This window comes from Zalophus californianus, chromosome 4, assembly GCF_009762305.2.
Source record: "Zalophus californianus isolate mZalCal1 chromosome 4, mZalCal1.pri.v2, whole genome shotgun sequence".
NCBI classification, from domain to species: domain Eukaryota; kingdom Metazoa; phylum Chordata; class Mammalia; order Carnivora; family Otariidae; genus Zalophus; species Zalophus californianus.
The window spans coordinates 187436521-187578436 of NC_045598.1; the positions used below are offsets into that span (position 1 = coordinate 187436521).

At 56.5% G+C, this 141916-nt stretch overlaps 2 protein-coding genes across 8 annotated transcripts in view; both read right to left on the reverse strand.

The window, feature by feature from the left end:
* Positions 1-8498: 8498 nt before the first annotated feature.
* Positions 8499-85504, reverse strand: KCNK9 (potassium two pore domain channel subfamily K member 9). Its single transcript, XM_027574989.2, has 2 exons — positions 85222-85504; positions 8499-11997 (listed from the first exon to the last, which is right to left on the reverse strand). Exons 1-2 carry the CDS (start codon positions 85502-85504, stop codon positions 11156-11158), a joined length of 1125 nt encoding a protein of 374 aa, XP_027430790.1. The 3' UTR covers positions 8499-11155.
* Positions 85505-112889: 27385 nt separating this feature from the next.
* Positions 112890-141916, reverse strand: part of TRAPPC9 (trafficking protein particle complex 9) — a 538722-nt gene continuing 509695 nt past the window's right edge. For all 7 annotated transcript variants that reach the window (XM_027598884.2, XM_027598890.2, XM_027598898.2 and 4 more), the window contains 2 exons: positions 114332-114552; positions 112890-113679 (listed from right to left, as the gene is read on the reverse strand). In XM_027598884.2, the coding sequence (XP_027454685.2) occupies positions 113512-113679; positions 114332-114552 (389 nt within the window). In that variant the 3' untranslated portion in view covers positions 112890-113511. The remainder of the gene's footprint in view (positions 113680-114331; positions 114553-141916) is intronic.

Here is a 141916-nt window from a genome sequence, read left to right on the forward strand (position 1 = left end):
TTATCTATATTCCATGGAGATTTCTGATAAAGCGGAGGGTTGACCGAGATGACCTCTGGAGGTCCCTTCCAGCCCCAAATGGCCGTCAAAATGCTATGTGTAGGCTGAATAAACAAATATATAATGAGCCTTTTTCAGGAGTGTGTTATTCTCTGAGGAGCCATCAAATTATAGAGAAATCTTGGCAATTGTGGGTTCTGCTTCACTGGGTTCCCAATATCATGTTTTCCCTTGCATTGGATTTTTATTTTTCTACCCAAGTCCTAAAATTCAGCTCAAGAAGCTGTAGTGATTGCTGAGGCATGTTCTGATTCCCATACCTGCTCCCCTGACTCAGGTTATGGACCTCGGGCATCTTGGAGGCACGTGGTGCACTGGAGGTTAGCCTTCTGAGGCTGGAGACCTTGACGGTCGCGCTCCCCACAGGGCCTCTGGCTAAGGCTGGCTCCTGGCAGATGCCCCACGTGCTCTGTAAATAGCAGATCACACCACACAGGGGGAGCCCCAAGGGGCCACCAGGCCTCCCACGGCTGCACACCTAGGAGCTGCTCTGTCCTCTCAGGTTAAGGAAAGGCAAGACTTTCTACAAGGTTTGTCTGGGGCCGGGGGGATGGTGGGCCTTGGGTCCCCAGAAGACCTCCCAGCCACACCATCACCAAGCATCTGGTCCATTGGGAACTGAGAGGTGGGGCCGCCAAGGAGAACACATCAACAGAAGGGTTGGAGGAAGTAGGTAGAGACAGAATTCACTGGGGTGAGGTCTACAGAGCTGTACCTGGGAAACGTGCTGTCCCTAGGAGAGAGGAGATGACCCAGGTCAGGGACCCTTTGTTGGGAGCACCTGGCCCTGCCCTTCCTGCAAACCTGTCCCCCACCGAAATGTCAGCCAAGCGCCCTATACATCACCTTCATCGCCCCCTGCACCTCTCTGGGGGATACCTGCTTCTCACCTGGCCATTTCATCCTTCACAGAAGAGAGTAAGAGGTGACTTGCCTGAGGCCACGTGGCCCAATGCCAAAGGGGAAGGCAGGGACCCAGGGCCAGGTGCTGACAACGGCCCCTGAGGCTGCCAGCCCCCCCCCCTGAGCTGAGGAGCTAGAAGAGGTGAAGCTGAAGCTTTGTTTTTATTGACCAAGGCCGATGGCTCAACTTCACAAAACCAAGACCTGCTCTCTGGAGGCTTGAGGCTTCCACGAACCTGAACTGGGACCTCTGGAGGGGCGACCGTGGGGGTCCAGAAGTGATGGGGAAACATGAATAGAAGCTTCCCCGAGTAGAGCTACCTCACCCTTGGGCATGGCTTCCTCTCCTTCCTCCCGCCCTGATTCTTCCCATGAGGGAACCCACGGTCACCAGGCAAGAAGGCACAGGTGACAGGAAGGCCATGCCCGTGTGTCCCATGGGGCTTTAGACAGAACCTAGGCCACATCTACAAGACCAGGTTTTCTAGCTCCAGGCCTTCTGGAATAATCCCACCTTTCCAGATCATTCCTTCACAGATGGGGAAACAAAGGCCCAGAGAGAAGGGGCATGTCCACCAGGATGACCTCCTCCAAACCATTTTCAGGTCTACCTCCCTGAGAGGGTGACCTCCCCAGGTGACACAGAACAGACTATGGAGGGGGCTCAACCAGAGTTCTGTCCCCCATGGCTGGGCCCTCTGCCTTGTGCTGGGGACCCCATGGCCATTCTGGGAGGCCTGCACCTTGGACTCACATTGTGACTCCTACTGCCTCCTGCCTGGGTCCACCAGCCCGCCCTCCGCAGAGAACTCACACGGCTAGCCTGGGGTCTGCCCTCTGGGGCCCTTGCTACTAAGAATAGACATCTGAGGCCACACTTCTGCATGACTGGTAAGAACAATCAAAGGCTTGGTCTGAGCTTGGCTCTCCTCTCAGGCTTTCCTCCCTGGTGACTGGCACCAAACTGGGCTTTTGAACCACGTGAAGGAACAGAGAGATTCAGCAAATACTCTTCCTGGGGGCCTGGAACTTTCTCCTGTCCCATGCCTGCCCAGGTGAAATGCTGCCTCCCCCATCACGGAGCCTCCCTGTTCACCTGGAAGTGACCCCCTTCTGCCTCCTCCTGAGGGCAGTCCCCTGTGTCCCTTTCTTATGGCGAGCAGGGGGACGCACCCCCTCCCTGTGAGCCTGAGCACAGAGCCTGGGGAAGAAGGAGAAGAAGTGTGCAGTCAGGGCCCTGGATGCCCTTCCAGCAATGTGCCCTCTTTGAGCCTGGGAGCCCTGCTCCCGCCCAGCAGGAGCGCGCACGAGCAGCAGAAGTCAGTGCCGCTCTGCACGCAGGCCCGCGATCCATCGTGGCTCAGTCCCAGCCGAGCAAAGACCATTGACCCGAGTCAGATGGGGCCTGGCACAAGGCCCCGTGCTGAGCCAGTGACTTCTGCAGGTGGACGACGCATCCACCCAGGAAGCAAAGAGAATCCTGACCTAAGGGCAAGCCGAGCATGCAGCAGGTGAAGAGCAGAGGTAGACGGAGGGGCAGGATTGGGGTTTCAGGATTAGTGGGAAGGCAAATCCTGGGGGCCCACCCCCCTCTTCATGTTAAGTGTGGATGAGTGCTGCAGATACGGAGTCCCAGATTTCCCCGGGCTCAGACTTGCTCTCGTTAGAACATGAACCTTGCGCAACCAGGGAGCCTTGCACAGTCAAGGAAACTAAGCAAAGACACTGTAAGAAGCTATTGGTTAATTAAGGATCCATATGCCAGTAAAACAAGCTAACTGGGAGAGCGTCACCTGCAACAGAAGGTGTTTGGGTAAATACTTCCAGATGCTGGCTGATGTCAGCCGAGCCAGTCCTCCCCAAGGCTGGAGTTGGTGGCAGAGACAATGAGGCAGACATGGGGTGGGGGTGCTGAGGGTGGGAACTTAGAACCTTGGCCAAACCTCTTAGTCTAGAAAAGAAGAAACTCAGGCCCAGAGAAGTGAAGTGACTTGCCCTGGGTCACACAGCAAATCACAAAGGCAAGGTTTGAATCCTGGTTCAGCGCACCTTTTCTAGGCTAGACTTCCTTCCCACCCGGCCAGTGTTTTTTCAGCCTCCATTACCCAGAGGCCTCATCTCAAAATCAAAGTCCACACTGCATTGCCGGGGGCGGGGAGGCAGGGGGAGCTCCATACAGGATGCCACTCCTTGACCTCGGCCATACCCTGGACACACCAGTGGGAAGAAAGAAGAACAGATCTGAGCCTCCAGTGCTCACCAAGACAGACACCCCTGGCTCTTTGGCGCACACCGTTACTGAAGGACCCTGCCCTCAGCACCACAGCCACAAGACACTCCAACTCCAGGGGAGAAACTTAGACTAAGAGCAGGGGCCCAGACCAGCATCTCAAAACTCCCAAGAGGCCTTAGTTCAGTCCCTGAGGCCCTGGTCACAGGCAGCCCCAAAATCCATTGTTCGTAGAGTTGATCAGGAAGTGGATGCCAAGTGAGCCCAACAATCAGACAACATTTTCCTTTTGTTAGTTCCATGCTAATCTTCAGTAGCTGTTCAGCTTTGTCAGGACGAGTCCTCCAGAGGCTCAAGCGAAAGACCAAGCAGACCTTATCCAGAAATGTTCCCCCATGTAAACTACAGCAAACGTTCAGAAGACTCAGAAAAACAAAACACAACACTCCACTCCACCCAAACAATAGGACTCCATAGGATTCAAGTCTGGAGACTCCAGCCTCTATCTTTGGAGCTCTGTCACAAGAGGAGGCCCCAGGAGGGACATTAGGATGGACAAGTCCTCCACAGAAGTGAGGTGTGAGAAGGAAGGGCCTTGAAATAAGCTTGCCGTGTGGGCACCGGGGAGCCAGGGAAGGTTCTTGAGCATGAGAATGGATCTAACGACTTAGGATGTGACCAGCTTGTGAAGGGCCTGGACAGTCACGCTGGGTGTAATCTGTGCTCCTGGCATGTCCACACTCGGTGCCTTGGCGCCACACTGCATCTGCCTAAGTCAGCACCCACTTGCTCCTTCAAGGTTCCCCTCAGAGATTTCCAAGAGCTACTTCCTCCACGAAGCCCTACCTGAGTTCCTCGACCAGACTCCTTCACTGCCTTTCCATTTTCCTCTCAAGTCCAATGCCGGGAGTAACCCGTAGGAGCCCAAGAACAGGCCTTTCTGAGTGAGAACCCCAGCGTGGCGCCCAGCATGGACCAGGTGCCCAAAGTCACTCCTGCAGTTCCCACAGCCGCTCTGTGCAGGAGGGTTTATTTCTCACCTCCAACTTAAAGGGAGGGAAACTGAGGCTCAGAGGGGCAAAAACCACCACCCATCTGTGAGTGCCAGAAGCCAGTCTCGGCTGTGTGAGGTGCCCCAGCCTGAACAGCATCCGCCCCATGCACTGCCCGGAGGCAGGAAGCGTCTGCACTGGCCTCTGTCCCAGGTGTGGAGCCTAAGGCTTCCTGCCACTCGCTGCGCGTGTCCGCGCTGCTCAGCCTTCACTAGCAGAACTTCGGCGCGAACGTGGCACTGACCCGGCTCCTGGAGACCTTCCCAGCACGGGGCCCCCTCCCCACTGCAGGGTGAAGTGTCACAAGTGTGCTTCTGGGGACTGAAGGTGCGCCAATCACCCACTCCACAGGTAATGGCGAGCTGTGGGCAGCTCGTGGCCGTTGGCACGTGGCATACTCCACTCTGGCGGGCAGGTGCCACTGAATGTCTGATGGCAGGTGATGGATTTTGAGCATGTGGCTGGGCATCGATTTCCAGGGATGGAGCCATTGCCTGCATTTGCAGTGAAGATATGCCTTGATAACGGGGCTGAATGGCCACTTAGGCGAGCGGTGAGATATCTGATTGTCTCTACTCCCCTCTGTGGGCGCGGCTCAGCACTTACAGCTCTCAAGGCCGGGCCGTCAGAGTTGGCGTCCCAGGATGTTCTTGCGTGACGGAAAGGATTAGGGAGCCCACAGGAGGGCTTCGCTGAGTCCATCAGGGGCCTTTGAAGGATAAGTGAGAGGCACGCCTCTCCACCTCCATGCTGGAGAGCAGCAGGGAGGCTTTCCGGGTAGCAGGAACAGCATGGGCAAAGGCTCAGAGAATCCGCAGGGGTGTATTTTCTTGATCAAAATGAAAGGTTACTTAGCCACAGCAGGTGGACTGCTTTATGTTATCAGCACGGAAAAATCCATGCTATAGAACTTGCCAATGCAAATATCTCAAAGAGGTCCCAATTACAGTCCTGAATGGCCAAGAGTGCTACAACAGCCAGTTACAGCTTTATGATTATCAATGGTAGGCCAGGCTCCGCGATCGTTACTACTCGCTTGAGTAGCTACCGGGTGCAGAGCGCCCCAGCTAGCTCCCAGGGATCCTTACAACAATCCTACTGGGTTATGCCAGCTATCCAGCTTTGTAATCGATGAAAGCCCATCTCTGTGCTTTATGTCTACTTATAGCTGGACACCACCACCCCCCCAGGTGTTCAGGGTAAAGATTGCCGGCGCTCAAACGGCAGAGAGACCCACGTCAGGACTGAGAAATAGCCGAGTGGTGTTTGGCTTGGGCAATGAGACCCAGCATCCAGGGACTCATGGACACCTCTCTAGAAGCTTCCACTAGTTCAAGAGAGGAAAGCAACATTTAGTGTGACTTGCTTATCTACAATGAGAGGTAATCACCACAGAAGTCTCAAAAGAGCCAAACATTATCAAACGCATTCATCGTGGCTACACAACACTGCTGTGTTGTCGTCTTCCCTACGATTCCCTAAACAAGGAAACCAGCAGACAGAAGCAGATCGCGGGGCATCCCCCAAGACAACAGACTCCTCAAAATGGCAACATCATGGAAGACAAAAATGGGGAGGAAGAATGTCCTAGATTGGAGCAATCTGGGGCAACCAGACAGGCAATGTGAGATGTGACCTTGTCTCTCGGATTCACAAGAAAGCTCTGGAGGACATTTTGCGGACAGTTGGGAAAATGTGCACGTGGGCTGTATTTTAGGTAAAAATATTGCGTGAATGTTAAATTTCCTAGGGTGTTAGCGGCACTGTTCTCTAGGAGAATGCTCTTGTTCCCGGGAGATCATTTTGTCTCTGGATGAACCACCTAAAAGTTGCTGACCCCACTTCATCCTCCAAACACGTCGGGGTGGGGGTGGGAGAGGGTCAAGCAAATGGGACAAAGTACTGCAGGCCGGTGACTTTGGGTGACAGGTATACGAAGTTCATCATACTCTTCTTTCAACTCTTCTTTAATCTGGAATTTTCCAAAATTGGTGGGGGACAATCACGCGGAAATAGAACTCCCCCCGAAAACAGCAACGTCTACCAAGGTGTAGTCAAGAAAGAGCCACATAAGGTGGATTTATGCCCAGGGTTTTGTGGAACCTGGAACGCATGGGGCCTGGTTCGTGCGATGACGTTCTCTTCTTGGAGAGGGGACAAGCAGTGGCACCATCTCCGCAGCACCCTGCCGAACGAAATGGTCTCTGGTATTCTTTTTGGTGTCCCAACCTTCAAATGTGCCCACTGATTGGAACATCCCGGGCCAAATGTCTTCATGGGACAAATTCATTTTGTGCTAGGTGCTCCTAAATCCCACCCACTCTACCCCATCCCATTGTGTTGTGGGACAGCAACAGAGGCCCAGGGAGGAGAAATGACTTCTGGGGGCCCAGTGAAGCAGGAGGTGTGGGCCCCTCCCTGCCTACGAACCCTTCCTCACCTGGGATGTATCCAGAGTCCCAGACAAGCCATAACTCTGGAAGAAACCCACGCTGGAGCCCCAGGCAGCGTGAAGCAGGCCCGCACAGGACAGCACCCCCCCCAGGCTGACCCCCCCCCCCCTTCAGGAGCAAAGCCACATGCACGAGGGCACTTGAGGGCATGGTATCTATCCTACTACTAGAACGGACACGTTCCTGCACAGCCTCAGGATTTACACCTCCGTGGATACCTGTAACTGATATCTCAATTAGGGCCAATTATTCTAAAAAAATGCAGAAAGAAATAGGGCCACAGACCTCAGTGGCGGGTGGTTTTTCTCCTCTGATCATTGTTTGCTCCCCTACCTTCCTCTCCAACTCCATGCGCACAGACCGTGAATGCCTCTAACCTGTTCCCTCCAGCTTCTGGTGATTGTGGCTAAGAATCAGGATCCACAGGGCTTTCAGATCGAGGTGAGGCAGAGAAAAGTGACCTCCTAGGTTTCTCTGTGGCCTCTGAGTTACTGTCCAGACATTCCCCCACTTAAGGCCCTACACGCAGAGAAGAAACGGTGAGCCAAATTCTGCAGTCACTCTCCCCCTTTTATAGATGGGGTTTGAGCACCTGCAAAGGCGGGCCTCCCAGGCAGCAGGATGGGTCCATCTGCTTCCTCTCCCAGTGGGGATTTCTGGGCTGCAAACGACCTGCTGTGATCATGCCCAAGTGTGGGCACCTCCTCCCCATCAGTGATGCACAGCAGGAGCACAACAGATGCTCAGGGAGCACCAAGCAGCCCACTGTGCTTAAGGGCCTGCTGCCTGGGTTTCAAGACAGAGTGCTATGGATGGAAAGAAGAGACCTGATTCCAGTTCTGGCACTAACCTGGCATCTCCAAACCCAGACAGTGGGTTCACTCCTAGGCACATAAGAGTCTAACAGTCCCATGGCGTGATAACACCTTCCGTCTGGCATGGGCATGGTGAAGAGTAAAACGGGAAGGTCTCTAGAAAGCACCCAGACCTGTGGCACGGCCCACCTTCCTCCTGTCTTTGGTGGAGTGGATGGATTGAGATCTCTCAGCTGGAGAACCATTCAAGCAAGAGTCTGAAAGCTCTTTAAGGACCTATGAGGCATGTTGATTTCTAGGCCTGACCTCTAGAACTGGGTGGCCGGCCAGCGCCCTGTGATTCTGGTGGAACGTGGCTCTTCCTTGGCTCGTCCCGGCTGAAGCTGAAACCTGTCTCCAAACAACCTCGTGTGAATTCTCCCCCTCACTTCGTGGACACTGCTCCCTGGAAGAAAGGGCCGGGAAACCAGACTTAGGAAAGAAGCCACCCACCGTGGGAGGGAGAATCAGACGGGGCCTGAGACGCAGAGGGACCTTCGAGGGTGTAAGCAACAGCAGTGAACTTCCTGTTTAGCCAGGAAGACAGCAGGAGGGAAACACCTGGAAAGACCAAGGGCCTGCCCGGCTGATCTGAGCTGCCAGGGCCCCCTTCCTGGCCCTCAGCTTCCTCCTCTGAAAATGAGGGACCTCAGTGAGGCAATTCAGACTAAGCTTCCTCTTGGCTTTTGAAGATTCTCCTGCTGACTGAGCCATCTCAGGCGGCCAAGCTCTCTGGGTGGAGATGCCCCAGCCCCATTTTATCAGGAGGGAAGGACCCTGGAGGCCGTTAGCTCGCTGTCCCCAAGAAAGCACCTCATTGGTGTGCATGGAGGACTCCTTGGCCAGAGACCACTCCAGGCCCTCTGAGAAAAAGATGTACCTCCCAAAGGAAGCAAACCAAGGTTTCCCACTGTGCCCTGAATACTCCAAGGGTGAACAAGGATATTTAACTTTGGAAGAGAAGATTCTCTTACTGCCCTTCAGAGGGCTGAGCAACAGCCAAAAACCAAGAACTAAGAAGGATATGGAAGCAAGACAGATTCCGCATTGCTTCCGATACTTGAGTTCGTGGTCATCACTGAACAGAAAAAACTTCATCCCACAATCCTTAATTGTATAAAGAACAGTCAGCTCTGTGGAAATAAATATAGAATATGGAATGTTTTCTCAATTTCCTCAGGAAAGGAGGAGCTCTCCCTGTCACTGGAAGCATTTAAACAGAAAAAGGCCACTTTAAACAGATACCTTAGTCCGGGAAGCAGCCCTGAGTGGAGGGCTGAGCCCATGTTCCTCTGACTCCAGGGGTCCGAGGCATCTACCCGTGGACAGAGAGAAGCAGGTGCCCTCATTGGAGGGCTGAGTGAAGATGCCACCATGGGCAGGAGTCGGCTTCTTAGACCAGCTCTGAGCAAACCACTCACCCCCTCGTCCCTCAGTTTCCCTTATAAATCAAAGATGACCCTACACCCCATTTGAGGACAGATCTTACAAAGGTTTTCATGAGAAACCCCACATGGATTCCAAAGCATGAGGCCCTCTGCAAAGATGCACTAATATTTTCACACCTATGACCCTCCTCTCAAAAATGAAAATTTTCTTCTAAGAAAAAAAAATTACTTCTATTCTCTGGACAGATTTTAGAGCCCAAAAATTGAATATATATATATATATAAATATATATATACAAATGAGTGAATCGAGACCACCTTGAAGGTTGAGTACTGCGGTTCGCAGACCCCACCCACAGGCCCTGTGGCCCACAAACACTACAGTGCCCGTCTCTTCAGAGGAGTCTGGACGCCTGCATTTCAGTCCAATGGCCCAAATGCTTGGGACTGGTGGCATTCGGCGCCTTTTCCTTTCTGGAATCTTGAAGGTCTCTTTCTAGGGAGCAGAGCCTCCGTTCTGGGAGCGCCCCTGGGGGCTCCCACCGCTCCTCCTGGGCCAAAGCCAAAGCCTGTTTCTATCCAGGAGCCCTGAACGCTTGGTGTATGAAAATGGCATGGGAAGACGGGTGACTTCCAGAAACAGCAGGGGACAAGGGAAATGAAAGTCACCTCTGTGAACTTAAATTCCAGATTTGTCTTTATTCCTGTCATTAGAAAAGGCCCCCAGTGTATAGCCTAGTCCTCCCCCAGGAGATTAACAGGCCTTCCCTTTGGGTCGTCCAAAGGGATGATGGGGAGGAAGTTCTCCACTACTCAGGAAAACTGTCCCCTGAGATTGACAAGTTCCCAGCAGGCCAAGACACGGCTCCTTGCCTCTAAACGCTTCCTGAGACCAACACAGACTCGCCCTTATTTACAAATCAAATGCAATTAGAGACTGTCTTTCTTGAAATACATATATATTTTTTTTAAAACAAGGACTGCCCTGTCATTTTTTTTTATTAGGAAAATAAACCACATCCACCTAATACCCATTCTCATCCAAACATCCCAAACTGTAATTCTTACTTATGCAGGTAGATACCGCACAAGCCACCACCACGGCCGCCGCCACCACCATCCTGTAAATAAGAGGGAAGTAACAAAGTATTCTGTGGCTCCAACAATTTTCCAGTTTCCCCTGACACTTCCAGTTGCATGGTAAATTGTTGGAACTGCAGATGATAGCAATGCCTTGAATAAATTATTACTGGCTTTGGACTGCTCCGTTGCTAGTTTTGTCATCTTGCGTTGATAATGCATACCAGTTTCACAAAGTGCATGCTTCTAAAAAATTTTTGAACTGGCAAGCTAAGATGATCCGTGTCTTCGTTCCCACCCGCCCCCTAAAAAGAAGTTAATAATATAATTTAGAACCTAGCATTTAAAAAATATGGTCATGACACGTCTGGGAGAAAGACCGCTTATGGAACATGCTCGATTTGGCAGAACGATAAATCAAAAACCTCGTGGGTTTTGGTTTCCCGTTTTGTTTGGAAGCCGCTGAAAGCAGGTTATTAACAGAACTGTCACGGAAAAGAAAACTGTGAATACCTGATACTTTCCATTTTTGTCACGTGGTGCACACACACAAAAGCACACAAATGTGTGCACTCCCTCATTCACACATGGTCTGTGCACACATGCATGCGCACGCGCGCGCGCACACACACACACACACACACACACACACACACAGCCACCCACCGATCAGGGGAGGACACAGAGGAGTCAGGTCAGACAGCACGTGGGTGGGCACTGGCCGGCTGGGAGCCTGGTGTGCAACTTTGGGTTGGGTATCCTCTCAGCTCTGCCTGGTGGTCTTGGTCTCACACCTGTCCTGGGAAAGCCACCCCAGAGATGGGGCAGGCTGCGGAGAAATGTAAGGCATACTTCGCTGGGAAGGAAGGAAGGAAGAAATCCATGCTTCATGCTCAGACGCGAGTTTCAGAGGAGGACGGGATGTTCTTTTCCCTTTGGCCTGCTCTGTCTCGCCGGGGATGTTGGGGGCGGGGGGGAGGAAACCACGGAGAAAGGAAGGAGAGAAAGTAATAAAGAGAATGAGGACAACGGTAAAGGATACTCATAATAAGAAAGAACAGACGAGGTGGGCCAGTGGAACTCGAGGTCAAATCGGACAAAGGACTGTTTCTGCCGGCCTCGGCAGCCCCACACCCTAAATGGACTTCCGCCGCCTCATCAGCCTGTGGTTGTCGGTAAAGCTATGTAACCCAGGAGAAATGGAGCTGATGGGGGAGGGGAAGAGGCTGTTTTTCAATGTGCTTGGTGAGATCTCCTCGATCTTGTACGAGATGGAGTGGAAGTAGTGGGGCGCGAGCTTGGCGCTGAAGGAGTTCTGCTGCGCGGCCGGGCGGCCTCCGTACTCCTGCGGGCGGTAGCAGGTGCAGGAGCACACAGACTGCAGGTCCGGCACGTCCGCCTTGTACCGGGGCCGGCCCTGCCGCGCCTCCTCGGGGATGTGGATGACCATGCTGTTGCGGTTTCCGGCCAGCGACGCCCTCTCCTCGGCGTCCCGCCGTTCGTCCTCGCTGTTCATGGTCAAGAACCTGAGGACCACCAGGTTGAGGAAGGCCCCGATGACTGTCAGCCCCACCAGGATATACATAAAGCTAAAGGCCACGTAGAGCGGCTTCTTCTGCAGGGCGCCCTTGGTCTGCAGGGCCACGTAGTCCCCGAACCCAATGGTAGTCAACGTGATGAAGCAGTAGTAATAGGCGTGGAAGAAGCTCCACTCTTCGCACTGGGAGAAAGCGGCCGCCCCGATGCACAGCGTCCCCATGCAGGAGAAGAAGCCCACGGTCACCATGTTCTCCATGGACACCTCCGTGTTGCGCATCCCGCAACACTTCTTGATGCGCTTCAGCAGGTAGCGCACAAAGGTGTTCATCCGCTCGCCCAGGCTCTGGAACATGACCAGCGTCAGCGGGATGCCCAGCACAGCGTAGAACATGCAGAAGGCCTTGCCCGCGTCGGTGCCAGGGGCAGCGTGCCCATAACCTGAGGGGAGGGGGTGAGAAAACAGGGAGAAGGAGTGAGGAGAGGTCCCGTTAGGTCTGGGGTGGGGGCGGACTTGGCATTTCAGTTGGGATGGGGCTTGGGCATGGCCGTAGCCTGGGGGTGAGAGGGAGAGGAGGCCAAGGGAGAGCCAGGGAAGAAAATGCCTTGAGGTTGGGGTTGGGGTTGAGGAAGGGGGTGGGGGCACTTTGGGATGGAGTCTGGGGCATGCCCATGTCCTGGAGGGAGGGAAAAAGAACAAGGAAGAATCAGTGAAGTGTCCTTTGAAGTTTCGGGATGGGAGGGGTGCTTCGGAGGCATTTCATTGGGGGCAGTTCGGAGGAGGAATACAGAGGGCATTTCATTGTTCTTCTTAGAGCAAAACAAAGGTTTTAAAAGGAAAAGCAGCATACTCACTAATAAGACTGCAAAAGTAGTGAGTCCAAGGGAGAAAATTAAATAAATACGCCCACCGTGGATCGACATTACTGTTGCATACCAGGCTCTGTGTGGAGTCCTTGTCTTCCAGGGCCTCATTCTGACCTCCTAACAACCCTACAAACTAGGCATAATGAGTCTGACACCAACAGCAAGAAAACTAAGTTACTTAACAGTAGGATAACCTGAGTTCTTCAGAGCTGGGATTGGAACTCAGGGTTTTCAGGCACCAAGAATGAGGCTTGAAAGCAGAAGATTTTGAATGAAGAGGAGTAACGGCAGAGTGTCATATAAACACCATGAGGGCAAAGACTTATATCTATTTTGTTCACTGCTGAATCCCCCACACCTGGAGTAACACCTCGCATGTAGAAGATTTCTTTAATAAATGAAGGAATACGAGTGTGCCACTGTGTGAATCTGGGCTTCTCAGGAAAGAGGGAGCAAATAATCCTCTAAGAACCACACATGTGTAAGTGCTTTTGAAACTCTTCATGCAACTTTGCAGCACATCACTTCATTAATCCCCTACATCAATTGTGCAAAGTTGAGTCCGTATTTCCTCACATCCTGAGTGAGGATGGGGTGCTGGAAGGGTGGAGTTACCTGCCAGGTGTCCTCCAGCTACTTAGTAATAATATCAGAGCCAGGGATAGGGTCTCAGTAGGCTCTAGTTCAAGTTCTGGGACTAATACCACCCGGTGTGGGGGGGGGGGGGAATCAACCCTGAATCATGGACAGTATTTGGACTGAGAGCTTGGAGGATGAATATGGCCCTCCAACATCTCAAATCCTGCCCTATCAAGAAAGGCTTCCCTGGTGTTACCCTGAGCCATAGGCTCATGGGCTCCTAGTCATTTAACCAGCTGTATTATCTTGGGCACCAGAAAACCTCTCCCAACCCTGGTTTCTTCATCTGTTAAATGGGATAATAATAATTTCCAGGTGGGGTTGTGCAGATCTGCTGAGTCAGATAGCACCTAGTCAGCGCCTTGTACTCTGTAGGGACCAACCAGACCCCAAGACATCCACCCTGCCCACTGTCTCCCACAGGAAACTTCATCCGACTGCTCAAGCCCATACCTCTATACCAAGGCTTTATCACTTATGGTCTGTCTCTCCCCTGGCAGGAATTTGTGCCATGTCCTACCTGCCCCAGGGGCCATACTCTCACTAGAGAGATGACATTTGTTTACCTCCAGGATGCCCTCTCTTCATCCTCCCTGGCCCTCAACCCCACTGAGCCAGCATTGAGCTCCAGCCCCTCAAAAACCCCATACTCCTCGCAGAAAAGGGAAGATGATATAAAGTTGGGAGTCAGACCAGAAAGGATAGAATGGGGAAACAGAAAGCTAATGAGGAGAGCAACCAATATAGCAATAGAAATCCAACCTGAAGAACAGAGAGAAATACAGATTAAACATAAATTTTGAAAGCCTCAGAGACCGTCAGGAAAATATCAAAAGGCATCCCCGAAAAAAGAAAAATAAGACCAAAAAAGTTTTGAATAGCCAAAATTAACCAAATTTGGTGAAAGACGCAGATTTACAGATTCAAGGAGCCTAGTGAACTCCAAAGAGGATAAATACAAAGACAACCACACATCAGACTCAAACTGCTGAAAACCAAAGGGAGAAATCTTAAAGGCAGCCAGAGAGAAAGCATCACCTAGAGAATAATTTGAATACCTCTTCCTTCTAATCATAAACAATAGGGGCCAGGAAGCAGTGGAATAACATCTTTAAGGAGCTTTAAAGAAAAAAAAAAAAAGACTGTTAACCCAGAATTGTCCATCCACAGGAAATATCCTTTAAGAATGAAGTCAAAATACATTTTTACATTAAAGAAAACTTGTTACCAATAGATCTGCACAGAATAATTACCAAAGAAAGTTCTTCTTCCTAGAGGGAAATGATACCAGATGGAGGCTTAGGTCTCCAGGAAAGAATGAAGCACATCTTGATAAACAAGTGGGTTTATATTTATACAAAATGCGGGGGTGGGAATCCCAGTATATCTCTAGATAGCTCACCTGCGTAGCGGATACAAAAGCCAGATGGATGGTGGAAAGCAGTAGATTGTTGGAAACTGAGTAAAGTGGTAATATTAGCTAACGGCTCCAGATGTGATACATTTACTAGAGGAAACCAACACAGCATTTGCTGGGTCAACAACTGCACATGGGGTGCCCAGACCCCACCCATTCCTGTCAGTATCGATGTTCAGAAGCAGATTCCTTCATGTGGCTGGACAACAGTATGTCTGTAGACCCTGTGTCCGGTCTTCTGCCATCTGTCCTACTGTAGAATGAAAGGACTTCATCATTCTGATGCCCCAAGGTATATCTCACTGCTGCATTACAGTGGGGACAAGCCTTAGGAAGGTGTGTGTGTGAAGGGCGTGGGAGGTGAATGCCACCAAAGTTCAGGGCCTTCCACATTAATCTCCTAGGGTCCTGTGGTTTGGGCACAGGACTATTCCCGCTACAATGACGGACAAGTTGCTGAATGTGCAGTGTTTCCGGGAAAGAGACAGCCAGGCAGGATATCTTCAATTTCCCCCTCCGGATGCACCCATCTCCACCCTGCTCTCCAGTTTCCAGTTAGTTGGTCAGGAGGTCAGCGGAAGGGAGGAAGGTGAGGACCTTGGTAATAAGCCACCTCTGCCAGAAGGCTCACGGCACAGAGCTACTCTCTACAGTTCCAGTAACTGTTCCCAGACATACAGACAGCTCTCCGTCACTCTTCGTCCGGAATGCCACACCTTCCCTGGTTGCTTTCCCTCCACCAGACCCACACTTTGCAGAAGAGTCTATAAATAGCCCACTAATTTCTCAAATTGAGACTGCTACTTCCTGCAAAGGTCCTAACGGATACACTGCGCGTATTCTCCACTCGATCTGCTCCCCATCTCTGCTCTGATACAACACTACAGCCGCTGCGTATGGACAGGTCTACACCTATCACATCTACGCACAGAGTATGCATAAACCATCTGTGTGACACACAGACATAGCGTCTATGGGTACTTTCTATAGAACATATATGGCACACCCTTGGAACTTCATGAACAGTATGTATGAGTGGATAGAGTAATACATGGACCTGAAACATACAGGCACATACACATACCATATATATCATACCAATACATAAAAAGCATATACAATATACCCATAGCACGCCCCCATTCATGAACGGACTTTGTCTATGCAGTATATGTGTGCGTGCGTATGTAGACTACACTCAAGGCACAGGATGCGTACACACTGATGCGTGTGCTGCAGGGAACGTTTGTACGTATTTACAATTCACTAGCGTACATCCTATCTACAAGTTACAAGGATGAGATGAGAGATACAAAATGTACATGCGCCAGACATTGGGAAGACCGCCCCTCCTTCCCAAGAGGAGAACAAGGTACAAATCTCCAATGTTCTCACAGAACCTGTGTGACAACTCAGGTCCTGGAGGACTGGTTCTTTCATCTGTGGATGGATGGATGCTCTCTGGCCTCCCTGGGTTGGGAGCTATAGTCCTGTGCTCTGACGTTTTCCATTCAGACGTGCCCAGACTGTTGACTGTGTCCCAGGACCTGTGCTTGTCACAAGGGACCCACAGGGACTTCTTTCCCCCAAATCTTCCCAAGGGGCTCCAGCCAGCCAGCCCATGACCAGGGCCCTCCCAGTGCCCAGCACGAGCGGGCCTTAGACGGACGTTGAGGGCATGGGTGTCAAGGCCACAGAGGACCCCCAGTCAGAGCTGCCTGTTCTCCTCGATCACCCCAGTCCCCCAAACCCCGCTTAGGACCAGTCCTGGGAGCTGGGCAGCTACAGCTCTTCCCAGTTTTCCCACTAAGTCCCCAGGCTCCCCAGGCTCCCCAGGCTCCAGAGCGAGTCCCTCCTCCACCTCCGAGCCCTGCAGGGGCAACATAACCTCAGGAATCCCACCTAGGACTATACCGTTCATTCTTCCACCATTGCAAATGAGTAATTCATCCTTTTGGCAAAGCAATGTCTACAATGATTTGCACAAGGTTCAGGAGGCATGCACAGGGCACAGAAGAGCTACTGAAACCAGGCTGTCCCAGATGGATGCCTCTGGACCGCTGCCATGTGGCCTCCGCAGCGTCCCTCAATTCACTGGCTGGATGTGGAGGCGGAGGCTGAGAAAGGGAGAGGAGAGTGGCATGCAGCCGCCCTGCGAGGGATGGGGCCGTCCTTCCCCAGCCCTGGGCGTGGCAGCCCTGCAGGCGACCGGCACTGACCAGCATGAGCCTCACCCTGAGCCCCACCAGCTGGGCCATGGGGTGCAAAGCTCCCTGCACACAAGGGGACACAGCAGCTCACAGCATCCCTCCACACCAAGCTGTGCCCCCCACCCCTTCCTGCTAACTTTTCTGCGTGTGCAGGGTCAGGGACAAACTTGCTCATGACCCCAATGCTGGCCCTGATAGGCTGCTTGGATGGCCACAGGGGGCCAGGTCGCCGGGGGTGGGGACTGCTGACCAGGATGGTGACTGCACTTACCGTCTGAAAAGCCACCCCCAATGCTGCACCCCGACACCGTGCTCCCCGACCTCCGGGGTGTGGGAGCTCAGATGAGTCACCCAGGAGTCCGCCTGAGGTGCTGACCCATCCCACTTCCCCCCGCCTCAGCACACAGCAGCTGGTGTCACCCCAGCCTCCTGGCCCCTGCCAAGGCCCTGTCTCCCCTCCCTCCACCCAGCAGAGTTTGCACAGTGCCGTGGGGCCGGCCAGGACAGAGTGGAGTGGCACCGGGTAAAGTCAAGGCCCCAACTCGGAGATGCTCCTAGGTTCCTGGCCCCGCACTGGAGCTGACGAGGACACAGCTCTGAATCGAATTCAAGGGCCTGTGGTGCCCTGAGGCAGCAGAGTCCTTGTCAGGGGGACCCCAGCACCTGAGACCCAGCTTAGCTCCCCTGAGTGGTGGGGCCAGTGCTTGGGGCCCAGGAAGTGTGCAAGAGGGGGCCGTGGGTTGAATGCCAGCTACAGCCCTCCCTAGGCCAGGCCCCGTGTGGGTTGCTGGAGAATCAGAGAGGAAAAAAGACCAGACCACCAGCTCCCAGGGAGACAGAGCACAGTGTCAGAATCACCTGCTTTGCCTGGTATGTGCCAGATGCTGGGGAAGCACAGAGGAGTACCCAACTCAGACTGGGACATCAGCTTAGGGTCACTGCCTCTAAGGAGCCTTCAGAGTTTTGATGGATGAAATAGGAATTTGCTCAGGCTGCGCACCCCTGCTGGATTCTGACACTACTCTGTGCGTCAGGCCCTGTCTTACTCCTACCAGTCAGCCCCTCTCCCTGGGCCTGGGCCCTCTCCGTCAGCAGAACCAGGCCCGAACCCAGATCCTGGCCTCCCCACCAGGAGCACTGAGGGCAGGGCAGGGCAGGTAAAGCGGGAGGGCAGAGCCAGTGTGCGTGCATGTGGTGAAGAAGCTTTAGGAGAACGTTAAGGAAGGCCCTGCGCCCTGCCCCCCCCCATATTCCAGCAGAAGAACCCCCACTCCAGGAGGTTGCCGATGTGCTAAGCCTGGAGGGGGCTGGAGCATTCTAAGAGCTGCAAGTTATTCGTTATGAGGAAGGCGTGAAGTCGGCCCTGGAAAAGGCCAACTCTCCCCATCTTCAGAGGGGCAAGGCGAGGCCCAGAGGCAGCCAGGCTGCCCCAGCTCCACACAGCAGGCCAGCAAAGAGCTTCTGAAGCTTCAAATCTGAAAAGGGCAAATGGACTATAAAAACAATAAACCCTGCTTTGAAAAGCTGTCTGCAGACTCTGCTCTGCCACTCCTCGGCATCCCAGAAGGACGCCTCAGTTTCCCCATCAGTGAAATGGAGCAGAGAGATGAAGCTGGAATGAGAAACAGGCTCTCTTCAGATCCCCAGGCCCCCTCCCTGCACCCATCTGTGCCCCCAAATTCTTGGGTGGAAGCCCTATCCCCCATGTGATGATACCTGGAGGTGGGGCACTAGGGGGGGGATCAGGGCTACGTGAGGTCATGAAGACAAGCCTCAGGGTGGGGTCAGTGTCCTTCTAGAAGAGGAAGAGACCAGAGCCTACTCCCTCTCTGCCGCATGAGGACACTGCAAGAAGGCAGGCATCTGCCGCCAGGAAGAAAGCCCTCCCCGAGCCCGCCCCCAGCCCTCCATGGGCCGGCACCTTGGTCTTGGACTCCCAGCCTCCAGCACTGTGAGAGTATTTGTGGTTTAAGCCCCTCCAGTCTGTGGCATTTTGTTACTGCAGCCTTTGAGCCGGGGCCCCGCTGGAGCTGAGCCCCCACCCTAGGCTGGCATTCAGATGCTGGGTGCGGCTTTCCAGGCCCAGGTGCGACGCGGGTCCTGGGCCATCCAGGCCTGGGCATGATGGAAAGGACCAGCCACCAGCTCGCTCTGCACCGGCTCCTCCCCAAACCCAGGTTGGGGGCTTGGGGCCTCCAGGGCAGCCCCTCCCCCCCAGACCACACTCCTCTCTCACCCACAGACACTGACCGACCCTGCTGGAGAGTCCCAGCTGAGGCCACTGCAGTCCGGGCCGTTCGCAGGGGGGTCCTCTCCTCCCTTCCTCCCACTGCCTCCTGGCCAGATTGTGAGCTCTGAGGACAGTACTGCCCACTCCTGACGCACCTCTGTGATCTCGGAGTACGGCACAGTGGAGATGCGTGGAATTTAGATGGATGCATCACTCTGCAAACGGGTTCTGTCCTCCGGGCACTACCTGGGAAGCCTGGCCAGTCCCGAGCCCACCGCTGGGCCCAGCGTGGCTGGGGGGGGGGGGGCAGCTTTGTCCAAGACACCGCCTCATCCAAGCTGATTTCACGGCCCCGCTGGTACGCTTAGCCAGCCTCCCTGATCTGTCCCGGGAGAGGCTTGCCGAGAAGAGGCCCGAGTCTCCCAGCTGCAGCTGGGCAACAAATAAGATGAACAGTCTGTGGCGTTCCGGACGGGAGAGACACAGGCAAGGAGGGTCATAAAACCAATCATTTCTATTGGGTCTGGGGCTCCCCGAAGAACCAGCTGTGGCTAGAAGGCAGCCCTCCCTCACAAGACACCTTGTGCTCCTTGCTGGCTCCTACTAGATTTTCCAGAAGTTGACAGCCACCAGGTATGAGAAGTTAGCCAGGCCTGGCTCCTGTTCTGGGCAGTGTTTCATTAAAGACACCATGAGTGTCCAGCAGGCTCTCTCCACTGGGAAAAGTAAGCAAGGCAGCTGGGCACTGTGGGTCACGGACCAGCCTCACCCCTGGTATTCTAGTGCTCAAGCACTGTGTGTGGCTCCCTCAAGCTCCCTGGGGGCCTGGGCCCAACGACAGCTGGCCTGAATGACTTCCCCAGGCTTACCTCACCCTGCACAGTTGGCAAAACCTCCCTGCTCTGGAGTGCCCGTCCCTGAAGCCTGCCCTGATCCCCTGGCCAGAAGAGATCGACCTAGCTTTGAATTCCCACTCCAGGACACCTCAAAGGAGTGGACAAGACTGGTCCCCACGGTGGGGTTAACTCAGGTTGGAGCCCTGATTCTGCCCCTTAGGGACCTCAGGTGGTCACCTCCCTCCCCAGGCACCCTCATTTTTTTCTGTGCAGTTCAGGGGGGCCAGGCTGCTCCCTGAGCCACAGTTGCCATCACAGCCAGGGGCTGGGTGAGGGTGGACGTGGCCGTCCGCTCCGGCCCACAGCTGCCTGGGCCGGGGACAGACCACCCCGCACAGGGAAGGAGGTGGCTGTACACAGGCACTGGGCAGTGGGAAACTGCTGCTGGAAGAGAATGAAATATTTATGAAGGACACACAAGGTTTTTGTGCTGATAGGAATTAAAATAGGCACACTTTCCATTAAAGAATGACTCAGGGTGGCTTTGAGCAGGGAAGTGCCAGGGAGGGGAGACGCCCTCAGCCCCTCGTGTTTCCTGGCTGGCTCCCCACTTCAGTGTGCAACAAGCATTCCACTCATCCACCCTCCCATGGTGCTGGCCTTGCTCAAGCCCCCGAATGAGCTCCGCATGATTATTAAGACCCAGGTGTCTGCAAACACCAAAAAGGAAAATGACTCATGGGGCCTACGGGGGACAGGGAGGTGGAGAGTGGGCAGGAAGGGTCCTCAGGAGGTTCCTGGGTAGGATCAGTAACTCCCAAGGTCTGCCTCTGGCTCCATCTGCCACTTACTGACCATAACCTTGGGAAAGCCACCTAGACCCTCTAAGCGAGGGCTTTCTCTCTGTAAAGGGGACTACAAAGTAAGGCAGTCCCTTCCAGATACTACAAAGCTTGACCACGCTCATCTGAGAGGGATGCCCCTTGTTGCAGCTGCCCCAGGTGGGGTAACCCTTCTTACGATGTAACAGAACTCGGTACCACCATGCGGCCTTGGGCTTATGTGCAGGTCTCCCGTTCAACCCGAGAGGGGATGGTGCTTCTTGTGGGCTCCAACCGGGTTGCCAGCCCAGCCCTGAACCAATGAGCCTTTTGCTCTTTCCTGCCAGACTAGGAGGGTGCTAGAGTGTGACGTCTGGAGCCACAGAAGTCATTTCAGCACCATGAGGCTGAGCGCAACCACAGAGGGGAATTCCCTAACCTGAGAGACAGGATGTATCATTCCACCCCTGTGTCTGAGCCCAGCCTAGAGTCTGCTCTACTCACAGTCAGCCTGTTCCCCAATAAGTCTTTTGGCTTCAGGCAGTGTTTTGATCATAACTGATTAACACTCATGGGCTCTACACCTTAGCACAACTACAAATAATGAAGAGGGGTTTCATACAGGTAGCACAGCTCTCTGCAATTCACAACGCCCTGCACCTGACCCAGCTTCTCTTACAAGCGCCTCAGATCCATCTGCGGGGAGATGGGTGGGTGAGGGAGCAGGTGGGAGGGAGGGACGGCGGCCAGGGGGACAGCCCGGGCCTCTGAGAGACAGCTGCGCCCCCACCGGGCAATGGGGGACAGGCCAGGGCGACCCAACTTCCCGATTTTTAAGGAGAAGCTGGAAATACCGATTTTTTAAGATGTGGAATCTAATTGGTGTCTAATTAGACATTTTAAAACGTGGCACAGGCCAAACCAAAAAAAAAAAAAAAAAAAAGACCATCTGTTTGTCGAAAACACAGGTCGTGATGCTCCAGAAATGGGGGGAAAGGAGATAAGAACCAGAGGACAGCAGGCGGGGGAAAGGGGAGGCAGGGGAGCAAGTGAAAGTCAGCGAGCCCCGCCACACGCCACTGCCCACCACCCTCTCTCCGGGGCCGTGAGCCCCTGGGGCAGCAAACACTAGTCCGTCCACTTCACAGATGCACAAACCAAGGCAGCAAGAGATGCCATCGCCCGTGGAGGCGCCTCCCCCAGTGGGCCGAGGCCAGCCCTGCCCCCACACAGATGCGAGAGCCACACCGAGGTGGGCACAGTCCTCCTGGCTAGACCAAAGCCCCTCCTATAATCCCCGCTGGGAACTCCACTCCAGGACACGTGATCCCATTTCACAGATGAGAACACTGAGGCTCTTGTCCCAGGGCCCCTGGATTCCCCGTGCCAAGCCCTTAGTCCTTCTTGGAGCCATGAGGAGACCCCAGTGACTTGCTTATTCACAGGGTTGGCACCCTGTGTTCTCTAAAGGAAAATCTGGCAGATTTGGGGTTTTCTTTAATGAAAGAACAATTCCCTCGTATGCTTTTAAAATTATTATTAATTTCCCAAATAGTTCCCTTTTGGTTTCCCTTCATTTTGTCTTAAGGGGGAAAGGGAACCTAAAAACTTATTTTTGAAAAATATACAAGCTCATAAGGCATGGATTTCTGACAAGAGCTCACAACAGGCCTTCCTCCTCTTCTGTGCCGTTCAAGGACTGGGCAGGCCAGACGCGGGGTGCCCAGGGAGGGCGTAGCCCGTGCTAGCCACAGGGAGCCTGCACGCTCAACACGTCGACCTGGTGCCTGCTCCCGTGGCTCTGCCAAGTGGACATTTCATCTTCTCGTTGGTCTGTGGTTGTCCCTCAGGACTACCTCCCAGACTGCAGACACCCAGAAACCCTGGCCCAGACTCTTCCGTGTGGCTGCACTTCTGCCCCCGTTTCTTTCGTGTTACGAGGATCCGGTCAAATGAAGTGTTATTATCCCAATTTATGAAGGAGGAAGCAGCCTGGGCAGCCCTGGGTGCATCCCATTTAGTCCCCAAAATGTCCCTGCGGGGCGGGCATCAGGGAACCCTTGGGGTGCAGGCGCATCCAGGGGGCCCTGCTGCAGACTGCATGCGCCACCCGGACATCAGCATGATAGTAAGAGGCTGGGCTTTACAGTTGGCTCAGCGGCTTTGTCTGCTCTTAGCACAGACCAAAGTAACGAAGAAATACATTCCTTAAAAATTATTTTTAGCAGTTCTACTCTAAGGTATACAGCCCAATGAGCTGAAAATAGGTATTCAAGTACTTGTACACCCATGTTCACGGTAGCATGATTCACAAAGCCAAAAGGGAGAGACAACCCAAATGTTCACCCGTGGATGAACGGATAAGCAAAATGCGGTCTATCCCTACGATGGAACATCACTTGGCCTTGAAGAGGAAGGATATTCGGGTCCACGTAGGACTCCACTATAGGAAGTGCCCAGAACAGGCAGACCCACAGAGGCAGGAGACGGGCGAGTGGTCACCCGAGGCGGGGGCGGGAAGAGTATGGAGTATGGAGTGGAGGCCTGATGGATCCGGGGCTTTCTCTGGGGATGATGAAATTGTCTTGGAACTAGACAGAGCCGAGGTGGCTGCACACTTCTGTGAATGCACTAAATGTCACTGGACTGAAGATGTTCAAATGTGAATTTTATGTTCTATGAATTTTACTTCAATGAAAAGAGCAAAGCAGCTACTGTGTTTAAAGCAAAACTCTTCCTTCTTTCTACCTGAGGATGAGGAAAGAGGGGAGTGGCGGAGGCCTGGGGTCTGTGGGGTTCTGGGAGGAGGCGCTGAGCTGGTCTGGGCCCAGGGGCCTGGAGGAGGGGCACGGACTGAGGCTACTCTGGAGAAGCCCAGGATCTCGGCAGCACCGCCCTCCCCGTGGGTCTGCTCCGGAGGGGCAGGGTGGGGGGAAACGCAGCCTTAGCACTGGCCCTCCACTTGAGCACCACTCCCCTGGTTGGCACCCACAGTCTCTGGGCTCGCTTAACAACCCCCACGCGGGCCTCTGGACACAGGTGACAGACATCAGCCCCGAAGCACCCACGGACACCTCCGCCAACAGGAAGCCCCCGGCATGCAGCTCTGAGGGCACAGCGTGGGGGACAGAGTTGGGGCACAGTGGCACCCTCTGACCCAGAGGTGAGGACCAGGCTGGGGAGCAGCCAGGGGTGGCCCAGCCAGCTCCCTCCAGCCACGAGATGGCAACGCACCCATCTCTCAGGGGCGTGGGGCTCTGATGAGGCACCTGCGGGGTCCCAGCTCTGACCCGACCATAAGGGACACCAGCGGCATGACGAGGTCAAGACCAGCCCCAGCCACTCGAATACCCTAGGCCTGGACCACAGGAGCATGGACCATGGCCCTGGGAGAGGCCAGCGCCCTGCACCCACCAGACCACTTTGCTTCTGCAGAGGCACCTCTGCCACGGGACATGGAAGCATGTAAGGGGCTGAGACTGGCTGGAGGCCTCTGTCCCCCCCTGTCCATCCCTGTCCTCACGCTGTCAGGCTCTCCCTGGGGCCGGCTCCGGGACAGGCGGCAGCGACCAAAGAAGCACGGGCGCCCTCTGGCGGGCACTCGCCGGCTGCAGAGACCCGGTCCTGCCGCAGCCGACTCCCTGGGCCCGCATCCAGGGCCTGGGCTGCAGAGGGGGGAGCCATTCATCTCTCCCGTAAGGGGACGTGTTCTGTGCTGAGTTTCTCATCAGAAGTCGCCATCCGTCAATTGCAGCGCTGATGACAGGGAGTAACAATCGTAATGCGGAGCCGCTGACCACAACCACCATGACGGTGGACGTCGGCTGGGCCAGGAACTGAGCTAAGTGGCTTAAAAACTCCCTCACTCTCGGGGAGGGGCCGCCCTCTGCAGGTGAATGCTGTTACCCGCCAGCGTGGGTGGGGAGACGCCCCTTATTGCCCCCCCCCCCCCCCCCGCAACACCTGGGCTCCTGCCACAGGCCCCTGACACCACGGCACAACACCAATCCCACTGCGGGGACGGTGGCACCCGTGCCTTCCAAAATGTGCCAGAAGCCTGCCTTTTCCTTCCTGCCTCCTGCGACCCTTCCCAGTAAAAGCTCCCCCTCTTCTTTTCCTCCCTCCTTTCTTCCTCACCCACAGTACAAAATTCCCCCGAATAAAGAAACTAGAAGAAAATGTGGTGAAACAAACCCACATTTAAAAAAAAGCAAGTTCACAGGAAAAGGTATACAAAATGTGGTTGACTTTTGAAAATATGAAATCAAGCAAGGCCTAACACCCATTCATTAATAACTGATACATTTTCGGTTTGATGGTGGAGACTGTCTTTCAGAGCTAATTCTCCCTGGAGTGCCCAAGAGGGAGGGAGCGAGCAGAGTTCACACCGTTCACACCGGAAAGAACGATGGGACCGAACACGCAGACCCTGGAATGCCAAATTACTCCTGGCTCTAAGTGCCGGCCGTTCGAGGCGGGCGTCCACAGCTCCACGGGCTGGCAGATCCACCGCTCCGTTCAGACACTCCCTGCCCTCCACTGGATGGAGACCTGCCCTCTTCAAGGGCCCCTTGCACAAATGCCACCTTCTCCAAGGTCTGTCCTCCTTACCCCGAAGCCCCACAGGAGCTCTGGACACACAGGGATCCAAGCGACATGGAGTTACGGGGCCTGACACCCAGACCCTCACCCTTATCCGTGAAATGGGCACAATTCAAGCCCCTGGAGCCAATAGGGCCTGGAGCAAAGACAAGGGTGCCCATCCAGAGCTGAACACGGTCAATCACAAATGTCTGTGCCTCTCGGACACCTAACAAGCTAAAATGAAGGTAAGAAGTGTTGCATCTGTGGCTTCTAAAGCATGGCTTCCTGAACTCTGGGGCTCATGGGGATCGGAGGGCCTGAGATCTTGGGACCATGCAGGTCCTGAGCCAGGAGGTCTGGGGGCCTGGGACTCTGCCTCTCTAACTAGGTCCTCGGTGCCACGCGGCTCCATGGAGCTCCCGCTGTGTAGAAAGGGCCTGCAGAGAAGCCAGGGCACATCAGAGCTGGTAGAACTGAACTCGTTTCCTGCTCAGCACCTGTGGCAGCCAACTCACTTCCAGGGCCTCAAGCGTTGAGAGATGCTCATTTTGTCAAGAAGCAACAGACGCGGGCGGGTTCCAGCCAAGACTGCCGGTGCCCACCCACATACGTGACCTCCCCCTGCTCCTGTGCACACAGCTGGCCCACACTGTCCCCTGCAAGTAGACACAGCCGTATGACTCAGGGCCTACAGCAGGGTTCTGGCTTGGCCCATCAACAGCGGCCTCACGATTCTCTCTCCACCCCCCTCTTTCTTCTCTGTCCACCCCCTTCTCCCTCTTCCCGGCCCGCTCTCCCTGAAGATGCAGAGGACTCGGGATCTTGGGAGGACAGAGCCTCTGGCTGACAGGAGCCAGGGTTCCTGAATGACCACAGGGAACAGCGCCACGCTGACCGGCAGTGACTGCCCAGAGAGGAACAGTCACTCGTACTGCGTTGAGCCCCTGAGCCTCGGGGACGCACCTGCAGAGCATCTCACAGTAAGCACTCTGTAGACGTTATCATTTACCAGCTTAGAGGCCGAACCCCAAAAGCAGACCAGTGCAGACGGACATCGCCCGCCAGACCCGAGGAGAACCCTGATTGGGTGTAGACACGGACAGCCCCCGGACAAGCCCTTCTGCCCCCTGTCCTCCTATCTGCCAGGTGACCAGCGCTGGGACACACATGTCCATCTCACGGAGGAGAAACTGGATCTTGGGCCCTGTGCGTACACAGACACGCACACACACACACCCCTTCTGTGTCCCTGGACACTCTGGTGAGAGTAACAAAATAAAGGAGCAAGATAAAACTGAAGAACTTTAGAAGCCCCGCTCCCCCACTTGCCTCATTTTTAATAGTAAACATGCACTAAACGTGAGTGCTTATAAAAAGCACAGAACAATGCTTGGCACATAGCCTTTCTGTCTCGGTTTCCTTGTTGGCACATCAAGAATAAGAATAATGCCAGCCTCTTGAAGTTGTAGGGATTAATTATTTCAGCCAAGTCACTTGCCCAAGGACATACAACTATGAGGTGGACGATCCTCAATTGCCACAAGAGCGCCCTGTGTCAAGCTCTTCTGAAAAGGCTGCCTCCGGCACCTGCGAAAAACATACGCGCACACGCACACATGTGCACACGCACAGACACACAAAGCCCAGACCCTTCCTTACATAAGAGTAACCCGAGGTATCCCCCAGTCTCAAGGCAAAGTAGAAAAACCCAGGCTTTGAGGCAGACCACCTTGGCCTGACTCCTGTTCATCTGCTCGACTTCAGGAACAGGCTTCCACTGCTCTGTCCTGGAGACCAAGTTCACACCGTGCCTCCCCCTGAGGCTTGCTGGGAGTGGTTGACATAACAGATACAAGTACCAGGCATGGGCCTCCCTAGTCAGGGACCTCCCCCTGGACCCCCCAGTGCTTTGATTTTTGCCTTTCCAAGATGCCCTGTAAATGTTGTCCATGAGCTTGTCCCAGGTACACATGATTCTTCTTTCTTCTGCCTTATGCCTCAGGACCTTTGCACATGCCGTGCGCTGGCCTTGAACACCCCTCCTCTGCTCCACACCCTGCCTGCAGGCTCACCCCCTTTCCCCTCAGCCCCAGGCTGGGATGGCTCAGTAGAGGGGACCCACAGGGCTGAGTCAAAGCACTTCTGCTGCTTGGCTCCCTTCGGCTGGTGGTCTCAAGCTCACATGGCTTTTGGGACCAGGGAAGTGCCATTCACAAGAAAGCAGGACTTGTCTGAGAGGTCAGAGGAAGGTGGAGAGCCACCAGGGAGCTCCAGCAGGGTGGCCTGCGAAGGGGCAGGGGGCCTGACCTTCCCCTTCTCTGAAAGGCAAGCATCCAGATGCATCTGTGAATGGGGCGCAGACCGAACGTTTGCAAAGCCCCTCCCATATTGGTAAGTCCTCAACGTCTCGGCAAGAGGCATTTCTGTCTGTGTGCCAGCAAGCTGCCCTTGGCCTCGCTGCAGCCCTCACTCCCTGCAGGGCCCGCAGGTCACAGGGACTATGAGTCCACAGTCACTATAGCCATCTCTTGAGATTTCCCACACCCTCCCGTCCCCTGTAAAGGGGCCTTTATGGACGCCGCCTGGGTTATCTGCACGGGGGAGCCTGTCTACCCCCTCCAGACCAGCAGGAACACCTCAAGGGCAAGTTCCAACCCCAACTTATTTCTGGAGCCCTGGGGCCATGCCTGGCACACAGAGGGTGGCTGCTCGCCAAAGGGCTGGACAAGGAAGGTCCCCTGTGGTGTCTCTCCAGCTGGCATCATTACACATGGGATGGAAAGTCTGAGTAAATAGCATCCTTGAGCAGAGGGGGCAGTTGGTAGTTTATAAATAAATAAATACGTTTGCCAGGCAGGCCGGGCCTGCCTGGTGTGTGACCTGTGTTTTGCCAGAAACTTTCAGGGACTTTGTCCAAGGGGTGCTGCCTGGGGCATAGCACGGATCTGTGGATGGGGAGAAGCCACTTACCCAGACACACCGACCAGGGGCAGCCCTGCTGGTCCCTGGCTCAGTCACCATCTGCGTCGTTCCTCTGCTGCCTGCAGACCCAGGAAGAGTCAGGCCTGCGGTGCCCCATGCGGAGCACTCTAGATCCTGTGCTATTCACTGCCCTAAGTACCCCCAACGTCCCGGACATAGTAGAGCCTCAATATCAATTTGTGAAAAGAAGGAATAAATGAAAACAGAACCATTAAGAGCATAACGATGTCAGCCAGGGGCCGGGCACCATCCGAAACCCCAAAGGGCCCATAGTAGGTACAATCACTACACCTATAGTTTGAACAAGGAAACTGAGGCTCGGTGTTAATGACCAACCCAAGGTCACTCAGCTGCCCACCTGACAAAGCGGGGATTCAAATCCAGACCCCCTTCTTGCCCCAAATCCCTGTCCCCTGGGCCACCTGCTGCCAGGGCAAGGTCAGGTTGGTCCACATATGACAGCGCAATGGACACTGGTCAGTGTCCCGGGGGGGATGATGGAAGCAGGCAGCCTGGCCAACTGAGGGGCGTGGGGGCCGGGGCAGGGAAGGAGGCCGGGGCAGGAAGAAAGGAAGGCAGCAAAGAGGCAGGTGGGAAGTACCGAAGTGGACAAGAAGGCGGCTGACATCAGGGTGTCCACTTGCCTTTATAGGAACAGACTGTCACAGTCCAGGCTGGGGGCATCTCCTTCCATCCTATCGGAGGATGAAATGGTTGTGTCATTTCTGCATTCCCCATGCCTAGCACAGGTGGGCACCTTGTTTAATTCCTTCCTTCATTCAACAGGTGACTACCGAGCACCTCGTATGTGTCAGGTGCTGTGCCAGGAACTGGGGAGCCTGTGACCGTGGTGGCCACGGTGATGGGGACCACGGGAGCGACCACGGCATAAGGATGAGCATGAGGACGACGCTCTGTGTGGAGCCCTGTTCTGAAAGCTCGAAGTCAGGTGCCGGGTCCACAGAAGGCACAATCATCACGAGGGCGTGAGGGAAGAACTCTCGGATGGGCCGCTAATATCCCCAGTTCACAGAGAAGCTGTGCTGACTCGGGGACTCACCTGCCGAGCCCACCCGCCCGCCCAGCCCCTGCCTGTGAGTGGGATCCGGCCCCGCGCTCCACATCGGAGGAGGCCCGCCTGCCCCGTGGAGAAGGGCCGGCCCGGACACCTCCATGCCCACTGCAGGAAGCATTTACAAACCGAAGCTGGCCTCCATTCATCTCTCCAGAGCCATGGAGCCCTCTTAATTGGCGCAGCCACCCAGCTGTCTGCGGATGAGGGCTGGCCCTGGACCGTGAGAGTGGCTCTGCATCTGTCTTGTTAGCAGCCTGGTGTCCCGAGCTGCCTGCGCAGGGTGGGAAGGAGACAGCCTGCGCCCAGGAGGCTGGACGGGGCCGGCCGCCTCAGCCTGGGGGCAGGGAGCTCTCTGCCAGGACGGGCCGTCCCCGCTCAGCCCTGGGGAAAACAGGGACCGGCTTGGCTTCCGTGGCTGCCACTGGCGTGGGCCCCTCGGAGCCTCCAGAGTGCCCGGATGCTGGCTGCAGGGAGGCTGCGCCAGGGAAGGCAGCCTTCGAGGGATGGGCCTGGAAAAAGCATTGGGCTCAGGTCACAGACGTCCTCTTTGGGCCTGTGTGTCCCCCTCTGTCACTTGGGAGTGAGATGGGTCCTGCCACCGGGGGTGGCTGTGAGGGCTAAAAGGAGGGACCTGGCCAAGCCCTTGACCTCTGACGAAGGAGTACCCGGTACGCAGCAAAAGCCACGCTGACGCTGGGAACCGCACAAGATGCCCATCGGTTCTGAGCTTCCTCCCCAGAGTGCCGTGACCGGCCGGAAATGACATCACGACGTGGAGCACACAGTAGGCGCTCAACAAATGTTAGTAGAAACCTAATTCCCTCTGCCACCCAAACCTGCCCCAGAGCACAGTCATCCCAGGACGGTCTGCTGTAAGAGCTGGGTCAGGGTGCGAGCAGAAGGCCATCCTTGCCGACAGGACGGGGCGGACGTTCAGGGAGCCCTACGCCGGGCTGGCCTCAAGCTGGACTTGCCGTTCTCCTCCCGGTTGCCTGGCTGAGCCCGGGGTCTCCTCCTCTGTCACAGGCAAAGCAAACCCAACCCTCCCCACAGTCCAGTGAGGTGGGCATCATGTGTGACGCACACAGCCTGGCCCAAGTGCGTGCAAATCCCAACGGTGGTCCCCTTACTTCTGGAGCCAGCCCCGGGCCACCCACACATCTTTCGGCAAATCCCGCGTCACTTCCTGTAGAGGACTCCAGCCCTCCTGCACTCCCTAGCCCACTTCTCAAAGCATGGCCACAGACCATTCATGGGAATGCACAGGGTGCCGATCAAAATGCAGATTCCTGGCCCTGACCCACAGAACCAGGACCCGGGGAGCAGGCCCTGGCATCAGCATTACAGAACCACCCAGATGGGGGTCTCAGAGCCACAGCCCGAACACAAGCAGGGCTATGGGCTTGGCACTCATTTCTGGGCCTGGTGTGAGGCAGAAGAGTGGACGGGTCTCCAGGGCCTAGGCAGTCTGTACAGGAGTCCACAGGGTCCCCTGAGGCAAAAGCCCACCAATAAAAGTTTCTTTCTACCAGCCCCACAGGGAGAAAATCTTGCCTGACCCAAGAGCATCGCCCTTGATACCCTTCCTGAAAAAAGCCAAGGGGGACAGTTGCTTGGGTGGACTCTCTCCTGAATCTGTCACCACCAACGTCCATCACTATCTGGTGCTGAACACCACCAGCAAGGGGAACAGCTCTAAGTGGGGGGGGGGGGGGGCTGCTTTATATTCGTAATGACTCTGTCATAACTGTTAGAGAAGACCCAGGTCCTTGCACCACCTCCTCCATGTCTCAGCTGCACGACCTTGGGCCAGTCACCTAACCTTGCAGAGATCAAAAACAGAAACTCAAAACAAGAAATGGAAAAATCCCCAAAGACCTAATCCTTCTTAACTTCTAGGCTTCCAACTACTTCTCTTTATTTTATTTCCTACTTCTTAGCTTCTCCCATTTTGTAATTTGCTAATTGTAGGAATACTACTTGCTTGCTGTGGCCAATCACCAAGTTTTCTAAAAAGGCTACAGATGCAGGAAAGAATCACCAATAATCCCACCACTTCAAAAGGCAGCCCTGTGAGCTTTTGGTCATGCTTCCTCCAAGTCCTTCTGCTGAACACATCTTCCAGGGCTGAGAGAAATACAGAAGCAGTTGTGTTGCTTTCTTTTCTCTAATAAGAAAATGTGAGGGATGTCTGGGTGGCTCTGTCGGTGAAGTGCCTGCCTTCGGCTCAGGTCATGATCTTGGGGTTCTGTGATCGAGCCCCGCATCGGGCTCCCTGCTCAGCGCACCCACTTCTGCTTCTCCCTCTCCCCACCCCCTCGTACTCTTTCTCACACACTCTCTCTCTCTCGAATAAATTATTTAAAAAAAAATACATGGGTCATTATATTCCCAGCAAAAATTCTTCATCAGCATCGTTTTTAATTCCTCATAAGCTTCAAGTAGATGTGCCATAATTTCTTCACCTAAATATCCTCAATGGGGACTCCAGTGGTCTCCAATTTGCGTCTGTTGCTAATAACCATTTGTGTTTTAGCCAAAAGCACACCATTTCTGGCCCTTGGGATTTTATTCTTACCGTATAAAAACACCAGGAACCAATGCAATGCCGGCCTTGGGCCGAGCACTCTGAGAAATTCAAAAATAGAGATCCTTCATCCCATTACACCCCCAGCTGCTAGAGATGATTGCTCCCATTTTCCTGGATGAAGAAACATGCTTCAGAGGTCAAGTGGGTCCCATCTACTGCTGATGAACCCAATCCTTAATGTGCTTTCTGAGGTCACGGAACCTCACTGCTGGGCAGACAACTTCCAGAACGGCAGAGTAAGGACCCCAGAAAATCTGTTCCTCCAAACAATGAGAACACTCCCAAAAGTGTCAAAATCAGCTGTTTTGAAATCTGGAAATTAACTGCAGACTTGCAATAATCCAAGAAGTGTTTATTCAAAAAAAAAAAAAAAAAGACTAGATTTCAGTAAGAAAGGGAAGCTTTATGGCGTTTTAACTTACGCTATTCCATTCTCCCTGTCCCCAGCTCCACGGTAGCATTAACCAAAAGCCCAGAAATCATGGTAACTGTGAAAAACAGCATCCACCAGCCACAGGAGGGGGCAGAGTACCTCTGAAGCCTCCCCCCTCCCCGACCCACCAAATGCCATTATTTGGCCTGTCTGGGAGCTCCCTGAAAAGTTCCATTCCCACGGCTTGTCTTTATTTGATCTGACTCAGAGCTTGCTCAGTGATAAACCATATCCCCAGGGCATTTGTTGAAAACAATCGCAGGCCATTTTTTAACATTGCAGTTGCCTGAATGGGCATTACCAGGTGGAGCTAACAAAAGGATGACCATAAAACTAGAAAGGAAGAACTGGGAAATGGGAGACTCTGAAACACTTGGATACACCCCTGGGAATCTAAAAGGCCCCCCATGTATACAGGGCTGTGTACGTTACTGGGAAACACTTGGGATGGCCCACAATGGGGCTGTATACTTCCTGCCAGAGCACTGTGTACCCCAAAACACACATAGCTTCCCTTGGCAAAGACCGGGAGACTTATTGGCTCAAGGCATTTAAGGAAATCTCTAACCAATGACTAGCCGACCACAAAGCAAACCAAGCAGAGACGTCATGGCCACATATGATAAAGAATACAGGCTTTATAGAATTCATCCAAGAAAGTCACTAGGCAAACGGACATAGGCAGCAACAATGACAAGAACAACATTCAACCCTGAAGGGGAGGGAGAATTTCATTTACAGAGCTGCCTATAAGACATCATTTTAAATATCTAGTTTTGAACAGAAAATTCTAAGAGACACAAAGACACAGGAAAATGGCCCACCCATAGTCAGTAGAAACTCTCCGGGAGGAATCCAGAGATTAGTAGAGATATGACATCAGCCGTTACAAATATGTTCAAAGAATAAAAGAAGCCACATCTACTGACTTATGAGCAAGTATGAGAACGATGTCTCACTAAGTAGTAACAAGTGAATAAAGCAATAATAATAAAGCAGTGTTGAAGGGCTTATAACATATACAGATGTAATTTGTATGATAATAATAGTGCAGAAGAGAGAGGGAGCAGAGCTCTATGGCGTTCTGCACAGCACTGGAATTAAGTTGGTATCAATCCAAACTACGCTTTTTAAAGTTAAGATGTTAATTATAATCCCCAGGGCAACTAGTAAGAAAATAATTCAAACAAACATGTAATAGTAAAAGAAACAACAAAGGACTCAAAATTGTATACTAGAAAATACCTATTTAAAAACAAAACGCAAGAATGGAGGAATCAAGGCGCCAAAAAAAAAAAAAAAAAAAAGACATAGAGAAAACAAACAGCAAAATGGCAGACCTAAATCCTACCTTACTGGTAATTGAATATAAATTTACGACCTACTACTATCCAACAGGCAGAAATTGGCAGAATGCACAAAAACATGATCCAGCTACATGCTGTCTATAAAAGACACACTTCAGATTCAAAGACATCTACCAGGTTTAAAGCAAAAAGACAGACGGAAAAGAAATATCAGGCAAACCACCCAAAAGAGCTTGAGGGGCTATACTGCTATCAGACAGAAGACTCTTAAGACCGTTTTTACCCGAGCCCAAGAAGGAGATTTTAAAATGGTCCAAGTTTCAATCTATCAGCAAGGCATCAGGATTATAACGCACCTAAGAGCGGAGCCCCAAAATACGTGAACCCGAACTTCACCGCTGTAACGACTGGTTAGATTGTCCCCCATCACTTCCTTCAGCCCCGCCGGGCGAGCCCTGCCTGTCCCCTTGGCCATCCAGGACATCCCGGGAAGAGCCCGTAACTCCCCCGGCCCTTTCAGTCCTTCAAACCTCAGCAAGGTCCAAGCGTCCTCTCGGTTTGAATCTCGCCGCCTCCTCCACCCCCAGGGCAGAATGGAGCCGGCTGCGAACTGGGACAGGGAGGGATGTGAGGGACCCCGGTCTGGCTGGGACACCTCCTGCCCGTTCCCCCACAGGCCCGCCTGGTATGAGATCAGGGACAGACCGCAGCAAGGAGCAGAGTCCTCTCCCCACCGCCCGATGCTCCGACTTTGCTAATTCTGCCCTGCAGTGGCCAAGGGCGGGCGCTGCTGTGGACACATGCCCGGGGTCTCAGATGGCTTTCAGTGGCCCCTGCCAGGGTGAGAAGGAAGGGCCCCCAGAGCAACCCCCTCCAGCCCCTGGGGTCCCCCTGGCCCCAGGCAGCAGCCCCTCTCCCTCCTCAGGGCCAGCTGGATCCAAGACAGCCTCATGCTCCCTTGGACAGGGACCCCCGGCAGTAACTCCTGTGCTGGACACCAGGACCGCCCCTCTCGGCCTGGGCATTCACCGCCAGGTTAACTGGGCCAAATGTAGGCAGCACCGCTCACATGGAGCTCTGCGGTTCATGGAGCCAGTCCAGGTGCGATGTGAATTAAATAAACGGCAGGGGCACCGAGAGGATGCTGGCCGAGCCACCTCAGGAAAGTTCTTTCACCTCTCTGAGCTCTGCTTTTCCCATACACGAAATACCGGCTGCCGACGTTCACTGAGCGCTTACTCTCTACCAAGTGATGCCAGGTGGATACGCCTGTACCTGCTCTCACAGTCCCCTCAGCGGACACCGGTGTGGTCCCACTTTGCAGAAGGGGAAGCGGAGGCTCAGAGAAGGTGAAGGGCCCAGGCAGTCCGACCACATGCACCTCATCATTTTGCAAGTTTGTCTGGCACGGTACCCGGCATGTCGTAGGGGACTGAGAAATCCAGTGCTTGCTCTTCTCTGCCCACAGGTGCCAGTGGACCCCGAGGCCCACACGGTGAATAAGTGCCCGGCGCCAAGCAAGTGGGTGAAGGAAGACAACAAATCACAAGACCGTCTGTCCTGCGCCGGCCGGGGGTTCCTTCCGCACCGCTCTGGGGTTCTGGAATCTAGGCCAAGTCACGTGGCTTGTTTTAGCCAAAGGGACTGTGGCAGATGGGAGGAATAAAAACCTGGAAAGCATTTCTGCCTCAGGGCTTGCCCCCCTCTGACTGCCTTCCAGGCCCAGCCTCCGTGCAACGAGACCCCAGCCCTACGGGGGCAAGACCCCATGGAGCAGAGAGTGCCGGCCCAGCTGAGGCCCCAAACCAGCCAGCCCCCAGCCCGGCTGGCTGCCGCCGCGCACACCAGGAGGACTGCCCAGAGAGGCCCTGGACGTCACCTCCCTGAGGTCAGCATCCGCACCTGTAAGAGGACCCCAGCTCCACCCCATCAGCACACAGATGCCATCAGGAGAGGCCAGGCCGGTGCCAGGACCAAGCCACCGTCCCATGTCTTGCCTGGTCCCCTCCCCTCCACTGAGCCTGCTAACACACACCTCCAACCGCCCGATCACCCCCCTCCCCTGGGCTTCCAGGCAAGGCTCAGGTCACGGGGCCTCCTATGCTCGGGGCTCCTTCCAGCCCCCGAAGAGTCAATAACATGAGTGTCCACGGGCACCACGTCAGCTGTGCTCAGGTTGTGGTGGTCAATGATAGTGTGGTCATCTCGGCCGCCAAGCATCCCTATTTGGGGATGGCAGCGGTCAAGCTGGTGACTGGAACCCTAGTCTGTCACCTGACCCATCTCCTTAACTGTCCTCAGCCCACCGCAAAAAATGCCCCCAGCTCCTGCCACGCCGCACTGCTCTGTTCACAGAACAGGCCACGCTGCCAATGGCCACCGGGACGATGGATGCACTAGTCCCACAGCCTGGGATGCCGCACACCTTTTTCCCGAGACAGTGGTTGGCTTGTCCCCCCAGGCTCCTGCAGCCCCTGTACCAGCCAGCTTCGAAGCCCTTTGCCCGGAGGGCTGTGCGTAGGACTGAGGGGCCCCAAGAACTTGGATGGGGAAATAAAACCCCCGCCTGCCTCCTCCTCAGCCCCCTCTGGCCGACACTGAGCAACTCCCATCATGCACGCGAACAACAAGAAACAATATGTATCTCCGTGCCGTGTTCGCAGATGGGGGCACCATGACACATGGTGGACGCGGATGTCACCTGCAGCACATGGCCGTTCCCAGGCCCACCAACGGTGCTTGTGACTGAACGCATCGGTCAGGAAGCACACGTACCACTGGGTCGCCCGTTTGTCAAAATGACTTTCCTACCCGGGTCCAGTTTCACTGGTTTCTTGGAGAGGATTTAATGAGAGCGGGGAATCACCCTGCCCAGGGCCCGGCACCACGTAGGGGCTCCGTCCCTCCCACTGGGTTAGGTTACCCTGTGACCCACAGGTCTGCAGGTGGCAGTGGGCGACATCTGGGCCGCTCTGCAGGAACAGTCCCATCCGTGCCCTGCGGCTGCCCACTGGATCCACCCCAGGGTGCCCTGGATGCACAAGACCCTACGAGAACTTCCCTGCCCTCCTGAAGACCGGCCCGGCTTTGCCCACCCCCTCAGCACGCAGGGGCCAGCGCAGGCGCAGACCACAGAGCGCAGCTCACTACTGGAGGGATGATGGGCCTGGCTCTGGCAGCCCCCGTGAAATGGGCAACATGCCGTGTCGTGCGTTAACTGGGGTCTCTCCACACCTGTCCCTGCAAAACTGCTACATGCCCTGAGCACGGACGATCCTCAACACGCCTGCCCCAAGAAGGGACGGCCAGCCACAAACGAGTTCAGGGGGAAATTAGGGCCCTTTGGAGAGAAACTCCGTTCTCTTGGCAGCAAAACCCTCCCCCTGAGAACATTTTAGAATGGGAGGGGGGGCTGGGGGTGAGCACCGCTGTGCTGACCCACTGCCCCTCCTTGTTCCTGGGGACAGAGAGATGGATTTGCCTTCAAATGAGGAGCCTGGCCAGGGGGCCCCACTGCCAAGTGGGTGGGTGGGACGTATGCAGCCCCAAGCTGGATCCCAGGACAGAGAGACATTGCAAGGATGGGGTACTGGGGTGAGAGCAAAGAAGATTCCAGAACCTGGATCCAGAAGCCCAGCAATGGTTTGGTTTCCAAATTTGTTGTGTGATGGCAATGCCAACCCTGCTTTCCAATCACTCTCTCCACGGTGAAATCATCAAGGAGGACAGCTCCCAGGCCTCCTTCCCTGCCATACCACTCCCCCAAAGGAAAAAATACGTCCCTCCAAACGCCACCCCCATGCAGGCGGAGGGCTCCGCCCGGCTGGCTCCAGGGTGAGCGTTTAATCCATCCGGGACACCAGGACGAATCTCTGTTTGGCAGGGGAGCAGGTCTGGGGATAGACAGCCCAAGTACATGACTTGTGCCCTGGGGTCAGAAAGGGGACAACTGAGCTCCATCCCCCTGCTCAAACACACCTAAGGACTACCCCCCTCCCCAGGCCCACCAAAGAGGCCCAGACCCCTGGGTCTGATCGTCGAGACCTTTCCCCACCAGCCCTAAACCCAGCGAGGCCCCCGTGCACTCTGCCGTGCCCATGCCCCTGGCCCCATCCTCCTGCCTCCCACGTGTGCTGTGAACCAACCAGCCAAGGCCACAGGTTTTCTCATCTGTCACGTGGGGATTCTAATGCCCCCTCATTCTACCCGGTCACTGTCCACAAAGCGGGGACTTCAGGTGGCACCAGGTTCAGCAGCTTAAAATCCAAAATGCAAGCCAAGCCAGATCAGCTCCCTGTACCTCAACCCCACAGCAGTTTCCACCCTGTGCCGTGCTGCCCGCACCTCTGTGTCTCCAAGCCATTCCCTTTCCGTAAGGCTCCCCCTTACAGGAAGCCTTTCTGCTGTTCCAATGGGAAGCACCCTGGAGAAGGTGGGGAAGAAGCGTCCCTTCTCTCCCTCATTCATATCTTTGCTAAAAACACACTGTGTGCAGATGCCGTGGGAGCTCAGGGAGCTCTGAGCAAACAGATTAGGGCTGGTCAGTGGGGAGCCAGCACCCCCCATCGGAAGCCAGGTTCGAGGCCACCCTGTTCAGTCCCTAGACTGTGGACTGTGGGAAGGACGGGATGTGGAGGAGAGGCTGGGAGCCGGTGGAGGTGTCCCTTGCCCAGACCCCCCAGACCACCCAGAGAGGGCTCCCCGGAGGAGACGGCAAACCTCATCTCCCATCAGGACTTGGCTGCAGCTAGACAAAGTCTCAGATGCAGGGGCCCACAGAGGACTGCCTGAGTTTCTGAGGCAGGCCCCAGAAAGGCCAGGGTTGGGAGCAGGGGCGCTTATGGGGGCTCCCCGACACCTGCCCTGGACTACTCTGGTAGCTATTACTGACATAAAGGTAATCCACCTTTAACGCTCTTATTCTGTAGGGTCAGGTCCGTGCAAAGCCTTCTGCAGATAAGGAAATTTCAGGACTGAGATGTGGGCACCAGTGTGGCCCTTGTCACCCTGTCTGAGATGGGGGATGGGGAAGGACTGACCCGCGTCCCCAGCTCGCAGGTGTCACAGCCAACGCTCAAGCTCAGGCAGCCAGAGGGCTGACCCGAGCCCAGGACCGGGTGCCACCCAGCATCCCAGCAGCTGGTGCCCAGAGCCCCGTCTCAGGACCAAGCTCCCCCTCCAGCACGGCTCCCTCTCTTGCTATTCTGTTATTTGATTCCATTCTATTATTCTATTTCATTTTTTAATATTCTGGCTGTGACCCATTAACTCGATTTCATGACCCACTAATGGATCATAGCCCACGGTTTAGACAATATTCCTGGGCAGGGATTTTCAGCCAGAGGCGGATCAGAGTGGGCCTGGGAGTGAGCAGGCTTGGACCGCGCACATGGGTCCTGAGGCTTCGACTTGACATTCTTCTAAGGTGGGTGCCACTGCCCTCGATGCAGAGCTGAGGAAAGCAAGCTCGGGAGGCCTGCTTGTTGGACCTGCGGCACAGGGGTTTGCAGCCACACCCACCCGGGTCCACACTGGGCCGAAGGAAGGCTTGCATCAGGCCCAAACATGAGGACGCTTCCCTCCCTGTGCCATGCACACTTCTGTCACCTCAGAATTAAGAAAGGGAACCACGGACCACTGCCCCCTCAGCAAGGACGGCCGCCAGAGCATCCCTGGAGAGTGCCCGTGAGGTCCTGGGCACTGAGGCTGGGTGGAAGACTCATGCTGTGTGACTCTGGGGACCTCACGCACCCTCTCTGGGCCCGAGGGGTACCACCTACAAGAAGAGGTTGGATCCTTTCACCTTCCAAAGGCTAGGGCTCACCCAGCTCAAGGATTCAGTTCAAGAGGGCAGAGGTGCCTGCCCCCAGCATGCAAAGGGCAGGGGCCTTCAAGATCCAGGCTGGAAGGCTGGGAGGGGGCTTATCCAAGCAAAGGGAAGAGCATGGACCCTCCCTAGCCCCGGGCTTCCCTGCTGCTAGTCAAGGCCTGAACCACCTCCTGGCTCAGGGTGTAGGAAGCTCCACCAGAGAAGACGTTCTAGAAACAGGGAGCACAATGTGAGGCCCCGAGCAGGTGCTCGGTAGAACCCCCTTCCCTGCCTCCTTGCCATCCCGCACATTCCCAGCACCTGGGACCGCCACCGCCAGCCCAGCACACGTTGTGTCTCAGGGTCAGCTTCACCAGGAGGTCCCTCACATCACTTGGTGCCAATTAGCCAGGCTTCTTGAGCACTGCCCACTGAAGTCCTCCAGAGGTAGACAGGAGTGTTCCATCATCACTGCCCAGGGCCCCCCCCCCCCGCACCTGCTCCCACCTTCTCCCCAGCCTCCACCCCCAAGGCAGCCAGACGGGTCCCCTGCACCTCAGACCTGTCCCTGCGGAGACCCCGGGAAACTCCCCTAACACTCCCCCTCCTCCCCCCACTCCTCAGGTTGGAACCCTCCCCAGGGTTTGAGGCCTGGGGGCAGCACCTATCTGGAAAAGCCGCAAGCCAGCTGCTTCCGCCTCTGACACCTCTGGTGGGGCATCCGCATCCCGCTGGGATGCCGCACCACAGCACACAGGCCTCCACGCTCTCCTGCCGGCCCTGCACCAGCCCCTGCAGACGCACGGCACCGGTTCAGTGTGCAAAGCCCAAGACCAACAACAACGGACATTTTGCCAAATTCATCAGTTCCTGAATCTCTTCCTGTCTCCTGCGGAGAAGACAGGGGAACGTGGGCAGATGATAGGTCAGTGGCTTCTGAACTTCTGTTAATAAGAACCACAGGGATTCTAGTACCAGGTCAACATGGAAGGAGGGCTCTAGAGGCCAGCCACGGGGCTCTATCTTGACCTGAGCAATATTTTTATTATTGCATTCATTAATGACCCGGATTAGGATCCAGAAGCCTCCCACAGAACAGTGAGGGACAGCCCACCAGTAAATGTTGGTGTCCTCAAGGATGGTACCGTGTCTGCATCAAGGCGGGTCCTACACATGAGAATAACAGGTATTCCAGGGACATGTGCTAACTGATGGGCCGAATGATTGAATGAATGAATGGTATTGTTCCTGGCCATGCTGGCCATCTTTCCAGCCTTTTAAAATCTTAAAACAAGATAAGATCAATCACGATAAACACAAATTCTTAGAAATGGGGGTAAGTTTATAGCTGAACACTAACTGGTACGTCTTAGTTCATACAGTAAGCTGATGTGGTCACCCCCGAAGGGATGACCGCCTGGATCTCTAACGCCTCTAACAGGGGACGCTGGCTAGTGGTCCAACCCTGGTCAGCAGCCCCAGCACATCCACGCACCGCAGCCTCGCCCACTCTCCCTGCAAGTGTGAGGTTCAAAGGCACAAGAAGAGGTGCTCGGGCTGTGAGCACCGCACAGCGGAATGGCCCAGGAACGGTGCCTGGGAAGGATGCGGGAGGAGCTGTGGGGTGGGTCCAGGCTTCCCCACACCATTGGCCTCTGACAAGTTGTGGGAGGCTTAAGGAAGAAGCTGATCTGGGTCCTCATCTGCATTCACACATTTCACACCCATTTAATGAGCACATTTAGACTCTTTTGGAAAGGAGAAAATGAACACCAAACACAGTAAGTGCACTATACAGTAGGATCGAGAGTGCTAAGGGCACATGCCATGATTTTCTGCAGCGACCCCGCCCCCCCCCCCCACCATGGCTAAGGGACAGCCATGCAAAGGCCCTGAGACAGGAGCATGCCGGGCCATAGGAGGACAGCAGAGGGACAGGGTGACTGGGCTGCTGGTGAGGGGGAGGAGGCAATGACATCCTAGGGACCGATCGGCAGGGCCTGTACGCTACTGGAAGGACACTGGCTTTTATTCTGAGAGTGACAGGGAGCTTCCAGAGGAAGCTTCCAGAGCTTCCCAAGATCACCTGCCCTGACTTTCACTTGAAAGGAAACGCACAGGTCTCCAATGTCTGCCTCTGCCCGCCCCCTCGGCAGGAACTACAGAATATACACCGGTGCAGCCACCACAGGAAACAGGCTGTCCCTCAACACATCAAACACAGAGCTTCCCCACGGGCCAGCGCTCCTTCTCCTAGGGACACATCCAAAGGGGCTGGAAGGAGGACGCCAGCAAATACTCGTGTACGTATGTTCGCCGCAGCAACCGGTGCAACAGCCCCCGTGTCCGTCAACAGAGGGGCGCATAAGCAAAGCGCGGTCCATCTCCAGTGGGATATTGCTCAGCCCTAGACAGGAATGAAGGTCTGACATGGGCTAAGGCACGCAGGGACCTCGGAGACAAGACACTGAGTGAGAGGAGCCAGAAACAAGAAGCCACATGGTGTCTGACTCCATTTATATGAAATGTCCAGAATAGGCGGATCCCTAGGGACAGAGAGCAGATGATGGGTGGCAGCCAGGTCTGGAGGGAGGGGAGTGGGGCGTGAGTGTTTACGGATGCAGGGTCTCCGCTGAGAGGGATGAAACTCGAACGAGACAGGCAGTGGCTGCACAACACGGAACGCACGAAAGCCTGCTGGACTGCACCCTTTAAAGTTCATTTTAGGATATGCATTTGACCTCGGGGTGGGGGGCTACCCCAGCAATCCACACTCAAGACAGTGGTGGCCGCAGTGTCACCCCTCACATGGGGCTCTTGCCTCCCACCCCCCGACCCAGGGGGAGGCTACTAGCTCAGCACACAAATTCGGGAGCTGACCGTCGCCAACCGCTGACCGTCGCCAACTGCTGACTGCAAACCCTGGCTGGCACCAGCCCGGCCCCGAGGCGCAAGCCGGGTTCAGCATCTTCCCAGCCTGCAGACCGGGAAGGACCTATAGGTCTGCGTGCAAGGAGCCCCCCGCCAGACTACGGTGCCCTTGAAGGGGCTCTGACCCCGGCGGGGCTGACCGCAGGGCCGGCTGCGACACGTATGCACGGGCACATGGACTGCCCGCCACTCCAGCTCGGGAGCTGGCCTGAGGGGGTCACTGTCCTTCCAGATTTCAGTCTCCCCCTCCCGTGTCCCCCGTGGCAGGAGGTGACGACTAAGAAGGGGAGAGAAGCCACTGGAAGCCAAAGGAATGATGTCCACCGATTTTCATAATCCCCTTCTGTGAATGTCCTCCCAAAAATAACAAAATGAGCTAATTTGTGCCCTCCGAGAAGTGTTCTCTGCCTCCCCAACTCCGCGGCCCTCCTCCCGTACCCTCAGCCTGCACTGGGGCTACGCAGCTCACGTCCACTGAAGATGGGTGCGCTCCCCTTAAATTATCCTTTCTCACTCCAACTCAGCGGGAGGAAAATGGCAAGATTTCCAAGTAGACGTGATCTGGAAAGTTGGCCCCGGTAGCGTGTCGGAAGTGTGTGTTTAATTATGCAGACGCTGAAGCCTGGGGCACGGGAGGCAGCTCGGTGAGCTTGGGCCCTTTGATTTGGGGGCTGGCAGCAAGGGTGGATTTTACAGAAACAAAGAGTCACCAGGGTGGGCCACAGTCACTCCCAAATGTGTCCCACGTGCATCCCATCCCTCACTGGGCTCCTGCTGCGGGCTCTTCACCCCACCCCAGGGCAGCCCCAGCCTGGTAGGTGGCCTTTCCATAGCCAGGCCCATGCCTGATACTCCTGCACTATTCAGACAGGGGCACTCCCCTGCTCAAGTGCCTTCCATGGCTCCCCAGCAGCTGCAAGACAAATGGGGTCTGGTTCTAGGGCTTCCAATCCCAGCCCTACCACCTCTTAGTTGTACAACTCTGGGGAAATTACTTAACCTCTCGTCTCAGTCATTCCTTAAGAGAATACTTACTGAGCACCTAACATGCTCTAAGGTCTGAGGATACAGCAGAGAACAACGTAGCACCACCTAATAAGTGGTAACAACATTCCCACACCAGAATGGAGACTCCATGGGAACTGAGTGGGAATTCTATGAAATTCTATGGAATTCTAAGGAAAGAGGTAGGGGTAGGAGTGGTAGCCAGAAAAGGGTCCTCTTTTCTCATCTCCCGAAAGGCAGTGAGAGAGCAAGCCAGGGAGATACCTGGGGGAAGAGCATTCCAGGCAGAGGGAATACAGCATGTGCAAAGGTCCTGTGGTAGGAGCAGCCTACCCATGTAAATTAAGATCAAGTGGGGCCTTGTGTCCATGGGAAGAACCTGGCTCCAAACTCCTGACTGGCTTCTCATTTCACCCAGAATAAGAACCAAAGGAGTGAATCTGTTTGATTTTCAATGTATCATTCTGGTCGCTATCTGAATAGACTGTAGGGGCCACAGTGGGGCATACTAATGCCAGTAAGCCGGAGTTCCTGCACGTCACCACACAACTCTATGTGATGCTAGTAACTTCCCCACCCAGCCAAGCCTGCATCACATCTCACCATGAACACTAACCGCCTGGCACACACAGCAGTTTAACAAGCATTAATGATTATTGACAGCCCCGAAACGCCCGAGGGCAGGCCCGCAGGGGCAGGGGCTGACTGGGGACCAAGGAAGGGGCTGAGCAGAGCTGGCTGCTTGTGGCTGTTCCTCCTCTCCCCTGCCCACCCTTCTTCCTGTCCTCCCCACTGAGGGCGGAGGCCCCTGGGGAGGGACTACGGCCCGGCCCCACATTAGGGTCCTTGTCATCGGACTATGAGCAGGAAGGGACTGGCTTTGAGCTGAGATGGAACATTTGCAACTGCACCAGAGTGAATTTTAAGAACCAGAAATCCCTGGGAAATGAGACGTTTTGCCCAAAATGTGGGTGAGGGTCTCTGCCCCGTGACTGGTGGGAGAACCAATGCAGCTGCCCATCATCCCTCAGTGAGTTCAACCTGGAGATTCACGGAGACTCCACCAAGCCCCTCGTCCCCTCAGCCCCTAGTCCCTCTCAGGTGATTCTAATGAGCCTGGGTGGGCGGCCATTAGAGCCCCACCCAGCCCTAAGAACCTCTGTTCCCATTAACATCGAAAGCTCAAGAATATCTGGATGAACGCTGAAACGAGATTGCTGGGCCACAGGTCACTAGAAACACGTTTTAAGTTCCACTTTGCTTCTTCCTAGCCACAAGACCAAAGCTGAATGACCTGTCCTGAGCTGTTCCCCAGATGTGCAAGGAGGGCTGGAGCCTGGGGCGGGGGGGGGGGGGGGGCGTGGAGGCACCGTGGCTTCGGACACTCTGCAGTCCCAGCTGGGCCCCCATTAGCACTGCCGATGCCCCGCCCCCTCCACGGCCAGAGATACAGGCATCTGGTCCACCTCTAGGAACAGGAGCCCCCCCCACACCCTCAACCCGTGGTCCTGGTGGGGACTGCCAACCACAGCCCCATCCAGCCCCTTGCCCAGGTCTTTCCCTGGCATTGTGCACAAGGACACTGGCTCTTTGCTCTAGATTCATTTGATGGGGCCGATGCTCTGGCCTGAGCCCAGGAAGGAGCCCGCCTGTCCACCGCATCCTTCCGCTCTGGCCCTCTCCGACCTCTGATCACATCGGTTGAGGCCCAGCCCCCAAGGACCTGACATCCAGTCTACTTCCAAACTTCCCCATCTTATGAGCCCCATGCACCACCAGTCTGACGCTCAAATGCCCTTGCTCTCAAACCCCCCAGGAACTGGGTAATGTCATCCCCAGTTGGCAAAGATGAAATGAGAAAGTGACAGGCACAGGCTCATGGGGTACAAGTGGAAAGCACCCACCACAGCGGCTCCACAAGGCACAGGGCCCTCCCAGCAGGCTGAGGCCAAAAAGCCCAGAATCGGCCACATGGGGACACTTACGACCCAAGCAAACGGGGGGCATGGTGAGCTGACCGTGTGCACATGGGGGCTGCCCAAATTGGGGGCCCCACCCCCCCAGCTCCATGTCCCAAGAGCTCAGCGCTCAATCCCCTGATTGGCTGCCCCCCCTGCGGCCACCCCCCAGCACCCCTCCCTGTACAGCGTGGGGGCTTCCTCCGATACTCGGAAGATGGGGGGTGCTGCCCACCCTGGCATCCTCCGACGGCCGGATTCTCAGGCTGGGAGCTGGAGGTTGATTAAATGGTTATTTGTTTTGCCTTCCAAGTGGGAGGGGGGATTACGGACCCTAAAGAGCATTCAGGAGAAAAGTGCTACGTGATGATGAGTTAATATTTTATGGGCCCATAAATACGCCAAGTGCCATGCAGCCAAACACTGTCAGCCCCTGCTGCCGGGAGCCCGGCTAGCAGGTGGCACACTCGGGCCACTCCTCATGTCCAGGTTCCTCGTTGGCAGCAGCTGAGGGTCCCTCTGAGCCACAGGGGCCAGGCAGGGGCTCCTGGCCCCAACTCCTCCTCACCTTCTCTCCTACGGTGGGAATTCAGTGTCTGGGGAGCCGGGGACGGCGATGCCGCCCACAGCCTGGTAAGTGCGCTGCCATGCCCTGTGGGTCACTGAGGGCCCTCCTTCCGCCCCGGCCACACTCAATCTCTGCTCAAACAGCTCTCCGATGTCGACGCGATGGGGCCCAGCGCCTGGCACATCCCAGCCGCCCAGTGTTCACGGTGTGAAGGGACCCACAGTAGTCACAAAAGCCACCAGACCTGTGGGCCTCTGATTCCATCCTGGGTTTTCAAGGGACAGAGACCACTCCTGAAAAGTGTTTTATTCTAAGAGATCACAAATATATGGCCAAGAATGGAAACTGTTATGAACATATTTTACACACGTTTGGCTTTATCTTAATAAAAAGAACACCTGAAATGGTCTATTTCTTTGTGCCATACTTGCTTTGGATCGAACCCAGGTCCCCTACCCAGAGCTTCTGCCTACTCTAGCCACCCACCCCCACCCCCAACAGGTAACCCTCTTCCCAATTTCAGGACTCACTACTCCAATGGCCCACATTCAGGACACCCACCAGAGACCCCCCCACTTCCTCTTCTCTCCAGACATTTCTGGGGTGTCACTATATTTAAACACTTGTTTAAAAGATATTCAAAACTCAAATCAGATGACACAAGGGGAAATGCTTTCAAAACCCATAAATCGCTCTACAAACACGAGGCGGTATTATCAGCTCAAGAAAAATCTGTCTTCCACGCCCTCTGGAGGCCCCCGGGGCTCACTCCTCCCCAGATGAGCTCGACTCAGCCCCTGGGCAGCACCCTCCCAAGAGCTTCTGCTCCACACTGCCAGGAACCTCTCCATTCAGGTCCCCAAACTCCAGAGCCTCAGAGCAGAAGGGGTCAGTTCTAATCCCCATGTTCCTTTCACCCCGGGAGGGCGGGCAGGGAGTGGCGGCCCAGAGTGGGCGAGCTCGTGCACAGAGGCCCCACAGCAAGTCAGTGCCCAGGCCCGGACACTGAGCCTAAAGCCTTGACCACTCAGTTGCCTCAAGAACAGAGCTCTCCTGTTTAATACTCTTGGGGAGGAAAAGGATGAGTCTTTTTTTAAGAGAAAGAAAACTCTAAATAAGACCATGCATAACCTAAGAATAACTGAGATTTATCTCAGTTTTCTGCTTACACAGCCAGGGAAGGCTCTGGGGAGTATTTCTAACGTTCACTGTAAAACACAAGCCCCAGGCCCCTTGGGTGCTGTGTCCCACTGCCCCAGCCCCCTTCATCTGGGGACAGCTCTGGTCAGCGAGGGTGAGCTTCGGAACGGGAAGCCGGTCTCAGAGCACACGCCCGCACAGCCAGACCCCGCCAGGCATCCCGTGGATTCTACCCAATGGGCAGGCAGCCGACAGGTGCTCTCCAGCACTCAGGGCCAAGCGCTGTCTAACCGCCCCCCCCCACCCAGCCCCCAGCCCCACTTCAGGGCCTCCCCCCGCCCCCAGGCTCTTCCCTCAGCTAAGGCGGCAACAGTGGAGGTGTGGGCTGGACACACACCTGGACTCTCCTTGGTCCCAGCTGAGCTCACATCCTCCAAGAGTCTTTCATTTTGGTCCCTATGTGGTTCCCTCACACGGCACCTTGTTCAAATCTTTCCAAGCACCTGGAGATACTGGAAGATCTGGGAAGATAAGCATTAAATACAGAGTCCCTTGTTCAATCATGGCCCCTACTGGGGAAGGCAGGCATCTTGTTTTCCATTCTATCCTGGGGCTTCATACAGCACCAAGCACAGACTTATGGAGCACCCACGGTGCCTGTTGCAAAAGGATGGGTGGCTGAGTGGCTGGATGGGTGGAAAAATGGGTGGATGTATAGGAATAGTGAGAGGATGGACGGATGGACGGATGCATGGATGGCTAGATGCATGGTTAGGGGAAGAGATGGTCTAAATGGACCAATGGATGGATGGATGGTTGGGGGACAGACGGGTGGGCGGAAGAACGCGCAGGAGGATGGCTGGGCTGGAAGCGGACAGGTCGGTGGGTGGACGGGTGGACACACGGGCAGATGGCAGGGCTGGAAATAAAAGTCTGGTGTGTCAGGATCCGAGTTCCCTGCCTTCTCAACCCTCCCCCCCGACTCCCCTTCTCTCAGACATGGCTCAGCTGTAAGCGGACAGTGACAAGTGATGGGGGCTGCTGACCCAGGTGGCCTCTGGTCATTAGGAAGTCTGAGAGTCCATCTCACAGAGAACCGGGTCCCTCCTTCTCTTCCCCGAGCCTCACTCGGCTCCCTCAGTGTCCAGGGGAGGAGAGGGGGGCAGGACTCTGCCACCGCTTGTAATCACGAGGAGCAAACAAAACACTCCTTCCCCGGCTCGTTCCCAAAATAGCCTCTCTCGCCACCCAGACACGCTGGCTGGCTGGCTCTCCCTCATTCAGACCTGACTAGGCAGATTTTCTAGAGCCCTGAGCTGGGGGTAGGGAGGGAGGGTGGGAGAGGCTGAGACTTCCACAGGGTCCGGAGCAAGAATGGCCAGGGCCGCGCCGCCCGGCAGGGCAGCTGGGAGCGGAGCAGGGCCGAGCCCCGTGTCGGGGTCCTGGTGATCCTCAACATCCCAGATCCACCCTGCAGGGAAGGTGCTGCCGTCCCCATTTCACATACGAGCAAACCAAGGCCCAGAGAGGGGGAGTGACTGCTTCAGGCCACATAGGCAGCTCTTCCCACAACCCCAGGCCTCCTCATCCTGGGCCCTGCCAACTCAAGTCAGGGGGAGAAAGCACAGCCAGGGCGGTCAGGGAGGCTTCCTCGGGGAGAAGGCAGGGCTCAGGAGAGCCTTCCTGCCTACAGCCAACCAGAGCCGCTGGAGCCCCATGAGCCTCCGCTTCTTCACCTGCACCCAGGGAACAAGGGCCCTGGGAGGGAGGGCGAGGGGCTGGCACCAAAGAGGAGAGGTGCCTCTAATGGATGCTAAGCCATAAAACCTGGGGGACACTCAGGAGACACGGGGCCCTCTGTGCCACCCTTCTCATGGGCACAGCCAGGGAGGTTGGGACGAGCCAGGATGGGGGCAGGCTGAGTCCCCCAGTGCCAGGGAGCCAGGCCTGAGTGGAGAGGAGCACAGGAAGAAGGCAAGGCCCAGCGACCTGAGCAGGGAGCCCGAGCTGGCTCAGCCCAGGACGCCACTGTTCTGCCTCCGCTGCCCACGCCTCCCGCCACCCGGAGGCCCAGATACCGCAGCACGTGCCCCGCTGCGGGCCTTGGCCCCGCTCTTCCCTCTGCCCCTCGGGCCCTGCCCGTTCTCCCGGGGGCCCTCCCCTCTCCCCCTGCCCCTCAGGTGGGAGCCTGCTCAGATGACCACTCCTCCAGGACGTGGCCCACAACCCCCCACCGTCGCCCTGCAAACAACTGACTGCTTTCTCTTTTAGGCCAAATTTTAGCAGGGCTCAAGCTCACACAATGCTCCGTCTTCTGCCACAGATACTTGCTAAATGACCACAGTCATCTTCCAGACCAGTCACCAGCCAGCCTTGGCCTCTGGGCCGGGACAGGTACAAGCTCCCATCACCTGTCACCCGACACAGGCCACACCCTCCTCACAGCCTCCCTTCCCCAGCCCCCAAGGGCCAGACCACACCGTGTCCTGACACCCTCTCCCGGGTGCAGCACCCCCTCCCAAATTCCCAGCCGTGTCGTCCTGCAGACCCTGGCCCCCAGGGCCCTTCCACACCCACCACCAGCCCCCCAACGCCACAGCATGCTCTGTCCTCCACCTGCCTCCTGCATGGTCCTCCTGGCTAAGCCCTGCCTGTCCCCTGGGGCTCGGCTCCCACCTGGCAGCCCCCAGGGCGCCTGTCTCATCTCCCCAGGGGGGCCAGGCCACAGAGCAGTGGGAAGGCAGGTGTTGGCTTGAGCCAGGACTGAACTCAGGCATCCTGGGGCCCCTAACTGGCTGTGTGACCTTGGGCAGGTCGCTGGACCTTTTGGAGTCTCACCTCTCAGGCTCTGACAGGAAATGAGAAGCCACAAAAGACTTTAGAACAGAAAGAATTCCAATGGAGACTGGGGAACACAGAAGCTGCCACCTCACTGGGGCAGTTGGAGGAGGCAGGCCAGGGTCTGGTCAGTTGGCCAGAGCAGGAGCCACAGGGGTCCCAGGGCAGCTGCCAGGGATGCCACAGGAAGGGAGGGCGCCGCGGGCATTCTCTGATCGCCCTGCCCATTGAACGGGACAGGAGCGAGCTGCTTCGGTGAACAACTTTGTGTTTTGTCCTCCTATCCAGGCTCCGTGACTGCACTGTCTGCTCAAACCGCTGGTCAGAGTTATTCAGTTTGTTTACTTTTAAGTGGCTCCAGGTGAGTGACACCTTTACAAAGGTATTACTCTTAGTGATGAAACTGAGCCTCCACCTGTCTGGAATATTACGATATTGATTAAACAGGAGAATCTCTATGAAGCACTTAGACCACCAAATCACAGGCATCAAATAGTAGTCACAGCTCGTGAGGAAGACTGGAGCTATATGCCCCAACTCAGTCTCATAAAGCAGAAGATGTCAGTAAAACCCACATACTGGATATATTCTTCATTCAGTCGACACACATTTACTGACTGTCAAAAATACACGCTGCCTTGTCATCAAGGGGCTTACTCAATGCACAAAACAACCACTCCCACACAGGCTGTTTTGAGAACTTCGACATGTCTATGACTGTTGCCATATTCCAGGTGGGAAACTGAGGCACGGGGACATCAGCTGTGTCTGTCAGTAGAAGAGCCCAGCTTCAGAGCCCTCATTGCTGCCCCCTCCCCACTCTCAGGGAAGCACCCTCAAAGCGCCCCCCCCACCTCCTGCTGAGCACCTGCACCTGTCATGCATCTCATGCATCTTTGGTAAAAGTGCAATGAAAACGCACAATTCCAGATACTCTCCCAGAGCAGAGCCAGGACTCAAGTGTGGTGGATTCTGGAGCCTCAGCTTCCCCAACCACCCCCAAGACCTCGAGCCGCACGGTAGGGCCCCACCCATGCAGGCTACAGACACGTAATGAGCACCTACTGTTTGCCAGCCCTGTTCTAGCCACCGAGAAGAACCATGATTGGGGGCGGGGTAGCTGCCCAACTGGAATGGAAACTCCCTTTGTTCGTGAGGCAGAATAAGGCAGGGCCAGGGCATCAGTACGAAACACAGGAGGTGGGCCCAGAGCCGGTCGTGGCAGGAAGTGAAGACGAATCAGAACTGCGAGAGGAAGACGGAGTCCTGGGCAATGTTCACGGAAAAGCAGGAGGCGGGAGCTCTTTTCCTGCTTCCTGGGCTGGAGCTGGAGGGGAGGCAGATACCCCACGCCTACGGGGGTGCCCTCAGGGCTTTCATACTATCTCCTTTTTGTGGGGAAACTGAGGCTCAGAGTGGAAATCGGGCCCAGCTCCCACTCCCAAGGAAGAACGAGGCCTGGACCTCACGACCCCCAGGGGGCGGCCGAGAGCCACCGCCCAGGAAAACCAAGCCCACCCACTCCTGCCCTCCAGAGCCCACACCACACGGCATCCCCATTGCCATGGCAACTGCCTTAAAGGGCCCTGCTGTCCAGTCTGAGGTGGTGAGGTGGACACAGTGTTCCGACTGCCTCAGCTGAGGCCAAGGTGCTCAGGGCCTGACAGTGCGGTGCTGGGCAGCACCTGCCCAGGGCCTGGCCCAGGCTCAAAGCCCCACCTCAAGAGCCACTGCTTGGGTTCAGGAGCTCGGTGCTGTCCACGCCCCGGGGGCCTGTCTCATGGCCTCCCCCTCCTCCTCAGGCCCGCCCCGGGGCCTCCCTGAGTCCCTTTGCTCCTGAGGTCCTACGTGCCCAGCCAGCCTCCAGGCCTGGCCTCTTACCCACATGCTCACTCTGCTGGGGGCAGGGAGGCACAGGAGGGCAGCATGGAGGCGGAGGCAAGCGGGGAGGCCAGTGGTCCCACCCTCCCTGCCAGGGGCTCAGGAAGTGAAGTCTTGGGAGGGCTGGGGGAGGAAGGGCGGGGAAGGCCTGCAGGAGGCACAGGTGTGGCCAGAGCGGGACAGGGACAGGGGCGGGGACGGTAGCAGGGGAAGGGAAAATTACGGTAGGGGGGCTAAGCTCTTCATACTGAGCTTCGCAGCAGCTGACCCTGCTCTCCACCAGCTGTTACGGTTCATAAGACAGATTCAGTGCAAAAAGGAGATTATAGTTCTGGCCATCACCCTCTGCTGACCTTCCTCCAAAGAGCAGGTCTCCAACCAGCCTCTGGCCCTCCTGGGGTGCGGTGGGAGGGCAGAAGCCTGGCGACAAACCTCAGGCCGGGAGTAGCATCAGTGCGGGTGGGGTGAGCCCTTCAGTGTACAGGAGGTCAAAAGGAAGCTCCCCTGCCCCTGCTTGTCACCAGGGCAGCACCCCACCCCCACAAAGGAGCCCACCCCTGGAGGTCTTTGGTAGTCCTACCTGAACGATTTGGGGGGCCGCTTACTTCCCAAAACAAGTATGGACAGACCCCGGTATAATCTGACACAAAGAAATCAGGATGACATCCACTGACCACATTGGTTTCTTGTAGCTACTCAAAAGAAGCGCCACAAACCTGGTGGCTTAACACAGCACAGGTTTCTTACACTTCAAGAGCTCAGAAGCCAGAAGCAGTCTCACCTGGCTAAAATCAGGGTTTCAGGGGATCTCATTCCTTCCGGGAGCTCCTGCACTCTGCTGCCCTGGTCCCTCCCTCCACCTTCAAAGCAGGCGGGAGGCATCACATCCCCGTCTCTCCACCTCTGACTCTGGCCCTCGCCTTGCTTTTCCAAGGACGCTGTGATTACACCTGGCCCCAGGATAATCCAGTACACTCTCCCTGTCATAAGGTCAGCTGATTAGCAACCTTAACTCCATCTGAACCGTAATTTTCCCTTGCCAAGCAAGGGCACATGCTCCCAGGGCTATGGGCTTTCTGGGCGAGGGGGCATTAGTCTGCTTACCACGATGAGCGACTGCTAGGTTCTCCACCTGCCCGGAGCACTGAGCAGGGGGTCCTCATGGAGCTTAGCTCCTTGCCCCCACCCCACTCCTAACAACTTCCCCTCCTGTGAAATGGAACGTGGCGGCACAAAGGGGGGGAAGTCATTCCCCCAAGATCTGCCTCAAAACAGCCGGGGCAGGATGACCTACAGCCCACTGTCCAGACCAGCGCCTCTCAGACTTGAATGAGCACAATACCCTGGGTGCCTTGTCAGAATACAAGACACAGGTCTGGATAACACCAAGACTCCACCTGTCTCCCCAGATGCCAGGTGAGACCCCAGACCGCACCTAGCACGGCCACATGGGAGAATCTCAGCTGCAAAGCACTCCACAGGAGCTAAGGTCATCCACGCCCCCCTTCTACTCCCTCAGCACCGTACCTGGGATGCAGAAAGTGCTCATTCATTAACCAAGTGCCCCCATAACTCAGGCTTTCAAGGGAGAACTCAGGACCCACCTGGGATCTGAGCCTAGCTACCAGGCGTGTATCCCGTAGCAATCAGGCATCCCTAACGTCAGATGGAGAAAATCGGGAAGGAGTAAGAGTAACCATCTAACAGGGGGGAGGTGCGAACCTGCTTCTACTGGGTACCGACCGGCTGGGCGACCAGAGGCAAGTTCCTAAGATTCCTGAGCCTCGGTCTGCCCCCATGTACTGTTGCCTAGCACAGGTAAAGCGATGCACAATGCTTTTGCTGGGGGCTAAGCCCCACTGTATGTACTGCTGTGCTGTACATCCATCGAATGTAAAATAAGTACACATGAACACCTACCTCTTGGCTTTTGGCAGGTTTAAATGGGTCTGGCTCTCTCTATGAGCTCTACAGACACCATGATCGTCCCATTTCACAGATGAGGAAACTGATGCGAGAGGGGGCCCATTCCATCAGTCACCCAGTGGGCGGCAGAGCCAAGACCCGAATCCAGCCGCCCGAGTCTGTGCTCTCAACCACCACAGCATCGCATACAGGAGGTGCTCACATACCTGCCACGCAAACACGAGGTACCTGGCGCCACAAAAAGATCCAGGTCCACATTACACTGCATCTTTTAACTGGCATCTCACCACCTCTTCAGCAACCCGTGACCTGTGGCCTTGCCCCGGCCTGGAGAGCTGGGTCTCGCCCTAGAGCAAAAGGCGCCGCGCTGTCCACTGCAGCACCGTTGTGGCCACATGTGAGGCCACGCCCAGTCAGCTGCACCACCCGCCCGGCCGGCACCGGAGGGCTCCGTGGTGGAGGGGCCCACGGGGAGACAGGGGTTGGCTCGGCCCTGTGTGCCCGGGGCATGATGTGGCCAAGGCCACGTGGTCTCAGAGCCGTCCGAGCGGGATGGGAGTCGGGCTGATGTCCCCGCATTCGTGAAATGAGGCACCACGTGAATCTGTCTACAAGCAACTCTGTGATACGAGAGAACACAGAGCAGGGCTCAGCTCACAGATGGTTCCAGCACTAACGCAGTGAGACCGAGGACTTGCAGAAACGACGAACTCACGCTAGGGACGGAGAAGCAACCTGCCACACCCTAAAACATCTCTGCATGACTGGTCCACACACAGCGGCAGGTCACTGCTGATCAGAAGCTTCCCACGGGCCAGGCACTCCACACCTCCACTCCACAGGGAGAAATCCTCACACCTGTCACCCCATTACAGGTGGGGAGCCTCAGCTGGGGTCCTGCTATGTAGCCCCTGGCTAGCTCCTCTCCCCGGGGCCCGGGCCCACCAACCCACAAATGTGGGGTCTGAGACCAGAAGGTGGGGAAGGAGCCGAGGTCAAGGATGACAGAAGCTCCTGGGATTGGGGTATGCCAGTACCCCACATTGGATGTCCGTTATCTCTGAATCCTTGTCAGAACCCCACGAGCCCAGGGCCTCAGGACACACCCCACAGATGGAGGAAAGTCATCCAAGGCCCTATGATAAGTGTGAGCTCATCTGGGGTTCAAAGCTGCCAGACCCCAAGGTCAAGGCAGGAACTCCGTGAGAGCCTGCTCCCTGGGGACTCCGCCCCTTAAAGGTGTTGGCTGACTTATAAAATACATACACCAAGGTCCCACTTTGACGGGTCTCTTCCCCGTTCTGCTGGTGTTTCCCTGGGCACAGGGAGGGTGGGAGAGGCAGCCTGGGGCCAGAACGCCTGGCGTGGTGGGGTCCGCACTGCCCTCGGGCCCACTCTGCCCACCAGGCCCGCCCCTACGCCCGAGCCTGAGCTTGGGAGACCCACAGACCACAGCAGTGGATAGAGAATCGATTTCACAGAAATGGGATCCTCACCTTTTTCTGTTGATGGGAGGGGAGGGGAGGGGAGAGGAGGAGCCCAGCCCAGCTCCTGCTTCGTGAACTGTTTCAGTTTTACAAGCGTGAAAGGGCGGGCAGAGCAGCGAGGGTCTGAAGGCCCCAAGGGTCGCCATCCAGCGGGGCCTTCCCTGAGACAGCACCAGGGCCGCCGAGCCCCGGGGGGCGGGAGCCTGGCCAACTCCCAGACCCTGGCCTCTGCCCGCATCCTCCCCATGCTGCCCTGCTCCTGTGGGGAAAATGAGGGGCCCATGGGCCCAGGCAGCCTCCTATCACCCACGGGGCCACACACCCACAGGGAGATGCACACACAGACCCCAGCATCGGGCCGCCTGGCCCCTCCGCAGTGGCCTGGGAGGGCAGCGCCATCGCAGGATCCCGAGGGGCGGCGGGGGGGTGGGCAGGAGCCTGGGCTCAGGCCTCGAAAGCCTGGGCGCCTGAGCAGGACCCTCACGTAACCTCTGTGGCTCCGGCACCACATTGCCCAGTGGGACAGCAACTGGCCTGCTCCTGCTCCCTTCTGTTTGGGAATCGCCGGGCTAACACTGCCTTTGCCGGGTCAACCCCCGACAGCCTGCCTTTCCCTCCTTAAGGAGGCCTGATCAGAAACCCCGGGCCCGCCAAATCCCTCAGACTTCTGTGGCCTCGGACCCCCCCCACCGCAGCACCACGTTTTCAGCAGCAATACCAATCACTCAACCGGGCACCCATTTTCTCTCCTCCCGGACGACCTGCAGGAGCCCCAGGCGGCACCCGGCTGACAGCGGAGGGCGCTGCATCTCCCCCTTGTCCACACCCTCCCCCACCTGCCACCCTTGCAGACCACTTCCCCTTCGTCAAACCCATCTCAAACAACACAGGGCACGGAGTGAAGTGATTCGCTTCCAGGTGGGTTCTGCTGACGTGGGCCAAGGTCCCCGGTTGGCCCGGCCCTGTCCCGGGAGGGGAAGGAACGAAGACCCAACTTCCATGTTCGAGGCCTGCCTGGGGTGCCGCCCACCCAGTGGTGCCATCATGCCCTTCCTTGGAAAGCCCCGCGCTTGACACCATGAGGGGCCAGGCCCCGTGACGCTGCCCTTCCAAGGTGGACACACAGCGGCATTGCTGAGATGAGGACCCTGAGGCTCAGGGACATTAATCCGTGGCTCTTGGCGTCATGCACAAATGCCTGGAAGCAAAGGAGCCTCAGCATCAACCAGGAGGAGGGAAGCCTGCCCCGTGCAGAGCATCCCACACGTCAGCTTCTCCCCATGCCCGCCACGCAAGGGGCCAGCTGACTCGGGCACCACCCGCACAGCCCAGGCAGCTCCCGCATCCCCGAAAGCCTCTTGGATGAAGATGGAATGGAACGGGGCCGACATGTGTGACACCGAGCTGCCCATCTAGGGGTGTGCGCTGAGGGGGCGGGGACAGGCGCATGAAGGACGGCACACAGCACTGTCACCACAGCAGACCTCACGACGACCAAAACCTGGGGTCATCTAAATCTCCAACACAGAAGGGCTCCTACGGCTTATCCATGGCACAGACCATTACAACGGCCCTCCAGAGCTGCAGTGTTATATTTATGTCATGAAAGCAGGTTCTGGAGACGTTAAATGGAAAACACCGAAGTTAAAGGAAAGCCAAGGGTAGAACGAACCTGTTTTTCTAAAATAAACAAGCGCAAGAAGCAGGCACCAGCTGTATGTATGTCTGGAAAGTGTGGACGGGCAACATCTGGAGTCGGAACCACAAAGGTGGGGGGAGGGGAGCGGGAGGTCTTCTTCCTGTGTTTTCTAACTGGTCTTACAAGGATCAGGTATGACTGGTGCAGTTAAGATGGTCTGTTTTTTTTTTTTTAAGGTGAAAACCATTGCAGTGGGGCAAATGCGGGCAGCCTGGCCTCCCTGCCTCCAGCCTTCTCAGAGATGTCCCCACCACAGGGCAGCGACGGGCCCTGAGCCGCCCATGACAATCACCTGTGGCTGGGTCACCCTCCCCCCCGCCGCCCCGGAGCCACATGGAGTGGGAGTCTTAGTGGTCCCTGCTCAGCTCAGCTTTAGATCTTGCTCATCCCGTGGGCTCCCTTCCTGCATCCACGTCTGTTCTAATAACACCTTCAGTAATAAGAAAGAAGCACACAGAACAGGGCAAAAGCCAGCCTGCAGGGGCGCAGGCACGTCACCTCCCATTCTGCTCCTGGAGCCAGAGGTGGCAAAGCTAGCCCCTTTGCAGAGGGTGCCTGGGCCCCAGGTGGCCTGACCCCAAAGATGAGCACTCCATGGTCAATACCTCCTTCCCTCCCTCTCCTGACTCATCCCTCCTAGGTGATGATGTCCCAGACTCCCTTTGGCAACACGCTCATTTCTTTGCTCTGTGACCTCAGCAGCAGGACCCCAAAGCCTGCCAGGGGAGGTGAGAGATGCCTCCAGAAGCTCCCACGGACAGGAGGCTTGCGGCTCTGTCCCTGCGTGGCAGCACTAAGCCCATCCCCAAGGCCACTGGCCTACATTCCTTCTTTACTCCCAAGTGTGTGTTTATTCATGGCTTCCTTGTGCCAGGCACACAGTGGGCACGGCAGGAACCGCACCGGCCCAGACCCTGTGGGGTCTACAGTCGGTGGGACAGGCAGACGTCAAGTGTATGAGCACACTCTGTTCACACTCTGATGAATGCCATGAAGGGGACACTGGGGGCCGCAAGAGCCAAGAGCAGGGAGACCTGCATCAGGCCGGGCGGTAGCTGGAGCTAATGCCAACAGCAGCTACTCATCGCGGTACCTGCCAAGGCTCAATGTCCAGTCCCCTACCCCCAAGCATTCATTTAATTCCCAGGAGCCCAGGAGGTGCTCCCCGGGTTCCTCTGTCACAGAGGGTACATGCCCCACCCACTGATGTCACCCAGCTGATCAGAGGCAGAAGCTGGAGGCCGGACCCTGTGTCAGCCCCTCCGCACCTGGCAGTGGCTGGATGGGGAGCCCAGGCTTTGACGGGGGTCATTGCAAGGCCCCCGTCACCTCTTACTCTTTGCTCAATGTTCTGGGCAACGCCATATCCAGGAACAAAAATGGCCAAACTTCACTGGCTAGTCGAATTCCACTCACTTGGGCAAACGTAGAAAAACCAACAGCCAACACCAGGCAGTATTAAAAATCACACTACAAAACGGTCTCAAAATAGATCCCAATACACAATTCCCATGGCAACGGCCCCACGCCTGAGGACCGCCTCCGGGGAGTGGGGAGCGGAGGGGACGTGGGGCAGGGTGGGCCCAGGCTCTCCAGGACATCGCCCGGCACAGGGATGGAGAGGGTCCAGCCCCGCTTCCAGGCCCGTGCCTTCTCCAAGGGACCGTGTGGGGAAGGACTTGGGGGTCCAGCAACATCCTACAATGTGTGGGCTGGGAGGGCCACGGGGAGAAGCGGCCAAGCCTGCAGACCTTCACAGGCTCCTCACTGGGCCCATCTTCCCAAGAGTCATGAGGCATGAGGCTAGGTGCCAGGCCGGCCAGAGTGGGGGAGTTGGGGAGTAGCCAGTGCGGGGGGGGGTGGTCCAGGAGCATAACGAGACAAGGGGAGATGTCCACAGCCACAGGTTCAACCTGCTCACTAGGGACAGCGCCCCCGCCCTGCCCCACTTTAGAATGGGGTGTGGGCACAGAGAATGACAGTGAGGAAGCCCTGGGGCCTCAGATTCAGGGGCCTGATGCCCCCCTGAGTGACCAAACCAACACCCAGCAAACGGGCTCAAAGCCTGGCCTGACGGAGACGGGGAGGAGACCAGCGGTTGCTTTGAGCTGGGGGAACAGGGGGTGGGGCGTCAGGAGTGAGGCCTAAAGCGCTCAGGGCGTCTCTCTGGGGTGACGTGCAGGCTCTACAGCTGGCCGCGGTCTGGGGACAGTTGCACAATCTGTGAATATACTAAAAACCATGGGATCGCACACGTTGAAAGAGAAAATGGTAGGATATGTGAACTCTATCTCAACAAAGCCCAAAGAAGAAGGCCTGGCTAAGCCTATGCCAGGAGTCATGACAGGACGCCCTAGCAGTACCGAGCAGGGGCCAGGTGAGCAGCGGGGACCCCGTGCATTCCACGTATCACCTCTGCAGTCAATGCATCAGTTAAGGGCCCTGATGGTCTGACCTGGTAAGCGCCGCCAGCCCATTTCATAGATGGGGACAATCAGGTTAGAAAAGCTTCGAGAGCTCACCAGGGTTGCACGGCTGGCAAACAGCAGGCTGGAAAGAGGATGCATGTAAAAGACATATATATATACATATATACACACATACACATATACGTGCAAAGCGTCAGCTACGCATATTTGGGAGAACGGGTTAAGTGCCTTGGCAGGTTGCAAAAATGCCATCCAAGAGATGGCCAGGCCTCCTCCCTTTGCTTCTGCTTCAGCGGGCATGGGGGAGGGGCCTCAGCGTCCAACAAAGAGGAAAGAACTCACCCCAGCATCACAATGAGCACACGCCCACCCCCTGGGCCAGCCCTTCCTTCAAGGCCAGATTCAGGGCCCCTTCCTCCCAGAGCCAGACCCAGCTGCTCTCGCCCAAGGAGCTCTGCCTCCCTGCAGCCCTGGGCTCGCCCCTCTGTCTGGGCTCCTTGGGCTCTAGACCCCTGTAGCAGGCCAGGGAGACAGAAGCCCCCAGCTCAAATCTCACAGCCAGCCCATCTAGGGAGCTGCTCTGGACTAAATGTTTGTGTCTCCCTAAAATTCATACGGAATCTTGAAATCCTAACCCCAATGGGATGACTTTTGGAGGTAATTAGGTGTAGATTTGATCATGAGGGCGGTGCCCCCATAACAGGATTAGTGTCCTTAGGGAAAGGAAGAAAGCAGAGCTTTCTCTCGCTCTGAGAGCAGAAGGGGGCCCCGCCAGCAAGCCAGGAATGGGGCCCCTACCCGGCCATGGCCCTGACACCAAACATCCCAGCCTCCAGCGCTGTAAGAAATAAATCTCTGTTCTCTAAGTCACCAGTCTGTGGTATTTTGTTACGGCCACCTGAACTGACCAAGACAGGGTGCAGGCCAGACAGACGTCCACGTCCCTGGTGCCATCTGTCTCCGAGGTAGGGGACCCAGCGCCCCCGGTTCACAGAGGAGGAACCCGAGGTTCTTTCTCATCCCCGGGGACACAGGTATGGAGGGAGGAGCTGGGACTTGGAACCCTGGACCCCACCACCCCAGTGCCTGGCTCTGCCTGCATCACCTGGGCCACCCTCACCTGGCCAGTCAGCCCCCCTCCCCTTTTGCCGGGCTCTGCCTCAGGCCTTCCTCCTTTGCTGACATCTCTACGGGAAGGAACATGGTGCCGGGGTCACCCAAACTCAAACTCCTGCTGGCCCCGAGGCCAGGGAGCAAACCAGAGCTCGAGGCCCGGGCGGAGGCTACAGAGGCTGGTGTGCCCGGCAAGTGCCTCTCTGAGAGCCGCTCCCGAGGGCCATGTCCCCTGGCAGGGCAGCCCCGGGCCACGGCACTTCCCCTAGAGCTTCGCCCACACGGGGCCCGTGCCCCCGATGTCCTCTCAGCCTGCTGAAGGAACACAGCGTGGGGTTCTAGAAATAGTGCCGGCCGTCGAGTCAGACACACCAGGATTCAATCCGGGCTCCACGCTATTTGGCTGTGTGAGCCACAGGAAGATTACTTCAGCACCCGGAGCCCCGGCTGTCCACCAGCCCCAGAAAAGCAGAGGTGGAAGGACGGAGTGAGGTACCGTAGTCCCTGGGAAGGCCCTGCCTGGAGGCACAGGCGGTCCCTGAACTGGAAACAGACCCCACACACTCCGGGACCCAGGGACAGGGGGCCGGGAGGACGGCAGGGAGACGTCCGAAGGCCGCCCGCACTCCTTCCACCCCTCCCACCCCCTGACGGGCCCCCAAAATGAGCTGGGCACTCTCGGCCCTTGCCCAGGCTGACGGCTCCCCGCTCCCGGCCACCTTCCACAGCCTGAGCCAAACTCAGCTTCTTCCAGAAGCCTCTGCGGCAGACCCCGCTAGGCTCGCCAAACCTCACAAACCCCGGCTCCCTCCTGGGCTCGCAGCTAGCCTACAGGCGCCAGGCTCCTCTGCGGCGCGGCGGGACCACGTGACCGCGTGCCACCCACTGGGACGGGAGGAGCCAGACAGTGGTGATTCTGGATCCATCCCGTGAGAACGCCCTGCCCCTGCCTCCAGGCTCTTTCCCCACTGGGCAGCTAACTGGAGAGGCCACCAAGGACCTGAGCACAGCAGAGCCACAAGCTGGAAGGAGCCTGGGGCCCGGAGTGACCTAGCAGAACAGAGCCTCTAACCTGCATTCACATGAGAGGAAAATAAACCTGTCCCGTGCTGAGCCTGGCCTCTGGGGTTGTCTGTTCCAGCAGCTAGCCCATGCTGACAAAGATACGTCCCTGAGTGCTCTCCTACCTTCTAGCCCTCGGTCCCCTGCACCATCATCAGCCAGTTCTTGTCTCTCTCCCGTCCTGCTCCGTGAGCCCTTTGAGAACCAAGACCTATGACTTACTCATTTCTGTTCCTAGCAGGGGCTGGTGCACACCCATAAATTGTGCCTGACGAATGCGCTAAGATTCCTCAGAACTGGGCCACCCGGAGAACGGGAAAGTTTGCTCCCAAAGGGCCTCCCAGCCTTTGCCTGCCCCTGATTCTATGAGAGTAAGTGATTATTACAAGTTAGCCATGTGCCAGGCACTGTGCTAAGCTCCTCCCAAGGATGCGCTCACTTTACCCTTCATAAAACAGAGGCGCACTTCTCCAGGGCCCTTGGGGGGCAGGCCTCGAAGGCAGGAGGAAGGCCCAGGCTGTGGGGCTCAGGAACACACACGCTTCCCTGAGAAGCCATCCAGCGCGGGCTTGTCCCCCTGCAGCCCCACCTCCCACCGAGGACACACGTTCAGGCCATCACAGGCCAGCCCAAGTGTCGACTGTCCTCAGAGCCACCTTCACGAGCTGCTCAGCCCCAGTTCAGCTGAGAGCAAATTCTGGGGACTCAGGGCAAGGAAAGGAAGTAGGGACAAGTGCTATCCCCCAGCCGACCAGATGTGGGTATCACAGAGGAATGGTGGACACTTGGGCCTGGGCCTCCCCGTCCAGGAGCTCCAGCCGGGCTTGAGGATGAGGACCCCATCCTGGGGGCTTGGAGACCAAACCAGACTTCCGGGGACTGCCCTCTGCACAGAAGACGCCCCACAGACACCGCTGTCCCCTGCAAGACGGGCACCCCTGTCATTCGTGGTGCTTGCCAACATACGAACACCGTGTTGCTGAAATGCCAAAGTTCTCTACACCAGCTGGTAAACAGCTGCCCCCTTGCTTGTCACCACCCGGCCGCCCAGCCCTCACATCTAGCAGCGAGGTGGAGGGCGGGCACCTGCATCCTGCAGCAGCTATGTCTTGCCCGATGTCACATGCTTTTGCGGTCACCTCTGGGTGCACAAAGCCTCCTGCAGCCGATGGGAAAACTGAGGCTGAGACACAGAGTCACACCAAAGAGAAGGGGGCCTGCCTGACCCCAAGGCCTGTGGCTCTTTCCACAACACTTGTCCTGTGGGCTGGGCTGACCCCGAACGCCAAGAAGCGCTCCTCACCCGGCCCGCCATGGCTGCTGTTTTGTGCAAACCCCCAAAGGCAGCTCAGGGCCAAGTGAAAGAGCAATTTCTCGAAAGACCAAGGCACTCTGTGGAAGGTGAAAGTGGGCCGGACCCCTTTACAAAGGAGAAGAGAACCAGCAAGAGAACCTGCTCCCAAGTGTCTGTGGCTGGAGCAGCACCCGGCAGCCCAGCCCGAAGGACAAGCGCGACGGGCAGCCCAGGCACAGCAGGCAGATTCTTGCTGGTTCTCACTGACCGCCCATGCCTGCCAGGCCAGGACACCACTGGCCTCTGGAGCCCCACCTGCCTCCCCCGACGTCTCGGGGCCATGGCAAGCCCTGGAAAGCTCTGGAATCAAGATCCCACCCACGGCATGGACTCCCCCTTCAGGGTAAAAGGTTCTGGAATGACTCAGAGAGGTCTTGCCTGGTAGCATGGCCTTACCCCCTCAGGTTCAGGAGTTGGACCCCCCTCCCCTCTGTGGGCTGAGAGCGCCGAGGTCACTGTCCCCCCCGCCCCGGGACCACTGCCCCCTGTTCACCCACGCTCTCACAACACCCTTCTCCAGGTCACTTCAAAGGGCATCTGGACTTTCACTTGGGGCCAGCCTGGGCCCTCTCTGTTCTCGCTCCCAGCTCTGCAGCCTGGGACGCAGGGACATCCCGGTTCCGCTGGGAGGAGGCTCCAGGAAGCCGGGTCCTCACGCATCTGGGCCGTCCTCTGGGATGAGGTTCTGTTGGGAAGGTCCCTGGTTCTCCTGCATGGCCAGTTCTGACGTCCACAGACACCACTCCCTTTGAGGGCCTGAGGCCGGGGGCCACTGGCGGGGGCACACCGGGCTGGCCTCTGGCCCCACATGGCCAGGCTGGGGCCATCGCTGGGCCCTTCCTGACATACAGGCCCCCGTCTTCGGACCAAGGTCCTCGCTCTCAGACACAGCAACGAGTGACCTCTCTCCCCAGACCTTACGTGGGCAAAAAAGCTGCACCGTCCGTCCCCAGGCCAGTGACACCCAGCGCTGACAACCACACCGTGGCAGAGACCGAGCAGCCTCGGCAGAGGGCCCGAAAGAAGTCCCCTGAGTCGTTTGCAGGTTTGATTTTTTTAAAGCACATTTCAGAGTATAAGCATTTGATTCAGGGAGTGCATGTAGACTGTCCCCTAGATACCTTACCCCCTCGTCCTCACTACAAGAACCCCAGCTTTATTTGAACGGCAATGGGCCCACCTAGAAACACCAGGGGTGGCCACGGGACCCTGATCTGGCCAGTGAGAGTGGCCGCTCACTCGAGGCAGCACTGTGGGAGAGCTCCTATGCCCCTGAGACTCAGGTGCAGCCCCAAGGGCACCCCCCCTCGGCTGCTCCCCTTCTCCCTGCCTCGGAGGCCAATAAAATCCACTCACTAAAGACGGGGGCAGAGAAGGCCAGAGGGGCTGAGTCCTTGACCTTCCGAGCAGCTGTACTAGCCAGGCCTGCTGACACCCAAACTTCCCCTTCCGGGAAAAATCCCAAACCCTTTGGGCCACTGGGGTCAGATTTTTCTTACAAGACATCAACACAATCCTTACTGATGCAGGTAGTAACCCGTCAATGCAGGACGCTGGGTCCGGGTGCGGACACCCCGGGTGACCCTGAGGGGCGAGCCGCAGGGACCAGCAGCCATCCCTGAGCCCCTGCCCCGTGCCACGGCGGGGGGTCCCACTTTCCAGAGGACATGCTGCTCAGACAGGTCAAGGAGCTCACTCAAGGCCACACAGCCTGTGAGGACGAAGGCAGGGGTTCGAACCAGGTCTTTCCAGAGACTCGCAGGCTCCCCTTGCCGGCAGGGGAGAAGCCAGGGCAGGGAGCAGCCGTGCAGCCGCGGGCAGAGCGGGATGCCACGTGGGTCCGCTCATGAATAAAGGAACGTTTGTTCAGCCGTCGTCTGTGCCGCGAGCACCGAGGGCTTGGGGACAGGGAAGGAGCCAGGACCAGGACGAAGGCCCATCGCCGGGGCCCCCCCACCTCTGCTCTGGCCCCGCCGCCCGCACTGAGCCCGCAGCCCGGGGCACCTCCTCAGCCGCACCCCCCGGCCCGTGTCTGAACCGAAGGAGGGAGAGTCCCAGGTGCAGGGAGCACCCCCGGGGGCCAGGCTCAGGGCCGTCATCCTGCGGTGCTGGTCTGGGAGCCCAATGTTCCCAGGTCCCCCGGGTCCCTTCCCCTGAGCCGCCCGGCCCCGCCCCATGCCTGTGGGGACTTGGGGAGCTGTACCCGCGGCCAGCCAGCATTGGCACCGCCTCTGCCCAGAGCAAGCCAAGTGGGGACTCCTGGCTCGGCCTTGGTCAGCAGCAGCAGAAGTGGAGGGACCAGAAGTCCCAGGGCCTGGTCCTCCGGGGGTAGGGGGACACAGGGGGCAGGGAATGCCCCAGCTCCAGGAAGGAGCCTTCACCAGGGCCACAGAGGGTGGCTCTTTTACTCCAATCTCCTGTCTCACTCCCCTTGAGGCATCAAAGCGAGGGCCTCTCTTCAGAACGTGCAGGTGGCCACTCCTGAGGCTGGCTGGGTCCTGCACACCTCCAGAGGGGCCGAGGCTGGACAGCACCCACCCAGGGCCACTTCAGGGACAGCCCGGGCAGGAGGAGGGGCGGGAGGTGAGCCCGAGGAAGCCGTGCTGCCCCCCTGTGACCTCAGCATCTCAGGTCTGCCTCTCTCCCTCCCCATGACCACCACCCTGTGAAGCCTGCATCTGTGCTCCCTGGACAGAGGGGGGCAGGCTGCGGCCCTTGCCACCATCCCTGCCTCCCCACCCCTGCAGCCAGGGCTCTCCCTCAAGGGCACCTTGCCCCACATCCCAGCTGCTCTGGGTTATGGAGAGAGGGTATGTCCTAGGTGAGGGGAGCACCCACCGTGTGCCAGGCCCGCCACCTGTATTCCTTCTCGGAACCCAGGCCCAGCCCTCTGAGGTTGACACTCTGGCGAGCCCCAGTCCGAGGGGGAGAGAGCAAGGCCACAGACCGGTGACCTGCCACATCTGCAGCCAGCCTCTGGAAAATGGCAGAGCCAGGACTTGAGCCCATCAGTCTCACTCTCCGGCTCCAGAGCTGAGGTCCAGCCCAGGGTTCTCCCAGGCTCATCCCTGCCTTTGCGAGGGCTCAGCTCACACCTGTGCGCTGGGGCACCTGGCACAGAGTCTGGCCCGGCACAGCCTCCTCGTCCCGTTGCGCACTTACAATCACCCCGTGCTGTGTGCCAGGCACCCACGTGAGGTCACGGAACCCTCGCAGAGCCTCTGTCATACCCACGGTACCTGTGGAGACAGCGCCATGCAGACTGCGCAAGGTTGCTCAGCTGGAGGGAGGCAGGCCAGGCCAGGATGTGCCCCCAAAAGAGAGTGAGGCCGCAGCGGCTCTGAGCCCGGGGCACACTCCCCTCTAACGGGCCGCTCCACGCAGGCGCACCGAGCAGAAGGAACAGCAGAGTGGCCTGCAAGGATGCCAGGCAGAGGGACCAGCCCGCGCAGAGAGGGAGGCAGGAGCACAGACCTCCCTGAAGGAACCGGATCAGGGTGAAGGCGAGCAGCAGGCGGCACAGAGGGAATCCGCACGTCTCAGAAGTGTGCAGACTGCCCAGAGCCCCCGGGGGGTGGGGGTGGGAGCTGGGACAAGGGCCGCCTGCTTGAGAGGCTTACTGTGCGTCAGCCGCATCTCACGGGGTGGGGCACTGACCACCCGAGTGGACAGGTCCCCGGACTGGAGGGCGGTATGAGGACCAGTGCAGGGAGCACCGCTGGGGAGAGCTACTGAGCAGGGCTGCTGACAGGTGGCCCGGCCTGGAGCTGGGGGGTGCTGGGAGCGAGCCACCTGGAAAAGTGGCCCAGCCCCAGGTAGGAAGAGGGCGCCGTTCCCAAGCTCCTGGCAGCCCCATGGACGCCAGGCCAGGCCCTGCAGGTGCCCGGGGATTTGGAGGAAAGGCAGCAGAGTCAGCAGGTACGTCAGAGTGAGCGGAGAGGCTGAGGGGTGCAGGCAGAACCCCGATCCCACAGGAAGCGGGACCACCCCCCAGCAACTACCCACCATGTCATGCCAACACCTGCCACTCAGCTGTTGTTTTTCAAGAATTTGCTTTTCTGAAAGGCATGGAGAATATTCTAGAACAATTAAATATAGCTTTTATGGAAGCTGTTCCGTTTACATGCCTATGTTCATTCAACAAACATTCTCGGAGGGCCTGCTCGGTGCCAGAGGCTGGTGGACAAGTGCCTCAGCCACAGTGAGGTGAAGGCAGCCCTGCCAGGGCTTGGGACAGGCTGAGCTGCACACAGGGTGACAGGTGCCAAGCCGGCGGGGGCCCTGGGGCCGCAGGACACACAGGAGGGGCACCTAACCAGCCAGAGAGGGCTTCACGGAGGAAGGGGCTTTAGTGCTTGGTAACTCGGTCTGCAGGGCACAGGGTGCTGTGCGGGATGGGGCTGAGTGGCAGGCAAGAGGTCCAACTTCAAGAGCCATGAGAAGCCGTGCCACATGCTGTAGGCTGCTGGGAGCCATCGACGGCTTTTCAGCAAGGGAGTGACTCGATCTGATTTGATGGCCCATGGCCAGTGCAATGCACATTAGCACAGGCCTTGAGCCATCTCAGAAATGCATGCCCTGGGAGAAGGCCAATGGGTAACGTGGTTTCAGTGCAGTGTTGCATAATGCCGGTGGCCCCCGCCAGCCCTTTAAAAACAAATGCTTAGGTCATCCCCAGAGGAAGCCAAAAATTAGAGGGCTCCTCTCTGCGCCCAGAAAGGACCTAGGCTGGCCTGGAAAACAAAACCCGAAGGAAAAAACCCAGAACACCCTGAATGGCCAGGTCTCCCAGGTCTGGGGGGGGGGAGGGTGGGCTTCAGCCAGGGGCATCAGGGGCTGGGGAAGGGGGCCCCGAAGGGACTCTTCTAAAGCACATGAGGGCGAGGTCTTGGCTGGTGGCCAACAGCGCCCTGACAGGAAGGAGAGAAAATGGTCCCAGCATACTTAACACCCCCTCCTTGCAAAGTGGCCACTGGGCCCAGGAAGAAAGGCTTCCGAAGTGGAGAACGATGTCCCGTCAATGTCGGAGTCCCCTGCCAAAGGGTGGAGAACAGGTGTCTGGAAACCAGGCAGCTCTCCCACTCACCCCTACAGCCCTGCTCTTCTCACTCTGGGGTGCCCCCCTGTGAAAGCGTTTCCCATTCCAGCCCCATCTTCTCTGCGGTTCCTCCAACGAGGGATTCTTGAGACACCCCAGGATGCCAAATACAGCAGCCAAGGCCCATGTCTGCGGCAGCAGGAGACCCCAGAGCCAACCCAGACTGCGGGCTCACTTCCCACATGGGGAGAGAAAGCGCACATGGGGGAAGCAGATCTGCCTGCAGGCTTGCCACTGACCAGGGGGCACCAGGTCACCTATCAGGATGTGCAGTCGCCGGCCAAAGCCAAGGGCACAGAGGGCTGGCCCCATCATGGGGAGCGTGGGTGCAGAATCTGCAGGGCCACTGAGCAGGAGGCCAGGAGGTCCCTCCCCACCAGGGGTCCAGGCTCCACGTCCCCCGGGGCCCGGAGGCACACGTGAGATGGGGCATGCGCACCTCACCCCCTGACTGTCCACGTGTGGCCATGAGACCTACCCCCAGCCAATAAGTAGAAGAAGTTGCTGGGGGCTTCCAGGAAAGTGTGCGCAGCGGGCACAACCCCTCTGACCATTGTCCCATCCTTCTTCTGCTTGGAACAGAGATGATGCAACCAGCCCAAGCACAAATCGCAGAACGAAGACGGAGGGAAAAAATCCAAGGAGCCTGGGCACCCACGGCCCCGGAGAGTGGACCCACGGGACCAACACCGCCACCCGCTGGACGGTCTACCGGACATCCCTGGGGAATCCACATCCACCGGGTGCCGCCAGGCTGGCCACACCTCAGCTGGGTCCCCCCTCGATGCTCCCAACCCCAGCGCCTCACTGGGCCAGGCCTCAGTGAAGGCACGAGAGCACGCTCTTCTGCAACTTCGCGCCCAGCGTCTGGCAGGCTCTCCTTCCGTCCTTCGTCCTCGGAAGCCCCAAGCACACATGAGCGTCTCTCGGAGCCATCATGAGGGTTACTATGTACGAATCTCACACACACACACACCCGCAGATTTTTGACCTGGCTTTATGCCTTATTTTTACACCTTTTGTTATAAGCCGTGCCACCATCTTCCTGAAGAGAAAGGATAAAGTAGAAGATAAAAACATGAACATCTGTATCACAAAGGCTAATGGAAGAAATCAGGCACAGACGTAATCTCAGGATACGGAAGGACTTACAGCAAGAAGTATCAAAAACAATAAAGAAGCTTGCTTTGTAAAGCTTCTCCCCCAAGAAGAAACAGCAAACACGAACCTTCCTACATCTAAGCTTCAAAATCCACGAAACTAAAATTATCAGAAACACAAGGGGACGCGGGCAAACCACAATGGCAAAGCGCCAGAGACACTGACAGATGTCCCTCCGAAATGAAGGAGGCCTCCATAATGATGATGATAATCAAGTGACCATAAACCGGGGTGCAGGGCGGGATGCCTGTGGGGCCTGGCCGTGCAAGCGAGTGCGCAAGGGGACCACGTGTGACTGCGATGCGGGTGGGGGCCGTGGGGACCAGCACGGAGCACAGGCACCACTCCAGGCACAAAAGGCAACAAAATAGCGACTGTTTAAAACACTCTGTGTGTGGGCGCCTGGGGGGCTCAGTCGTCGGGCGTCTGCCTTCGGCTCAGGTCCTGATCCCAGGGTCCTGGGATCGAGCCCCGCATCGGGCTCCCTGCTCCGCGGGAAGCCTGCTTCTCCCTCTCCCACTCCCCCTGCCTGTGTTCCCTCTCTGTGTCTCTCTCTGTCAAATAAATAAATAAAATCTTAAAAAAAACAAAAAAAACCCACTCTGTGTGCTTCACCCAACATGCACGCAGGCTGACTTAGCTAGCATTTGCTTGTTTTCCACCCTTGAAAAAGATCTGAATAACGTAATAAACATGTTTGATCTTTATAGGGAGATAGTATGCACACCGGGGAGATAGATGTTCTTTTCCAAAACCCATGGAACTTTACCAAAAGTAATCCTTTTATTCCAAGGAAAAAGTCCAATAAATTTTAAAATGTAGAAGCTGCACATCAGAAATGCATCTCCAGATAGTGCATGCCCGATGACCGCGAGTGCTTTTTAATCTGTGGAATGCAACAGCTCACTTCGTGCTCTTGACAACCTTGATTGCTGTGGCTCTTGTCATTACTACTACTATCCCCGTTTTACAGATGGCAAAAGCCAAGGCACAGAGAGGTTGCATTTCACAACCAAGGTCACACAGCTAGTAAATGGCCAAGGCAGGTATAACAGCCAAACAATCTGGCCACAAGCTCACGTGTGAAATCACTATGCTGACACAAGTGTGTGTGCATCGAAGTGCGTGATATTAAAACAGCACACTTCAACTAATTCTTGGATTAAAGAAAAGAGGCTCACTGGTGAATTCTTTATGAATACATGATCGTAACAGATCGATGGGAGACAGCCATGGCGGCACAAAGAGGAACATGTGTAGCCTTTAATGCATTTATTTAAAAAAACAACAGCCCCTAGTAATGCTCGGTGTTCACTTGAACGTGAGGAAAAAGAAACACACCTCAAGAACCTAAAATAGGTATTTCACAAATACAAACACAAAAGTCAGGAAAACAGACAACCTAGCTAATAAATAAAACCAAGAGCTGGCTCTTTTAAAAGATCAATACATGTCGGCAACTAATTCCAAATATTTTCAAGCAACGGACAGGCCAAAGAAAGCTTGTGAGCAGGCCAGGGCCGGCGTGGGAGCCAAAGAAGTGCTCAGTCCTCTTCACAGCAAGCCTCTGGCAGCCGCCACCTCCTGGGAGCAGGGCCGAGGGGCTGGACCTGACCAGGGACAGCCATTCCTACCCTATGTTCTGTTCAAGTGGTTTAAGTTTTTACTATGCACATTTTCAAATATATACTAAAGTAAGAAAACAGTATAATAGACTCCCAGATACAAATAACTGAGCTTCAGTAATTAGCTCATGACCAATCCTGTTCCATCCAAACCCACACCCCCCTCCCCAACTTCCCCTGCAATTCAGATTTTTTTGAAGCAAATCCCAGATACTGCATTTCATCCCTAAGTGTTTTAGTATCTGTCTCCAAAAGATAAGGACTCATTTCTTATACAGAACCATCATAAGACGATCACACCAAAAACTTAACATTAATGTGCATGTGTGTGAGTTACGGAAGTACTGCATGCCACCTGCTTAAAAATCCAGTCACGATCAATCTCAAAGAAACACAGGAGGCTTCATGTATCCCACCTCCCAGACATGCCGAAGGAGGCAGGAGCACCCCGCGTCTGCACATGGGGACACTGAGGCCGGGACGAGGGAGGGAGTTTGCTGCTACTATCCCCCGCCAGTAAGTGGTGCACAGGGATCTGAGCTCAGGTCTCCTGATAACACACCCTGCGCTGGGCCCACTCTACCACCGTGGCCTTGTCACCCAACATACAGCCAGATTTTGAGAATAACAACAGAGGAATTAGCAGGTCGGGGCCACACAATCACAACACAGGACCAACCTCTGTTGAGCAAGTGCTCCGTGGCAGGCCCTGGACGAGGTGCTTTCATCTCCATTTTTCTCACTTAATGTTCAGCCCCAGGAGGGTGTGATGGGCTGGGCTGTGTCCCCCCAAATTCCTATGCTGAAGTCCTAGCACCCAGGACCTCAGAATGTGACTGTATTTGGAGATGTCTTTACAGAAGTGATCAAGGTAAACTGAGGTTGTACGTGGGGCCCTACTCCAAAGCAACCGGTGTCCTTGTTAGAGGAGGGGGGGAGGACACAGACGCGCACAGAGGGACGACCACGGGAGGACACGGGAGAGAAAGGGTATCCACACACCAAGGAGAGTGGCCTCAGAAGGAACCAACCCTGCAGACCCCTTGACCTTAGACTTCTGTATCCCAGAGGTGGGAGACATCAAGTTGTTGCTACTTCAGCCCTGGGACCGTGGTGCTTTGTCATGGCAGGCCGAGATGTCTCCCGCAGAGGGAGATGGTGCGCCGTTTACTCGACAGATGAGAAAAGAGCACGTCACCTTAGAGCTGTGACCTGGGCAGCATTCGAACCCAGATTAGAGTCCTAAGCTCTGTCCTCTCCACTGCGCCTGGCAGCTGATTACAGACAGCAGGGAGGGCCTTGGCCACACCCAAGGGGTGTGGACGGGCTCTCCGTCAGCCAGCAGGATGAGTGAGGCGTTCCACCCACTCGGCCTCATCGTGGGCAGGTGCGCGTGCTGCCCTTGGCCTCCTGTGAGTTGCTGCAGCCAATGGCCTGTGGGCAAAATGACAGAGTCATGGCAGGGGTGTGGCACGAGGGACCGTACTTCTCTCCCTGCCCTCATGTGCCTCTGCCATCACCCAGAGGAAAACGCACACAGTGGCTGAGAACAGGGCTGTCCCAGTCTGCCTGTAGGCCAGTGGTGTGAAAGAGTGCCCAGCTGAGCCACAGACCGTGAGCACTAATAAACGGCTGTTGTTTTAAGCCTCCACAGTTGTGGGTGATTTGTTACACGTCACTAGCTAACTGATACAAAAGGTCGAAAGCAGCAGTATATAACAATATAGTTACAAGCACAGACTCTGAAGCCAGACTGCCTGGGTCTAAGTCCTCCGCAGCTGCGTGACCTCGGGCAAATTGCTTAACCTCCCTGATCTTCCACGTCAGCTTAAGATAGGAATACATGAAAACATTTATCTCATAAGGTTGCTGAGTTGTTGAGATAGTATTTGTAAGGAACGAGAACCCTCTAGACAACCCATGACTGATCACTATTGTTGTGGCAAGAAAAAGGAGGTTAAACTCACCCTGGGAAGCTCTGCTCAGCATAACGAAAACAAGCAGATGAGAGATCTTCTGCCTCTTTTGTTTGTTTGAACACGGATGCCACATCAGCCTTTCCCTACTAATTTAGGAAGACGGTGAGCTCCCTGTCACTGGAGGGTTAAGTCATGGCCTCATCTCATCCAAAGAGGGTAGACCAGATGGCCTCTGAGTCCTCGTGTCAGATGGTAATCGTGGAGGCTGATTTTCCTGTATGCAGCCCACAGTCTGGGAGCATGAAGGGAAGGCTGGGGGGGTGGGACAGAGAGAACACTGGGCTTCAGGGCCCATGACCTGAGTTCAAGTCCCAACTCTACTGTGTCACCTTGGGTGAGTCACTGCACCTCTCTGAGCCTCATCAGCATAACAGGGTTAATTCTTGATCCCACCTATGTCACAGGGCTGTTATGTGCATGGAAGATGGTAGAGGATGAGAACCTGCATTGTAAAGTAGACAATCCCAGGGACAAGCAGTATCTCAGGGCCAGCCAGTGATGGCACTCTGGGCACAGCAATGGAAAAGCCTTCCAGAATGACCACACAGAATTTCCCATCCCCGGGCTACACCATGGCCCACCAACTCATTTGCCCCTGCCTGGTTCCATGGTGTTCACAAGGTTGTGGGTTCTAGGACTACAAATGCACCTGTGGACCCCCTCGGGACTCCTGTGTCTGGGACGAGGGTGGATTTTCCCAGCAGTGGACACCAGCCTTCCAACCCTGCACCACCTGGTCCAGGCCACACAAAAACCTTCTGAAACAGTAAGAACATAAGCGCCCCCTGGCCTGGGAATCCCAGCACCACCAAAAATCTTCAAGTAAGAACCCAGAAGAATCTACACACACACACACACACACACACACACACACACACACACACGTTCGGGAAAGCACTACCTATAATTGGCAAAAAATGAAAATAAAAAAGGTACGTTAAATTGCTATAAATAAGGCATAAAAAGACGACAGTACATTCCTTTAGTGGATGCAGAGCCATAAAAATAAATCTCCCTTAAGACAGCAGAAACACAAGGCAAAGCTGGACATAAACTTAGGGAAAAAAAAGGGCTCAGAACCATGAGGCATCCCCAACAGACACTGTTGGTGCCTACTGACACCTACCTCCACTCCTTCCTCACCATCAGAACCCCAGTTAGGTTTGAGAAACAACACGCCCCATTTTCCAAACTCCCTTGCAGCTAGGATTGGTTATGAGACACAGTCCTGGCCAGTAAGTTATGAGTAGAAACCTTGGGTGGGCCATCCAGGAAGGCTCTGTGGCTAAGAGCAAGCCCAAATGGTACATGCCTTTCTCGTTTGTTCTTTGGCTTCTCGCTCCCAGGAGGATGCTGGAGGTGATGCCAGTGGTGATGCAGCCATCTTGGAAACCTGAGGCACCAGCCTGAAGACAAAAGCCAAGCTAAGGTGGCTGAGCAGAATGACAGTGGGAGCTGGAGTCTCTGAGGGCATCACGGAGCTGCCTGCCAGCCCATCTACCTGCCCCAGACTCCTTAACTGAGGAAGATGAAACTGCTGTTTCGTCAGGTCGCCATTAATTGGGTTTTCTGCTACAGGCAGCTGAAAACAATCTCTAACACATTCATTCTGATAAAGTGATAAAAACAGTGGGCACACATGGGCAATGATGAGGATGTGAACATGAAAAGCTAAAACCGTTTTTTATATGACCACAGACCCACAGGGGAGTTGTGGGGCCTTCCCCCCACCTTTATAAAATGTTTTCTGCCATTGCTTACTACTGTTCAGTGATGTGAGAGGTATTTTGTGAATCAACACACACCAGCATCCACTCTGCCAGGATCTGGGTCCCTCTGGCCTGGACACCGTCCCTCATCGATGAGAGACCCGTTCTGCCAAATGCCAGGGATCCTCAGTACTGGGGTGCACAGTCTGTGAGCTCCCAGAAATGGCACTCTCACTGGGGGACCCCTCATAACAACCAGACCCTGCAGCAACATCTCCCTAGTCCCCCAAAGCATCCTGGAGCCTGGCCCTTTCCTGGGGCCCACACAAGACATGTGGCTCAAAGCCAACCCCTGTCCACCAGCACAATTTTCACACCGACTCTAAAAGACACAAAGGTCCCAATACCACCTGGCAGGCCACAGAGTCCAGAGCTGTCTCCAGACGTACCCAGGGCCATATAGCCTGGCGGGAGCAGGGGCTACACTTCCCACCACAACGCGGCCTAACAGCTTCTGCTTGAGGGGTGGAAGCCAAGGGTCCACCCAGGATGCTCCCCAACACCACCGAGCTCACCCTGCCCGTCTGAGTGACACTCCCTCCAAGCCCACCTGAGGGACTCCCCCCAAACCAACCTGAGGGCCTCACCCCAAGCCCACCTGAGGGACTCCCTCCAAACCCGAGTGGCTCCCCCAAGCCCATCTGAGGGACTCACTCCTATCCCCAAATGACTCACCCCAATCCCACCTGAGTAGCTTCCCCAAATCTTACCTGAGCGACTCCCCCCAACCCCACCTGACTCACCCCAACCCCCCCAGTGACTCCCATCAATCCTACCTGAGTGACTCACCCCTACCTGAGTGACTCACCCCTACCCGAGTGACACTCCCCCCAACCCCACACGAACAAGCTCACCTCAGCCCCACCTGAGCTCTCACTGCCCATCTATATACTGACAGTGCCTGAAAGCTCATTCGAGTCGCCTTCCCTTGAAAAACCCCACAGCAGGACTGCCTCTCCCTATGTGTCCTCTGAGCAGAGGGAAAGAGCTCCCTTTCCAGGGCACACACTGTGAATAAGACACACAGTTCACACGATCAGACATGCAAACACACGTACGTGCACACACACACACAAACACACACGCCACTGGGCCCCCACCCGCCATGATCTGCAGAAGGCAGCTTCCTCTCCAATTCCACAGAAGAGGCTCAGTGAAGAGAAGTCACCAGGCTGGGGGCCATGTGGCAACGTCTGGAGACATTCACGTTTGTCACCACTGGCTGGGGGGTGTCACTGGGAGCGAGTCAGTGGAGGCAGGGATGCGGACGGCAGCAGACCGTGCACGGGATGCCCCGACTGCAAAGAAGTATCCAGCCCCGAAGTCGGCGGTGGGCGGGGCAAATGCTGCCCTAGGCCAAGGTCACCTGCTCGCGGGGGGGGGGGGGGGGGGGGGGGGGGGGGGGAGGCGGTGTTAGAACCCAGAGCACCACAGGCCAGAGCCGGGGCCCTCCACATAGTCCCGTGCTCTCTGCTGCGCTCACGCCAGCATCCTCGCTGTGGCTCCAAGGAAATCGTGGTCTCCTGCCCACAGAGGTGGGAACACTGCCAGAGCAGTACCTGATAGAAGCTCTGAGAGTCGCCGGCAGTCACCTCACCAAGCTCCTCCTGGGCTGGAAGGTGTGGGCGGGGGCAGCAAGAGGGGCAGGTGCCCACACACAGAGGATTCTGGGGGCCTGGGGCCGCAGCCACCGCCTCGACATGGAGGCCCCCCAGTGGCTGCCAGCCCCCAGGCTCTGCCCCTCATCCTCGGCAGGCCTCACCCACCCCCGAAACTCACAGCACCCCAGAAATGTGCCCACACTGCACACCTCCAACAAATGATCAGCAGTTCCCAAAGACACCACCGCCACCTGCTTCACACACTTACTACCACTCCCGGGGACCCGGGACCCTCCACTGGACAGTCAATCAACAAACACCTCCCAGGGCCAAGCAGCTTTCACGTGCACAGAGCCAACATAGCCCAAGCATGCACTGTCACCTTCTGGCCAGTGTCCAGGGGACAGACGCGAGGACAGTCTCAGCGCCTTGGGAGCACGCTGTGCCAGGCTGGGTGGATGGAACAGCATGGGCAAGGTCCCAGGTAGGAACAACCAGACAAGTGCGGTGCGGGGGGTGTGGAGAGAGGTGGAGGGCCATGGGGAAGAAGGGAGAGGGAGGGCCGCAGGGCGGGAGGCCGGAAGGGCCAGGCGGTGCCAAAGGTGCAGCGAAGATGCATAGGAACCCCTGTGCCCCTCAGCTCAGGCAAAGGCCTGATGACGCTCGCCGAGAGGCCTCACCTTCCCGAACGTGCTGCACCCCACATACCTGACAGCGCCAGTGTCCCTCAAAGGCCATTTCACAGATGGGCGCGTCTTCCCACCGGGGGCCCAACTCACTCACATGGGTCTGTCGCCAGTGGTAGTGCTGGGGACCCAGAGCACACATCGAAGCCGGAGGAGCCCTCTGTGCTCAGTCCCAGGAGGCACGCAGCGTCATCCGGGCAGGAAGGCTGCAGCCACAGGCAGGGCACAGAGCTGCCTCCCCCACCCTCTGGATGCCGGGCCCAGCCTCCCCCTGGCCACACCGAAGCTGCCCCCGCCCCCACCACCACCCCCAGGTCACACTGTCCCCTCTTCTAGTGTGAGCCCACCCTTCACCCAGGGCCACCCCCTGGCTCCTCCCAGGGCTGGGCACATGAGAACGATAGGGACGGCCCAGGGCTCACCCACCCGTCAGCCAGCACCCCTGCGAGGGGCTACCCGCCCCCAGGCAGGTTTTGTCACTGCTCGAGGCCTGGCTGACCCCGAAAGCCCAGGCGGGAGCAGGCGCGGGGAAGTGGCCCCAGCCTGGAAAGACCAGCCAGGGAACCCCCAGCGCTGCCAGCTACTCCCAGTGTCCTGACCAGCCGGGCCAACACACTCAGGCTCATTCCTGAATTTTCTTCTCTCCCCACCACTGCAAATTCTCCCATCAACCATCCCTTCTTCTCTGGGTACGCAGCACATAATTCTACTTTTTGCTCAGAGATCGCCGTCAGGGACTGTCCTTGGGTTCACACCAATGCAAGACGGAGAAGCTGCGGCTGAGCAGCACAGGGAAGAAGCCTGCACGAACTCGAAGCTCCAGCCATGTCAACGCACGGAGGGGCTGCCCGGGAACGCTAGCACGCCCAGCGGGGGCATCAGGAGAGGTGCCGCGACACCTCGACAAGGGCTGAGGATAGTCTGCTCTCCCCGGCGGTCGGACGGGACTCGGAGAGCGCACACACCAGGCTTAGGAAGGCACGTCTGGAAGAAACGCAGGGACCTGGGACTATCTTCAAGTTCCTGAAGCCGGTTATGGAACAGGAGGCACACCAAACTTCGCTCACCCCTTCCTTTGGAGAGCTGTAAGCTTACAGGTTGGGTGCCCTTAGCTAAAAAGGGAGACCCTTCTACAGCCAGAGATCCCAGGGTTGGGACAGGCAGGAAAATGGGTGCTCAGACAAAATCCCTTGATGAAATGAACACCAAGCCCCGGCCCCCAAAGCTGGCATGGAGAAGGACACTCCCCTGGGTGGAGGGGACCCCCATCGGAGCGCTCATGTCCCAGAATTCTGCTGCCCGTGGGACTCTCCTGACAGTGCAGACTGCTCCTCCTTTATCAGCCTGGCCCACCCGGGGCCCTCGCCTCCAAATTCCTGGGGTTCTACTGAACCCAGGACATCGGTTCCCCACTGTTTTCCTGGTGCTCTGGCAAGGCTGGTGCAAAGAGTGCGGCCGCTGCATGCTCTAACTCAGAGGGGCAGGCCCCCTGGGCTGGCGGCCTGTCTGTCCTGGCTCCCTGGACTACCTCAGCACACCCTCCTTGCTCCAGCTGCACCCCCACATCCATGTGCTGAGTGAGGTCCCTCCCCTCTTTTGGGCCTGGCCTCCCAACTTCCAATATCTGAATGCAGATCTTCTCACCCCTCTCTAGGTGACCACCATAGACACTGGTCACCCCTTTAAAAGAATAACCCCCTGATACACACACACACACACACACACACACACACACACACACACCTCTTCTCCAATGGTGGTCCCACCACATCAGAACCTCATGTAATAACCTCAACATTCATCTAAACACATACCACTACCTTACATGCGAGGTAATGAGTTCCCTGTCACTAGAGGCATTCAAAAAGAAGCTGACTGGTGAGGGAGGTTCTGGCGCTCTAGTAATACTATTTCTTGATGTGAGTGCTGGTGACAAGGCACGGTTTGTTTATAAGAATTACTGAGCAATACAATATCACTTGGCATCAGGGACATACAAATCAAAACTACAGTGAGATACCACCTCACACCAGTCAGAGTGGCTAAAATAAACAAGTCAGAAAACGACAGGTATTGGCAAGGATGCGCCAACTGTTGGTGGGAATGCAGGCTGGTGCAGGCACTCTGGAAAACAGTATGGAGGTTCCTCAAAAAGTTGAAAATAGTGCTACCCTAGGACCCAGCAATTGCCCTACTGGGTATTTACCGCAAAGGATACAAACATAGTGATTTGAAGGGGCACCTGCACCCCAATGTTTATAGCAGCAATGTCCACAATAGCCAAACTATGGAAAAAGCCCAGATGTCCATCAACAGATGAATGGATAAAGAAGATGACCATATACATACCCACATACGCGCGCGCGCGCACACACACACAGGAATATTACTCAGCCATCAAAAAGAACGAAATCTTGTCATTTGCAATGACGTGGATGCAACTAGAGGATATTATGCTAAGCAAAATAAGTCAATCAGAGAAAGATAAATACCATGTGATTTCACTCATATGTGGAAATTAAGAAACAAAAGAGATGAATATAGGGGAAGGGAGGGAGAAATAAAATAAAAATAGGCAAACCGTAAGAGACACTGAACTCTAGGGAGTAAACTGAGGGTGGCTGGAGGGGGGGAGGGATCGAGGGAGGGGTAACTGGGTGATGGGCATGAAGGAGGGCACTTGACGGAACGAGCACGAGGTGTTATATGCAACTGATTAATTGCTAAATTCTACCCCTGAAACTAAAAACAAACAAACAAAAAGCATTAAAAAAAGAATTATTGAGCACCATACTTTTGGTAAGTATACTTTTCTGTGTGAACATTGTAATTCAATTTTTTTATTTTTTTTAAAGATTTTATTTATTTATTCATGAGAGACAGAGGGAGAGAGAGAGAGAGAGAAGCAGAGGGAGAAGCAGGCTTCCCATTGAGCAGGGAGCCCGATGCGGGGCTCGATCCCAGGACCCTGGGATCATGACCTGAGCCAAAGGCAGACGCTTAACCATCTGAGCCACCCAGGTGCCCATGTAATTCAATATTTTTTAGAGATTTTTATTTATTTATTGGGGGGCAGTACATGAGCAGGGGGGAGGGAGAGAGGGCAAGGGAGAGAGAGAGAATCTCAAGCAGACTCCCCACTGAGCACAGAGCTGGATACAGGGCTCAATCTCAAGACCCTGAGGTCACGACCTGAGCCGAAATCAAGAGTGAGATGCTTAACCAACTGAGCCACCCAGGTGCCCCTCAATAAACATTTTTTAAAATCCAAAGTGACTGGCATCGGCTGAGCATTTCTGGGGAAGGAGCTGTGACTGGAAGACTGCGGAGATCCCAGCAGCAGAACAGTCGCACGGACCCAGCCGTTAGCAGGGGCACTGAGCACGCTCACTGCCGCCCCCCGCCGCACGCCAGGGGAAGGAGATGGGCAAACCCCCCCGATGGGCAGTGAACGAGCAGGGGAATGGAGGACGGAGGGAGGGCTCAGAGGAGTAAGTAAGCGAAGGAGCGAGAGGGTGAGTGAAGGTCCAGAAGGATGGCTCCCCGCACACGAGGATGCCCAGAGCATGAACAGACAGGTGCCCGGAGGGCCCGGGGAGTGGGTGCATGGGGATGGGTGGACGGACGTGTGAACACAGGGGCCTGTGGAGGAGCGCTGTGCACCAGGGCCTGCTTCCCCTCTTGCTCCTGCTCTGACCTCCCTGGACCAACTGGGGAGATGACCCAGGAAAGAGCAGGTACTGACAATGAGAGCTGGAACCCTGAGTCTCGTCTGACCTCTGTCCTGCCTCAGAGCACTCAGCTGGGTGTGCATACACCTCAGGACAGCCGTCTCTTTCATGTCACCCAGAGTCAGAAGGAACCTCACCCCTCTGCCTCCGCCACGACGTCTATAAATAGGCAGTGTTTACTGGAGGGCCAGTGCCACCTCGAGCGAGGCCAGGTCCAGGCAGGGCCTGGCGGGGGGGGGGGGGGGGGGGTGGAGGGGGGGAGGAGCCATCCGCGGGCCTCGCAGGCCTCCTGCCCGTTGCCAGCAGCCGTGTGTGGGTGAGCAGGCCCCTCACCTGGGTCTTGCACAGCAGGGCTCCTGAGCAGTGGAGAGAAAGGGAGAGGCAGAAAGGTGCAGATGGAATGTTCTACAGGCCCATCCTTGGCTCCCGGGACAAAGGCACAGCGGGAGCCCACAGGGCATCACAGAGCTCACGACCCTCTGCCTCCCTGTGCTGTTGTATCTGCACCTCAGTTTTCTCATCCAGCAAGTGGGGCAATACTCCCACCAGTCTCGTGGCTGAGGTGAGCGCATGTGTGTGCAAGCTCCTCGCTCCCTGTGGCACGAGCCTGCTCTGCCCCTCAGGGCCTGCTTCCAGACGCCCACCCGGTGCCGGGCCTGCAGGTGTGGGGGGCATGGGGGTACAGACACAGTTCGCCTGGGGTACCGGCCGTGCCGGCCTAGACGGAGGCACAGGAGCGGGGACACAGCTCAGGGAGGCAGTGGGGGGCAGAGGGGAGGGCCAAGCCTCCCTGGAGGGTGAGCACCTGCCAGGAGGATGCAAACAGCACCCCCCCCCCCCAAGGAATACTCCCGCTGGGCATCCTGCACCAGAGGTGCGGACGGGTGCGGACGGGTGCGGACGGGTTGACTGAGTTCCGCTGTCCCTGCTTAATGCTGGAGCGGGACCAACTGTCTGGGTTTCCAGCTCCCCTCCGGCCTCAAGGCCAGGACTTATCTTGTCATCTACAGCCGGTCCCCAGAGTCTCAGGGGTGACGCAGACCGGGCAGGGGCAGGCACACAGCAAGAGTGTAAACTCTGTATTGGAAAGGACACCCAGGAGTGCCAGAAAAAAACCGAAACCTGCTCTCCATGGCGGGGAAACCCCGTTCAGGTTCCACGTGCAGATGAGAACCCGGAGATGGCCCTCTACACTCTCACTTCCTGCAGGAGGGACCTTGAGCAAGGAACCTGCTGGAGCCCCAGCTCTTTTTCCCAGAGTCTGTCCCCCCCCCCACCAAGCCACAGACCCTGCCTCCTAAGCCAGTCACCCCGGTGTCCAGGGCCACCGACTGGCTTCGGATGCTCCCCAGGGGCCCGGAGAAGCACTGCTCCTCCCCAACTGAGGCTGAAACCAAAAACCCACGTCTCCTTCCCCCTCCGTCCCTCCCCTACGCAGACCAGTGTTACTGGTCCTCCTGGCCCCTGCAGATGAGATCTGAATTCTAAGCAGGGTTTCTTCATCTTTCGCGGTCCTAAAGGGGGTGACAACTGAGATCACAGATGTTAACAGTCAAAACAGAAGCGTCATGGAGATTCCCTTCTGCATTCAGAGGAGGGCTGGTCGTGGGGCTGTTTGGGTCCAGAGCACCTCCGGTAGGAAGGTTACAGGTTTGCCCAGGGGCACAGGGGTCCCTTAGGCCTTTGCGCTGAGCTGATAAATTCCAGGCAGGCCCTGGGCCTGAGGGGCAGAGGCTTCCAGCCATCCTGCTAAGCAGACAAGCACCACGGGGTATGGCGGGGGGCTCCCATCTTCAACACCGGCCACTTAGACGTCACCACCACCACATCCCCGCAAGTGGCTTCAGGTGCCACAGGCGGGAAGGAAGGGAGCCCGGGAAGCCACAGCCGGCCGCACCAAAGGTGCCCCTTCTGGGCCCGCTGGGCCTGTGTTCCCCTCCTTCGGCCCGCAGTGCCTGTGCCCGGGCTCCCCGGAGAGCCGGGCAGGGGGCCGGCGTGCTCTCCCTTCCCAGCCTGGCATGGAGGTGCGGCCACGGATCCGGCGCAAAGTGCTAATTACATTGTTTTTAAAATCCATTTCAGAGAGTGAGCTAGTAACTGGATCGGAGAAGCGGCATTCACTTACAGACCATGAGCGCCACTGGTTCCTGCCCGCCTCGTTGACTGGAGCTCAAAGTTGCAGCATGCTTGAGAAATCGCTCAAGGTTAGATTAAAAATAAGAACACCCACGAAGATTCACCTGACTCATTAATATCACTGTCCGATAGGAGACAGTTCCTTGGAGGGACTGGCTTGAGGCTGGTTTTTGTTCTAGGCCTAGGAGGACCTTAATTTGCATTTATATTAAAAAAGAAGAAAACAAACAGAATTAACTAGAAAGGTGCTTTGTTTCCTGTAAATTTGAGCTCTTCTGCTAAACAGCTTCCTAGGGCAGACAGCGGATTCGGGCCTCTGTCAAAGAGCGTGGATTCACACCTACTAAGCGCAGGGCGCAGTGCCAGGTGTCGGCAAGCACCTAGGAGCCCGCCAGCCCTCAGCTTCAACCTGGCAGGTGAGCACTGCGCCTGGCTCCTGCCACAGGTGCGGAAACCGCGCCGGGAGAAGAGAAATGACCCGCCTGCAGTTTTCCAGTATGACCCGACTCGGGTCGCGAGCCAGCTCCCTGCGCTCCAAGCTCAGGTCAGGGCAGCTGAGTTAAGGCAGTGTGTTCTTCCTTGTCCTGACATACGTATTCCAACCTTTCTTTCCAGAAACTCAGGTGGAAACTCAAGGAAGGAAGGGAGAAAAATCCACAGTCATCAGACGCCCCTCTGGTCCTGGACGGACAGGAGTCCCACCTGCGCCCCTCGTCAGACCAACACCCTCCATTTGGCCACAGGTTCCTTGACTTTTCTCTTTGGAGCCTTGAGCGTTTGAAGCATACGCCGGGGACTACCAGTAAGGATCAATAAACACACCCTGATGAGAACTTTATCAGTCTCACTATTTACTTTTTCAGGTAAATGGGAGCATCTTGGGGTTTGGTTTTCCCTCCAATCCTCTCCTCACTGTTGTGGCTCAGCTCGTGAGACCAGCCACAGGTTTCAGGTGCTCGTGTCACTCCTGGGGCCAGTGTTCTGGCAGATGTCACCGGCGCTGGAGCTAGAACACCAAAGGCATGTTGAGGGAATGAGGGGTCTCTCCCCCAGGGCAGTCAGTCGTGGAGGCAAATTTTCCACTCTCAGGTTCTCAGCAAACAGGTCCCTGTATCCCCGGGATGGCCACCCTGTGCCTCTGTACGTTACGGCCACAGCTCAGGCTGCGAGTTGGAAAGTCAAGGATGACGGTAACGACCGCCTGGCCCTTTCAGGCGCTGGAAGCACAGGGTGGGGAAGGAAGGACTTCTCTGTGTTTTGGCCGCTGGGCCAAGCGCATGGGGCAAGCGGGAGCAGAGCTAGTTATGTAGACAACAGAAGAGCAATCTCCTTCCAAAAACATAAAAACCTGCACCAATGAATTAAACATTTCAAACAAGATGACTCTCTACAAAGTCTTCTCAACCAAGAAGCAAAGACAGGCCGCCCTGTGCTGGCGCTTCCTGTTGCATATGGCACTGAGCAATCCTGCTTTTTCAGCATGCAGAGCTTTCCAGACAAAGAAAAATAGCAAGGGGAAAATTAGAGAAGGAGGTCCAGAGGACTCGGGGCGGAGGGTGGAGAGAAGGGCGAGCAGGAACGAGGTCTCTTCTTACAGCGAGGCGGCACAGGGGACTGGACGGGCACAGAAAAGAGGCCCCCGGAGCCAACACGGTGGCCCTGACAGGTGCAAGGAGATGTCTGTGCAGAGGCAGGGTGCCGTGTGGGGGAAAGTTGCAAACCACAGAGACACCACCCTACCTACTGCCATGTCCACCGGGAGGAAGTGACCTGCTCCGGTTCCCAAGGTCTCAAAGTGTCACACCTGCGGGCGCTCCAAACTCCCTGACCTCAGCGGGGGCATTGCCCTAGGCACCTACTAGAGACTTCGCTCTGTGGCCAGCGCCCTGGGGAGAGGACCCCACAGGACTCCTCAGGGAGCACCAACTGGACTCTTTCCCCAGACCAGGGCTGAACCTCCCCAGTTTCTGGGCAACAAGCGCACTTGCCTTACCCACTGTCACAGCCTGGGGGTGGACAGGTCCTGCCCTGCCCCCGCCCTCCCCTGCCCTCTCAGAGCCTGTCACCTGGCTGCCACCCCCACCCCAATCACCAGAGAACAAACTCCCCCCGCCCCCATCCCCCAGGTCCTGGCACGACCAGGCACCAGAATCCTAAGAGGAGCCAAGGAGGGAGGAAAGCTGAAATCTGGGCTCAGAGAAGGCTGGAGGCTTGCGAGGGTCCCCGGCCGCCTAAGTCCCTCTCCGCGCCGCGGAGCCAGGCCAGCCCTCTCCAAGTCCCGGAGAGGTAGTAAGTGTAAGGCTTGGAACCCCGCGCAGCCCAGCCCGCGCCGGGGCGGTGGGTGGGTGGGTGTCTGCTACGGGATTATTCTTAGCGCTCCACTCTCTTCGCAAAAGTGGCGCCTCCGCCCTCCCGGCTCCGGCACGCTCGCTCGGGGCTCGCACGCCCGGCCCAGACACCGGCGCGGAGCGCAGCTCCGGGTGGGGTCCGCGAGGGCTGAGGCTCTCGGAGGCGCAGGAGAGGCGGGGGCTCCGGAGAGAGGAGGGGGCGCGGCGGGAGGGGCCCCCCGGCGACAGGCTGCGTTTAACCCTCGGCGCCCCACACCCAGCCCTGCGCCGCGCGCTCAGCCGCCTCCCCGGACTCCTCCCGGGGCGCCGGGAGCCCGGCGGCGGCGCGCCCAGCCCTTACCTATGGTGGTGATGACCGTGATGGCAAAGTAGAAGGAGCCGGCGAATTTCCACTGGACGCCGGCGCGGTGCGGCTCCGACTGCAGGATCACCAGCTCCAGCTGCCGGTAGTCCTCGGCGCTGATGTTGTACTTCCCCTTGATCCGGATCTCCTCGGCTTTGAGTTTCTCCTCCTCGCGCATCTCGTGGTCCGACTCGAGGGCGTCGAAGACGGCGGCGCCCACCAGCAGGTAGGTGAAGGTGCAGACGATGAGGGACAGAGTCCGCACGTTCTGCCTCTTCATGGCCGCCAGCAAGGAGCCGGCGCGGGGGGCATGTCCCGCAGGCTCGCAGCCGCGCGCGTCCCACTGCAGCGCCCGGCGGCCGCCGCCGCCTCCTCCGCCGCCGCCGCCGCCGCCTCCAAGTTGTAAGCGGCGGCGGCAGCAGCAGCAGCAGCAGCAGCAGCAGCAGCGGGGAGGCGGGGGGCGGGGAGGCTGGGGGGGCCCCCCTCCGCTGGGGCCGCCACCGCGAGGCGGCTGGCGGGGCAGGGGCGGCGCGGGCCCGGGCTCGGGCGAGAAGGCGGACAGGCACAGGAGGCTGCTCGAGCGCCGGGGCCAGGCGTCCGGGAGCCCCGACACCCTGCGCCAGACCCGGCCGAAGCAGCCCGCCCCACTGCGCAGGGCCATGCACGGCGGCCCCGCTGGGCACCGCGCGGGCCGCGCTGCCCTCCGCACCCCGCCCCCCGCTCCCGCCGGAAAAGCAGGGGCGGGAGCGGGAGCCGGAGCGCGGCCGGAGGGCGGCCGCCGGGGCCCGCGCCCCTCCGGGTCGGGCTCCCGGGCGGCGGCGCCCAACTAGGAGCCCGCAGGTCTGCGCGCGCCTCGCGGGACCTCCTTCCCCTTCAGCCCTCCTCGCCCCCCCCCCGAGGGGGGGGTGGAAAAGTTTGCGAAGTGGCGGCGTCTCCGGAGTCCCCAGCAGGCGGGGAGGGGGCCGAGCAGGTGCAGCGGGCGGGGCCGCCCGATGCCCGAAGGTCCGAGCGCCCCGCGCCCACCCGGGCGCTCGGGGACGCGTTGGGGTCCCCGCCGGGCGTCGGCCGGTCCGCGAAGTTTGCTCGGCTCAGCCGCCGAGGCGCGGGAGCGGGGCGCGGCCCCAGGGCGGCAGGGCCCGCGGCGGAGCGGCCTCGGGGGCGGCCGGGGGACGGCGCGGCGGCGGTCGGCCAGCCCGCTCTTCCGGGGGCGGCGGGCGCGGCGGCGGTGGCGGCGGCGGCGGGAGGGGTCCCGCGGGCCTCGCGGAGCTGCGGGATGGGCGCGGGCGCATGAGCCGCGCCGGGGTCGGGGCCCTCCGGCGTCCGGGCGTCCGGGGAGGCGGCCGCGGCGCTGGTCTGCCAGGGGCGCTGCGTGCGTGCGCGCCGGAGGGAGCCGAGTGTGTGTGCGTGTGTCTGTGCGTATGTGTGCCCGTGTGTGTGCGTGTGTGTGTGTGTGTGCGCCTCCGTGTGTGTGTGTGTGTGTGTGCGCGCGCGCGCGCGCGCGGCACCTCTCTCCGGCGGGAGGGCCGTGGGGGGCGGGGGCCGGGCTACGCCGAGGCCAGGCCTCCCTCCTTCCCTTCTTCCCTCCCTCCCGCAGCCTCCCGGGCGCGCCACCTCCCGCCTGGTCCCCAGCCAGCTGGCGAGGCGGCCGCGGCGGCTCCCGCTGCAGACCGAGCGCGGCGCGCGGCGCACGCGGAGGGAGCCAGGGAGGGGCGGCCGGTGCCGCTGGGGAGGGGGCGGAGGCGGGCCGAGGCCTGGGTGTTGCCAGAGTGGGGGTGGGAGGCGGAGCCACCGGCAGGTTTCGGCGGGGGGATGGGAGGATAAATGAGGCTGCTGGGGTCCTTCTCGCCCAGCTCCCCGAGAGCGCCTGCTGCCACGCGGGGCGGACAGTTTGAGAGAACCGTGCCTGGGGGAGGAAACGGGATTCAGCCCGAGAAGGCCGACCAGCAGCTTAAGGGAGAGGAGAGATCGGGGTGGGGGTGGGGGTGGGGGTGGGGGTGGGGGGGAGGGTGAGAGCACGAGGGGAGGGCGTTCCCCGGGGCCAGCCACCTGGCGCCGGCGCGTGTCCCTGGCCGGGCGCACCTCCTCATCGCGTGGTGGGGTCCCGAGGGCCGCCTCAGCCCCCGCGAGCGTCGCCGGACAGGTGGCCCAGCACCTGCTGATCCTGAGCTCTTATGCCCTGAGAGCGCTGAGGATGGCACCGGCGGCCACTCTTGGGGTCCGGGCCTCAGGGAAGGATGCGGCATTCCCCCTTCCTTGTCCCCTCCCCGATGCTTTCCCCAGAAACAATCCTTGGTTCCCCGAGGCTGGGCGCCGGGTGCACCCAGAACCTCCTTCCTCTCCTCCTGCACCCGGTGCCTCGCGACGGCCCCACTCCCGACCAGCCCGGGGAGGGAAGCCGAGTCTCCGGTAGGCGCGCAGCTATTCCTTGAGTCGGAAGAGGAGGCCTCGCCCGGCTTTATCCCCTTCTCACATCAGCCACCTTTGCCCACTTCCCCCAATCCCCCTCAGGTCGTCGAGGAGTTTCCCACGATCACCGAACCCCTTAATCTCCACTTGAGCAGTGGAGCTCCCAATGGGTAGGCTGAGGGCGCGGAGACCCAGGGCTCCCCTTCCTGGGTCTGGCGACCTTCCTTGGACCCCAGCCAAGGAAGAGATGGAGACTGGGGTGAAAGGACGCCCCCAGGCGGCGGTCTAAGAGACCGGGCAGAAGTGGCCAAGGGCACCGCGGAGTAGGCCAGGAAATGGACCCAACCTTGCGCGGCTCGCGGGCTCCGGAGCGCTGACCCCTCTGGATCGCCCCCTCAGGCGGTGCTCGGGCTCCCCATCCGCAGGGACTCGGGGCCAGGCGAGTCTGGGAACCCTATGCCTCACCGAGGCTCCCCTGCTGGGGCGCTCTCCACCCCATTTCTGGGACTCACGGGTGCTTGCGCCCCCCGCCCTGGGACAGATCGAGCTGTGGCCACATCTGCGCTGTCGGGGTTGCGTTGGGTCTGACGGCGCCGTTAGGCACAGGGACCGGGAGCCCCGCCCGGAGCAGGTGCTCCCCCAGAATTCATTTTGGAAATCGAGGCTCCTGCGCTCGGCGAATGAGCCTGGCCCCGGTGAGTCACCGCGAGCGGCCGACAAGGATTCCCGCAGCTGTTAATTAATTGCGCCGGGGCTCGGCCCACGACGGAACCCCAATTGGGCCTCCTGCCGCCCTGCAGCAGCGCCACCCCTGAGTCACAGCCGTCGGGCCTCAGCCATCCGAACGCCGCCTGCCCTCCCGGGCGCCACCAGGGGGCACTGGACTCCGACCCACAGGTGGTCCCGCTCTGAGCCAACTCGGTAGGGGAGTCCAGGCTGTCCGTGCCTGCAGGTGCGGGAGCGCGGCAGAGGGGGCGGGCGTGGCGCTGGTCTGCTCTCCATCGACAGAACCCAAGCTTTGTAGAGAACCGCTTTTATTCCATTTCCATACAGGCTTTCAGGAAAACCGTTTTGTGCGCGAGAAGAACTAGTCCGAACTGCTTGTCTTACAGATGGGAACACTCCCAACGGAGAGAATCACGTGCCCAGGGACACAGGACGAATACCATCTAGAACCCACTCTTGAACCTCTGCCCGGCTTCTGTCCAGCACTCCTTCAAGAACTCCAGCTGCCTTCTGACCCCAAAGCCACGTGCCTTGGATAGCCACAGACCACCCCCCCAAAAATTGGTTCCTCCTTTTCGCCTCCAAGATATGGCCTTTAGACTCAAAAGAAACAAGCCCAGGGAGTCAGACCTCAGGGAGGGGTCTTGGGGGCTGGACAAGGACCCAGACACCCTCACACGCATCCCTCTCGACACCCCACACTCCTCCCATGGTCTCGACATACAGATGGAAGTGAGCACGTGAAGCAGAACCTGGCTCTTGACATCTTCCCCGTGCCCCCAGCACTCTCCACCTCAGTTCCTCAGCTAGCAGTGTGGGTCGGTACCCCTTGACTGTCCACAAAGAGGTTAGACTAGTGACAGTGCCTCTGGGGAACCCAAGCCCCTTTCCACCTCTGTGGTTCTGGGAGCACCAGCTCCAGCCCAGCTAGAGAGGGATCTGGAGCCCAGGATTGCCCCTGGCCCCAGAGATTGGCTGGGCAGGGCTCAGCTCCCAACCAACTGGAAACACCCTGGGAAAGCATTTCTAAGAGGAGCTAGGGCAGAGGTGGGGGGGGGGGGAGGCAGGAAAGCACCCCCCCCAAGCAAGAACTACCTGATTTAGGGGAACAAATGCATCCTCTGTGCAGCTTAGGCCACTGTCAGTTAATCCCAAGCCTGACCAGTGCCACTGGCAGCCTGTCCGTGCCCCTCCAGTGGTCTGTCCCTGGGCCTCCCTGGACCTCAGTGTCTTCTTCAGTACAAACAAATGTATTTGATCAGATAATAAAGAACATCATAGTTTTATAACTCTCTCCTGCCTACTTGTTTGCGAGGTTCTCTACACGCGTTGGTCATGTTCTTAGCCTCCAGGGGCTAAGGCGTATTACCCCATCTAACCCAGGGAAGCCAAGTGGTGTATTCTGGCCCCCCAGTGAGTCGGAGTGGACCCGACTCCCAGCCTGGTCCTTCCACAGCGGCCCCCTGTGGAACCGATCCTGCCGCTAGCTGAAGGCAGGGAGCTGCCGTGCTCTAGGCCCGGCTCCCACGCTGGGGCCTGGGGCCTCCACGAGCAAAATCATCCCTGCTTGCCCCGGACCACTTGCCGGCAAGCAGCCACGACTGCCCACGGCTTCCAGAACGTCACAAGTCCTTGGGTGTGTTTAATGCTTTGCCCTGTTAATGCCCCCATCTTTGAAAATAGGTAGAGGAGGCAGAATCCTTGCCCCCATTTTGCAGATGGGAAAGGTGAGGCAGTAAGCCCTGCGGGCCCCATGCCAGCATTATAGTTTCCTCCCTGCACCCCTAGCTTTGCCATCCCTCACTGATGGCTCGTGGGCCACGACATCTGCAGTGGAGGGCACATCTGCCCTTTAAGCCACCAGCAGGGCAGATTGCAGAAGCAAGCACTGTGTAACCGGGCAGCCAGGCCCATCAGGAGCTTGCCACACTCTTCTTTGGGATATGAATAAGTGTGTCACGGAGAAAGTGTCTCTGACCGCACTGGAGACACTGGTTAAATGGGAAAATTCAGGATTTCTCAGAGCCCTCAGTCTGCCAGGAGGCAGCATGACCCCCAGACAGGAGGGCTGTGGACAGCCTTTCCCAGATTCATTGGACCATGGAATCTGTCTTTGGGCACAGATTTGGCCTCAGAGCCAGGTCCCGGGCCACTCTTTGGGAACCGGGGCCCCAGCCCTGGATTGCTGGGCACAGAGGGGCAGGAAGCCTGGATCCCTCTTCTGGTCCCTCGCAGGCGAGCCCTCCTCCAAATCAGGTGCCGGTGGCCGCCAGCCGCCAGCCGCGCCATCCCCCTCTCTCCTCTGCCTGCAACCTTCTGAACTACCTTCTGAACACGCCGGCTCTTGTACTTCCCTGCTGAAAACCCTCCAGGAGCTCCTGGTCAAAGCTAGGCCCACCCTCGGCATCACCACCCTTAGCTCCCGCCTCCCGTCCTCCAGGACCAGCCTCTCAGCGCAACGGTCTTCGCAGCACCTTACACCTCCGTGCCATTGCTCATGCTGTTCCCTCTGCCTGCATACCGTTCCCTGTCCTCTTTGGGCTCTCATCTCCTCATCTTCCAAGATTCAGCTCTGGCAGCACGTCTTCCAGAAGCTTCCCCATAGCAGGTACACAGCTCCTGGCTGCTCGGCAGCTACCCAGCAGGTGCACTGTTCGATGGCAATGAAGGGGCAGAGTTGAGGTCCGCAGTCATTGCCCCACACGAGGTGTCTCTTAGGAAAGCAGGAAGAAGTAGATGCACAGAACAGAGAGGGAGAAGTGCTGTGCAGATGCGGTGGCCTGCCAGGATCCTGTAGGTCCCCACACTTTAGGCCTGAGACTGATGTCGCTGGGGGTCCACTGCGGTGAAGGAGGAGGAGAAAGAACAAGAAAGACAGAGGGGGAGAGAGAGGAGATGCCAAGGAAGAGGCTCAGACAGAGGAAGGAGAGGGGACTGGGTCTGGAGAGGGTGGGGTCAGGGGCCGGTTCACCAGACCTGGCAGATAGGTTACCTTCCCTTGGCCTGTGCCCACGGCAGACATTGCTAATCAATCCCAGCCCAGTCGTTGGCTGGGAGGATCTTGAACACAGGGCTTCCTCCTGGGCCCAGCTGCCTGCAGCGCCCCAGCGGCCCGGGGACCCATGGGCCAGCCACTGCCCGTTGCATGGCGAGACACTGCCACCACGCAGCCAGACCCTCCCGGTGGGAGCTGACTTGAGCCCCTCACAGGGGGTTGCTGTGCCTGTGCCGAGGGTTTACCGATGCCCGTTGAAGGTGTTTCAATATTTTCCCTTCTCAGAAGCCTGCTTCTTGGCTCTGCCATTTTCACCTTTGTGTGGCAGAAGGTATTTTTGCAAACGCAGCCGAGGTGGTGGCAGCTTCACAGCATGGTGTGGGTCCCCGTGCACACAGCTGCTATTTCGGGGACTGGCAGGTGTACCACTGGGATCATTCCGGGCCTGTCAACGCCCAGGGAGAAGGAAGAGAGGCAGGGCGCTTCCCGTTCAGCCAGCCCCGCCCCCAGGAAGGCTTCCTGCCCCCAGGCTGGGTCTGGGCATGGCCCCGGCTCCCCTGGCGGACACTCAGCCCTAGTGTTCCACCCCTGCTCTAGGCCTGGAGCTTCCTAAGGACAGGAACCCACCTGGGTCCCCTGCACAGAGGAGGGCTGGGTAAACTTTCACTGGGTTGGACGAACACAGGGCGCTCTGTGTACAAGCTCCTGGGCGCTTCTGAGAAGCTTTCTCTGCCTCTGACCTGCTCTCTGCCCCCAGTGTCCCCTGCCAGACTGGGCTCTCTGTACCGGAGGGTGCTGGGCTCTGCCAGGTGGACAGGAGACGGCAGGGTCTGGAGTTGGAGACCCTTGGGTCACATGGGGCCTGTGGGAGCCCAGGTCAGCCTAGACTGGGGAACCCAGAGGGCTTCCCAGCAGAGGGCACTTTGCCTTCGGGTCCCCAGGCCACGGAACAGGCTAATCCCCAGCTCTCGCAGTGGCTGTGAACATGGAACAGGCTCCGTTGCACCCTGATGTGCACATAGGAGGGCCAAGTCCAGGATTTAAGTCCCTCCCCCTCCCCAGGGCTGGAAGGAACACTAGCAATTAGATCTCCTTCCTCCTTTGACAGATAAGGAGTCCATGACCCTGAGAAGTCCAGGGAGTCATCGTCGGCAGAGCTCGGACCCCATCCACCTCCTGGGTCCCCTGAGCCCAGGGCAGTCTCCGCAGTTCAGCAACCCATCTCTTGCCTCCAGGGCCTGCAAGGGGGGTTGGGGAGCCAACAGCAAGACCCCTGCTGTCCTGGAGCATGCGTCCTGCTGGGAGAGTGAACCCAAAACCCAGGTAAGCAGCAGGGTAAAGCTGGAGCCAGGTGATGGTAGGAAGATGAGAAAACGGGGGAAAGCACCGTGTGGGGTGGGCAAAGAGATATTTGGGGGTGGTGGTCAGGGATGGCCTCCCTGAGGAGACAACATTTGAACTGAGACATGGAATGACATGTTCCTATTCAGGGAAGGGCATCCAGGCAGAGGGAACAGCCAATGCAAAGGCTCTGGGGTTAGTGGAAGGAGTTTGGCTTGTTCGGGGAGGAGCAAGAAGGTGAATGTGGCTAGAATGTGGGCCCAGGGGAAGGTGGGCCAGATGAGATCAGAGATTAGGGCTCCGAGGCCCCCAGCGGGGTGGGAGACAGGGTCAGATCATCAGGATTCTCACTGGAAGTGACTCAGAAGTCTTGTGCACGGTGTGGACAGAACTGAGCCATGTAACTCCCCACTGGATGGGTGTGGGGCATCATCAGCCCATGTCCCGGGCCTGGGGAGCCCTCTGACCTGGAGGGGGAAAGGCCCCCAGGAAATGAATGGCCAATTAAAACAATAACGAGTCCAACTCTGATGGCTCTGAAGGCCCTGGGGCTGCAGCGTGCACAGCTCATGTCACCAGCCTGCCAGAGGCCACTGCCGAGCGTCTCTTGCTCACAGGAGACTGGGGGCATCTGGGGCTGAGCAGGGGGGCAGTCACTGCAGGGTCTGAAGCTATCTGGCCTCTGACACCCTAGGGCAGGCCTGGCAGACACAGTATGATTCCTGCAGCACCAGGATGCGTCCCAGTTCCCAAAATCACTGCCCCTGACTCCGTCCCGATGCGGATCATCTCTTTAATGGTGACAGATTGAATCACTGACTCTTTTTAAAATCATTTTGTCCTTTTTATTTCTTTTCTTAAGGATTTTATTTATTTATCTGTCAGAGAGAGAGAGGGCACAAGCAGGGGGAGCAGCAGGGAGAGGGAGAAGCATGCTCCCCGCCGAGCAGGGAGCCCGACGCAGGGCTCAATCCCAGGACCCTGGGATCAGGACCTGAGCCGAAGGTGGATGCTTAACTGACGGAGCCACCCAGGCGCCCCTTTATTTATTCTTGATCACAAATAATACTTTTTGCATAAAATCTAAAAAGTAGAAATAGAAAATAGAATAAAACCAAAGAAAATAAAGACCCCAAATCCTAAGGATTTCCCCTGCAGGGAAGTCAGCAGCATTTTGGCAATGGGGTCCAGCTCTGGGAAACACAGACTGCTACATCCTGATGCTCGGGTCAGTTTAAGGGAGCAGGTGGGAGGGCAAAGGCAGTGGATGTTCAAGAGGGTTTGGGGAGGAGGTTGGAGGGAGACAGGAGGTCCTGATGCCACCAGGCTGACCCAGACCCACATCACAGGCTGTGCACCTGTCTTTGTCCTGCTCGCCTCCACCTGCAGCCCTGGGGGAGACAGGCATCTCCCGGGTAGATGACAACCAGGCGGTCCTAACACCACACGAGCAGTTATCCCTGCATCAAGACTGACTCAAGCATGGGTACCTCAGGATTCAAGGCTCGGAGGCAGGGGTGGCTGGACAGGCCACCTTGTGCTCAGAGGTGTGTCCCGGTCAAGGGCTCTGTCCGCACTCGGGGCCAGCATGGCTCAGAGCTGAGCACCAACATCTCGTGGATGAGGCCCCTGGACTCTGAGCCCCAGGCCCTTCCCTTGCAGAATGGGGGCAGTGAAGACTCCTGGCTGATCGGTGGGAGGGTGATGGGCACAGTCTCTGTACTTAAGGCAGGGGTAGTGCAAACAGGTGGGCTCTGGAGTCTGATGGTCCTGGGTTGGAATCCTGGCTCCACCATCTACTGGCTCCACCATCTACTGGCTGTCTGCCCCCCGGGCCTGTCACTTCACCTGAGTCTGTTGCCCCATCTGTGAGATGGGGGTGTGGTGCATGCTGAGCTCTTCTCCGCAGAGTACCTGGCCCAGGTGAGCACTGAAGGAAGTGTTGCTGGTTGTGTGTGTCTCTGCCCCTCGTCTTGAACCTCCCTCTCTCATAAGCTACTGCTGTTTCTCCAAGTGCAGGGGCACCAACGACGCCCACACAACTATCCCGGGGGCTTCGGGACCACGCCGGGGGGAGGCAGCAGCCGGAGAACTGGGCGGCAGAGAGAAGGCAGGAGACGAGAACTAGGCTGTGCGGAGGGAGAGCATGGGGTAGGTCAGATAGAAGGTGGGAGGGGTGATGACCAGCTGCCCCCTTCCTTGGTGTTTCCACCCCAGTGTCTTGTCTCTCCCAGCCTCGATCTTAGAATTTGAGATTATAGGAACAGAACAGAGCTCTATTTATTCATTCTTTCTGGACACAAAGTTCTGTTGAGCATCTACTGGGCCAGTTTCCTAGTCCGGGCCCTGGAGGCTGCAAGGTGAGGTCAGGGCATTCCCACGTCACAGACCAAGGCACTGTGCTCCTATTGGCATCCCTGGTCCATCATCAGCAGTACTGCCCCCAGCTCAGCCCCAAATGCATCCACCCTTTTCTGTTCTCATGCAGCCCACTCTCAGCCAACCTGACCCGCAGTGGGTCCAGCGTATGCGTCTCTCCGCTGTCATGGGGAACGTGCAGAGAAAGGATCAGGTCCAGGCTCTGGGGCTCAGGCCTCTCTTTACCCTCCAGTCTATTTGCCTTTTCTGAGCGGGATGCTGAATTCAAATGAGCATTTGGCCTCCGCCCTCCTGTCCTTCCTTCCCTCCCTCTTTCCTCTTTCCCTTGGGGTCAGCTCTGCATCAGTGGTGATGACTCTCTCAGCTCTCTCCCCATTTCCGCTCATAGGCGTCCTGCCCAGTAAAATTCCTTCCCGTGTGTTCAATTGCATCTCAGCATCTGCTTCTTGGTGGGGGTGGTTCAGACTAACACAGGGGCATTCAGGAGTCAGATCTGAGCCCCCAAAGAGCTGACAAAGGAAAATGATGGCATCTAAGGGGGCTCAGAGCCAGGCAGGAAGGGAAGAGTTACACCCAGGGAGGGAGCGTGCCCCTGTCCTAACCATCTCTGAATCAGTCAGGGCGGGATAGATTACACAGCATGTTATGGACTCAACATTTATGTCTCCCCCACATTCCATGTTGAAGCCCTAACCACCCCCCACCCCGTGATGGTATTTAGAGGGGGGACCTTTGGGAAGTAATCAGACTTAGATGAGGCCAGGAGGGTGGGGCCCCCACAGTGGGATTGGACACCTTATGAAGAGAGGAAGGGACCAGAGCTCGCTCTCTCCCTGACACATGGGGACACAATTGCCGGGAAGAGAGCCCTCCAGGAACTGAATCTGCTGGCATCCTGATCACGGACATTCTGACCACAGTCTCCCCAGCTGTAAGAATAAATGTCTGTGGGTTAAGTACCGCAGTCTGTGAAATTTTGTTGTAGCAGCCTGAGTTGACTGAAACATAGCAGTACCGAAAAAAAATTTTTTAATTAAAAAATCAGTGGCTTAAAATTACAAAGGCTTATTTCTGACTCATGTGAGTTGACAGGTAGCTCTGCTCATTGAGGCCCCTCTGAGACCCAGGCCGACAGACGCTCCACCCCACCCCCTGCCCCGCCAGGGTTTTCTAAGATCCCTGTTGGGGATGGGAATCTGACAGATCTTGCCATGGCCCCGAAAGCTTCTGCCCAGAAATGCCCTACATCACCTCTAAACATGTTTTGTTGACCAAGGCATAGCACATGGCCAAGCCTGGGGGGTTCAGGCCAACCTGATGCCCAGCAAAGACCTTCGCCCAAGAATCCTGTCGCCGGACCATTGTTCACTCACTCGCACAAAAGGAAGATGTCTGAGGGAGCACTTCGTGAGTCCTTGTTCATCCCTCATGCAAGGAAAAGACTCAAGAGAAGGCTGAAACCCAGAAGTAAGTGAGAAAGCACAGAGCCCACAAAATGAAGAAATATGAAAAGGGAAAGACACAGTGGTGAGCAGCGGACCTTGATATGTGGATACGTTAAATCAAAATGAATAAGGATAGACCTGTCTCGGACTGTGTCATCCAAGTGCTAAATAAGAGCTCCTGAAATAGGAGGTCCCTACTGGAAGCAAAAACTCTAATGACAGTCAATTTATAAAAGTCATAGCTCAGCAACCTCCGCAAGTTATGGGCAGGGGGGAAATGATAAACTTTCCAAGGATCTCATCTTTGACGGGGACAAGAGAGGAAGAAAATAAAAGAATTGTAGAAGTGTCATCTTATTGGACCGAGGAGAAGTAATTAGGGGGAAAATAGAACATCTTATTGTGTGAAATAGCTGTCATCTTATTTTTAGCTACTGGTAGAGAAATCTGTGTCTGGCTGTACAAACAGGGAAGAGAAGGTGGCCATCAGTGCAAGGGATGGTGTCTCAGTGTCCGTTCAGGCTGCCATGACAAGATACCACAGACTGGGGGGTGTGAACAACAAACATTGGTTTCTCACAGTTCTGGAGGCTGGAAGTTCATGGTCAAGGGGCTGGCAAGGTAGATCTCACACTTGGGTTTTGTCCCTTGGCCTGCCTATGGCCGCCATCTTGCTGTGTGCTCATGGACCTCTTCTTTGTGCAGGTGCTGAGGGGAGTAGGGGGAGAGAAGTCACTCTGTGTCTCTTCTTATAAGGAAACTAATCCTGTCGGATCTGGGCCCCACCCTAAAGCCTTCAGTTAACCTTAGTTACGTTCTTAGAGGGCCCCTCTCCAAATACAGCCACATTAAGTAGTGGGGCTTCTACACAGGAGTTTCGAGGAGACACAAATGTTCAGTCCAGAACAGAACAGAAGGACATACGTAGGGACTTGCAAATTAACAAAGGGAAAAATGGGAGGAACAAGAGCTTGATCGAAACATCAAAAATGAGAAACAATGATGCAGAAGAAATAACCAACAACAAACTACTGTAAAACTACATTAAATACAAGAGTTATTATCTTGAATGGAAAGAACTGAAGTCTCCCAGTAACAGAAAGGCACTGTCACACTGGGTTCAACAAATAGAAGGAAGGAACAAAGTCAGTTACAGGCTGTTTATTAGACATACACCTGAAAAAAAAAAGATATTTTAAATATTTTAAATAAATCACTGGGAAGTTATTTACAAGGATAAAGCAAATTAAAATAAAGTGGGACTGACAGATACTAATCTCAAGAAAGTTAAAAATACTTACACGTGATAAGTTAGAATATTATGCAATAAAGTGACATACAGCCATGAGCGTGTAACAGGAAAAAAAAGGTATAAAGCTGAGTAAGCTGAGTATGTATGGCAGAGCCCACTAGGACCAGGCTCACTGAGTGAGTGAGAGACGACTGCACATCTCTATCAGAAATGAACAAAAGTGTCAGAAATTAAGGAGCAATCCAATATATTGCATGGTTACTGATTGGATCCTTGTTTGAACAAGTTAGATTTTAAAAAAGTAATTTGAGGAACAATTAGGGAAATTTGAATGTAGATGGAGTTTTAGAAGGTCATAGAATATCACTATAATTTTCTTGTGTGCAGTAATGGTGCCATGATTATGTGGAGAAGCCTCATTCTTTATTAAAGAGGTAAACTCAGCTATCTAGGGGTGAAATGCCATGAAACCCATACTTTAATTTTAAACACCCCAGTACAAATATGATAAATAAAACAAATATGGTAAAATGCAGTTATTGAATAGTGATGAATATATAGTGTACCTTACATTTGTCTGTTTTCTTGTACACTTGAAATTTAAAAACAACAAATGAATAACACCAGAGTTGAACAATGCAACAAATAAATGTGAATATATATAATATAAAATTACATGTATATAAAATTATATATATTACATAATTATAGAATTATTATATATTCTATAAATATATGCTATATTAAAATTATAAAATATGAATATTATATGTACGCACATATGTTCTCAGTGAATACATTTTCACATATTTCCAAAGGTCACTAATAAAAATCAGTATGTATTTTTTTTTAAAAGTCAGTGTATCATAGGCCACCAAGAAAATTTTATCCAATTCAAGAACACAAGAACAGTTTTTCACGTCATGCTCTGGCTATATCCAATACAAGTAGAAATAAAGGATAAAAAGGGACTGGCAAACACTTTACTTTCAGATTTAAAACATCCCTATAGAACTCTTGGATCAAAGAGAAAACTGAAGGAGAAGTCACATACTATCTGGAAAGCAAAGACAAAGATGCTTCACACTCAAGCCTATGGAGTGGAGGTAACAAAGCTCAGAAGCATACAGCCCGAGGTGCCTTCACTAGAATGGGAAGTCTGAACACAGCGACATGTTTAGAAATCAGGAAAAGAAACAACAAAAGAAATAAAGGGGCAATTCATAAAGATAAGAATTGAAATTGATGAAATATAAAACATTTTTAAATAGTGAAAGAATATGTAAATGCAAAAGCTTGTTCTTTGAAATGGCTAATAAAATTTTTTTGAAAGTGTTGGTGAGTCCAATTATGGAGAATAGAGAAAGTGAAGTTAGGCCAGATTAGGAGCGAGCAGGCAGACATACCAGGATGAGAACAGATATAGGGGAGACAAAAATAGTTATGAGAGAATATTTTATGCAACTCTGTGATAACAAATTGAAAACCTTAGGGAAATGGGTGATTTCCTGGTAAAAGTAAATTACGAAAATCAGTCCAAGAAAAAATGGGAAATTCTAATAGACCAATTACCATATAAGCGATTGAAGGTGTTTGGCGGTCTCTTAGTGAAAAGACACCGCAATCGGATGGGCTCACAGCTGAGTGGTATCTAATTTCTGAAGAACTAATCATTCCAATGCTGTTTAAACTATTTTAGGCCATATAAAAAGTTAGGAGGGAAAATCCCTTATCCGTTCTCAATGGATACAAATATCTCAAATAATACAAAATAAGGGGAACTATAGACCAATGGTCTTTTAAGAATATAGGTGAAAATTTCTAAATAAAATACTAGCAGATAGAATCTAGCCATTACTAGAAAGAAGAGTATGTTATCCTTCAGGTTTCTTTTGGAAATATGATACGTGGTTAAGGAACCTTGGCACCGGTGATGTGTTGTAGGCATCTAGTCACCCTCTTCTCTGAGCACCTCTTGGTGTGACAGAGTAAAATAAACAGGACTGGACAAAACTGAGACAAGTAAGACATTGTTAGCAAATGCCAAGATTTTATATGGAAATTTATGGAGCTTATTCCAAAACAGACTCTAAAGAGTAGTATTGTTTCACCATAAAATCAGTTCCTTTCAGATTTGAAATCCACTGAGGGAAAGGCTAAGGGAATTTTCTTGTGTTTAATTGAGTACCAGTGCACAAGACACTGTATTGAGTGTGTGATACGTCTAATATCGTTGAATTCTCGCAGCAGCACTGTGGGAAGGGGATTTGATGGACATGGAAGCTTGGACAGGTGCAGTGACTTTGCAGAGCACTCGGAGGGCCAGGGCAGAGTCTGGACCTAACTCTTGCTGGACTGACTGTTAAGCCCAAGGTTTCAAGGGCATACATGGAAGCCACACGTGGAAGTCCCCCAGGGACTTTCTGGTTCATGGAGGAGTTCCAGTCCTTTTCTCCAAAGCCAGGGGCAACGGAACAAACACTGGATTAGGCACCAGGAGACCTGGGTTCTATTTAACGCTTGCTGGTGGTCTGAGTCTTTACTTTGAAGACGTTTGCCCTTCCACGACTCTCTGGAGAGCCAGTTGTTGGTCGCTGTTCACAGTGCTGAAGGCGCTCCTGTCCGAGGGCTCCAGCTTCACTCATTTTCAGGGAGCTGGCTTGTGCGGTTGCCAGGAACATACTGCGATTAATCAGCAGGTTTGAAATGGCAAACTAAATTCTAAAGGTGGAAGAAGGGAAGAATTTTTTATTAGTTTGCTGAATCAGTGCCAAAGGATCTTTTTTTTACCGAAAGCCATGTCTTTGACAATTCTCGTCACACAGGCCTGAACTGAACATCTCAATTTTTGGAGAGAGGCATATAATTAAGTTTCCACTGCTCAGGTGAATAAACGGAACACTACCTAATTCCCAAGGACCCCTGTTTACCCCTCTAAAACCCCATCCTTCTTCTTTACCCCAGAAAGAATCTATGCTAAATTTTGTGTCAATTATTCACTTGTTTGTCTTTATGTTTTTGTTTTTGTTTTGTTTTACCAATTTATGCACATTTCTTCAATAAATACAGGGATTTATTTGCTTTTGGGACTTCATGTAATTAGAATAATAATGAATGTGTTCTTCGGTTGCTTTGTTCGTTCCATCAAAATTGTTTTTGAAGTGTATGCATGTTGTTGCATATTCACCATTGTATGGTATTCTGCTATCCAAATATGCCACAACGTACTTATACATTCCATTCTTAATATGGCATATGGGCTTATGTCCCTCTTTCCTATTATGAACAATTCTGCTATAAACATTCTGGCACATGGCTCATGTTGCACAGGCCGCTAAATATTCATTAAGATATATACATGCTAGTGGAATCATTGGGTCATATGGTATGACCAGCTCAGGTTTACTAGGAGTGGTAGAGACTTCTGGTGCTCACTATAACCCATTCTCCCCTCCTCCCTATAGGAGACATGCCCCAACTGCAGTCAGGTGGGGCCATATAATGGGGCCATATAACTTGCTCTTCTCAATGGATTGTGAGCATAAGTGACTTACATTATTTCCAGGTTGAATAATCTCATTACAGTATCAGACCCTTCTCATAGTTCTCCCAGTTGACTTGTCTTTCCACTTTATGAACAAAAGTTCTTAATTTTAATATAGTGAAAATTTATCATTTTTATGGCTTGTGATGTTTATGTCTTATTTAGGATATCCATCTCTACCCTAAGATCATAAAGATCTATAATGTCCTCTAAATGTTTTATACTTTGGCTTTAACATTTAGGTCTTAACCTAGAACAGATTCTTATATGTGGTGTGTAGTAGGGTCTGATGTCTCTTGCTATGGCTACTCAGTTCTCCCCGCACTATTTAAGGAAAAGTCTATCTCTTTCCACTGGCATGTGGTAGCAACATTTCACACATCATGTGTCCATATGTGCATGGGTCTGTTTCTGGGCTCTCCGTTCATCCATTTTTCTATTCTGCAGTGCCTATTTATTTTGTATCATAACACATTTTGATGTATTCTTCAAAAGTATGTTGGCTATTACTGGGCTTTACATTTCTAAATAAATTTTAAAATCAACTTAAGTTTCACCGAAAAAAAGTTGAGAAGATTTTTATTGGGGTTGCATTGGTTCTATAGATCAATTTGGTGAGAATTTATATCTTTATGAGACAGAGTGTTCCACCATTTATTTAGACCTTCTTTAATACTGTCCAATAAATTTTTTTCTCCATAATGGTCTTGCACATCAAAGAAAAGACTTACTCTTGGGTTCTGTATTATTTTCCTATTGCTCCTGTAGCAAATTATTACAAACTTAGTGGTTTAAACAACACAAATTTATTATCTTATAGTCTGGAAGTCTTCAAAAGAAGAATTCAAAACTGAGTCTCCCTGGGCAAAAGGCAAGGTGTTGGAGAACTGTGTTCTTTGTGAGGCTCTAGGACAGAATCTGTTTCCTTGCTTCTAAGATTGAGGCATCTCTTGGCTCATGGCTCCTTCCTCCACCTTCAAAGCCAGGCATATCAGGCTAAATTCTTCTCAAGTTGCCAGTCTTTTGTTTCCCTCTTCCCCTTTTAAGGATCCTTGTGAATACACTGGGCCCACCTGGATATTTCAGGATAATCTCCCTGGTTTCAAGTTGGGTGATTAGTGACTTTAATTTTACCTATACCCATGACTCCTCATTGTCATGTGACCCAATATATTCACAGGTTCTGGGAATTAGGACTTGGACATCTATGGAATGCCATTATTCTGCCTGCCACAGATTCTTTATATTCTTTTGTAGTTCTATCAATGGTAAATTTTATCATTTTATTTTCTAGCCATTTGTTGCTGTGGTACAAATATGCTGTGGATTTTTCTATACTGACTTTGTATCCAACAGGTTTGCTAAGCACTTATTAATTCTAATAAATCTGAATATTCTTTAGGATTTTTTGTGCAATTGATGATATAATGTGCAAATGACGGCAGTTTTGTTTCTTCTTTTCTAGCCTTATGCCTTTTAATTTGTTCTCTTCTTTGCATTTCTGTGCTGACATGGACCACTTAAATAGTGGTGAACAGAAGTGGAAATAATGGCCGTCCTTGTTTTGTTTCTGATTATAAAGAGAGTGCTTACAATAGTTCAGCATTAAGAATAAGGTTTGCTGTATATATAGTTTTAAAGATATCCTTTTATCAGGTTAGGGACACTCTCCTCTAGACCTAAATTGCTAAGAGGTTTTTATTGGGGGGAGTGGGGTGAGGGGTTTTTTTGAAAGTCATGAAAGAATGTTGACTTTTTCAAAGATTTTTCCCACATCTATATGAATGATCATATGATTTTTCTTCTTTCATTTGTTAATGTGGTGAATTCATAGTATCTTTACCAATGTAAAACCAACCTTGCATTCTCTGAATAGATGCAACTTGGTCGTGATATGCTATCTTCTTCATATATCACTAATCTGCTTGCTAACATTTAGATTTGAATTTTTGCATCTACGTTGATGCATGATTTAGGCTGAAATTTTCTTTTCTCATTCTGTCTTCATCAGATTTTCATATTAAGGTTATACAAGCCTCATAAAAAATATATGTGTTTTCCCTCTTTCCCCACATTCAGAAATATTTTGTGTATCATTGGAATGTTTTGTTCCTTGAACTAGAATTTATTGGTAAAAACCATCTGGGCTTGGACTGTCATTTTGTAACAGTTTTTAAAGTACTAATTTGATTTCTTGACGGCTTTAGGATTATTCAGCCTAATTATGACTATCATAAATCTCAATTTTTATTACATTTCTCTGGAAAATGTATATTTCATTTATGTTTTCAAATTTATTGGTATGAAGTTCTTCATAATTTCCTTTTATAATATCCTATTATTGTCTGCAGTATCTGATGTCCTTTTATTTGTAATGTGGTTATTTGTGCCTTTTCTTTTTATTAGTCTAGTCAGAGGTTTCTCAATTTTATTAGCCTTTTCAAGAAACAACCTTTGGCTTTTTGTTATTGTGTGTCTTCTTTTATTAATTTATGATCTTATCTTTATTATAGTCTTCTATCTTCTTTGGTGTTTTCTACCATCGTTTTCAGCTCCTGGGAATGGTGCTTAGTTCATTAACTTTTACACTTCCCTCTTTTGAATATAAGCATTTAACTTTATAAAACATCCCTAGTTTATCTGTATCCCACAAGTTTTAATATATACTTTTAGTATTGTTCAACTTTAGTATTTCTTACTTTTCAGTGTAATTTCTTTCAACTCTGAGTTAACTATAAGTGTTACCTAATTTCCAAATACATGAGACTTTTATAATCATCTTTTTGTAATTGATTTCTAACCAAGCATATTGGGTTCAGAGACTGTATTAGTATGATAACAGTCCTTCAACGACACACTGGGCCATAAAGCAAATCTTGACATATGTGCTTGATAAAAAATGTTTCTCTATATCTGTTGAGTGAAGTGGTCTCCATAAGTCTATTAAATCAAATTTGATTGAATTTTTCAAATTTTCTATGTTTAACACTTTTTGTTTTCTTGATCTTTCCGTTACAGAGATGTTTGTATTACTTCTTGTAGTTCTATCAGGTTTTGCTTTATGTATTTGAGGCTATATTATTGGTTGCATTTATATTTAGAGTTATTATAGCTTCCTGGTGAGTTATCACTTTTATCATCATGATGTCATTGTCTTTATCTCTCGAAGTAATTTATTTTTGGCTTTAGACTTTCTTCTATTGGTATTTTCTTGGCACATCTTTTCCTTTTCCTTTTCGTGTAGTCTTTTATCTGGGTTATATTCGTACTTTATTGCTATAACTTATTTTATAACCACTTCTGTTACTTAACTGCTGTGTGCCTCATTTTTCCCAGCTATAATATAAGGATAATATTGTTGTGGTTTTGTTTTGCATTTTCATTTATTTCTGTGGCCCTTTTTCTTTCCCTTTTTGCCTCCTTTTGGACGGAATAACTGTGCTTTCTAAATTCCTTTTCGAGTATCTAGTTTAGAAATTGCTCATGGTATTTCTCATTTTCCTAATGGTTAACCCCAGAATTGAAATTTCCACGTTTAAAACACCAAAGCTTGAATCTAAGTTAATCAGTATCTTTACTCTCATCCTAAACCTTTGAAATTGAAATTAAAACACCATAGAATACTTTGATTCTGACCATCACCTTACCAACATTTATGTGTTATTTTGCTATATATGTTAATTCTATTATGTTTTAACTCCATAATCCATAATTATTATTACTTACACAGTAAATGCTTGTTTAGATTTACTCATGTATGTGCCACTTCATTTATTGTTTCTTCCTTCTTGCATCTCTGGCTTTTTTCTGGTATCAATTCCTTTCTGCTTGGAGTTCATTCTTTAGAATTCCCTTTAATGAGGTTTTGGTGGTGGAAAACCCTATTTTTTAAATATGAAAATGTCATTTCACCTGTTGAAAAGTATTTGTGTTACTTAGCACATTCTCAGGTATTATTCCACTGACTTCTGAACTTTGTTTTTGCTGATGAGAAGTCAGCTATCAAGCAATCTGCTATTTTTTTTTTTTTTGAAGGTAATTTGTCTTGTCTTTCTAGCTCCTGTTAAATTATCCTTTTGCATCTGGTCTTTGAAATTATATTATGACATGCCTATTGTGTTATGCTACTTGGAGTTTGTTGAGCTTCTTAAATATGTGGATTTTTGTCTTTATCATTCTGAGATGTTCTCAGTCATTATCTCTTTGAATATGGCCTTTTCTCCATTCTCTTTGCTGTCTCCTCCAGGAACTCTGATTAGATATATGTGAGAGCTTCTCACTCTGTCCTCCATGTTTTCTTAAGTCTCTTTCATGCTTTCTGGTCCTTGCGGGCTGCCTTTTTAATAATGTGTTCAGCTCTTTCATTCACCAGTTCTCCCCTGAGCTGGGTTTAATCTGTTCTTTAACCTATTCATCAAGTATTTAATTTTAATTCTATTTTTCAGTTATAGGAGCTCCATTTGATTGTTTTATGATGTTCTAAATCTTTACTCATTTTAATCTTTTTTCATTTCTCATAACATGTTAAGCATACTTATTTTATAGTCTATGTGTGATAAAACAAATCTCTGATTTCTTTTGTCGAGCCTAAGTTTTTGTTTCTTCTGGCTCTCATACTTGATGCACTGTCTCCTTTTGTATATGATAACTTTAGCACAGACTTATTCTGTTTCCTTGTAGAAACCCTTGGAAATTTGTGGGACAAATGTGAATTCCTTTAGAAAGGATGTGTTTACATCTATAAGATGCCAGGTATGTGGTAGCAGGGGTGCTAGATGTGTAGGACCACTTTCAAACTTATGAATGACTCGAAGTTTGGGGAAGGCATTTAGGGAGTGTGACTTGGGACTGCAGATTCATGGGAGGGCCAGTTTGGGTGGGAATCAAAGGGTGGAGATAGGGAAGTTTTATTTCTACTTTCTGAGTAGGGTAGGGGGTATTTTCAGTTTATCTTTTACTAAGAATTTAATCCTTTGGGCTCCCAAATTAATGAGGAGCAGTCTCCTATTAGAATCCCCACCTGATGGGCTCAGAGATTTGTCTTCCTCCTTTGTAAGATGGCAAAAACTGATGGCCCTGCTTTGACAAAAAACCCTCAAAGTGAAAGTTGGCATCAGTCCATCACTTGCCTCTCTGGATTTTGCCTACATACAGGTATTGGGCTGTGTATCTTTCACTTTCCTGCCAGCTAAGAGATGCACTCACAAATGTGTTTTTTGTATAATTACCATTATTTTTCATTGTTTTTAGTAAGAGTCTTAGTCTGGGCCCCTAACCCATCATGTTGATACCCTCTTTTTGTTCTTATTTTTTATTTGTCTTAAGCCCTTAAGACATAGTTCAGAAGCCCTAGGAGCCAGGTGACCACACGCACACCACTCTCTTCTCAGCTTCCTGGCACCAGGCTGCCTCGTAAAGCATCATAATGACAGTGCTTTCTGGGCTGGCAGGGATGGTCTTTTGAAACCATCCACAAATCCAGCCTTTGCTTGAATACAAAGAGCTCATCGTCACAAGTTACAGAGCTCACTCCTTTGTCAGGCCGTCCGTTTCTCACTTGAGCATATGTGTTAGAAAGATCTGTCTTATATTATTTCATGTTACCTAATAAACCCACACAGTGAGGCTAATGGGGAACAGAGATGTTAGGTGTCAAGCTTCCTAGAATGGTGGAATGCCAGGCACATGGCTGGACATGAACCTGGTAGAACCAAGAAAGGCAATGAGAAGGGTAGAGAAGGAAACCAGGATTTATTGGGGAGTTGCTATCATGTGTAGGAATGTTGAGGGCACAAAGAGGCTTAATTTAAATGACTTGTCTGAGGTCAGAGTTGACAAAAGGCTGAGCTGGGGTTCAGCTCCTCAGGCATCTCCCTAGGGATCTTTGCTGTGCTTGGTGAATTTTGGATGACAGAGCATGACAACTAGGTGATTATGTGGCCATTGTAGGCCTGTCCTGCCCAACAGGAACAAATGTCAGGAGGGCAAAACCAACCCGGCTCAGCTGGTGAAGTGAAAAGGATACAGCCTATTCCTGGCATAGCCTCTCCTGGCCCTTGGGAGGGAGGAGGTCTCTAGATCCCCCAGCTGTAGGACTACAGTGCTCAGGAGCTGACGGCATGGGCACCTGGAGGAACCAGGACGTGCAGCCCTCACCAAGACACCTGCTCCTGGGTTCCTGCCTCGGCCAATGCTAACACAATGTAACACAGCTCTGTGACTGGAATGACTCAGCCACGCAAATGCCAACAAGCAGCACCCCTGCTTCCTTCCCGTGCTCACGCTGACCCCATGACAAAGCTCCAACTCCTTACAGTACACGCGGCCTGACTCAGTTCACCCCAACCCAAGGGCAGTGGGGGCATTCAGGTGGTGGAAAGGGTAGGGGGCATGGGAGCACAGGCTCTGGCTGGGCGATTTCTCAGGGTGCCCGGGTTATTTCTAACATTCCCTTCTCCAAAGAGACAACATCATCCCCTGCCCTTCAAGACTTCTCCCTTGTTGCATTCAGTATCTTCTCTGATAACTGCTGTGAAGTGATTATTTATGGACACCAAAAATAGAGAAAGTCAAAGAAGAATGGCAATTGCCAATATGCTCACCAGTCGGAGTCAAACACTGTCCTTCGGAGTGAGCTTTCCTAGGCTTCCATCTCATCTCTCCCACCTCCATCTTTGTACCCCACCGTCTCTCCCCACCCCGCTCTCCACCATCTCCATCTCTGTCACACCTCTCTCTCCTCCCCCTCCCCCTCCCCCATGTACTTGGGAAGCAAGGGCAAAGGGACTAAAGTGCCCCCACCCTGCACCCCATTCTGAAAGTCTCTTTTAACCTCAAAGGAGGCCACTATTCTAAGGGAGGCATGTATTCCTTCCACCTCTTAAACGTGTTTCTCTAGACAGCTTTTGATGCACAGAAATCATAGAGTTTTGGGGGGAGGTTGTTTGCCTGGGTGGGGTCGGCTGCGTGCATCAGTGGCACCCACGACGGCCACGCTGGCTCTGCAGGTACCGCCTGGCCCGACTGGCCTCGTCTCCGGAAGTGCAGTTGGTTTGTCCAGTCCCCATTAATGGTCATTTACGTTGTTGTGATTTTTTTGTTCGACAAAGGCTGCTGCGGTGAGATACATCTTGCCTTCTGCGGGGCTGAGCGAGCGCTTTGTCCTATTTCCTCTCTCCTGATTTCCAGGCTGCCCCTCTCCGTTGGGCGGGGGGGGAGGGGGGTCCTTGGGTCTTCTTGTCTTGAGGGCCCTGATGACCCAGGCCCAGCGTTGTGCCCAAACTCTCCCCCTTCCCCTTCCTGTGGCCTCCTCACTGACTGTGCGTATGTGTGTGTGTTGGGGGAGGGAGTTAGATAAATACAGACCGAAAAGCATCCTTTCCTGGCTTTGCTCGACCTTCTTCACGTGGTGGAACGTGGGGTCCCGCCTGCCTCAGCGTGCCCCATCTGGACAACACAGAGCATCTAGGAGGCCAGGAGATCCTTGAAAGAGCCCCATGTCTTCTGCTCTTGTGGGTATGGGACTTGGAGACTGAAACGGGGTAGATCCCATCTTACAGAGCAGGACAGTGAGGCCAAGGGAGGCGGCATGGCATTGCCAAGGCCACACATCTCACAGCAGGCAGGGCCAAGACAGCTGGTGAATGGCTGTGCTCATTCTTTCATTCCACAAATGTTTTCTGGGCACCCAGACATGCCCACACTGTCACAGGCCCTTTAGATACAACGCTTAACCTCCCACTGAGGGGGCACGATCATCTCCATTTTACAGAAGAGAAATCAAGGCTCAGAGAAGTGGAGGGGCCAGCCCGCGGTCACACAGCAAGGCAGAGCTAGAGCTGTGTTTCAGTTCCCAACCTAGTGCTCTGCCCACTCCGCAGGGCACTGCCCCCAGGCTGGGGATGGCTCACAGCCGATTCCCACCCAGGGCCCTCCACCTGCCAGCCACCTTCCCAGGGCCTCACATTTCGGCAGAGGACAGAGCACACAATGCATGAGCGAGCATAGAGATCATTCCAGATCGGGCCATCTCCTCCATGGAGAGCTGGGTGGTCAGGAAAGTCCCCTCATGGGAGGCGATGTGGAGCTGAGACCGAGATGCAAGAGGCCATGTGAGGCCTGTGGGCAGAGCACCCATCCGGGCAGAGAAGACAGTTGAGGCCCCGAGGCAGAACAGGCTTGGAGACTGAGAAGAGGCCGGCGGGGGGAGGAGGGGGCCTGGAGCACATGCTGGGCACTGCGGGGCAGACCGCCAGGCCACGAGGAGACGCGGGCAGTGGCCGATGGCCCCCTCCCCCGGGCCCACCAGGCCCGTAAACACCCCCGGCCACAACCCCCCTGCTTCCCCTCCTCAGCCATCTGCCCCCAATCCCTTGTCTCCTGGCCTGGCCTCTCTGCTGGGCTCCAGGGGCTCGACTCAGCGAGCACTTCACCTGCCCCGGGGCCCCCACGTGCCTCCTGGGCAGGCCCTGCCCCCCTCAGCCCTGGGGCCATGCACTTTCCGTCACACTAACTGTCCACACGCATCTGCCCACTGGTCTGTGCCAGGCCTCCTGGCACATGCTGTTCCTTCTGCTCAAACCTTCTTCCTCCACCTTCTCCCCTGGTGAACGGCGGCAAGACCAAGGTCCTTCCCCCATCTGACCCCAAACAGAGCCCAACCCCCTTCCCCATGTCCCCCCAAGGTCATCCATCACATTTTCCTGGGTCCTGGCCCAGCAGAGCACAGGCCCCATGAGCCCCCAGTGGCTGAGAGGAAGGGCCTGGTCCCTCTGTGTTCCATGGGCCCAAGCGCCTATTGTCCTGCTTCCAGGTCTTCACTCAGCCCTCCCGTACTCCTAGAGATCTCTTCCTCCTCCCCCACCCCCACTCATGCCACCTCTTCCGGGAAGCCTTCCTTGATCCTCCTGCCCACAGACCCAACCAACCAGCCCTTTAGTTTCTCCAGAGATCCCCACTGCAACTGTGGGGTCCGTGCCCTGGCTCCCACTGATGGGCCCGCGCACCAGCCCACGGGCCCACCTACCAGCCACGCGGCATTCAGCGGGCCAGCTGGGGCAGGTGCCGCTCTCCCAGCTTGAAGCACGGCATTCTGCATAACCCAGTCAAGCCCGGGAGGGTCCTGGGCTCCTTCCTCGGGCTGGGCTGGAGTAAGACCAGGTCCTTCCCTTGTACTACTTTACTTACTGTTTGCCTGGCACTGGCAAGCGGCCCCCAGAGCTCAGCAGTAGTAGCCAGGGACTTGCTTCCTTCTGGAGGTATCTCTGGACACAAGCTGAGGATGAACAGCTTCACATGGTCCCTACCCGTCAGGGTGACTCACCTGTAACAGGTGCGCAGAATGGACACCACAAATGGGGCCTCCTGCTGCCTGGGGACACAAGGCATATTCCCAGACTCTGACCAAGGGGCCAACTGGCCATTTAGTGAGCACCTACTATGTGCAGGGCAGTGCAGGACCCCTCATCTAATCCTAACAGCCAAGATGCCCCAGGTGATGAGCTGAGGAAGTGGCCGAGCCAGAACTTGACCCCGGACAAGGCCTCCTGCAGCGGGCTTGCCCATCTGATCTCTGTGGATGAGTGTCCAGGATGGGGAACAGGTCAGACCTGGCCCTGTCCTGGGGGAGCCAGAAACAGATGATCACATGGCCCTGGAAGGAGTTTTCTACGCCTGAGCGAAGGGCTTTGGCCATCTCTGCTGCAAGTCCCCAGCTCCTGCCACGGTAGACTCCCTTGCGTGCTTTCCCTATGGAGCTGTGAGCTTCAGGCGGCTGATAATGGGCACCAGGGCACTGCACACCACCCACAGCATGCCCACCCTGATTGCCCCGCAGGAGGCCATGGATGGCAGCCTGGACACTGGGTCCTGGGGCCAGAGGCCTGTTCCCTTCCTGGCTTAGTGAGGGAACCTGTCCTCTATACTCACCATGCCTTCTGACGCCACGTGTAGGGTCCCCAGCCCAGTCAATTCCCCACTTGGACCCTGGCTGGGTGTCCTACAGGTCAACTCAGTTCTGACGTGAACCACCTGGAGTTAGGTGAAGGGCTCAGTCCCACAAAACTGCCCCCACTGAAGACACTCTTCACGAGTCCTGGCCACCTGTACTTCGAACCAACCAGCTATAAATTGGGGTTCCCATTACCCCCTCCTCAGGTTTGATAATTTGTTAGAACAGCTCACTGTCCTAGCAAAACACTCAGACCAAGACCCTCCCGGGGCCGGCCTCTGCTGAGGCGCTCCAAGTCTTCCTCCCGGCCAGGAGAGGGGGCGCTGCTCAGGGTGGAGCCCCAGGAGGAGCACGGCCCGTGAGCAGTGAGTCTGAAGGAGCTGGGGGCGCCGGGCCACCACAGCCCCCAGGGAATCTTGGTGCCAGCTGAATAAAGTGCCCCTCCCCAGGGCGGCCCAGCCCTGCAGGCCCAGGCTGGACTCCCGCCCTGCTCACCCTCCCGGTGGGAGCCCCGAAGAGGGAAGCAGCCTGCAAGACCCCAGGTGGCAGCTTAGCCCTGGGGCCTGGGCCTGGACGCACACCCACATCAGAGGGAAGTATGGGAGCAGGCGGTCCCCCCGGGGGACACAGGCTGGAGCAGCAGGGAGGACCCCTGCAGGATTCTGGTCCCCCTCCAGCATCTCCTGCTATGTGCTCCAGGCCCTTGGAGACGCCGTTCCCCCCCCGCCCCGTGAGGGAGGCAGCGCCCCCAGGCCCAGAGCAGTTGGGGAACGCACGGCAGGGGCCGAGTGTCCCAGCCACACCAGGCACTGGAAGGTGCCGCCCCAGTGGATACCATGCAGCTCCTTGCGAGGTGGGGCCAGGAAAGTCCTCCCCTGCCCCGAGCCCGCAGCTTTCCTGGGGATCACCCAGGCCCCACGACAGCCTGGCGATGGTCCCCGAGAGCGAGTCGGTGCTATCCCTGCTGCCCTGAGCAGCCTTGTGGAAACAGGGAGGCCCAGAGTCCTGCCCCGGGACCAACGTGTGCCAGACACACCGATGCTGTGGGCACAGAGGCACCAGGAGCCTGCCCGCGGGGAGGGCTGCAGGTCACAGTGGCTGCTGCAGGGACGAGCGGGCGGGCGGCCCCCCAGGGAGCAGGGAGGAGGGGAGGGCCGAGGGGAGAGCCCGCCCTCACAGGTCGAGGGCTGTGGCCTCAACAGGGACTGTCCCATCAGGCCAGGGACGCCCAGCCCAACCTATGCCCGCTGTCACGCCCGAACGTCTTCCCGAGTGTTGGAGCGGGGTGCAAGAGAGAGGCAGATGTTGCGTGGATCGCGTGAGAGAAAGCAGGAGGCCAAGATGGCCAGAGCCGTCGTCAGGGGCCGAGGACTGGGGGGTGGGGCTCGAGTCAGGGCTCTGACCGGGGCTGGGGAGCCAGGCCCAAAGAGTGCATGCAAGGGAGGGGCTGGGGTCACAGGGACAGACAGACACGGGCCCCCTGCTGGCCCCCAGCTGTGTCACAGGCAGTTTCTGTGTGCTGTCCCGCGTGCGTGGGAATCCCTACCTGAGTCAGGGGCTGATGGGCTGGGTGGGGTGGCCCCTGACCACGCCGGGCAAGCAGATGCACGGACGCAGTGGACCAGCGGAGAAGCAAGGCAGGCCGTTTATTGGAGATTTTGTCACGGACACACGCAGGCCATGGCACCCCAAGCCCAGCCTGGACACAGCCCCAGGCCCGGGGTAGCTGGCAGAGGCCTGGATGTCTGCCTGCTGGGGGGGGGGGGTGGGCAGATGGACCTGCTTGATGCACAGACCCACCCCTCCTGCCTGGGCTGCCTTGGGGCCCTCGGGAGAAGAGCCAGCACTGGGGGTGGGGGAGGGCCAGGTGTGAGGGGGCTCCCGGGAGGTACCCCAGGCCCCACCGAGCCGTGGCCCTCCCTCATGCCCACCTTTCCTCTCTCCTGGCTGGGCTGTGACCCCCAGGTCACAGCAACAGGTGCCAGGACCCGGGGGGGGGCGGCGGGGGGCGGCTGGGCTGGATGGGTGTTGCTCTCTGGGGTCTGGTTAGTGCCAAGCTCCAGCAGAGGGCCCTGCTGGCCGGTTCGGGAAGGGGTGAGGCTGCCGTGTCTGGGGCACTCGCAGGAGATGGGGGAGGAGGGGTGGGGACTGACGGAGGGAAGGTGGGGGCCAGGCCGGGCCCCTGTGGCGGCTGGGTCACCCATGCCCGCAGAGGAGGGGCCGCGGGGCCCCAGAGGAGGGCCGCGGGGCTCAGGCCTGTGCCTCCAGGGCGCGCACGTGCACGCTGGGCAGGCAGAACCAGGACGGCGGCAGCTCCTTGCTCGCACTGTCCTGGTGGAAGCGGATGTGGAGGAAGAAGTCGCCCGTGTAGAGGAAGAGCAGGGCTCCCAGGCAGGCCGACCGGCCCGCAGGCTGCACCTGTGGGAAGAGGGGCGGATGTCAGCCCGGAGCAGACCGACCCCCAAAGCCACCAGGAGACCCTTGGACCTGCCTGGACGTGGGGGCAACGGGGGAGGGGAGGGCCCCCTCCAGGGCTTCCCTGCTGTGCCTCCCCAAGCAGGCAGCTGCCCCTCTCTGAGCCTTAGCTCCTGGCTTCAGAGGGAGCATAGCACTTCCTTTCCTGGGCCATGTGGGGGTGGAGGCAGGCTGGAGAGTGGTTGGGATGAGGCGTCCTTTCAGGTGAATGGGCCGTGAGGGCTGTGCTGTGTGGGTGTCACTGGGCCCGCTGGGCCGCGGGCAGCCAGCACCAGGCCGGGAGCACTGACTGAGCGGGGCCAGAGGCCGGTGACGGCAGCAGGTCTGACGCTATCCCAGGCCTCCTCCACCCGCCCCGCCTCCTTAACAGGCTTCGGGGTGGTCTCTCCATCCTCCTTAACAGGCTTCGGGTGGTCTCTCCATCCCGGACCACAGCCAGGACTCGGGGGGTCCTGTGGTGAGTCGCATGAACGAGGGTCGGCACAGACAAGTCTGCGCTTGCTCCCCACTAAGCCCACGGCCCAGGGGCGGGGGTCTGGGGATACAGGGCCAATGGCCACGGGGGCTGCGCTGGGGCTCGCAGACCACCACGCACCGCATCCAGGTGGAAGGTGCTGGAGCCCACGAAGGAGACGGCGTCGCGCAGGTCATAGTTGTGCACCCCGTTCTGGTGGTCCTGGAAGGGCGCCACAGTGAGGGCAAAGGGCCCCACGCTGCGCGGGCTCCGGTTGGTCAGCCGCACCTCCAGACGCACGGGGTCGCCCACCCGGCAGGCCGCGGCCTCACAGTCGCAGGGCTGTCCGTCCACCAGCACATCTGCAAGGGACACAGGACACGACACTGTCAAGGGCACTGCCCAGCTGGCCTTGCGCACCTGTCTGCCATTCATTCATTCATGCATTCATTCATTCCCGCACTCCTTCCCCCACCACGGCAGCCGCCCCCTCCGTGCAGCCTGGGTGCTGAGCACAGATGCGTGGCCCAGTCCCTGCTGTCCAGATGTGCAGGCTGGAGAAGACAGGTGCGGACACCAGAGCTGGCCCCAGAGGGTCTGTGCCATGCCGGAGGCACCCGGGGTCAGCCGGGGTCTCCCATGCTCCTGCCCGAAAGGGCTGAGCTGGGGCCACGGCCCACGGTGGAGAGGAAAACCAGGAGAGAGCCTCAGAACCGAGGGAAGAATGTGGCAGGGGCTTTCCGTGGTACGCCTGGGACCTGGCTGGGCCTTCACCACACACACATGCACCGTGGCCTGCCCAGCGTCCCCCAGGGAGGGCGGGGCCATCCTGGGGGCACCACAGAGGTAACAGGATACTAGCTGGGCAAAGGTCTGGAACCCGAGGAGCAGAGCGGGGATGGGGGGCGCAGAGGGGTGGGGGAGATGGGGGTGGGGGTCGGTAGACTGGAAAGTGCTGTGCTTTCCACCTCCCACTCCCCTCAAACCCCCAGGACATCCCCATAGGATGGTGGGAGGGGAGGTCTGGGGGGCCCGCCTGGAGGCACGGGTGGGATTTGAGAATGAGACATGTCCTGGGGAGAGGCAGATGAAGGGAAGCAGACTTGGAGGAGAAGCCACATGAAGACGGAGGCAGAGTTTGGAGGCCGAGATGCTGGGCGAGCAGGAAGGAGCCTCCCCTGGAGCCTCCGGTGGGGGCACAGCCCAGGTGACACCCAGCCTGCAGACCCGTGAGGGCGCGAATGCCTGCTCTGTGAAGCTCACGGTCTGCGGTCACTTCTTTCGGCGGCCCTACACACCGACATGGCCAGGCAAGAGGTCGCCGGCTCACTGACCCGACCGTGGAGGTCAGGGAGGGGGCCTAAGGCTGCGTTGTGACTTTGCATCACTCGCTACTCACCGTGCAGCCGCAAGGGGCCGACCCCAAGCCCTGCCAGCCTGCCTCGGCTGACCTCTACTTGTCGCATCCCCAGGCCGACCGGGGACACCCCCTGACTCGCAGCTGCTGCTTCTGCCACCAGGTGACCGCGGGGAAGACCCCCCGCCCGGCTGCTGGGGGGGCCCTGGAGCCCATGCAAGGAGGCCGAGGCCCCTCTCAGGGTCCCGGAGGCACAGGTCTGGAGGAAAGTTGGGGGGTGGCCTGCCTTGGAGGGCGGCGAGGAAAACCCTCCCTGCGCAGAAGAGCTGTCCTCAGAGTGCTTGCGTCTCTTCAGCTGACCTTGCGCAGCCAAGCCGGGGATGGGCGTGAGTGCGTGTGTGCATTACAGGGTGAGAGTGCGCGTACGAGAGATGCACGTATGTGTGCGCGTATGAGTGTGTGAGAGCACGAGTATGTGAGAGCACGTGTGTGTCTAAGTGGGAGTGTGTGAGCACGCGTGTGTGGGAGTGTGCATGTGTGCGAACATGTATGTGCATGTATGTGCATGGGAGTACATGTGAGCGTGAGTGGGAGTGTGCGTGCATGTGGACGTGGACAGGGAGGGGGCACACCGGGAACAGGGGGCGGGCAGAGGTGGGAGGCAGCGCACGGGGCCACTCTGTGTGCAGCTGGGTGCGGGTGGAGAGTAACTGCAGGTCCAGAACCACCCGCCACGCGTCCCACCAAGTCCATTCTTCCAAGAAAGCCTGAGATCAAGTCTCCCCCCCATATTCTGTTTCTTCATAGAAAATTTGGAAAGTTCATAGAAATAAAACTAATTTTCTACAATTCCCCCCTACTTCCAGCCCTTTCCCCACATGTCCTCACCGCTGTGGCTTGGTGGCTGGCGCTCTGGGACCATGAGAACAGAACCATGTTCCACATGTTCACATTTTTGTGAGAATGTTTTCAAAGGCTGCAGGGGATTCCATTAAAGGAATAAACTGTAATTTACCCACCCGAGCCCAGTGAGGCCGTGTCCACTTTTTCAGTATATAAATATCCCCACTGTGCACGTTTTTATACTGAGCTCCGTCTGAATTCCTGCCTCACGTCCTGAGGATCCGGTGTTGCAAACAGAACTACTGGCACGAAAGTAAAGTGTCTCTAAGAGGAGCTGATACCAGGGTAGCCTGCCCCTCGCCGCATCCCCACCTCCCCAGGTGGGGAAGCCCCCCACCCCGCTCCACCTGCCCCACGCTCCCACCTCAGGGGGCAGAGCCTCCATGGGGCGGGGTGTGTGGGCACTGGGCCATCACTGGATAACATTCATTCATTCCAGCATCCTCCACCGGGCCCTCAACACCTGCTAGCACCTGCAGCCAAGGTGACAGGGCCGCAGAAGTGCACAAGTGCCAACATGCAGAAAGTTCTCAGTCCCGCATGACCGAGAGGCTGCGGCGACAGGGGTGTGACGGGGGCCCCTCCACTGAGCGCCGGCACGGGCCGGCGGGCCTCGGTCATGTCTGCTGAACGGTGAACGCGACCAGGCACGGTCTAAACCTCTTGAATCAAACGGGGAGAATGGAGAGAGCAGGTGTCAGGGCGCCTCGGTGGCTGGTTCCATTAAGGGAAAGATACGATTATGTGCAAATCAGTGAAGGGTGGCTGGCTCATTACATCTCTGCTCTTTTTTTCCTTGCAGAGAATTGTGTGGGTTGCTCGCTTGCTGGCCTCTGGCTCATCCAGCTCTGCTTGCTCCCACTCCCCCACCCCGCGCAAGGGGGAGGGGAGACAATGCTGTGTACACAGCTACTGGGGGTCACCTTCCCTTGCACTCTCTAGAAGGAGCATGGGTTTGTGGCCTTGAGGCCAGGCCAGGGCAGCAGGGGTAGTGGACAGGCCCCTGGCTAAGCAGGAAGCTGAGCTAGGGTGTTGACCTGGCCTCCACCCTTCATCCCGGGGGGAGGCCTTTGCCAGCCTGAGTCTCCTTCACCTCATCTGCAAAGATGGGATGATGATCCTGGCCTCAGAGGCCTGGGGTAGGCAAGAGGACCAGACAGAGGGCAGAGGACCCAGCAAGGCCTTCCCTGCCCTGGTCTGAGGTGAGTCCTCCCCCTGGACCCCCAAATCGCTGGCTCTTACTTGGAGCTGCGACTGCTTGCTCCCCAGGGAGAAGGGGGGCGGCCCTCTAGAGGGGCAGGACCCACCTGTCCTGCTACCTGCTGTGTCCTCATGCACAGGGTGACAACAGTCCCAGCTCAGCCTAGCGTTAGTGCTGGAAGTCCCGCGTCCAGGAAGCCCTTGGTGCCAGGCAAACGGGGACAGCCGGGCATGCCACCCCAGGATCTGGCGCCCATAATGACTGCCCACCAAACTGGAGAATTTCCGTGCTCAGAAAGCAGCTGTTTCCTTCCTTTCTGCAGTCCAGCATCTCAGATCGGGTCCATGGGCCCCAGAACTCCCCACATCACTGGGAGGACACAGCAGAGCGGAGCAGGAGTCCACCATTCCCTGAGAGAACAACGGGCTTCCTGCATCGAGAAGGATGCCATGGCCAGTGTCTCCTGGGACCCATGGTGTGCTGTTTCAGAAATCTGGGGAAAATGTGCCTAAGGATGCTGAGGATGCTGGCCATGCTCAGGTGGGGCTTGGCACCCCATCAGCACTGCCGCCCCAGCGCACCCCCTGCTGTAACTAATTCGCTTCTCTGGCTCTGACCGGGACCAGCTGTGTCCTGGCCTGGGCGGAAGGCCCCGCTGAGCAAGGCCGGGAGGAGCAGCTGAGACCAGAGGAGAGGCCTGTGCTGGCCACCAGCGGTTCAGGGAACCCACTAGGAAGGATCTGGGAATGAATACCTAAACCCTTCCCAAAGGCAAGCTGTTTGGGAGTCATTCCTGAGGTGCCTGGAGGGAGGAGAGCCACCCGTTAACTGCTTCCCAGTTCGAGTCCCATCTGCAGAAGTCCCTGTGAGGGCTCCGTGGGCCAGCCCCCCATCCTCTAGACAGGGAAGGTGGGTGCCTCATCCACGCACCCACGGCAAGACCGGGACCCCAACAGTGGTGGTGGGTGAGCTCCTCTGCGTGCTCAGCAGACTGGCCGGCCGGCCCCCAGGCAGGCGGGACACCGGTGAGTGAACATGTCCCCTAAAGCTGGCACACCCTGCCCAAGTGTCCCTCACGGCCACCGTGGTGCCTCCCCCCCGCGGCAGGGTGGGCTTGAGGCGCTCACGGAAGTCGGGGTCTGGTGGCAGCAGTGAGTGGGGCCTAATTTCTCCCCTTGGCCTCCAGGGTCACCTCCTCCATGTCCCCCCACGCTGCTGGTGACCTCTCCTGCTTCCCTCTCCAGGCAGGGTACGGGGGCTCCTGTCATCTGCAGTTTGAGTACTTTCTCCTGCACTCGCCACCACTCACCCTCTCCGAGCCTCAGCTTCCGCTCCTTCAGACGGGAGAGCAGGACACATTTCTGGGGCTTCTGTGAGAATCAGGACCGGGCGGGCCGAGATAGGGGTGCTCATGGCCCATTACCGCTGGGACTCACACCCCCCCCTGAGGAGTCCAGGCCTGCGGGGCAGGGAGGCAGTGGTTGCTCCAGGGCCCTTCTTCAGCCACGGGATGCCTGAGTGCCCGCGGGGACGGGGGCCTCGAGAGCCGGGGGCTGGAAGCAAGTGCCCAAGGAGGAGAGGCAGAGCCGTGGGCTGCAAGGCCTCAGGGAAACGGAGCCCTGGGGGGTGGGGGGCAGCCCAGGAGGCGTCCCCCCTCCTCAGCCAACCACAGCTGCCCAGGAGCCGTGCACAGGGGACCTCCTCCTGGGGGCTGCTCAGGAGCAGAGAGCAGGACGGACAGAACCCTGGCTCTGGAGGGTCAACCTTTTCCCCAAAACCTTCCGGAACCCTGACTCTGCTTTACCAGCACAGGGGATGGTGAGGTAGACAGAATAACGCTCCCCGAAGGATGTCCACGTCCTCATCCCTGGAACCTGTGGAATACGTCCCCTCCCACAACAAAAGGGACTCGGCAGCTGTGATGAAGGGAGGAACCTTGAGATGGGGAGAGTAGCCTGGAGTAGCCAGGATGGCATCACAGAGGCCCAGCCGTGCACCTGAAGGTCACACCAAGGTTGTTCCACCTTGGCGCCCATGCCCAGCCCATCAGCACATCCGGGGTCAGCAGTCAGAATTCCCTTTTCCACCCGAGCCCAAGGCCAGCTTCCTAGCAGACCTCTATGTCCACACTTCCTGTTCTACCCTTTCCCATGCAACAGTCAAAGGGATGGTGTAAAAATGCCACTCAATCTCCTTACTTCCTTGCTTGCCCCTCGGCTGGCCTATGGCTTCTCTTTACACTCAGAACAAAAGGGAGTTTCGATCAGATTTCGGCCACTGACCCTGGCTTCCAGGGCCCTGCATGGCTCCAGCAGAGTTGCCCCCCATCACAGGGGCTGCTGTTCTGCCCCACTGCTTGCTCTAGCCACATGACCTCCCTCCTGTTCCTCTAGCATGCCCAGCACATACCTGCCCCAGGACCTTTGCACCTGCTATTCTTGCCACCTTGGCCCTCTCTTCCGAGAGGTCATTTCTGAACACACAGTGAAGAGTCCTCCTACCCCTGTTACTCTTTCACACCCTCTCTGTTTTCTCATGGCTCTTGACATCTTATCTCTTGTTTACCCATTTGCTTAACTATTGACTGTGTTCCTTCTTCCCTGGATGCTCCATGAGAACTGGCACTTGCCCATGTCCCCAACACCAGGCCAGGCAGGCACTCACTCTGTTTGATATCTGGGAGGCGACCAAGTGGCTGAACGAGTGCATGAGTGTGCTCTGGGGCTGGGCTTGAGTCCCCACCTCCGTTCACTGGCTGTGCCCAGCCCCCCTTCTGGCCCCCGGTCACTTGTCTGTAACCTGTGTCTCAGAGGGACCTGGCCATGTCCCTGAAGTGCCCTGCAAAGAGGACGTTAGGACCAGCCTGCCACTGCCTGGCTCTGGGTCCCTGACTCACAGACCAAACTTTCATAGAGGACGTTATTTATGCAGGAGATTCTCATGTTGTAAGAAATCTCCCGGGAGCAGATTAGTCTCTTCCCTCACAGCATTAAATCGGGCCATGGCCCATCTCCCTCCGCCCCCGGGACTGCTTCTCCTTCCCTTTTAATACCAGCCAGAGTCACGGACTTAATTTTGTCTGGCCCAGAATTCCTCCTGAAACCGCTGCCACGTTTATGCTATAGCACGTCCCCGGGCTCTGGCACAAGCACATGCTATAAATAGAAGCTGAGATGAAGGAAGGGCCCTGGGGGGCCGACTCTGGAGAGGCACGAGGAGAGTGGAAGCTGCCCATGCCAGCCTGCGTTTTGGCCAAGGGCAGCCACTGTTGGGTGCGGGTTCAGGCTGGGAGCCAGCCGTGAGGCTGGGCAGAGGGGTGCACCCTGGGCGGGGGTGGGGTCTCGGGCTGCCCCCACCTGCAGGTGTCTTACCTGGGGCCAAGCCCCCGACTGGCAACCTCACGTTCCTCCTGGAGGGCGCACAGAACAGGTGTGCCTGTTGCGTGGGGACACTGAGGTGCAGGGAGCTGATGGAGCTGCCAGGGCCTGGGTCCAACGGCCTGCTCCCCGATACCCAGCTCTGTGGGAGCCTGGCCCTGGAGAGCTTGCTGTGGGCTAGCGAGGTAAGCATGAGCTGCTCCCATGTGCCCAGCGGGGGCTTCCTGGAGGAGGATGCCCAGATGGAGTGCCCATCACCCAGGTCTTGGAATCAGCATGGAGGCTGGGGTCCTGCTTTTGGGGGCAGGGGCTCTGCCCTCTAGCCTCAGTTTCCCATCTCCCCCCAGGAGGAGCTGAAGAAGCTCTGGCTGACACGAGGCTAGTTTAGGCCCCCACCTGGGTTCTACGAATGCTGCCTCTTCTGAGCTCTGCTCTGGCTCATCGCTGGTGCCAGGAAGGAGCCGGCCATTCTCGGGGCCTTGGAGGCACAGAGGCACGGCCCTCGGGATCTGCCAATCTACTTTGTGCAGTTCACTCCAGGGGTTTCCATGATCCGAAGAAGCCCAGGAGGAGGCGGAGAGCTCAGTGGACTCAGCCCCTATACGCAAGCCTCCAGCACGCTCTGGCACGGACTTCCTTGTTACTCTCGTTGGTGACAAGCGTGCCGGTTCCTCGAGCACCGGCTGTGTCCTAGCCCCTGTTCCAAGGCCCCATGTCATCCATCCTGTGCCACTGTGCAGACGGACAGTCAAGGCACGGAGAGGCTCAGTCGCTGGCCCTGCTGCAACCCGGGGATCCTGAGCCCATTTATTTTTTTTTAACAGCTTTATTGAGATACATTTCACATACCATACACCTCACCACGTACAAGGTACAGTTCAGTGGGTTTTCCTGCATTTCCAGAGCTGGGCGGCCATCACCACAGACAACTTGAGAATGTTTCCATCACCCCCAAAAGAACCTCCGTTCCCTTAGCCTCACCCCCACCGCCGCATTCCCTCCAGCCCTAAACCGCTACTGAGTTTCCAGCTCCCCAGACTTCCCTATTCTGGACTTCCACAGGAGTAGAATCGTACGTGGTCTTTTGTGTCTGGGCTGATCTCACTTCGCATAATGTTGTCAAGGGTCATCCGCTTTGTAGCAGGCGTCAGCACTCCACTCCTTCTTATGATGAGACAGGATTCCCCTGTGTGGACACGGTCTGCGTGGACGTGGGGCAATGGCACTCTGGGCCTCCCTGGATGTGGTGTGCACGGACGTGGGGCAAAGGCGCTGTGGGCTTCCATGGATGCGGTCTGCGTGGATGTGGGGCAGTGGCACTGTGGGCTTCCGTGGACGTGGTCTTTGTCGACATGGGGCATTGGCGCTGTGGGCTTCCGTGGACACGGTCTGCGTGGACGTGGGGCAATGGCGCTCTGGGCTTCCGTGGACGCGGTCTGCGTGGACGTGGGTTTCCATCGCCCTAGAACACGCAGCTCTGCGTGGAGCTGCTGGGTCACACAGTAACTCTCTCTAACCTTCTGAGGAACTGCCAGGGTGCTTTCCACAGCAGCTGCACCATCTCCCGTTCCCACCAGCAGGGAGCGGGGTCCCGATTTCTCCACATCCGCACGCTTGCTGTTGCCTTCTTGGTTCTAGCCACCCTGGTGGGCATGAGGTGGCATCTCATGATGGTTTTGCTTTGTATTTCTGAGACAGCCATGCCCGGTCACGCTGCCGCGGCCCTCACTCTCCCACAGGGCCCTTTGGTGAAGTCTTGACTCACTCCTTTCATAGCCGTGAGAACCTTCTGGAATCCCAAGCCCTTAGCTCCCACTCCTTCTGGAGCCCAGGGCCAGATGGCTGGGACTTCGGTGGGACCCTCTCCTCCCATGCATAACAGAGAGTAGGGGCCTGGCAAGTCTGAGGCCACCAGTGATCACGAGGCCAGACTCTGGGACAATCAGGGGCGGAGAGCATGGCTGCAGGAGTGGGGCAGGTCAGAAGCAGGGGTTACAGAGCTGGCGGGGAGGGTACCCCGATGAGGAGACTGATCCTGAGAACACACAGGTCAGAGGCGGCAGGCAGTCAGGCTGGGCCTACAGGGCCCACAGGTGTCTGTCTAGTGTGCTCTGTACAGAGAGGGTGGGCACGGGGTCAGGGGCAGGTGTGTGCTCCTGGCCATCAGGAGACATTTGCCAACCAGCTGGGAACAGCCCTGGTTCTAACCTCCAGGAGACTTTTCACAAGAGAACGTCCTGGTCGCACTGTGTCCGGGGTGGGCTGAGCATCCAATTCTGATGTGCATGTGCCCACAGTCTCGCTCAGAGTGGGCAACAGAGAGGAGCAGGGTGAACAGGGGCGGAAGCCGGGGTCTGACCTGCCTGGTGGAGCCAGCCCGCACAGCAGGCTTCTCGGAAGGGGCAGGGAACGCCTAAAATACCAGCCCACCCCAAGGTCATGTGCAAATCCCCTTCAGTGGAAAAGAGGGTGGATTTCTTGCTCAAGTGGCTTATCCGACAACCTGCGCACTTCTCCTTTAGGACAAGATTCCCAAGGCCAGGTGAGCTCAAGCTCCAAGCAAGGACACCCGCCCTCACCCCACACCTCAACCCTCCCCAGCTTTGGTCATTGTAAGAAATGGGACGGCCAAGTAGACTTTGGGCCCAAATATCTAATTCTGGATAAAACATTTTAAAGATGTGAAAACAATTCAATAGAAATTAATTCGGTGAAGACCCAGGAACAGCCGAAGTGCGTCAGGTTTGGGAGGCTCTACCCAGCCTGCTTCAGTGAAATCACGTGTAAAAGTTAAACCTCACGAGACACACACATTTTTCTAGTCATCATAAATTTGGGGTAGGCCTAATTTTTAGAGTCAAATTTTATTCAGATGAGGCTTGGGAATTTATACAGAAGCTCTGTCACCTTTTAAATGAAGGAAAGGAATTCCAGCAGAAAAACAAGCCAAGCCTGGGACGTGAGGAGAGCGGTAAGGTGAGGGGCCCAGGGGTCACCCTCCCCCTGGCAACAACTGGCAGGGTCCCTTGGAAGAAGGTACAGGCAGATCCAGTACAAAACCCTGCAATGTCCAAGTATCCAGTGAAAAGTGGTGAACTTTCTCGGATGCCAACATGGTAGTAACTAACTGACACCTTCTCCTTCTTTGCCACTGAGAGCCAGGTAACGGACCTCTCTTCGGCTGACAGGAAGCCCAGCGCCAACAGCGCACCAATCTAGAGCACCACGTTGGCCCTCAGTGAGCCGCGCCACAGTCTACACCCACATACGCCCTTTCCCGCAGGTCTTGACCAACTACGCCACATGTGGTTTTCCCTAGTCCGGACATTTTAAATTTAATTTGGCTACTCGATTGTATATTGAGAGAGTGTTTGGAAAAGAGGTTAGAAGCATGGGCATGCCCAGGAGGTGGGGTGATGGTGTTCTGGGCAAGGGCCTCACATGCAGAAAGGCAGTGCATAGCCTGGGCAGGGGGCGGCAGACCGCACAGCCCCCCTCACTCTTCCCCATCCCCCTACCCCCACTCTGTGAGCCCCCAGCACTGCAGGGAAGGGGGCCATGCCCTCGGGTGTGCAGGCTCAGACCAGGAGATGTGCAGAGATGGAGAATGACAGGCAGGAGGAGGGCCAGCTCCGTCTGCCCCAGAACCACAGTGCGGTTTTAGGAGAGCTCAGCTCAGCAACAGGACTCCCATGGGTCACGGGGCCAGAACACAGGTTCTCTCTGCCCCCTCGGTGACTGTCAGGGTGTGCACCACATGAGGCCGGAGCTTTGCTCTCAATCCACCAAATGGCATGCATTTTTAACAGTTATTGAGGTAGCTAATTAGTTCATAAACCAGAATGCCTCCTCCTCGGCATCCAGGGAGGGAGCCTGTTCAAGGCCCACACGTGTAATTACCCTCAAGTGGAGAACAGCTCCTGAGGAGCCGTTTGCCTCTCATGGGTAAATAATTTACTTTTACAACTTTTCATTAAAGATTAAAGGGAATTAAATTAAAATTAAGGCGAGTTAGAATTGCAGGGGAGGCCCGTGCAGCTTGGAGTTCTCATGGAGAGACTCTCCAGCCTACGGAGCACGGCCACCAGCCAGCCAGCGAGTCCGGCATAGGGCGTCCGGTGCTGCAGGGGAGGGGGGGTGTGGGGGGTGTGTGGAGGGAGCCCAGGACAGGTGGGGGGCCAACTCCCCCAGAAGAGGGGTCTTGGGCTGCATCCTGGCATGGCCCGTGCCTATCTGTGCACTGTGGTGAGCAGCCGCCTTGAACATGGGAAGAAACACATGGGTCCAGGGTCCCAGCCCATGGACACCCTCTACAGCTACGGGGCCAGGCTTCTCGGGCACAGGTAGATGGCTTCTGCTTCCTCCTCTGAATGCGGGCACCACGCCCCATACCCACCAGAGGGTTGGCACGTGGAGCAGAGGAGATGCGCCCAAGAGACGGCTTAGCTGGGAGCCTGGACAGAGTGCAAATGCCCAACAAGCACAGGGGGCTGGGAGGAGGGGCCACAGGCAGTGGCTCCTTTAGTCACAGAGACTTGAACCCGGGTCTCCCTGCCACCAAAGTCAGCGCACGCACCTCGCCTGAGGACTCTGTGCTGATGGTGGCATTTGCAGCATCCCCCCCCCGCCCCGGCCTTCTGGGCTGGGGTCCTGGTGCCCTCTCATGGGCACGCACCCCCACTCTGTGTCGCAAGGCCCTGCTCACACGCCCCCGGCATCAGGCAGCCTTCCCTGCTTTTCCCTGAAGGAACACTTGAGCTTGAGAAGGCTCTGGTGGCAGAGGCTGGCCGAGTGTTTGCCACACCATTCCCTTCCTGCCGGGCGCACAGCCAGACTGCAGCCTCCCTGGCGGCGGGAGCAAACATGGTATGGAGTCCTGGCCAGGGCACGGAGGGGAGATGGCACCCCCTGAACCTGGCCCATAAACACATCCCTCCTACCACCCCCATCTCCCCACCAAGACGGAGGAGTGGAGCCAGGGGCCACGGGGGAGGCCACGGGAGGGTGAGGCCACAGAATGGACAGAACTGGGGTCCCCCCATGAGTTCCAGAAAGGTCCCCCCACCAAGAGCAGCACGAAACCTAAATACGGTAAGGCTGGTGTTAGGTCCCTGAAATCTGGGGCTGTTTGTCACCACGCTGAGGGGTGACACATGCAGGCCTCGAGCGCCCATGTGACCGAGCTCCCAGCACTCAGAAGGAGACGCCGGAGCACGGCTCGGAGCTCACCAGCCCCCGGTCCCCGTTCCTGTCTGTTGGGACAGGGACCACCCTGGCTCGCCGGGGACAAGCCTCTAGTCAGTCCGCCCCCTTCCACCACCTGGATTCAGACAAGCACTTCAGACCACAGGAGATAAACTGGGAGAAAAGTGGGAGAGAAAAGTGGAAAATCTGCCCACTGGCTGGTTGCATTATGCAGAGTCCTCTTCCTGGGAACAGCAGAGAATTTAAAATGAGTCCTCTGTCCCCGAGCAATGTCTATACCTTTTCAATCACTCATTTTTCATCTCGTCGCAAGCCTTTCTCCATAGAGTGGGTTCCCGGCACCCAGGGAGCCCTGCACTGCCTCCGTGGTGCTGCAAGCCTCAGACCTCCTCACCTGCAGGCCGGGTCACACACGCGGTACAGCCAGCACCACAGGGCGAGCCCAAGACCCGCAGGCCCTCCTTCGGTGAGCCGGCACGAGGAGGGGCTGGCGGCGTGGGAAGCCGTCCCCACGGGATGTTTGCTGCTCTGCCTGGGAGGCTGCCCTGCCCACCTATCCAGCTCAGCCTCCCCTCCCCGGGAAGCATTCCACCCCCCGCCCCGACCCCCGGTGCCTGGGTCGCTGTCCCTGGCACTCTGCATTGGCCTGGGGGTGCAGCTCCCGAGGCCTGCGGCTGGGCGCTCCATTCTCCAGGGCCCAGCAGGGCCTGTGTATGTGGGGCCTCCCACCGTGATCTGCAGGCCTGGCCAGGACCCTGGACTCCTAGGCCTGTCCAGCGGGGGAGACAGCAAAGCAGAAGATAAAGGGTTTCCAGAGAAGACCTAAAAGGATGCTCGGTGTAGGGATAGCACTGATGGCTTCTTCAGAGTATTCCAGACCGAGCTCAAGGCTGTCTGCCTCTCCCTGTCTGTGTCACTCTCCCTGGTGCCCTGTGACCCCGCCCTGCCATATGGCAGCCTCCCACAGCCATGCGATGCCCCTCAAACCCTGCTCCTTGCGGACTCCTACTGGCCTCTTCAAAACTCAGCTCAAGCAGCACCTCCTCCAGGAAGACTGCCTGCACCACACCCAGCCCCACACCAGCTCCTTGTCACACCACGCACGAACCCAACTCAAGAGCTCTGTGACAGGCTGCCTCCGGTAGGGACTTGCTCTTTGAGGGGAGGGGCTCAGGGGTCATTCACCGAGCCAAGTGAATAATGAACTCAGCCATCTAGGACTCGCTGTGTGACCTTAGGTAAATCATTCACCCTGTCTGAGCCTCCGCTTCCCCAACTGCTACACAAGACAGATGAGAGGGATGATTTCAAAGCAGGCTATTACTTTCTGGCTCTCGTGCCTGGGCTCAGCCCCGCTGAGGGACCGTAGGAAGCCGTGCACAGACCCCTCCTTCCGCCGAGCCAGGGCGCTATCCTTGCTCCCCCCTAGTGGGCTTGCCGGACACGGTGCCAGGAGCCTGCCCGCACCCCCCCCATACGGCCCAGGGCCTGACATCTGGCTGGTGCTTAGTCCATGTTCATGGGTCAGACAGACTAAAATGGCAACAACCAAAGCTTCCCCTAGAACCACAGTGTCCTGGACACAACATCCGTCAGGGACGACTGGGGCCACAAAAGAACCTTCCGAGCAGCCCGAGTGACCAAACCACGGGGTGGTGGTGAGCTTGCTGCCCCGTGCGTAACTGGGAACAGGGTCAGAGCTGCTCCTGCCGTGAGAAAGGCGCCCCTTTGAGCCACCAGAGAGCACGGCCCCACCGAGTTTGCACTGCCTTTGGAAGGGGGCCAAGGGGCTCACATGGTCGGGCACAGGGCCCCCCGCTTCCCCCGGGCTCAGGCAGGCAGTGCAGCAACGAGTAAGATGCAGCGGGCCCCGGGGGGGATCGAGGCCCGCACCGACCCAGGACAGGGTGAGGGGCCCCTGGCACCGCAGCCCAGCCCACCCAGGGCGAAGGGGTTGGATGGTGCAGGGGCACGTCGTAGGAGGAGCAGAGACGCCTCAGGGTTAGGTGCCCCGCTCCCCCAGTGCGGCATGGGTGGCATGCTGGCCCCAAAGACCCTCACCAGAGCTGCTCCTACTGACCCGGGCCCCCGGAGCGGCATCCCCAGGTCCCAGCCTGAGCTTCTCTGACTAGCACTTGAACATCCCAGAGGCCCCCGAGCGCAGGATGTGTGCAAGATTCCAACTCTCTCTGATGAAGGCCGGCACCCTGCGAATGAGCGTGGACTTACCACCTCCCAGAGGGACGTCTCCCTGGGGCCCTGGCCACCTCCTGTGTGCCGTTCGTCCTTGGCCGCTCCACCCCAGCCGACCCCAGCACAGACGAGACGTGCCCTCAGGCTGCTGCCCCTTGCTACTGGCTGGGTCCTCCCAGGTTTGCAGAGGAGGAGCATGGGGCAAGGCTGCACCCCTGCACTGCACCACCCCCGGGGCTGTCTGGGCAGACCAGAGCCAGAGAAGAAGGGACTTGGCAGGCTTGTAGCTGTCCACTCTCAGGGCAGGCCTCTTGCCTCCCTCCAAGGATGGGTGGCCTCTCTCAATGCGCCTTCCAGCCCCAAGAGGGCAGGATCTAGGAGCCCTGGGCTTGCCCCACGGGCCCAGGGGATGTGTCCTGAGGGGCCACTTGCACTGCAGCTGTCCACGGGCCCCCATCCCCACCACAAGCAGGCAGCATGCTCCTGGAGGTGCTGTTCTAACAGTGTTGGTGGCTGCCGCACGTCACATGAGCACCTGCTCCTCTCACTGATATCATGCCAATGCAAGAGAGCCCTGCTCCTCCAGCAGGACAGTCCTGCTGGGGCTTCCCAAACCGAGCTTTCTGCAGTGATGTCAAGACTGCCACCAGCTGTCCCTGCAGAAAGGGCTCCCTGGTCCCGTGACCGCAGACGACACACCTGAGCAGGTACAGCTTTGGGGAGAATGCTCAGGAGGAAGGACACACCCAAAGGGCAGTGACTGGAGTCGGTGCATGCGAAGGCTGCCCTGGAGGAGGGGCTGACAAGCCATGATGGGCAGCCCTCACCGAGCCTCAGTCTCCTCGTCTGTAGGATGGGCTGAGCATGCCTGCCTGGGAGGGTTGTTGGACAATAAAGGGCCCCAGAGCTGGGCGCCTGGTGGCTCAGTCGGTTGAGCATCTGATTCTTGTTTCAGCTCAGATCATGATCTTGGGGTTGTGCGATCGAGCTCCGGGTCAGGTTCTGTGTGCTGGGCAAGGAGCCTGCTTAAGATTCTCTCTCCCTCTGCCCCTCCCCACCCTCTAAAAAAAGGGGGGGGGGGCCACAGAGCATCAGGATGCTCTCTGTGTGCAGGCCTGTGTGTGTGTGCTGTCTGCTCACAGGGTGGGGTCACTCCCCGGAAAGCCCTCCCCACTGCAGCCTGGGCCACCCTGGCTGTCCCTGCCTGTCCCTGCTATGTCCCCACACACTGGGAGCCGCAGAGACAGGGCCGAGGCTTGCTCCTCTCTTGACCAGTGAATGCCTGGGAATGACGGTGTGTGTGAGGGAAGGGCCGGTCCCTTCCCAGAGCCGCTGTCCGCCTCCCTGCTCCCGGGCTCCCTGCAGCCGCTGGCTCCGCCACCACGACAGGATGTGAACCCCCACTCTTCCGAGGCTCCCTGTGCACTTGGCACTGTTCTCAGTGCCTTGGATGGATGGATTATCCCATTAAGGCTCACAAGGGCCCTATGATGAAGGGGTCTTCCTGTTGCTGTTTTATGGATGAGACACACGGAGGTTAGGGCACCCGCCCGAGCTGAGATTCAACTGCAGAGCTCACACTGCTTGCTTCTGTGTGAGTTCATCTGTCCCCTGCGGCAGCCTCCAGGGACACAGGCAGGACGGATTACCCGGCAGACACAGAGGAACCGAGTGCACCTCCAGCACAAGAGCCTATAGCCCTCGCCCCTCCACCAGGTAGCTCAGCTGGGGCTCTGCCCGCTCGGAGGCTTGCAGAGGCCAGGCAGGAGTGGGGGAGGCCTTGTCAAGGGCAAGGCCTGGGCGAGGCCAGGGGGCTACAGGGGCCATCCTGAGGAATGACTGCCCTGCTCCCCACAGAGCCGATCAATATGCCGTTTGAAATTAGTCCGTTCCAGTGAAAGGTTATGGGCAGCCCACCCAGTCGGCACACCTGGCCACACATCTGAAAAGTCTGACCCAATTCTGTCAGATGTCAGTCTGAAAATCACAGTGGATTTCTCAGCTGTGAAATGACCAGCAGCCAAAACTAAACAGAACACATCTTTGATGGGGTCTGGAGGCCAGGGATGCTCAGGGGTCAAGACCACAGCCCCTGGCGCTCAGACAAGCCTGGGCCTTCCAGAAACCGGGTCACCCATAAGCATCCTTGCTCCAGGAATCAGGGCTCTCCACTGGCTCGTACTCATTTCTCTGTCTCTGCATGCTGCGCACCTGCTTCCAACAACAGCGTATAACCACTGGCAACAGGGTCAGGCTCCCGTTTCTTTGCTTTCTGAAGTTGCTGATCATGGCTTTCTCGTGCCCCCAGTTAACGTGACCCCCACAGCTCCTTCTAACCTGCCTAGCTATGGGGCTCCTGTGTCCACAGGCTGGATACTTCATCTCCTATCTTCACAAACTCGACCAACACTAGACTACATGTCATCCATCTATCGCTACCCACCCATCCATCACCCACCCATCCATCACCCACCCATCCATCACCCACCCATCCATCACCCACCCGTTCAGCCCTCATCCATCCATCTACTCTTCTATTCATCCCCCATCCTTCCAGCACCCACCCACCTACCATCTACCCCATCCATCCATCCACCCATCCATCTACCATCTACCATCCATCTATCCACCCACCCAACCATCCATCTACCTGCCATCCTTCCATCCCTCCATCCACCCACCATCTACCATCCATCCATCCCTTTCTGCCTCCCTCTCTCATTCACTTTCTATCATAATTCTCAATTGCATTTTCCCGCTTTACTAATTTGTTCTGTTCTTCCTTCAGGGTGGGATACCCCCAGTGCCTGCTGAACTCTCATTCACCTTTAGGGCCTAAATCTACTAATGTCTCCAACACAAGCCTTTCTACTCCTTCCAGATTTTCCCATGCTTCCCTGGGGCCTTGATTGTGCCTTTACTCAGCTGCCTGAATCAAACAGACCACGCTGACTCTTACTCTGCCATTTATTTGCTGTTCCCCCTGTGGCAAGCCACTCATTTTAGGAGTTCCAGAATCCTCAATTGGAATACAGACTGAAGGCAGCCGTAGGGACGACGGGAACATGCCCACCGTCAGCACACTGCTGAGCTGGACCCCATCAGCCCCCCTTCCCTTCCCTGCCAGCCGGCAGCTTCGAGGATCAGGACAACGTGGCACAGGCAGCCTGTGCCCATTGGTGCTGACAGCCCTGGGAGCTGCCCAGTGACAGCTCCGGGGCACCTGTGCAGCGCCATCGGGGCGGGGGCGGGGGGGCTCAGGCCACATCCCCGTCCACTTCTGGGGCCGCTGGCCGGGCTGTGGCTGGTCAGCGAGAGGGCAACAGGGGCACGGGCACCCATGACCAGCTCAGGTGCTCCCCGCAACAACACTGAGACCGGGGTGCCATCCTACCCTCGGATAATGACCCGCTCCCTGCCATGGCAGCCCATACGGAGCAGATGCGACCCAGGGGCAGTTTCTGACGGGGCGTTAGCACACGTGTGGCCAGAGGACGAGAAGGGGACAGACGGTCTTGCTAACGGGCATGAATCCTGGCCTGGGCGCGGCACTTGTGCGTGTCCTGGGTGTAGCTGGGCGCTGCCTTGGGGTCGTGGGTACCCTGCTCCTGGGCTTGGTCTCGCCAGGCCCTGCCCAATGCGCCCGCGCACAGAACGCGTTCGTCTTCCAGACTGACTGCACCGCCCACGAGTCGTGCAGCTCGTAGGCGCTCAGTGAGTGCTTGCTGGCAGACACACCACTGTTATCCAAGGGGGACGCCGCCCACAGGGAGACGCGCGCCAGGAGGCTCCTGCCTGGGCCCTGGGGCCGGGAGGGCTTTTCCGGTCCTTAAAAATGTGGTCCTGCTGATGCGCCCTCATTTTTTATTTTAAACAGCACGGTCCCAGGGATTGTGCCCAGGCCCCAAGGTGGCCTCCTTGAGAGAAGAAGACAATTGGGGTGGGGGGGGGGATTAGTCACAAATCAGTTTTTGCCCCAAGCCTGTGAGTGGCTGGCTGCGCCCGTCGCCCGCCCTGCATGCATCAGCGGGAGCTAGAGCTCACGCCAGGGTCTACTGTGGGTGGTGGCTGTGTTGTCTTGGGCTCTACGTCTTCTCGGCTGATGGAGAGAACACCCGAACACCTGGGCTTGGTTCTTGCACAGACTGTCCTGACCTGCTCGCTCTCACGCTGATTGTGGGGCGCAGGGAAAGGGTCCCAGAGGGGGAGGCAGACACGGACTCCCTCCCACCTGTGATGCACAGGGCAGCGGGGTGGGGGTGCCGGGGAGGTCTCTAGACAGATCGCTGTGCTCACGTCCCTCATCACGTTCCTGTTCAGCGCTGGGCAGGGCCTGTTCTTTCCAGGAAGTTTCTTGGGTTATGGGCCCCTCACTGGGCCCCCAGAGGTTGACTACATAGTGGGGACAGGGACAGGGGGCAGGCCAGGGCAGGTCTGCCCAGCAGTTTTGCGGGCAGCGGTATGGCCTGGGACCCCCACATTATGGAGGAGGCCCAGAACAGGCCATCTAGGAGGTGACACAAACCACCCTTCCTCTGATGGCCCGCCCTAGGAGGTTAGCCTCTCCCTCTCCGCTCTAGTTGTGGGCACCCAGCCCCCCCCCACCCCCACTGCCACCCGTGGGTCTAGATGGGGTGCCTGGTCCCCAGCTGACCCACAGACCTCAGAGCAGGGAGGGCCTTCGGGACTCCCGTGGCGGCGACCTTGGACCTCCGTGGGCCTGCACCCTCTCCCACCAGGAGCATCTCGTGACCGTGTGGCAGGCCCTGAACCGCGCAGCTGGGGGGAGGTGACGAAAAGCACAGCAGAGTCCGACAGGGGTGGCACGACGGACAGAAGTGTAGGGTGTGGGCTGGGGGTTGGGGACCCCGAGGAGCTTCCGGAGGCACGGCCGGGAGGGGCTGGCAAACACGCCTCTGGAGCAAACCTCCAGCTGGTTCCTCTGCACCCTCCTCCCCCGGGCCCAAATCCTGCCAAGTCAGCTTAGGGAGAACCCTGCCCGCCCCGTCTCATCACGTGGCCTGCCCGCAGAAAGAGTGCCCTCACATCTCCTGTCCGTGACCTCTCCATCTGCCGACCCCTCCTCCGCTCCTGGGCTCTAGACCCCTGCTGTCTGTCTGCTGATGGACTTGGGCCTGATCGCCCCCCACTCTCCACGTCTCGACCCCTGCGGCAACCACCTGGAATACTCTTCCTTTCCTTTCAACATGTGCCAGATGCTTTCTCCTGAACAACATGGCTTCCCCATGGCCACTGCAAGCCCGGGGTTGAAGGGTTAACATGTGCTCCACCCCAGGCCTAGGGAGGATGGCAAGCTGCTTGACTACACTGGGCAGGGTGTGAATCGGCAGTTCCCAGGCCTGGGTCCAAACCCCAGCCCTGCCTCTGTGAGCCTAAGCCACTTGGACCACCACACTGCAGGTGTCTGACCTCCAGGCTTCCTCTAAACACAAGGCCTGCGCATGTGTGGTTCACACAGCCTACTCCAGAGGCTCTGGAGGCCCCAGGGAAGCATGCCTCTGGGTGGGGAGGCCGGGGCTCGGGGTTCACGGTGGGTGAACACACGCCCTTCACTCTCTGTCCTCCCAACCCCAGATGGGGAGAGCGAAGGGCAGGGAAGAGATGGTGGTGCCAGGAAGATGGGCCAGGAAGGGCCCAGCCTGGTGGAGTGGCGGGAGACTGGGGGCCCCCTGCCTGTCCCCTCCCTCTCCAGGACAGGCAGAAAGTGGCCCTGCGCTCAGAAGGCTCCCACAAATCAGCACACCAAAGGACGCCAGGTACCTGGCAAAGCTTCCGGCCCCAGCAGCCAAGAGGGTCTCCTCTTCACTCCTCCCAGCTCCTGCCCCTGCTTCCTCCTCTGTGAAGCCCCGCTGCACCTGCCCAAGTAGAGCAAGGGGCCTCCATCGGCCCCCCATGCCAGGATGTACCTTGCTCTGAGCACAGGCTCGGAGCCCTGACTGCTGGTCTCCTGACCCGTCACTTCAGCACAGGTGGGGGCTGTGAGCTGCTCCGGGGTCTGCCCAGGGCGCACGGGATCACACGGGGCTCCATTAGCCCCAGCGGGGAAGCTCCTGACCCTCAGCTCCCGCTCGGACCTCCGGGGGGACTTGAACAGTGCCTGCTGATAGGATGGAGGAGCACGCACAGGTCCCTTCCAGGTCACTGCACTTCCCATCGTGCTGGTGGGGACTTCTGCGGGTCTGCCCCTACGACACAAAATAATGCAGCTTTTCCCCGAACCTCAGGCCCTGCATTAAGTCTGGGGTGAGGGTAGGCTAAGCTTCTTTCTTCTTAGGCTGGGGAATCCTAAGAGAAGCAATCTTGGCACAACTGAAAAATCCAACCCCCACCCCCATAAACGGGGTTGAACCTTATGTAAAATGATGCAGATCTCATCCCATTTGCCGACTAGTTTCTCACTAACAGAAAATAAAAAAGTCGAGACAAAGAAGTCCTCAGAGATACAGGCAGGGGAGGGTGGGGACACGGGCTGAGCGCTTGCAGACGCCCCCCTCCGCTCCGGAGCCAGGCAAAACCACTCGGTGGGAGACTTACTTTCTGCACCAGAGATGGGGTGCAGCACTGTGCTGAGGCCAGGCCAAGGTCTCGAGGCTGGGGTGTGGCAAGGCCAGAAGAAGGTCTGTCTGTGTGACCCCATCAGACCCCACCCGATCCCCTCCCACTGGACTGTCTCCTCAACCTTCATTGCCCACCAGCAAAGGCCCAGGGATGGCTGGGAGGAGGTCAGCTTGCTCCAAGCGCTGGCCCAGTAGGTGCTAGGGAAATGCTGGATGATGAGCAGAGACCCCAGCCCGCCGGGCCCTGGAGCAGCTGGTGCAGGTCGGCCCACCTGAGCGGGGCTCCCTGGGGCTGCCATCTGCCCAGGACCACTTCACCCTCCCTACCCAGGCTTGGGAGACAGGCAGCGGTTTGCAGACACAGTCTGTTCCTTGGGGAGCGGGGGGGCGGGGGCTCCAACCTGATAACCAGGAGATTTAATTAGGACTCCAAGCTCCTGCTGGTCTCCTCAGGCAGTCCCATGGTACCCCACCCCGCCTTTGGGGACTGCCTGTTGCTCCCAGTCTCCCTGGGTCATCTCTGGTCTGGGTGCCAGTGAGGGGCCCTCAGGGGGCTGCAGCAATCCCCGCTTCTGCACATGCTCTGATCCTGGGGTCTGCCCAGCACGCCTGGGAGCCATCTCCCTGTTGAACGCAGACTGTGTTTTCAGTGTACCCGGCACGCGGGGGCTGACCCACTGCAAAGGCAGACAGAGGAGGGACGGAGCCCGCACCTGCCTGGCCACGGGTCTGCCCGCCCGCCCGTCATCCCTGCCAGCCTGAGTGAATGATGGCCAACGGGCTGCCCCTGAACACGTTCCTTCACGGGGTTCTAGGTGCCCACCCGAGGGCCCCTGTGAGCTCCAAGACGCCCACTGCAAATATAGCAACAGCGGCTGTAGACCCCCTTACTCCTGAAGGCTGGAGGGGCTGCTGCTGTGGGCTGATCCCATGCCCTGCACCCCACAGCCCGGGACAAGGAGGCCCTCATCCTCCTCAGCTACCATGTGAGACACCCCAGCTGGACACCGGGCGTTGGGGACACGGAGCCCCCGGGCCTGGGGGGGTTTACAGGGCAGGCTCTCAGCAGCACGATGACTGCCCTGGGGAGCTCGGCGGGGACCGGAGGTCCTGGGGTGACTTGGCGGGCCATCCAGGCTAGTTCTGGTGCTCTACTCTGAAGGGTAGCGCAGGGCTTCTGTTGGTCCGCGCGGGGCTGGGTACGGGGCAGGAGCTCCCCACGCGCACCTTCAGTCCCGCAGCAGCCGCGGAGGGGTACGATTGCCGCCTGCTGTGGGCCAGAAAGCAGAGGCCTGGGGAAGTTCAGGGAAGGCTTGTCCTTACCCAGCATACAGCCCACGTCTGTGACACCTTTGCAGTGTCTGAGGGCCCTGCTTCACTGTCCACCCCCGAACGCAGTGCAGGCCCCTCCTCTGGGTGGTGAGACCTGGCCTGCAGGCCCCTCCCGTGGGCTCGGAGGGGGACAGGGCTGCCACGCCCACGGAGAACCCCCTCCACCAGGCTGTGAGCTGCCTCAGCCCCTCACCTCCCAGGCCTGGCCCCGACACCAAGCTGCTTCCAGGACCCACCCTCATTCTGCTCCAGCCCACACAGCCAGCCGTCTCCCCAGCAGCCCCATGTGGGGGCCCAATGGACCCTGCCTTTCACTCCCGCCTCCACCCCAGCTCAAGAAAGGCCCAGTGACACCTCTACGCCCCCCCTTTCCGCATCCCCTCCATCCACTCTACCAGCCAGACCCACCAGCTCCACCTACCTGGCCTCCTGGCTGCTATTCTCATTCTCCACAGAGCTGTAGAAGTCATATTGCATAACTCCCCTGCTTAAAAACCACCAGTGGCTCTTTAGTTCACTTAGAATAAAAACCCACATACTGCAGCAGCCTCCCTAGGACCCTCTATAGCCTGGCTCCTGCCCATCTCTGTCTTTTCCCCACAGCCCACGGGGCTTCCTTCTGTGCCTCAAATGCACACTCATGCTGCCACCTCAGGGCCTTTGCATGTGCTGCGGTGCCTGGAATGCTGCCCCAGATCTGCACATGACCGGACCCTGCCCATCATGCGGCTCCCAACTCAAGGTCTCTCCCCAGAGAGGTCCTCCCTGGGCCCCACCGGCCCTCAGTTGCAGTCCCGGTTTCGTATCTTAGCAGCACAGCACGGAGTGAACAGTCTTCCTGTGTGGGTCTCTGTGGACCATCTGTCTCTCCAGCAGAAGTCGGGAGAGGACAGAACAGATTCTCGCTCACAACCTCAGAAAGAACCAACCCTACTGACACCTTGATCTCAGACTTGCGGCCAGAGCCGCAAGTAGACCTAGTAGACCAGAGAGTTCTGTTGTTTAGGCCGCTCAGTTTGGACCTTGTGAGGGCAGCCTCTGGGCGCTAGAGAGAAGTCAGGCGGCCCCAGCCTGCTGTGGAGAAGGCTTTACGATGGGAATATACCTGGGAGCAGGGAGCGCTGGTGACCACGGCTGCACAGCAAATTCCCCAACGCACAGGGGCTCCAATGGCCATTTGGTGTGGCTCCTGATTCTGAGCCGAGGTCAGGGGTCGAGGGAGGGCTCGGCGGGGCCGTCTGTCTCCGATCCGTGTGACGTCCGTGGGGCCCTCGCTCCTTCCCGCCCCCGCCTGGAGGCCTGCGTGACCCCTCAGTGTCGTGGTCTCAGTGTGGTCACACTGCCTATGTGCTGCTGACACCCGACGGGCAGCAAGGGAACGTCAGGCCAGTGTAAGGTTTGGACACGCCTCGGCCATATTCTGGGGGTCAAAGCAGCCACAGGGCCTTTCCCGATCCCAGCAGGTGCAGAAGGAGGTCCGTCCCGTTGACGGAGGAGCATGAGGCCACACTGGGAAACACCACTGTGGCTGCGTCTGAGGAAAACACAACCTGCCACAGGGGGACAGTTCTGCAGGCACAGCCCACCCACAGCAGGTTCCCAGTGCCCACCCACAGCGGGGACGCACTCTGAAACAACAAACGCTGTGATGGGGTCCTGGCGGGCTGGGGGAGCAGGGGCAAGGGCAGTGGGATGCACGGACGCGTCCCGAGGAGGCCATTTCCCGCTCAGGGAAGCCTGCTGACGAGCAGACCCTGCGCCCTGGAGGTGGGCGATGGGAGGTCAGAACCAGCCTTTCTGCTCCCTCCTGCTCTGGCTGATGGGCCCTTTACTGTCCACTGACGAGCAGCCCATAGCTCTGTGGGCCAAGGACACTGCCTCCGCGGGACTGAAACAACTGCTTGCTAGGTCTGCTCTTTGCAGTCGCAGAGCGGCGTCCTGGGCAGGGCCCCAGGTGCCGGCCCGGGGGGTCGGCAGCCACGACCTTTGCTGGCAGAGGTGGGGGAGAGATGCGGGCTGGCCGGGCCCACCCACGCCATCTGTGGGGCTCAGGGCAGGAGCACCAGTGGAGACCCACCTAGCCAGTGCCCGAATGTTCACAAGCTGTACATCGAGCTAACAAGACATGACATAAAATTTGTTTTATCCCTCTTCCTAACTTGACAACGACACCTTCAAAAGGACAGGGAGGGGACCAAGTTCAAATCAATCTAGAATCCTTGGGCCCCTCAGGGTTCAGGGCGGGAGAGTGAGGACAATGGACCCCACGCCCGACAGCACCTCCAGCACCTGGCGTCGTGCTGGGCCCACCCTCCCATTCCTCTCTGCTCCCTGGGCTGGCTGCCCCCCAGAGATGGCCCCTGACGGTCAGCCCTGAACCCAGAGCCACACAGCCACCGACTCTCCAAAGCCAGGTGCCCTCACCCCTGTCCCGGAGCTCCAGCGCCCTCTTGCTCGCCTCTCCCCTGGCCACCCACAGTGCACGTTTGCCTCCTGTGCTCTGCTCCCCTTTACACCTCTCTCCTCTGGACTCTCCACACTGGGACAGATGGCCCTCTATGGGACAGGGACGCTCCCTCCTGGCCCACCCTGAGGGAGGGGCCCCACCACACCTGGTCAGAGGAGAAGGAGCCCTGACTCCAAACAGTCCGAGTCACGGCCAGCAAGTACCTGTGTGGCGCTCCCAGCGCACACAGAGCAGCCAAGCAGAGGGCTTGCTAGGAGCTGTGGCTTCAGAGGGCCCAGAGGGATGGTTTGTCGTGAGCATATGAGGGGCCTGCAAATCAGGCTGCTTGAAAACAGTCTGTTCTCTTAAATAATTCAGTCATCTCCATCATCTTCTGAGCAGCATGTGTTTGCTCAGGAAGGGGGTGCAGGCCTGGGAACCTGGGCCCCCAGGCCACCCTCTTAGCTATGGGACTTAGGCCTCCATCCTAGCTCTAAGCTGCACTCTGTCCCCCAGAGAATGGGGATCAAAACCCCAGCCCTGAGGCTCCTGGGGTTATGGGGATGGGGCAAGGCAGCAGCCAGGGCCCTGCAGCTGTAGCAGAGCCCAGGCGGAGACAGACTGATGTTATAACACGGGCCGTCCCGGCTCACTGCTTCCTGAAAGTGGACATGGGTCTCTATAACGGGACTGGCTGAAACTTTTTTCCATTTTTTGATGGAATAGGAAAAAGGATAATACTTACCGAGGGCCTTAACACTAACGAGGTGCTAGATGCAGCACCTGGCATGTTTCAAGCAACTCATTTTTGTCTTCCTAATAACCCTATAAGCTAGGCTTTAGAGAGAAGAAAATCAGGCTCAGGTCGGTTAGGTAATTTGATTAAAGCCCTGCCGTAGAGCCGGGATTAGGGCACGCTCTGTCTGAAGACAAAGCTCATGATCTTTCACCACAGCCACACTAAGGCCTAGTCTTTGGAGAGAGTGAGAAAAAAAAAAATCTGAGGATTTATCTAGGAAAACAATTCCGTATTGAAATGCCTTTACTGAGTCACGGGGAACTCTGAAAATCAGATGGAAGTTAGGGCTTAAGTCTTCCCTACCAGAGAGCCCTTTTCAGTCTGTCCATCTGTCCATCCCTCCCCCCAGCCCTTTCACTGGGCATCCACCACGTTACAGGCACTGTGCTCAGTGCTGGGAACCAAGTGAGGTCCCTGACTTCCAGGGTGACCCCTGGTAGGAGAGGAAACCAGCAAGCAGCGAACAGACGCGCGCGTGTGCACCCCTCTACGTTTATCGGTGACGGAGAGACGCAAGGCTGCTCTATGCCGGCCGTCAGCGATGGTCTCTGTGAGGAGGTGACAGTGACGCCAAGCCTGGAAGGAGCTGGACACACAGATACCTGTGGGAACATGTGTCAGGCCGAGGAAGGGCGGGTGGAAAGGCTGAGCACGTGGCGCTCCTGGGCAGAGACGAGACCAGAGGGCAGCAGGCTGAAGCCGGGAGGGCCTCCAGAGCAGGGGACGCGCGGGGCTTTCCATCAGGTGAGACGGAAGCCCCCAGAGGGCTTTCAGCAGAGGAGACGTGGGAGCTGACAGGTTCTGCAGGCTCGCTCGGCCTGCCGTGAGTGGGACAGAGTGACGTGGGCCGTGAGGAAAGGGGAGGGTGCTCAGGCCAGGTGAATGGGTGGTGAGGTAAGAAGTGGTCGGGTGCAGCGTGGCCGGGGGTGCGTGAGGGGGCCGGTGCGGACGCACCCAGGAGCCGAGCCAGCGCAGCCTGGACAGCTGAGCGGGGACCCAGGTGTCCTCAAATGAGACGGTGCTGACAGTTGTCTAGCTTTGTGAAGATTCTGGAACCACCGGATTGTACAGGTTCCAGGGTAAAGAGTCTGGCATGGGAACTCGATGTTGGCTGTAAAGACGAGTGGAGGGTGGGGGCAGAGGGAAGCTGTGGCACTGGTGAGAACCCCCGGGGCTCAGGTGACCGGTTGGGGGGATGTCAGCACCCGCGCACCGGGAGGAGGGGAGATTAAGGGCAGGGCCACAAAGGAGCAGGCGGTGCTGCCCAGAGAGCGGCGTCCCGGGAGCCAGAGAAGGAGGCTCTGCGGAGAAGGGAGGTCAGGGTGCCCATGCTTGGGAGCAGGAGGAAGGGGCAGCCACACTGCAGGGGAGACTCCACAGGAGGGCGGGCCTCGGGAAGCTCAGGCCGCCTCCACAGCGTCCTGCCTGGAAGACTCACAGCCGTGTGCTTGTGCCCAGCTCTGCACTTTCCCAAACAGATGGCCACTTCCATCTGATCTTCGGAACGCTCTGAGGCCCCAGAAGGTGGACAGCCAGGATCTCAAAGGACGTGTTGGGCCCAGGCAGGAGGACGAGAGGTGAGGGCAGGAGAGTCAGTTTAAGAAAGGAAAATGAGGGGGGGCTCGTGCTCCGCTCAGGGGTCCGGACCCACATCCAGTGCGGAAGGCAGTGGATCCTGAAGGCCCTGAGAAGGCAGAGGAGCCCAGCTCCAGGGCGGCCCTGTGTGGTGAGCCAGGGAGTCTGGAGGCCAAAAGCAAGAATGCGAGAGCGGGTACGGAGACACATGGTCTGGGAACGCAAAGCCCACACCAGTCTGCTTCTGGATCACACCCGACGGAGCGCTTTTCCCACAGCTGAACCTCACACACGGGAATGAACATCAGCCCGGCCGATCACACCACGTCCCTGAGCTGCTCCCCGGTGGGCCCCTTGGCTGGGGCCAGGGGTAGGAGAGCTGCTTAGCTGGGCTTCTCCATGCTGGGTCCGGAGCTCGGAAACCGCCGGTGGCCCCTTTTAAGGACACGGATCCAGTCTGGAGAGCTTTATCCCCAGAAGGGTTACAGGCACAAAAATAATCACCGAGCAATTTTCATAGACAAAACATCTAACACACAAAGCAATTCAACAGTGGAGTGTTTTGCTTTTTTTCTTTTTCACTAGTCCTCAGGGAACCTGTCAAATCCCTTTGGCCCCAAACAGGGAGGAACAGAGATGGAAAGAAGTTTCAAAGACCGGGCACTGCCTGGAGCTCTGGTAGCCCTTACAGGACATGTGTCTTCGGCAGGACCCTGCTCAGGCTCCACCCCGACCTATGACTGCAGAGGGGACTGGGTCA

What these genes read in the sequence shown, in the direction of transcription:
- KCNK9 (XM_027574989.2), bottom strand. Translation starts at nt 85,504, where the DNA reads ATGAAGAGGCAGAACGTGCGGACTCTGTCCCTCATCGTCTGCACCTTC. An exon ending in CACGGTCATCACCACCATAG is followed by an intron (nt 11,998 to 85,221) that starts GTAAGGGCTGGG and finishes CCCTCCCCTCAG; the next exon opens with GTTATGGGCACGCTGCCCCT.